The 133264-nt window shown below is 44.3% G+C and overlaps 1 pseudogene; it reads left to right on the top strand.

The window, feature by feature from the left end:
* Window positions 1–22552: 22552 nt before the first annotated feature.
* On the top strand, window positions 22553–97538 carry LOC122942169 (annotated as a pseudogene).
* Window positions 97539–133264: the final 35726 nt, after the last annotated feature.

The raw sequence follows: 133264 nt of genomic DNA, 5'->3' as shown, positions 1-133264 counted from the left end.
CCTCTCTGGCTAAAGTACACACTCTCTTCTGACTCTACACTCCTTTTCCTGCACAGGACCTGACTATATATATTAGGGGTTCCCTAGCTCCCTCTACTGTCTCGGAGGAGGAATTACACCCTAACAGGCCTAATACACAGATAACAGGAAAAATCACATAAAAACATCATATAAAATGCAATGGCCCTGTTCCACAAGAGGTAGAGAACAACGTGGCCCAATTGACCCTTGTGTCGTGCCCACATTTACCTAGTAGGACACTACATACCCCGTTGCTTTGACGTTGCCCGTCCTCGGCGCAACATAAGGGGCCCTGCCCAGCTGGAAACTGTAACCTGAAAGACAAAAATGCAAAGCAGGCACACACATCTACATTTGCAATACAAATATCAGGCAGCTCCGCTGGCAAAGGAACAAGTGTGGTGAAAAGGGGCGTCGTTCTCTTCATACAGGATAGAACAGTGAACATGGGCGCTGACCTCGTACAGCGTATCAGGGATAACCAGGATAATCCATAATAAAATACAGTAGTCCCATAAAACCGCATCTCAGAGGCCCACATGAGTTGGGGTACCTCTGGGCACATTTCTTTAAGTTTAATATTGCACACATAAAAGTCACAGCACATAAAGTCCACATCTCAGGGATAGTTTTCCCTGGCAAATCCGGGGTTAATAAAATAGTGCTGTACTATCCCCTATTCAACCTGAAAAGGGGGTTAAAAGGGTAAAGTGCAAAAATAGCAGGCACAACTTGGCTTTGATACTTGAAGCAGGCAGGATGTCCTGGAAGAAGTATGGCGGTAGAACACTTGTTATACTCAGTGGTTTTTAACTACCACTGGGCCATGGGGAACTGGCAGCAGCTCAATGGTGCCAAAACATAGGACTCCTGTCCTGTCACAGTTAAAGTCACTGTACTAAGGGTCCTCCAGCAATTATGGCCTAGCAGGCCTACTTACAGGTATGTATCCAGTTCATACTGGTCATCAGTGGTGGTACATCCTGGCTCCGCTTGAAGTCTTGGCCTGAAACGAAGATCCAAGCATGGCTGGGCCCACAAAACAGTATTTGCAGGCAATTGTAGCATAAATGGGCCTGTCACTGGTATAGGCTCTGTAAACCTGGGGGTGAACGCTACAGGAGGCTCCATGGGTCTGGGTGGCGCTGGCTTGAAGCGACAGACCCGACTCCTTGTATAGCAAAGCTTCTCTGGTACCGCAGCAGTGGGCACTGTTATGGAGGTCGCCGAGCTGGCGGGGACAGGGACTCTGACTGCAGGCTCGGGGGACATTGGAGTTCTTTGGGGGATCACAACTGTCCAGTGATATAGGTGCCGCTCTGGATGCTGCAAGTTGACGCAGGCCATGTAGATGGATCTCTAACCTTGCGATTTGATCCTCCAGTCTCTCAGGCGCTGCTTCGCTGTGGGTCTCCGGCACTGTTGCAACAGGCTCAGGTGCGGGGTCGCAACTTTTCTCCCGTCGCAGGGCATCAAGGGCTTCCTGGAACTTTTTCACGTTCTCCATTTCTGCCTGTGTCTTTTCCCTACGGGGCAACTCAGGTGAGGGGTAGGGAACTCACCCATTTTTCAAGCACTGTAGGCTGCCAGAAGACATAGGGGCCGGTGTAGGAACCCCTCTCCTGGTGTGTGTTGTGCGCCGGTTCCATCGGGCGCTCAGGCTCACGTTCTGGACTGGTGGGCTCCCCGGGCTCCTCCCAATCTTCAGGTCCCAGCTTGGGACGGGATACTGCCGTGGTATATGGGCCTTTCAGGCGCTCAGCGGGGGTGAACTTTACCTCTTCTCCTTCGCAGAGGTTGTGTAGGTGTTACGGCAGGTAGCTGCGCTTGACAGACCTGCGGTTTACAAAAAGGTCTCAGCCTGTGGAATAGTCCTTAATAAAGCCGAACTCCCGACTTTTGTCGAATGCCACCACTACCCCCAACCTTCTTTCCAGGCGGGGTTGGGTGTTCGCGTGGCACTCATAGACAGTCTTTGCGAGCTCTTAGAAATATATATTTTTTTAGTGTAGTCTTTTGAATTGCCGGGGCGCGTATCTCGGCCATCAATGTAGACCATTGCGCACAGGGCCGGGCAAGTTCCTTCCAGGAGCCAAAGCGCGGCTCGGGCTGCGACCGCGGCGAAAGGCAGGATGGTCTCTCCGGTCCCGGAGTATAGGCCGGTGGGGCATCTTCCTCCTCTAACATAGTACGTTCTCAAGTCCGGACGGCAGGTGAAGCCATCAACTTAGAGCAATCCTCACTCTTCAACATGCTCGATCCTTCTCTGGTGAGCGACCGGGCAGCTCTCAGTATTTCGCCCAAGGCCTCCCACTGCTCTGGGAGGCCGCCCCCTAGGTACTCCAACATGGGGGAGGCGGAGTCCATCTTAGCAGACATGCACATTTTCTGATAAGGCGGTGGCGCTAACATACAGTCTTTCCCGCACTTTCAGCAGACAGCGCCAACTTTTTTCCGCCAATACAATACCAATGGCGCAGCAATAAATTCAGTCAGCTTAGGCGGCCATCTTTAAGCATAACGCTGTCCATTCACTGAGAGCAAGCGGTGACTTTAGAAGCAGCAAACAGTCCACAAAATACAGTTTTCACACCGCAAATTTTCACAGTTCTTTGGCCCAACAATTTTCAAATAAACGGATAGGGCATTTATCACTTTATAGGCAATAATGGCACACAGTTCAGATTCCACAATGGTGTAGGAATATTCGCATCCTGTTCGTGACGCCAAAATATGCAGTACGCAGCCCTGCAGAGTGAGGCGAATGGTGAGGTCACAGGGGTAGTTACTAACCGAGGGTGGTTATAGTACTCACAGTCTTTTATATACCCTGGGAAGACGTACATCAGTGATTGAGAGGCTGGCACAGGGGTCCTCTGGGGCACTCTCTGTGTATAGGGACCAGGCCTGATGGTAGGTGCCCTGGATGTAGTAGGTTTTGTTTAATGTCCCTGTGGCAAGATCCCTTTAAATTCAAGACTCCAGTGCCGGTAACGGTGGCACACTGATTTATGGTAGGAATAATTGAGGAACACGATGTTGTGATGAACCAAAACATCTGTTTACTGGAACAGTTAACTATATACAGTCTTTGGTCAGAGTTCCATATGTAAGAAGCAGTCACAAGCAGGATGTCACGGCCATGGCTATGAGCGTGACTCTCTAACCGCATGCGGTTGCCTGCGGTTTTGATGTGGGTTTAAACCACAGGTGAGGGCCGCTGGCGTGCGGCCTAACTTGTGGTTGCCACGGGCAACCTGTCGTCTCATGTGTATGTGTCAGCAGCAGCCTGAGCGTGGCTAGGCAGCTTGCTGCAGTTGCATGCGGTTGCACCTAGCAACCTCTGTTAGGTGTCTGTGTGTATGTGTGCACTTGTGTTTATGTATTGTGTGCACTTCCCCTTTAAGTTGGTGTTTTCCCTTCTGTGGTGCTGGAAGGGTTAACTCCCTTCCCAGTGTGTGTGTGATGTCACTGGGTGTGTCCGATTGTGGGGTGTGGCTTCTTGGCCTATAAAGCCTGAGTGTTTTGCATGGTTCAGTAGGTTGCTTCAGCCCTGCTAGCTGGAGCAGCCTCCTGTGTATTTGACCTGCCTGTGAGAGCCACCCCTGTGGTCCTAAAAGTATTGTTGCTATGTTAAAAATAATTGTCGTTATGTTTGATGTCTTTATGCGTGTGTGGTTGTATGTTGTTCTGTTGGGACCTTCTTATGTTTGGTGCAGCTCACGGTTCTGGTTTCCTGTCTGCTCAGGGATCCAGTCAGCAAGGCTGTGGCAGGTTGGTGGAACTGGGTGTTCGCCTGCCATTCCCGTGAGGCTGTTCATGTCCCCCCTTTTCCCAACAGCTTGGCCATTGACACTCCTGCTCCTCTGTGCCAAGGAGGAGTAGGTCGTCTTACCCAGCTCCTAGCTCAGGGATCTGCGGAGGGTGCCGAGGTTCCTGCACATGGGTCCTCCTACCTTAAAGGTCGGCCCATGCAGGTTAGGCGTTAGGGTCAGGTTAGGGATGCGTGAGGAGGTGACCTGCTCCCTATCCTGTTCTCATGGCCGAGTAGCCACTACACCACCTGGCATCGCACGGCTGAGGGTTTCCCCCATCCTCAGCCGTGACACAGGCTTTACATCAATGGCAGGCACAATGTTCTTGCAAGATACTCAGAGGGTTAAACACTTACAGATCAGGCTGCACTTTTCCTCAGAATCCTGTCTGTCTTTATCCCAAGGCCCGTATGCCCTATTGCTGGCTTTATCCTTGGTTAGGGAAAACTTCCTCAGGTATATGTCTCCTTGCTTTAAATAGATCCTTCTGCCCTTCAGCTCTCCGTTTGGCTGGAATAATGGCTCTGCTCTGTACTCTCATAGGAACTTCAGGTTTCTCAAAAGGCAACTCTTCCCCTGGTGACAAGCTAGAAGCCTGGGATGTCTAGCTGCATGTCAGAAGCTCCACTTCAGCTCCTCTCTGGCTAAAGTACACACTCTCTTCTGACTCTACACTCCTTTTCCTGCACAGGACCTGACTATATATATTAGGGGTTCCCTAGCTCCCTCTACTGTCTAGAAGGAGGAATTACACCCTAACAGGCCTGATACACAGATAACAGGAAAAATCACATAAAAAAATCATATAAAATACAATGGCCCTGTTCCACAAGAGGTGGAGAACAACGTGGCCCAATTGACCCTTGTGTAGTGCCCACATTTACCTAGTGGGACACTACATATATGTATAAAGATCGGTCACTTAAATGGCCGTGCCCACTGTCAGTGAACACAAAATCTATAAGGAGGAGAGATCTTAAAGTAAATACAAAGATCAATCTTCCTACAGTATAACATATAGCAAGTGGCCAAGTGTACCAAAAGTAACATATACCATGACCTCACACTATAAAGTGACATACCCATAAAGCAGTAATTCCACCTCAGGAGAGCCACGTACCCCGACGCGCGTTTCGGCTAGAATGCCTTCCCCAGAAAAAAAACCCAAAAACACTAATACTCACCTGAGTCCCGTTCCCTGGCTTAGGCGGTTGTGATTATGTCATCCTTTTGTGACTGCCTGATCCTTCCTACTGCTAAGAATCTGGAAAAAAAATAAGATAAGGAGATGTCAACATGGGAGGAAACTTGCAAACAAGATGTCAATGCACCAAAGATTGAAAGGGTGATGCTACGTATTCTTACCTCAGAGTAATGATATGCCTTTCCTCTGGAGAAACATTGCGCCTCAACGAGGTGTCTTGAAAGGTAGGGCCAAGACGCAAGAGCTCAAGCAGGAAGATGTTAACGCAGGCACCGACATACGACAGGAGTAGGTAGTCATTCAGAATGTGGAAGTGCCCTTTCCTGGAATGCTGGGAGACAATGTGGTGAACCCAGTGCCTCCTCCTGAGTTGTAGATAGATGACTATTGTCTGTATATTCAAGAAAGACGCCAGTGCAGGAGGACTGCATCCGTAGTAGAGCAGTAGAAAATGGAGCAGGATGATGACGATAATGACTCCAGCCACAACACCCAATTATCTCAGTGGGGCGCTGAGCCGGAAAGAACTTGCTCCTCAGGCATGCTGGCCAGAGTGGCAAGCTGTATGCTTGCTTTCTTACGTACTGACAGACGTATCATTCACGCCAAGCAGTCTGATGATTACTGGATAGCCATACTTTTACACCCTCGCTATCAAAGCAAAATGGGGGAATATTTTCCTTCTGCCAAAAGGGAGACAAAATTATTTTATTACCAGGAAAACCTGCCACCAGTGTGTCTGAAAGGGAAGCCTCTCTCTGCCCCCTGCAAAGTTAACCACCTCCCACCGTCTACACTGCCACAAGCAGCAGAAGCCGCCGCCACTGCAGCCAGTTCAGTCTCCTCAATACCTCAATATGATGGAAGTTTTTTAACCTGTCGCACTAGGCTGAGGCAAATCAACAACCAGAGAGCTACCACCTCAACACTCAGGTTCAGTCCTACCTGGTCTCTCTTCTTTCTCCGGCACATATCATGTTCCCTGACCCCATGGACTTCTAGACAGGCAGGTTAGAACAGTGGCCCGAATTGTCCAAGTATACTCTCTCTCTTCTTTCTTGCCCAGCCTCCTGTGTCATTTCGGAGAGGGTTTTCAGCATGGCAGGGGGCGTGGTGAAACTCAAAGCGACCAAGTTGTCCTCTGCCAGTGTCCAAAACATTACTTTTGTCAAAATGAACTAGGCATGGATCTAGGAGGATTTTTACAATCCTTCGACTGAGGTCTTATGCACACGACTGTATGTATTTTGCGTTCCGCAAAAAACGGATCCGCAAAAAATACGGATGACATCCGTGTACTATCCTTGTCCGTAATGCGGACAATAGGACATGTTCTATTTTTTACAGAACGGAAATAAGGACATACGGAAACGGAATGCACACGGAATAACTTTAAAATAAATGGTTCCGTATACTGTCCGCAAAAAAATAAAATAATAACGGACACGGAAATAAAATACGTTTGTGTACATGAGGCCTGAGGCTGATGATCAGATTTGGCCTTGCTGATGGTGCCTCATATTGTCACTATTGCTCTCCACCTGCTTGCCTACCATTATGTTCTGTACAGCTGCTGCTGCTATCACGCTACTGCCACCATCATGCCACATCTGTCTGCCAATATGTACCATATGGCTGCTGCAGCCGTCTCCCGCTGGAGCTGCAACTCCTCTATGCTAATTCCCTACTGTCACCACTATTAATGCTACACATCCACCACTACTACTACCACTAGCTATAAACAACCAATCTACTGCCTTGCATGTTCCATGCTATGCTGCTATTGCTGCCAACTGCTGCTGTTACCTTACCCATTCCACACTGTACTCCTGCTGCTCTCAATTAAAAGGGTGAATATTTCTAGACTCGTCCAGAGAAGATACTTTCTCTTCTGACAATTATCACTTATACGTGTATAAATACGGACAAGCATTCTGCCCACATTAACGCATAATTTTTGCAAGCCTTGGTCCCAAAAAGACTCTGCTCCTCCTGACAAGTAACACTTGTGTGTGTGTCATATGGGAAGGCATTCTGCTCCCCATACTCATGGGCCCCTCACAGAGGTTGTACTTACCTTGCTCCGTCATGAAGCAGCCGCCGGAAGTAGAGGCTCTGTGCGCAGTGACCCGCCGGCTGCTTCATGAATTATTATCACAGGGATCGCAGGTCAGTGAATGTAACGAAGCATTAGATTGCATAGAAAGGGGGAATATAAATGTAATTTTAACTCCTAAGACTCCTGTGCCCAGCCTTCTGTCTCCCAGGGAAGCACGGGAGGCAGAAGCCCAGCGTCTGGCTGCACAGTCCGTCTTTTCTAAGCGGAGACGGATGGCCCTTAGCAAGGCTCTTTGGAAAAATAAATGTTTTGGCTAAATAAAGTCTATTGCTAAATTGTTACCTATGACTTGCCCTACACTTTAGCAAAAAAAAAAAAAAAAAAGATGACAGTTATCCTTTAAGGATAAAAGCTACATTCTGTAACTAATGAACAATAGCTACATTTTCAGATGCATACGCAGCTTACATATTTTACATATGAAAGAAACAAGGTTATATAAGGCTTCGTTCACATCTGTATTGGCAGCTCCATCGCATATTCCATTAAAAGTGTTGAACAAAATTATTATTATTATTGTTATTATAGTGAATGGGTTCCATTACGTGCTGTTTATATTCAGGGTACTTTCCACTTGCAGCAGAGGATTCCGGCAGGCAGTTCCATCGCAAACGGATGCATTTGTGAGACGGATCCGGATGCGGATCCGTCTCACAAATGTATTGCAATACTGGATTTGTCTTTCCGGTTGTCATTCGGAAAAACGGATCCAGTATTTTTTTTTCTCACTTTAAAGGTCTGCGCATGCACAGACCACAAATCCAGATCCATTTTGCCAGAACACTTGGGGCCAGATCAGGCATTAATGCATTTCAATGGGAATTAATGCCGGATACATATGCTGCAGTATTTTCTCCGGCCTAAAAACGTAAGAGGGACTGAACTGATGCATCCTGATGCATACTGAATGGAATTCTCTCCATTCAGAATGCATTAGGGTCCATTCACACGTCTGTAAGGGTTTTGCGGATCCGCAAAACACAGACACTGGCAATGTACGTTCTGCATTTTGCGGACCGCACATCGCCGGCACTTAATAGAAAATGCCTAATCTTGTCTGCAATTGCGGACAAGAATAGGTCATGTATCTTTTTCAGGAATGGAATTGTGGACCTGGAAGTGCATGGGTGAAATGAAATGAAAATGCGGAACAGAATCGCTGACGTGTGAATGGAGCCTTAGGATAAAACTGATCAGTTTTTTTCTGGAATTGAGCCCCTGTGACGGAACTCAATACCGGAAAACAAAAATGCTAGTGTGAAAGTGCCCTCAGCCATGCAGCTGATCCAGTGCTTCCAATGTTTTTCTGCCCCTATGGCCTCATGCACACGGCCATGTTCCGGGGCCGAGAGCGGACCGTGGAAACCCGACCGGGATTCCTGCTGACAGCATGAGCTATACTAGTGTATTACTGTACAGCAGCCAGCTGTCAGCAGGAATCCCGACCGGGTTTCCACGGTCCGCTCTCGGCTGCGGAACATGGCCGTGTGCATGAGGCCTATAAACTGAGCAGAACAATGGAAATATGAAAGGTGGAGAATTTAAAAAGAGGACAGTGGTGGCACCTTTCACTGTTAACAAAACCTAGGTCAGGACAGTCTGCATATAGTCTCTTGGGCGGAGATGTTGATTCTGCTTTTATTGTGTTTGCTATACAAGGCTGTGCTGACTTTATGCATTCAGTTTCCAGTTGTAACTTATATTGTACAGATATTAGCCATTTAGGCTTCATGCACATGGCCATATCAGTTTCACAGTCTGCAAACCATGGATCCACAAAATACGGATACCGCCCCGGTGCATGCCGCATTTTTCCTACTCCCTTCACTAGAACTGGCTATTCTTTTCCACGCATGGACAAGAAAAGGACATGTTCTGTAATTTGCAGAACAGCCACCCGGATATGGACAGCACATGGATGACATCCGTGTGCTGTCTGTATTTTTTGCGGACCCATAGAAATGAATGGGTCAGTTTGCAGTGCCCCAAAAATGCAGATCGGGCGCAGACCCAAAATAGGGTCTTGTGGATGTAGCTTAATAAGGAATCTGTAAATAGTGGAAATGTCCTTCTTATTCTTTGTATTATTGATTCATTTTTTTAAGGAAATGTTTATGATGCTTAGGGCCTAAAATAACATCCTTTGAATAGGGGCGTCCACAGATCTCATTCAGCCCCAACATTCTATAACATCCTGCCAAAGGTGTTATAAGTGCCCTAACAGATAATGCTGCTGAGGAGGAAGGAGTTAATCTGACTAACTTCTGAGTAAAAACAGAGCTCAGTTGCTCAAAATGTGTGCAGCATTGTCCTCCCTAACCAAATACTAGGACTGGTGCATGCCATCTGCTGTAGGAACTTTATCAAATTTATTCTTGATTAATAAATGTGCTCATCATAATCATCATTGTCTACTCATTTGCATTAGTTCTTGAGAATTCAGTCCATTTCCTTTTGGCATTTCCTTGCTAAATACAGATAAGGAACATATCGTTTGTATAGCGCAGCTGAATATGTTGCCACTAAATGAAGATCCATTTTATTACTATTATAATATTAGCTAACCATCTGTGAAGGTTCTCACTCATCCAGGTCATGGTGTATCAGGAGTAATAAGTGGACATTTCACTAGTCATCTGACTGGCTTTCTCAGCTTTTGGCTTTCTCTTTGTGCAGTAATTGAGAAAGCCATTCGGATGACTACAAGTCTAGGCGCTCTGACTTGTTAAACTCTTGGATACCGGAGGTTTTGTTCTTTTTGTTTTTGCCTTTCTTGCCTTTGTCTTTTTCGTTTTTTTTTTTTTCTTTTAAAAGCCGGAGCCATAACTTTTTTATTTTTTCGGTCCCATAGCCATATGAAGGTGTGTTTTTTGCTGGATAGGTTGTACTTTTTAATGCCACCATTTAATATGGCATATGTAGTGCCCTGGAACAGGGGTACTTTCACCAAAAATACTAAAATTAAGCTGGCTGACATTAGCAATGTGCTAATTTCAGCTGAACCTATTTAGCCTATTCCTAGTTTTATCCATACCCCTGTTACTCCATAAATGTAACTTTTATAATATGCAAATTACCCTCTAGGAGCGGGGGGGGGGGGGGGGGGGGGCGTTGCTCCTAGAGGCTCCGTTCTCCCACCTCTGTCACCTCCCTCCAAGTCTTGATTGACAGGGCCAGGCAGCATTCACATCCTCCTGCTGGCATGGTAAATCTTGCGCATGCTCCGTGCCATTCAGTATTTGGCGCAGGCATAGTGAAGGAAGGACTCTCATTGGCTGCCGACTTCCTTACTGCGCCTGCGCTGAATACTGAACGGCACGGCGCAGGCGCGAGATTTACCATGCTCTCCGGGCCGTCGGGAGGATGCGAACGCTGCCTGGCCCTGTCAATCAAGACTTGGAGGAAGGTGACAGAGGTGAGAGAACGGAGCCTCTAGGAGCAGGAGCCTTCTCCTAGAGGCTAATTTGCATATTATAAAAGTTACATTTATGGAGTAACGGGGGCATGGATAAAACTAGGAATAGGCTAATTAGGTTCAGTTGACATTAGCACATCGCTAATGTCAGCCAGTTTAATTGAGGTATTTCTGGTGACAGAAACCCTTGAATTCTGGACATTTGTGGACAAGTGCCTATTTCTCCAATGCAAATGTATAAACTTCTTACTTTATTTCACTTGAAAGGGTTAACTTGAACTGTTTAAAATTGTGTTACTGCATTTTATACGTTGTGATATATAATAAACAAAAATCACAGAAGAGAAAAAACAAAACAAAGATAAAACATCCTGCACGATATGAAAAATAAATATGCTGATGTCCCTGGCTACATTTATTTTTTTTTTAAAATCACAATAAAAAAAAAGATAACAATGCACTAACAAAATAGATGCAAGCATTATATATGGACTAAGCCCTAACTCTGATGTACCTTATTTTTCGCCCCATAAGACACACACTCCCCCCCCCCCCCCCAAATACACCGTCTTGATTAGGTGGTACATATGGGTGTGCTTGCTCCTCCTCTCATTGGCTGCTGGATGCACATATAGGTGACTAGGAGCAGCACATTATATGTGCAGAGTCTGCCCTCCTGAACATAGATGCCCAATGGCATAGGTAGGTTTAGCATAGGACCTGCCTGAACTGAGACCACCTTGGCGGGGGTAGGTGGGCACAGATGTGTTTTGATAAAAATATATTGGCTAAGAGTCTCAGATTTTATTACATCAGAGTGAGGGCATAATCCATATATATAATGCTTGCATCTATTTTGTTAGTGCATTATTATCATTTGTTTCTGTGATTTTGTGATATATATATATATATATATATATATATATATATCCTGTTCATTTGCACTGTATTTGGGAGGCTTTGTGGAATGGTTAATTAACCCTTTCATGACCAAGGGTCATTGATGCCCCAATGTCCAGGTCAAAATTTTAAAATCTGACATGCGTCACTTTATGTGGTAATAGCTTTGGAACACTTTTACTTATCCACGCCATTCTGAGATTGTTTTCTCGTGACACATTGTACTTCATGACAGTCATATATTTGAGTCAATATATTTCACCTTTATTTATGAAAAAATCCCAAATTTACCAAAAATTTGGAAAAATGTACAATTTTCCAAATTTCTATTTCTTTGCTTCTAAAACAGAAAGTCCTACCTAATAAAATATTTATTACTTAACATTCCCCATATGTCTACTTTATGTTGGCATCATTTTGGAAATGTCATTTTATTTTTTTTGGACGTTAGAAGGCTTAGAATTTTAGAAGCAATTCTTACAATTTTTAAGAAAATTTCCAAAACCCACTTTTTAAGGACCAGTTCAGGTCTGAAGTCACTTTGTGGGGCTTACATAGTGGAAACCCCCATAAATGACCCCATTGTAGAAACTACACCCCTCAGGTTACTCAAAACTGATTTTAAAAACTTTGTTAACCCTTTAGGCGTTCCACAAGAATTAAAGGAAAATGGAGATGAAATTTCAAAATTTCACATTTTTGGCAGATTTTCCATTTTATATATTTTTTTTCTTTAACACATTGAGAGTTAACAGCCAAACAAAACTCAATATTTATTACCCTGATTCCGCGGTTTACATAAACACCCCACATGTGGTCGTAAACTGCTGTACGGGCACTCGGCAGGGCGCAGAAGGAAAGGAATGCCATACGGTTTTTGGAAGGTAGATTGTGCTGGATTGGTTTTCTGAACGCCATATGTTTTTTATTTTTGTGCCGATCGTCTTGTGCAGGGGCTCATTTTTTGCAGAAAGTGTTGAGGTTTTTATTGGTACCATTTTTGGGTACATAGGATTTTTTGATCATTCATTATTACACTTTATGGGGCAAGGTGACCCAAAAATTGGCTGTTTTGGAACAGTTTTCATTTATTTATTTTTACAGCATTCATCTGAGGAGTTAGGTCATGTGATAGTTTTATAGAGAAGATCGTTACGGACATGGCAATACCTAATATGTATACTTTTTCTTATTTATTTAAGTTTTACACAATAATAGCATTTTTGAAACCCAAAAAATGATGTTTTAGTGTCTCTATAGTCTGAGAGCCATAGCTTTTTTATTTTTTGGGCGATTGTCTTAAATAGGGTATAATTTTTTGCGGGACGAGGTGACGGTTTGATTGGTACTATTTTTGGGGTCATAAGCCTTTATGATCGCTTGCTGTTGCACTTTTTGTGATGTAAGGTGACAAAAATAGCTTTTTTGGCGCTTTTTTTAATTTTATTTTTATGGTGTTTATCGGACGGGGTCTATCATGTGATATATTTATAGAGATGGTCGTTACGGACGTGGTGACACCTAATATGTGTATTTTATTTTTTCATTTTTTTATAGGAAAAGGCAATTTCTTTTTTCTAATTTACATTTTTATTTATTTATTTATTTTTACTTTTATTATTTTCACTTTTTTTTATCAGTTCCCTCTTGGATCTTGAAGATCCAGTGGGGCTGATAGTTGTACTATACTTTGCAATGCTCTTGCATTCAAAAGTATAGTACTTCCAGATTGCCTGTAGGTGGCAGCACTGGACGCCTTTGCCATGGCAACCGGACGCTTTTGCAAAGCGTCCGGTTGCCATGGCAACCATCGGGTGCTGCAATCACAGCGCTGCAGCCCCGATGGTGGAGAGAGGGAGCTCCCTCCCTCTGTTAACCCCATGGATGCCGCAACCGCGGCATCTATAGGGGTTACAGGAGAGTGTCAGCATAGAGCTGACACTCTCTGCTGATGGCGGCAGCTCAGTAATTGAGCCGCCGCCATCGCACACAGCAGGGGGATCGGGGGGCAGCGCTGGAAGGGGGAGGGGGGGTCCGGTCCGGAGGCTGTCCACAATATCGAGGAAGGCTGGGGCAGGAGGGGCGGCTGCAAAATTAATGCAGGGGGCGGGGAGGGGGCGGACCGCATGCCATCAGCGCAGGAGATGAGCGCAAGAGAGGGGCACAGATCAGCGGGGCACAGATCGGCACTAAGGGCTTGGAGGGGCACAAATCGGGGGGCATGAGTTACACTATCGGCTTTCAGGCTCTGATCTGCAGAGCGCAGATCAGAGCCTGAAACCGGCATTTTAACACTGCCGCGATCCGATTGGTTAGTCTGCACAGACTAACCAATCGGATTGATTGCTGGCAAGGGGCCACTCTGATTGGTCCCTTGCCGGCATTACTGCACTGTATGCTGTCCGTGACAGCATACAGGGCAGGGGCAGAAGCTTTAATCCAAGCGTTTTGCAGCGCTTGGATTAAAGAGCTGCCAGAACGTATATATACGTGGTAGCTGCACGGGGTATGTGCAGCTATCACGTATATATACAGATTGCAGACGTGAAGGGGTTAATACTGAGAGACTTATGGGACTTTGAATGAGATGCTGGTAATTTTCCACAGTTACCATTAGGTTTAAAGAAGAGCATGTTTTGGAGCATGTTTTTGGAAAAAGCCAGACTTGTTTACCACCAAAACCAGACAGACTGACCTTTTGAATGTCTGATTTAGCTCTGTTATTATGTCTGAAAACTTGTTTGTGTTTGGAAAAACTGCTGTGTCATTGCCATTGAGTATCTGTTTGTGCTGAGTTTCTCCACTCTAGTCCTCCTACTAGAAGTTTTTATTTCAGCCAGAAACTGTATATAAGGAGAGCAGTCAGAGCCCTTAGTGTTCTGCAGTTAGGGATCAGTGCTTGGAGGGGGAAACTCATGCCAGTCTGCATGAGTGACCAGAAGAAGACACTATTTTTTGTGGGTGTCAGGGAACAGACATACGGATGCGGACCAAAACTACGGCTGTGTGCATGAACCCTTATTGTAAATAATTTCCGTGTTTTTGGTGTCTCAGCTAAAATGTTGGTGCACAGTCTATTAATGCTCTCCATAATAGTTGCTGGAGTGTGTTCTTACAAATGTGGTGCGTACTTTTGCTTATAATAAAAGGAGATAGTTATATAAAGAGTGAAACAGATAGACCTACTAATGTTTACAAATAAGTAATTTTAGCAGTAAATAAGTAAAATAAGGTCTTCAAATGAAAATTACATGGACAGCTAATTCATTTATTCTAATTAGTACTGTTTAAAGGGGTTGTCCAGGTTCAGAGCTGAACCTGGACATCCCTCCATTTTCACCCCGGCAGCCCCCCTGACATGAGCATCGGAGCAGTTCATGCTCTGATGCTCTCCTTTGCCCTGCGCTAAATCGCGCAGGGCAAAGGCATTTTTCTGAGTTCCGGTGACGTACCGGGCTCTCTATAGGGCTTACAGGCAGCCCGGTGACGTCACCGGCACTGATGGGCGGGATTTGGCTCTGCCCTAGCCAGTAAAACGGCTAGGGCAGAGCTAAAGCCCGCCCCTCAGAGCCAGTGACGTCACCGAACACACTGCTGGGCGGAAGTTACCGCCCGGCAGTGTGTTATTGAAAACACAAGAGCCTGTGCCCTGCGCGATCTAGCGCAGAGCACGGGAGCGCATCGGAGCATGAGATGCTCCGATGCCAGGCTCAGGAGGGCTGCCGGGGTAAAAATAAGGGTATGTCCGGGTTCAGCTCTGAACCCGGACAACCCCTTTAAGGCTACATTCACACGACCGTAGTGTTCAGCTAGTAGTAATGCTCGTAGTGAATATCAGCTAATTGTGGATCCGCAAAACCCGGATACCGGCTCGTGTGCGCACATGCTGCTGCTATCATAGAAAATGGTGTGCTGTCTGCATCTTTTGTGGCCCCATTGTGGAACAGATGCGGACTCATTCATACGGTCGTGTGAATGTAGCCTAATGCTTAATTTTCCACGCAGTGGTCGACTTGTGATCAGCTTTGGAGTGCTTTACAGACGGCAACTAGTGTTGATCAAGTTGATTGGCACTTTCTTTTTACACAGCTTGATGCACACTGAATGAGGGATAAACAAGAGTAAGATCCATGCAGATTTCCATGCGAATTTATGTGCGTTTATACATCATATCCGCACCAAAATCCACAACTTCTAACAGCAGTTCTTGTTGCAAATTTGATGCGGTTTTGCCACAGATCTGACCCTTCATTACAAAAAGGTGAAATCTGCAGCTAAAACCGCAAACATAATTGACATGCTGCAGATTTGGAAATCCTCACGGCAGGTGAATTTCCCCACAAGTAAATTCTTTAAAGTGTACATGACATTTGTGTAATCTTATACACTTTGCTTGTGCTTTTACTACGCTGTGTTATTTCTGCACGGGAAAAACGCACATATTCTGCAATGTGCGCAAGTGGCCTAAGGCTTGGTTCACAGGGAGTATTTCGGGCGAGGATTTTGAAGTAGATTCCACTCCAAAAATTCTAATCCAAAAACACATGCTGAACTTCCCCATTCCTTTAAAAACTGCACTGCAGAAAAAATAAGTATTCTTACGCATCCAGAATTCCATTAAGAATGAATGAAAATCGTCGTGGAAACCTCAACCAAAACCGCATGATAAAACACATCAGGAAAAAAACTAAAATATATGGAATTTTTTTCCTCGCCTAAAATAATCTGCATGAATGTAGCCTCGCTGCTATCATTTGTAATTCAGCTTACATATTACAATATAACAAAACAATAGCAAAGACAGGTGCACTCTGCGGTCTTACTAAACCCTCAAACTGATTTTAAAATTGAGAGATTAGCCAACATGTCCTACGGTGTAGGACATGTCTGAGCCCGAGCACCACGCCAAGGTTTCTCAAGTAGCCCGGGACCTAACACTCACCTATCTGTGCCATATGGGCAATACCAGGAGCCAGTGGGCAAATTACAGGAGCATGAGGCCGACTCACAAACAACTCACCAGTCACCTCCAGCATGTAGCCATGCTTGCAATGGGAGGAGGGAGGAGTCTGCAAGTCCCACTCAAGACTGGCTGATATGGCCCAGGCCTCACAGGTGCACCTAAATGTGGCCTGTAGATGGAAAGCAGGCATATTTAAATTGGAGTTTATACACCTCCAGGAATCTCTATATACAAACCAAAAAGACAGGGTGACATTAGCAGGAGGTGCTCAAACCCACATGCAGTCGTGCACATATATAGGGGAGCAAATCCTGCACTTGTGGCCCGCTGCTAATGACGATCCCCAGCAAAAATGCATACGGTGGAGGATGCCCACAGCGAACCACAAGTACCACAATAGACATCCTTCACAAGATAGCAATTATGTGGATGTGATAATCAATATAACAATATAACAAAATAATAGCAAAGACAGGTGCACTCTGCGGTCTACAGTTTACATATTGTCAGCAGCACACGCCCTGCTTGTACAGGGTCATGGTCTGCCAACAAACAATGGTTTTTGTGCCGTATGAAAGATATTCCCGGTGGTGTATAGCGCTGGGGCCTGCTCACTAAGAATGGACCTGCTGTAGTGTATGACTTTGGACGCGCTGAGAGGACAAAATCATGTTATTCACCTAATGGACATTGTAAAGTCATTCTTATTTGAACAGAAAGATTGCAATGATCTTCATAGAGATGGGTGCAAGACTAATTATTTTCTTTCTGTTTGCAGAACAGTTTGTTCCTGGATTTGTCCGGCTATTAATAATGAAAGAGCTGCCCTGGCTCCGTGTCCAGGAGTGAAGGTGACAGGATGCAATCCAGAGCATGTAATTATAATAATGTGAATAATGTATTCAATAAGAACTTATGATAGTGGGGAAACATTTTCCAGCTTCCGTCACTGCCATCCACCCCTCACACACTTGCCATTGGCTTGATATAATAGCCTCTAAGGAGAAAAAGCAAAACCATACATCGTTATACAGTGACTACCATTATTTCATTTGGTCATGATATATTTGCAGCACTGCATTGGAGGAGGAGGCTACATCCCAGATGAAGACCCCCAGACAGTGTGGAGACGCTACTGCCAGATGGGTATGGAACACTCGTTGCGGGGAGTAACAGCAAGGAAATCATCAAATCTTCCATTCTCCTCTTCTATCGCTAATAAGTTACACACAATTGTAATGCGTAGAAAGGCTTCATACAATGGATGCTGGAATGTCCTTGTAAGAAATCAATAAAACTAAAAAATTACATAATGTTTAAATATTTTGAGTAGAGATGAGCAATTTTTTCAAATAGTCGACCCGGCTGGTTTGTCAAATTTTGTGAAAAAATTTGGTTCGATACAAATTTATTTGTGGCGAATAGCATAAAAAAACTGCTATTTCCTGGCTTCAGAGAGCCTGTATAGTGGTGTAGAACACTGTGGCTTGCAGTAACACGCATAGAGAGTCTGCTGTGGTAGTGAACTTTGAGGAATCAACATAGATGGTGAGCGGCGATAACGCTATTATCAGCGTCACCATCCCACTTCTGTGTCTTCTCAAACGCTCGCTGCTCACAATTAAGGACGAAGCTGTGCATATGGAAATGGCGGAAAGACAGTACACAGGGTAATAGCCAGACCACCCTCAGTTCATCTTCTCAGCGCGAATTGGGGGCTGAAGAGGAGGAGGAGCAGGTGACGATTGCCTCCGCTACAGAGGGTAGTACCAATGAAAGTTTAATTCCATCTGTTCTGCGTGGGTAGGCAGAAGAGGAGGAACAGGATGAGGAGATTGGGAGTGATCCTCCTGATGACGACAGCGAAGTCTCGCCTGTTGGTACTCTGGCACACATGGATGACTTCATGTTAGATGGCATTTCCCGCGACCGGCGCGTTATACTCATTTTAAACAACACGGATTACTGGTTGTTCACCCTTCTCGACCCCCGCTACAAAGAGAACTTCTCATTTCTCATTCCTCTGGTGGAGAGGACGAGTAAAATGGTGAAATACCAGAAGATGGAAAATTGCTCCAAAATTTTCCATCTGACAACACTGGCGGCAGATAAAAATAATAATGGCTGCACACACATATGAACAATAAAGCTGAGAAATGGGGATCATTCTAAATTCAAGTGGTATTATACTATAAATGGATCAATGGAAGCTCTTAGCGCACATTTTGATCAAACTTGTGTCGGGCCCATCTACCAGGTGTCAAGGTGGCTTCCGCAGACGGGTCCCTAACACTAATATACCGCCTCTCTTGGACTTACCTAAGTCTACATTTTCAGGGCAGTGTAGGAACCAGCTACATTTGTACTTTGCTCAGAAGCCCCAGGCAGATGGCCGTTTGATTAGTCTAAAAGAGGCGCTACCCTCAATAAATACTACAAGAAGTTTTAGACTGGCACATTCTTATTCATAGTCAGCTTTATTGTTCATATGTGTGTGCAAGTCATTATTTTTTTATCAACCATGTTTGCTTTATGGATATGCACCTATGACTATGAATAAGAATGTGCTAGTCTAAATCTTCTTGTAGTAACGCGGCAGAGTCCGTACTTCCTTCGCCAACTCATGAGGGAAGACGAGGGGAACACACAGCAGTTCCAACAGAGGCAGGGCAACACTCTCCAAAGCCTGAGACAGTTTCATGACACCCCGCCAGCACCCTCACCCTGATGTGCGGCCTACTGCCACAAGGAGAGAAAAATTTTGGAAGATGATAAGGGAGTACATAGCAGACCGTGTCAGCGTCCTCAATGATCCCTTGGTGCCTTACAACTACTGGGTGTCCAAGCTGGACACGTGGCACGAACTGGCGCTCTACACTTTGGAGGTGCTGGCCTGCCCTGCCGCCAGCGTTTTGTCTGAGTGGGTATTTAGTGCTGCTGGTGGCATTATAACAGATAAGCGCATCCGCCTGTCAACTGAAAATGCTGACAGGTTGACTCATATAAAAATGAACAAGGCCTGGATTGACCATGACTTCTCGACTCCACCAGAGGAATGCTGATGAACATAAAGGCAATTTACATGTGTTGTTTTTAATGTAGTGAATACACTGTATTCCCATGCACCCCTTCCACCACAAACAAGGGTATATGGTTAAATCTTCCTTTTCTCATCCTTCCCCTCCTCTTCCTTTATATCAACATGCATTGCTTATTCATCACATATAATGCCCTCGCATATATGGCTTTCAAATATAATTTTTTAGAGGGTCCGCTCACCTGCAGGCCCTCACATATAATTTTTTACAGGGTCCACTCACCATCAGGCCCTCACATATAATTTTTTACAGGGTCAGCTCACATGCAGGCCCAAACCTTAAATCTTTTACAGGGTCAATTCACCTGCAGGCCCGTAACTCAAATCTTTTACAGGGTCAGCTCACCTGCAGGCCCGCAAATCAAATCTTTTTCAGGTTCAGCTCACCTGCAGGCCTGTAACCTTTATGTGATGTACAGGTTGTATCGTAGTGCCTCTTCCTTGTAACTTTTGGCAGCACTTGCACTTTATATACAAGTAATTATACAGGAAAGAATGTTTTAAATCAATTTTTCCTATAAAATTAGTTTTGTGCGTAAAATATTAATTAAATTGTGGGCCTGGTGATCAGTTTAAGGCCTTTTAAGCAGCATCAGCAGCAGGATGGTGATAAAATGAGTGGCAAGGTGACTGTGGAGATGGCAGCATGAGGAGGCCACATAGTGGCACAATGACTGAGTCTGGATAAAAGACTAAGGCTACAGATTGTTTAGAAAGATGCAGATGGAAGGAAATCTGTGCAGCTGTATGACCGTCACCTGCAGATTAATGCAGACCAGGGGCGTAGCTATAGGGAAAGCAGGGGAAGCTGCAGCTTTGGGGCCCTGACCCAGAATGGGCCCATCCAGGAGGAGGAGGACTAAAGGATTTGGTCAGGGCCCCCTAAACAGTATTACACAATGAAATTATATACAGTGACAGTATAGACAGTGTATAAAACGGATGGAACAGCTGCCGGTCCTGGTCTGAGAGAGCGATCTTTACTAGCCACAAGAATGGGGGTGGCATGAATGGAAGGGGAAAAAAAAATTACTGTATGATGGAGCGCCATTCAAAAATTTGCTCTGGGCCCAGTCATTTCTAGCTACGCCACTGATGCCGCCCACAAAAGCAAGTTGGGTTTATTGATTCCAAAACCATAATTAAATTGTGGGCCTCATGATCAGTTGAAGGCCTTTTAAGCAGCATCAGCAGGAGCATGGTGATAAAAATGAGTGGCAAAGTGACATGGTGTGGAGATGGCAGCATGAGGAAGCCACATAGTGGCACAATGGCAGAGTCTGAATAAAAGACTGAGGCCACAGATTGTTGAGATAATGCAGATAGAAACAAATCTGTAGACCTGTCTGACGGTCACCTGCAGATTAATGCAGCCATCAAAATCAAGTTGGGTTTGCCTTTTCCACCTCAGCTCACTAGCAGGCCCGCACCTAAAATCTTTTACTGGGTCAGCTCATCTGCAGGCCCGCATGACTAATCTTTTACAGGGTCAGCTCAGCTGCAGGCCCTCAAATCCTTTACTGGGTCAGCTCACATGCAGGCCAGCAACTCAAATATTTTATAGGATCAGCTGACATGCAGGCCCGCACCTAAAATCTTTTACTGGGTCAGCTCACCTGCAGGCCCACAACTCAAATATTTTATAGGATCAGCTCACATGCAGGCCCGCACCTAAAATCTTTTACTGGGTCAGCTCACCTGCAGGCCCACAACTCAAATATTTTATAGGATCAGCTTACATGCAGGCCCTCGCATAGAATTTTTTAGAGGGTCAGCTCAGCTGCAGGCCCTCGCATATGTTTTACAGGGTCAGCTCACCCGCAAGCACTCGCGTATAATGTTTTACAGGGTCAGTTCACCAGCAGGCCCGCACCTAAAATCTTTTACTGGGTCAGCTCACCTGCAGGCCCGCAACACAAATCTTTTACTGGGTCAGCTCACATGCAGGCCCGCACCTAAAATCTTTTACTGGGTCAGCTCAGCTGCAGGCCTTCAAATCTTTTACTGGGTCAGTTCACCTGCAGGCCCGCAACTCAAATCTTTTACTGGGCCAGCTCACATGCAGGCCCGCACCTAAAATCTTTTACTGGGTCAGCTCACCTGCAGGCCCGCAACTCAAATATTTTATAGGATCAGCTCACATGCATGCCCTCGCATAGAATTTTTTAGAGGGTCAGCTCAGCTGCAGGCCCTCGCATATAATGCTTTACAGGGTCAGTTCACCAGCAGGCACACACCTAAAATATTTTAAAGGGTCAGCTCACCTGCAGACCCGCAACTACTAGTAAGTGGCTTTTATTAACTTTCTCTACATGATTAATGCCACTTACTGAAGTGAGACAACCCCTTTAACCAGCAGTTGACAACCACTTAGAAGGAAGGCAGACCCCTAGTGGCCGGCAATTTAGGGCCTAATATTGCAAATTGATTTACATTTTTACTATTTAAGGCTAGTTTCACACTAGTGTTAGGCCTCTCTGACAGATGTCTGGATCCAGCACTGCCGGACACTACCCAAAACTTGCCGGCCTTATTCACTATAATGAGGACTGGCAGAGATCCGTCTGCAACCCAGCATATTTGTGGCCGGATCTCCACCAGTCTCCATTATAGTGAATAGAGTCGGACGGTGATGCGGTTGCTTCTGGCAGTACCAGAATGCAGATATATTTGGCAGGCTATTCCCTGCTGGAACAGCCTGCAGGATCTCAACATGCTAGTGTAAAACTAGCCTTAGATATAAATTGTGTGAAACATCAGACATCATATAGAACATGATAATCTCTTTCTCACAAAGCTAGAATCAGTCCTATTCCACACATGGATGCTCCAATGAATTGCTCTAGTTACTCTACTATATCCTGTTCAGGCTGGCAGCTCAGGGGTGTGTCCTTTATCAGGGGGCATGTCCTTTCTGCCTCAGCTCTAGAGCATTTTTTTTTAACAGAAATATTTTTTTGAAATTCTGAATATAATAAAATATAATTTAATGACACAACTCATTTAACATCAAAATGCATGGCCTATTTCTTTTTCCAATTAGATAGATTATACACTCTGACCACAAAAGATGGGCTGATATATCAGACCTTCTGTGACATGACAACCAATGGTGGAGGTTGGACACTGGTGGCCAGTATCCATGAAAATAACATGAATGGTAAATGTACAGTGGGAGATCGCTGGTCCAGCCAGGGAGGAAACAATGCCAACAACCCAAGAGGAGATGACAACTGGGCCAACTATGCCACATTTGGTCTTCCCGATGGAGCTACCAGCGATGACTACAAGGTACTCACTATGAATATAGAACATGGAAATCTAAGGGCACATGCACAGAGCAGAACCTTTGGCATGGTGCCTCTATGGCAGGCTCTGTTGGGCTCTGTATGTATGGTTATATGTATATTATACCCTATTTGCAATGATTCTAGGGGAGAATTATACAAGTTTATGGCAGTGTATGTAACACTAATGGCACAGGAAACAAAGCACATTAATAAATAATAAGGATAAATAACACATACAGAAAACATCCAAACACTATAACTAGGCTTCAGCAAATTGGGTTCATTTGAAAACTTTGTTTACAATATCTCCTCTGTAGCGTGCAAAAATGTATGGGCTCCTCTTAGGCCTTGAAAATCTTGCTGCAAATAATTTTCGGTTATGCACCTATAAATTATATATATTTCTGTTTCAAAATCTCATTAACGAAGCCAGAATTTAAAACAGTAATTTATGTGCATAACCTGAAGTGTAAAGTCATAGACACGAGCTGAAGCAAGTCTCGCATTATTTGCAGCAAGATTTTCAAGGCCTCAGAAGAGCCCATACATTTTAACGCGCTACGGAGGAGAGATTGTAAAAGAAGTTTTCAAACAAATCGGGTTCGGATAGAGCAATTTGAATCCGATTCACTCAACACTTACACAGTCTATAGTGCACTGTGTACGTATATCGGCCAAATGCAGAAGTGCAATTTTAAGGGGTTGCATGCTTTTATGCTTTAAGCAGTGTTTTTTTTTTTTTTTTATTAGAAGAGTCCCCTGACATTGAAGAGGACCTATCAGCAACATCAATTATATTAAAGGGGTTGTCCAGGTGTTTAATATTGATGACCTACCTGCATCAATATCAGATTGGCGGGGGTCTGTCTCCTGGCACCCCTGCCTATTGGCTGTTTGAGGAGGCCACAGTGCTGAAATGAGTATTGCAGTCTCCTGACAGCTTACCAAGCACAGTGCCCTCCATTGTATAGCGGCTGTGCTTTGTATTGCTGCTCGGGCCAAGTCTCTTGAGTGGGAGTGAGCTGCTCCAAGGCCACGTGCCTGATGATTGTGATGTCACAAGCCAAGGAAGAGGCCATGGAGCTCAGTGGGGCACCACAGTCCCTTCAAAGAGCTGATTGGGGGAGGTGCTTGCAGTTGGACTTTCCTTCTCCTTGACACTCTATTCCAGCTCTATGAATCCCAGGCTTCCTTCCTTCCTGGACGTCCGATCCCTGTCTGTCTGCTTTCACATGGACAGGATTATGTGCACTAACTGGCCTCAGAGGTGTCGTGTCCCAAAGTGGCATGGTCACCGGCAGTGACTGAGGCCGATCAATAGCTGTAGTGAAGCATCTGACCATGTTTGTGTTGAGGTTGACAGAAGACAACGTCCAGTAAAGAGAACCTGTAAGCCATGGAGCCGTAGGTACAGCTGGCTGGAGGAGAAATAAAAAAAAAACTAAGTAACCCCTTGACTGCCATACTGAACACGGTCTATTAGTTCAATATTTTCTATATAAACCTGTTTAATTGTTAATTCCCAGAACGTTACAAATGTTACCATCAATCTCTTAATTTTAGCTCTAGAATCTTGATATTAAGATATTGTTGCTAAAGACTTGGGGATATGGCACGTTCTCAACAAGACACCTTTGTTTAAGTGGAGATACAGTGCTATTCTAAGATACAGCGCAAACAACGGTTTCTTCTCTAGAGAAGGTGGTAACTTCTTCCAGCTATACAAAGTAACATCCATATCCCTGGTAAAGATTGTTTGACCCAGCTCTAGACATTTCAGTAGCTTGTAAGCTATTCTAGGCTACATTATGTTGCGTACTGTATAAATCAAAACACCTGATGCTGTATCCTATCGAAAGCTACTTTCACACTTGTGCTTTCCCTTTCCGCTATTGAGATCCATCATAGGATCTCAATAGCGGGGGAAAACGCTTCAGTTTTGTCCCCATTCATTGTCAATGGGGACAAAACTGAACTGAAGGGAACGGGAAAGCAGCTAGGCCTGAACACCGGGAAAAAGAAGCAGGTCACCTCCTATAGCTTCCCTAATCCTCGCCCTGACTCCTAACCTTATAAACGGACCCAGATGGTAGGACTGCTCATACCCAGGAACCTCGGACCCTAAATATACCCCGATAATCCCTGGAATAGGAGCAGAGGAGAGACGACCTGTTCTTCCACGACACGGATGAACAAGAGTCTCACAGGCCTAGCAGCAAGGGAAGAGACAGACAGTGCACAGCTACTGCATCGGCAGGTAAGGTAGGGAACATGGAGAATACATAAGGGATGACAATCTATGTCCAACAAGGTGGCCCTCAATGGCAAGGTCCAGGATGGCAGCACAACTCCAGCTCCACAAGAAGCCAAAGTCCCACCAAACCCAGGCCCCAAGCCCAAGTACCACAAGAGCAGCCCACACCCAGCTCCATCTTGCTCACACTTAACCCCATACCCATCAGAATGGGAAGGGACGGCAACCTTAAAGGGGAAGTGTGTAAACATGCTAAAAACTACACGTTGCCACTGGCAACGAGCATGTATGGCTAAAGTGTCACAGTCCACTACCACCAGACCATGACACAGCCGTTACACTCCCTCCCCTCAAAGTCCTCCCCAAAACATAACAGGAAAAAAGGTGGCGGACCCACAGCAAAGGGGAGAATAAAAAAAAAAGTACAGAATTGGTGTCAGCACGTCCCTCAAAACAGCTGCCAGCACGCCAGGACCACCAACTAGGCCCCTGGCAGTCAGCCAACAAGCAGTCAGGAGAAACTGCACCGAACACCGTGTCCATCTCGGACACCGTTCCCACTCCAGACTGATGCCAGCAAACATTCCCCAACCAGCACACAGCCAGTCCATCAAAGGAATGCTGCCAGCAACAAGCACAAGAGATAGAAACAACTGAGAAATTACAAAGGGAAGTACCAACACAAGCCATGGTTCACAACCATGGCAACACCTGTTACCTGATCGCGTTCCAGACGGGATACGGCGGGATGACGTGAACACAGCACGTCTCGCTCTCCCGCGCCGGCCTCCTCCCCCCAGGCTCCCGGCTTACCCGATCAGCTGACCAGCCGATGCTGCGCAGCTGACGCTGAAGCATTGATGCGCTGAGCGGCGTCTCTGTGCTGGACGTGGCTCCTGGATCCTGGATTACCTTACCTGCCGCTCATCGGTGTTTGGCTGCTGGACGCGCTGTACGGGACCCTCCGCTGCTCTTCTCTTGCTGTCGGTTCTCCCTCCTGCTTGTGCTTGACTTCGGCTGCTTCACTGCTCCAGGGACCTCCTTTCTCCTTTCCTAGTCGGCTGGCCCTTGTCTCTTGTCTTCTCCCTGCTTTGGATCCGGTGACCTCGCTGTTTTGCCTGCGGCTTCTCCTCTGCTGTCTCCCTGCAACTTGGACTGCTGGCCATTCCTGGACACGTGAGAACACAGCCTTGGTTGACCTTGTCTTTGTATAGTGCTGGTTTCTGTGTTGCTGAGTTGCTGGGAGGACGTATATTTTGTGCCTTGCCTCTTTCCGCTTTCCTTTTGCGTTGTCAGGTAGGGGGGGAGGAAGCGGTTAAAAGGGGGAGAATAAGGCGAGAGAGAAGCTATAAGGAGGTTTAAAAGAGAGCATAAGCTGGGAAAAAGAAAGAAGCAGCGAGGTGTGAAATCAACAGGGATAAAAGGAAGGAAGAAAAAAGAGAGAGAAAAAAAAGAAAAAAAAAAGAAAAAAAGGGGGGGGATATAAAGAAACTGGAAAATTAATAAAAAAAGGGAGAGAGCCAGCCGAAAAAAAAAAAAGGGAAGAGAATGGCCCCAAAGCGACGATCAGTGGACTCCTCGGCAACCAAATTGGGGTCTAAAACACCAGAAAACAAGATTGATAAGTTTTTGAAATCACCCTTCCCTATTGAAAAAAATCCACCTAAAACTAAACCCTCTGCTAACGTGAAGAAAAATGCTAAAACGCCCCAGTTTGAGGAACCCTCTGAGGACGGATCAATGGAGGCAGATCAGGAGACGGTAGAGGAGGGCTTCCCTGTACAAACGCGAACAGAATATGATCCATCGGTATTAGATAAGATCCTTTCTGCCGTGGAAAACAACGGCTCCCTGGTGCAGGGGATGTCCACTCAATTGGGCTCAGTGCAGAGCGATATCACCCTAATCAGGGAAGATTTAGTAAAGATCCGTGACCGAGTTCTCAATGTGGAAAAAACTGTTGTTTCACTGCAAACCGATATAGCCACATTAAAATCTCAAACTTTGCTTCTCGCCTCAGAAAACCAAGTGCTACAACACAGGCTGGAGGATCTTGAGAATAAGTATAATTGGTTTCCCAGAAGGGGCTGAGGGCCGGCAGCTAGAGGAGCAACTCAAAGATGTCGTCACACACAATCTAGGCAGCGAGAATTTTTCTTCTATGTTTCAAATAGAAAGAGCTCATCGAATACCAGGAGGAAAACCTATCCCAGGGAGGCCGCCGCGCACAATTTTAATGAAACTTTTATTGTCCGCTGATAGGGATATGATATTAAGAAGAGCTAGAGAATGTACTCCCATTGAATATCAGGGCTCTAGGTTGCTCTTTTTTCCTGACTTTGCTCGCCAGACTCAGGAAAAGAGACGCAATTTTATAGAGATAAAGAAGCGCTTGGCGCTAAAGGATATTAAATATTCTTTACAGTATCCAGCGAAATTAAGAGTGATCTACAATGGGACTTCCTTGTTTTTTGAGACACCACAACAAGCGTCAGACTGGATCGATCAAACAGGCATTTGAAATCGCGTAATATTATGTTTGAAGGGATGCTGGGGGGTGGGGCTTGGCTGGGGGAGAGTGGCCGGGGGTTAGAGGTTCGCTGAGTAGTTCGGGCGGATCAATGGAGAGGGGGTTGGGAGGGTGGGGGGGGGGGTCGGGAACACACCTTGCAGGCTGTTTTTTTTCTTTTTTTTTTTCTTTTTTTCTTTTTTTGATTGATGTCTATCAGAATTGTATCTTGGAATGTTAGAGGGCTTGGGGAAAGGGTTAAAAGGCAAGCTATTATGGATGCAGTAAAAAGATACCTTCCAGCAATTATATGTATAGTAGAAACTCACCTTACTAAAGAAACCCTGTGCCGTCTGGACAGCGGGATGGCACTCCCAGTCTTATCACTCCACTTTTAGTGGATCCTCCAGGGGCGTTTCAGTCCTGATTCATAATTCTGTAGACTTCATCCTTATAAAATCCTATATAGATGATCAGGGTAGATTCATTTTCCTACACGGCAAGCTGTATGGCCACAGTTACATTCTGGCTTTCTTTTATATACCCCCTCCATTCTCAATGTACCCCCTGACTCAGCTATTGCTTTTTGCTGAAAATAGACCAGAATGCCGGCTAATCCTGATGGGGGACTTCAATGCGGTTATGGACCCCAACAAGGATAGATTTACTTTAGATGCAGATCGGGGGAGGAACCCCTGTAACTCCTTGTTGCCCCAGTTCTGTTTAGAGGTAGGAGTGGTAGATATATGGGAACATCTCGGCGGAGGAAAGAGAGTATACTCCTGCGTTAGCAGGGGGGGGAGAGCAATGTCTCGGATTGATCTAGCACTCACTAATGAGAGCAATTTGAGTAATATCAGCAAGATTCGATACGGAGTACGAACCGTTTCGGACCACTCACCCGTACTAATTGAGGTTCGCACTGGGGAGAATAAGGCCATAAGGGGGCTAGGATTCAAGTTGAACCCATATTGGCTTGCCGTTATGGAGAATCCTCAGTCTATTACATTATTGATATCCTCCTTTTGGGAGGTAAACTTTCCCTCTGCTAATATCAATGTAGTATGGGATGCCTTGAAAGCGTATCTAAGAGGGGTCTTTATCAGTGAGATCGCTGCAGCAAGGAGAACATTTAGGGGTAAAGAGGAGGAACTGGTTAAGATCGCTGTCTCTACCAATGAGTGTTTTACCAGTCAACCCACGGAACACAACAGGGAAGAGATGCAGAAGGCTAGCTGTTGCTTGGAAAAGTATTTAGTAGAGAAAGCAAATCATAGAGTATTCTTTAAGGGGCTTAAATATTTTTCGGAGTCCGGACGTCCTGGTAAGCTCCTAGCAAGAATAATTACTCAACAAGATAGGAAAAATCAATCCATCACTTTAATTCGTAATTTAGAGGGGGAAACCATAACAAATCTAGAGGGGATTAGGGATACCTTCTTACAATATTTTGCTCAGATATATAGACCCCTCCCGATACGACACCCGAACTGGCGATGCGATTCTTGGAGAGGATTCCACTTTCTACCTTGAATGAAGCTCAGGTGGAATTTTTGGAGGAGGAGCTGTCCCTTTCTGAGTTGAAGGAGGCTCTGGGGTCTATCTCGGGGAGCTCATCGCCAGGATTGGATGGCCTCCCATATGAAGTTTACCGTAGGTATGGTGAGACGCTCCTCCCCCAGTTACTTGAGGTGTTTTCCCAAGCGATCCAGGGAGGGGGCTTACCATGCTCCATGATGGAGGCTCTTATTGTTTTAATTCCGAAAAAGGATAAAGACCCGGCAGAATTGAGCTCCTATAGACCAATTTCCTTATTAAATACTGATGTTAAGCTACTATCAAAAATTTTGGCTAGGAGGCTCTCGCGGGTTATATCCACTATTATCCATCCAGATCAAAATGGTTTTATGCCAAGAAGGGGCACCCATCATAACTTGCATAGGCTATTTATGAATATCCAGTCCCCGGGGAGCGGCGCCCGCTCCATCCTGTCGTTGGATGCTACTAAAGCCTTCGACAGGGTGGAGTGGACCTTTCTCTGGGAGGTGATGAAAAAAATGGGCTTTGGCCCAAGATTCTTGGCGATGGTACAGCTCCTATATAACTCCCCAGTTGCTAGGATACGGATCAATGATATGATAACAGAGAGTTTTATATTAGGAAGAGGTACCCGTCAGGGCTGCCCTCTCTCCCCCCTGTTATTTAATATTTACATTGAACCCTTAGCGGCTAGTATTAGGCAGGATCCGAGGGTGGCTGGTTTTGGCACAATGGGGAATCACGATCGAGTATCACTTTATGCAGACGATATCTTGATTTTTATACATCAGACAGACACTACTCTTCCTCGCATAATGGACCTGGTTGGTCTCTTCTCCGGTCCTTCCGGTCTCGAGATCAACTGGGAGAAGACCGTTCTCCTCCCTATAGATGAACTGCGGGGCGAACGGTACAACCAGCTAACGATCTCAGATTCAATAAAGTACCTGGGGATAACAGTTTCTGCCAAACCACAGGAATATCTACAACTTAATTTGCTCCCTCTGTTGATAAAGCTGAGGGTTAAAATAAAGATATGGCAAAAAAAAATTTCATTAATAAAAATGGTGGTGCTGCCCCAGGTTCTATATATCTTGCGCAACTCGCCTGTATGGATTGTAGATAAGTACTTTAGATTGATAGAGCGGATGCTTAATGATTTAATATGGGGGAGGAAGCGTGTGAGATTGAAGGTACTCTATTTTTCTATGCCCTATAGTCGGGGAGGCCTTAACCTCCCCTATTTTAGGGGGTACTTTGTGGCCTCTCAACTCTGCTTGTTTAATGAATGGGAAAATAGCCAGTTCTGCAGCAGGGTGGTGAAAGATTCAGGTTTCGCAGATTTTTTTACAGTACTTGAGTCTGACTATTTATTAAATGCATTAAATGGGTATACACTCTTCTGCAGAATGGCTATAAAGTCTTGGCGAAATATAAGGAACTGGTGTGGAGCTGGGGCATCACTTATTTGTACTCCACTGTGGCATAACCCAAAGCTCTTGAATTTAAATGACCTGAGTTGCAGCCAGTATTGGAGGACCAAGAATATTCAGTACCTGCATCAAGTGGTCAGTGGTGGATACATTTTGCCCCTTGCGGATTTAAAGCAAGGGGCAAATCTAGGTGAGGTGGCTTGGTATGCATATTTTCAATTAAGGTCAGCACTTTCTAGCACTGCGAATCGCTATCTTCTTATTATAGAAACTCCTGAATTTTTACATGATTTAATTTCTAAGAAAATTGTCACGAGAATTAAAGTATCTCACTGTTATAGACACTTAATGAAAAAGTTTTTTTTCTGATGTTCTTTCACCAGGACAGAGAGCCTGGTCATCTTCGCTTTCAGCGACGGGCTCTCCAAACTGGGAGAATATAGGGGAAAGTTTAAAATTGGTCTCGCATAATTTTAATCACATTGTGGTACAATTTAATATTTTGCACAAAATATATGTGACACCTACATGGTTATATAGGAGAGGACTTAGAACCTCCTCTGACTGCCCACGCTGTGGTAAATCCGAGGCAGATCATTTACATCTGTTCTGGGACTGCCCAATGGTGAGCAGGTACTGGAGATCGGTTCAAACCAACCTGGCTCGTAAATTCAACATTGCTGTTCCCTTCACTCCCAGGATATGGGTTCTGGGAGACTTATCGGAGGTCAATTACCAACCCGCAAATGGTCGATTGTTGATTAAGGTGATGTTTCTGGCTAGGCTTCTCATTTCTAGAGTATGGTTTTGCTCCTCCGCTCCAGATTGTAATAATTGGCTGGGTTTGGTCGAGAAGGTGAAAGGCTACGAGAAGATCTTGTATAAACAACGAGGATCATACTTAAAGTGGGATAAATTGTGGAAAGACTGGGATACGACCAACTAATTTAAATTTTTTTTTTTGTCTGCAAGGTGGGGGGTGGGGGGGGGTAAGGTGAGGGATTTTTTTGGGAAGATCCAATTTGTCCGGCTTCTTTTTGTATGTAATGTATTAATGCAGAATGTGAAGCCATAATAGAGCATTGGAGCATCTTTAGAAATGCCGGGGGCTGGCAGGACTCACCGGCATTAGATATTGGTTAATTTTTGATTAATCTAAAATATTGACTAATATTCTGGTGAGGGTTCGGGGCTCGGGATCTTGGGGGGTCCGGGCATCGGGTGCGACCCGGGATGCGGCTTTTCCTCTTGGACGTGAGTTTTTACTACGGGCAGTGATTTGACACGGGTGTGGTCTGGGTCCCGTCATTTGTCCCTTCTTAATGAACTGGAGTTGATGCCGGGCTCTGCTCTCTTAATGAGACAGTGCTGGCTGGCTATTTTTTTTTCTCTCCCCAAGTGCTGGAGATTGCTGAGTGACACTTTGATTTGTGTCCCCTCTCCATGAGACACCGCGGTGAACCCATGCGAGTTATGTTTAAACAAGCCATTAACATTTAATCCAACTATACGGGGATGAGGCAGGAAATCCTGGGAGTGGGTTTTATACCACTGGGATAGAAGACTGCTGGACCCCCCTCCCCTTTCCTTCGGTTCTACGGAAGGGTGCGATCAAAGATCGCTGTGAGCTTGCCCCATACGGGATAGGTGAGCACCAGAGATTCGCCCCACGGGTGTTGGTCCTGTCCGTGGTGCTTACTTGCGTCTGAGGGAGGCCGTGGGGGGTGCGTGTTCGCCGCTCGGTGGACCGCCCGGGCCTCGGGCCTATGCTCCCTCCCAGTATGGAGATAATAATATTAAATAAGATCTCGGTTTCTATCTGTAATGCTAAACCCTTGGATGCCGGGTTGGTCCTGCTTCCCCCCCAGGCAGTGAGACCTCTATTTGATTTTAGTTAACATCTATATAATTATGGGTATTTGCATGAAATCATATTTAATTATGCTTTAAGGACTAGAATTGACGGACTTTTGGATTTTATAGTATTGTAAATGGTATATTGTTATGTATCTTTTTGTATGATAACTAAAAAATAAAAGTTTATAAAGGAAAAAAAAAACACCTGTTACCAAGATCTGCGCCATTACCGGTAACTCCCCTTTCACCCTCCCTCTGGAGGACAAGCAAGTATGCCAGAAACATAAGGTGATACAAGCTGCACCCACTTCTGCAGGTAGGTGGTCAATGCGGTTCCCTCTTCGAGAAACCCAGGAGCACCCTCACTGGAGGCACAACACACAGGGAAATGCCTTGCATACATGTTGGACGAACAACACCAAAAGACCAGACATGAAACTACAACAAGACGTACACCACACCCTGAAAATAAACCCACACGAAACATCATAAACAGGTGAGGAAGGGTAAGGAGACACGGGGAAACACCAGGATGACATTGCCAAAGACCTTGATGTTCCACAAAAAGGGCCTCAAGGACAAGTAACACATCCAGAGAGCAGCAAAGCTCCTACTCATACAATGGCAGACATACAACTAACCTCAAGCTCACAACTCCAGTATAAGAAGAGCCATGAGGCCACACCCAGCTCCACCTTGCACAATCCTTTCACCCTAAACAAACCAAATAGGGAAAGAACACCAGCCTTAAATGGGAAGTGTAAAATCATGCAAACATCACGTTGCCACCAGCAACAAGCATGCACGGCAAAAGTGTCACGGTCCACTGCCACCAGACCATGACAGCCGTGACAGTTGGCTTGTACAAACATAAAAGCCTTGGCTCCAGCATGCCATCCCTCAGGCAGCCACGTGGCCCAGGTCATATACAGAAAAAAACTGTCCCAGCAAGAGGAAAAAAACGGGAACTTCTGGTGGCGCTGTTCTTTGGAAGCGCCACCATAAGTTCCCGTTTTTTCTTCCTCCTTGAACTGTTGCCTTCTATACAGAAATTATTTGTTATCTGATATACTGTACAGATACCACAAGCCTATGTGCACTGTTTAACATGTTTGCAGAAACATAATTTTTTGCAAATATTCCATATGGGAGTTATAAATATAACATCCACTGGATTTCCTCTGGGATATATCCAGTTGTGTACAACGCTGGGGCCTGCCTCACAAATAATGGACCGGCTGTTCATGTTGTATATAATTTCAGTAGTGCCGAGAAGACAACACTGTATTATTCACCACTTGGATGAAGTAAGATTATTTCCAACTGAACAGTATTATGATTATGGAGATGCACATTATTTTAATCAACCTTTTTGTATTGCTCTGCAGAAGAGTTCACTGCTGCACTGCTGGTTATGTCCAGTTCTGGGTTATTAATAATGAAAGAGCTGCCCTGGCTCTGTGTCCAGGAGTGAAGGTGACAGGATGCAATCCAGAACATGTAAGTATCAATTCACGTTTCACCCATGGCTCTTGATGTATTTTGAACTTTGCTGTTTTTATGACATACAAATGAAACTATAGCTTCAGTCCTTATGTCAGCAGCACTTGTCCATAAGTAGGGTTCATCTCAGCCCTCCAGGTCTTCTCAGACCCATACTGGGGACACCAGTCATTTTCATAAACCGTCTTCTATTATGTGGTCATGGTTCATACATGGCTTAGGGTGCCTTAAAGAGTAACTAAACTTTTAATGAAGTTCTTTAAAAATGTCCCAAATGCCCTAATAATAATTTTTCTAATGTATTTTATTTATTCATTTTGCAATTTTACTAAAGATATTCCCTCCTAAAGCTCAGATTTTCCTGGCCGCTTTCGATTTTCTCCACACCACTGACTTCTCAGCGGTGTATGGAGTACGGAATCTACTCTTTATGAATCAGCTAATCCTGGCATTGTACATTGTTACAGGGTACCCATATGCTATGTCAGCATTTAGTAAACCTCAGGGGGGCACAGGCAGGAGCAGCAATGTGTGCTCCTGTCCGTACTCCGTTCTCTGCGGCCCTATCGATAAACTGTAGCATCCGTACTTCGTACACCACTGAGAAGTCAGCTGTGGGGAGAATAGTGTATTTAAAGCACACAGGAAATCTGCGCTTTAGGGGGGAATATCTTTAATAAAAATGCAAAATCAATAAATAAAATACATTAGTAAAATTATTATTATTTGGGACATTTAAAAAAAAAACTTCATTAAAAGTTTAGTTACTCTTTAACACTCTTTCTGCGACTGAAATTCAGTTCTATTCATTTGGATAGGTCTTGCAGAAATCCTTTCGCTTCACTTTAGAACGACTCTATTCAGATGAATGGAACTCATTTTCAGTTGCAGAAATATCTGTAACATTAGTCTTTAGCATCTGTATTAAATCTGAGGTTCGGGAAAAAATAGACTTAACATGATTAAGGTGTATTAAGAGTTTACTAAACTATGATAAAAGATATACATAGAAAGATATACAAACTAGATTCCAAAAAAGTTGGGACACTAAACAAATTGTGAATAAAAACTGAATGCAATGATGTGGAGATGGCAAATGTCAATATTTTATTTGCAATAGAACGTAGATGACAGATCAAACGTTTAATCCGAGTAAATGTATTATTTGAAAGGAAAAATACGTTGATTCAAATTTTCACGGTGTCAACAAATCCCCAAAAAGTTGGGACAAGTAGCAATAAGAGGCTGGAAAAAGTAAATTTGAGCATAACGAAGAGCTGGAAGACCAATTAACACTAATTAGGTCAATTGGCAACATGATTGGGTATAAAAAGAGCTTCTCAGAGTGGCAGTGTCTCTCAGAAGCCAAGATGGGTAGAGGATCACCAATTCCCACAATGTTGCGCAGAAAGATAGTGGAGCAATATCAGAAAGGTGTTACCCAGCGAAAAATTGCAAAGACTTTGCATCTATCATCATCAACTGTGCATAACATCATCCGAAGAGTCAGAGAATATGGAACAATCTCTGTGCGTAAGGGTCAAGGCCGTAAAACCATCCTGGATGCCCGTGATCTCCGGGCCCTTAAACGACACTGCACCACAAACAAGAATGCTACTGTAAAGGAAATCACAGAATGGGCTCAGGAATACTTCCAGAAACCATTGTCAGTGAACACAATCCACCGTGCCATCCGCCGTTGCCAGCTGAAACTCTACAGTGCAAAGAAGAAGCCATTTCTAAGCAGGATCCACAAGCTCAGGCATTTTCACTGGGCCAGGAATAATTTAAAATGGAGTGTGGCAAAATGGAAGACTGTTCTGTGGTCAGACGAGTCACGATTCAAAGTTCTTTTTGGAAATCTGGGATGCCATGTCATCCGGACCAAAGAGGACAAGGACAACCCAAGTTGTTATCAACGCTCAGTTCAGAAACCTGCATCTCTGATGGTATGGGGTTGCATGAGTGCGTGTGGCATGGGCAGCTTGCATGTCTGGAAAGGCACCATCAATGCAGAAAAATATATTCAGGTTCTAGAACAACATATGCTCCCATCCAGACGTCATCTCTCTCAGGGAAGACCCTGCATTTTTCAACAAGATAATGCCAGACCACATTCTGCATCAATCACAACATCATGGCTGCGTAGGAGAAGGATCCGCATACTGAAATGGCCAGTCTGCAGTCCAGATCTTTCACCTATAGAGAACATTTGGCGCATCATAAAGAGGAAGGTGCAACAAAGAAGGCCCAAGACGATTGAACAATTAGAGGCCTGTATTAGACAAGAATGGGAGAGCATTCCTATTTCTAAACTTGAGAAACTGGTCTCCTCGGTCCCCAGACATCTGTTGAGTGTTGTAAGAAGAAGGGGAGATGCCACACAGTGGTGAAAATGGCGTTGTCCCAACTTTTTGGGGATTTGTTGAAGCTATGATATTCTGATTCAACATATTTTTTCCTTAAAATGGTACATTTTCTCAGTTTAAACTTTTGTTCCGTGATTTATGTTCTATTCTTAATAAAATATTAGAAGTTGGCACCTCCACATCATTGCATTCAGTTTTTAAATTACAAGCAGAGCCCTTGTACTACGGTGGATTTTTCTGCTGGAGTAGGGTTCCCATAGGGTTGGGTTGCATTCAGTTTTTATTCACAATTTGTATAGTGTCCCAACTTTTTGGGAATCCGGTTTGTACAAAGATAAACTAAAGTAACAGTCACCAAAACAAATGAGCGACCTCCACCTCAATCAGCACCTTACATGGCACTCGCCCAATGCCCATATGATACAAAGACAGGTGATGGTGAAAAGACACATCTTAACTAGTGTTGAGCGAGCATGGTAGGCCAAATATCGTGTGTGCTCGAGTGTATTTAAATCTAATTTAGCCTCTATTTATGAAAATTTTCTGGCAGAATTCGAACTCACAACCTTCTACATTACAGCCCGGATTGTTAACCACTACACTTTACAGCTGCATGGCCAGTTGTTTTAAGTATTGCTATATAAGTATTCCTATACAACAGAAGTCTCATATTTATAAAAAAAATTAGCAATTTAATGTAAAAGGTTGTAAGTTCCAATCCAGTCAGAAACCTTTCAGAAATAGAGGCTAAATTTAATTTAAACATATATATAAGTTTTTAGCCATAATATATTTACATATATATATATATATATATATATATATATACAGTTGCAATAAAAAGTATGTGAACCCTTTGGAATGATATAAATTTCTGCACAAATTGGTCATAAAATGTGATCTGATCTTCATCTAAGTCACAACAATAGACAATCGCAGTCTGCTTAAACTAATAACACACAAAGAATTAAATGTTGCCATGTTTTTATTGAACACACCATGTAAACATTCATAGTGAAGGTGGAAAAAGTATGTGAACCCCTAGACTAATAACATCTCCAAGAGATAATTGGAGTGAGGTATCATCCAACTGGAGTCCAATCAATGAGATGAGATTGGAGGTGTTGGTTACAGCTGCCCTGCTCTATAAAAAAACACACACCAGTTCTGGGTTTGCTTTTCACAAGAAGCATTGCCTGATGTGAATCATGCCTTGCATAAAAGAGCTCTCAGAAGACCTACTATTAAGAATTGTTGACTTGCATAAAGATAGAAAGGGTTATAAATAGAGTTGAGCGAACACCTGGATGTTCGGGTTCGAGAAGTTCGGCCGAACATCCCGGAAATGTTCGGGTTCGGGATCCGAACCCGATCCGAACTTCGTCCCGAACCCGAACCCCATTGAAGTCAATGGGGACCCGAACTTTTCGGCACTAAAAAGGCTGTAAAACAGCCCAGGAAAGAGCTAGAGGGCTGCAAAAGGCAGCAACATGTAGGTAAATCCCCTGCAAACAAATGTGGATAGGGAAATGAATTAAAATAAAAATTAAATAAATAAAAATTAACCAAAATCAATTGGAGAGAGGTCCCATAGCAGAGAATCTGGCTTCACGTCACCCACCACTGTAAGAGTCCATTTTCATAAATTTAGCCCCAGCACCCAGGCAGAGGAGAGAGGTCCCGTAACAGAGAATCTGGCTTCATGTCAGCAGAGAATTAGTCTGCATGTCATAGCAGAGAATGAGGCTTCACGTCAGCCACCACTGCAACAGTCCATTGGCATATATTTAGGCCCAGCACCCAGGCAGAGGAGGGAGGTCCCGTAACAGAGAATCTGGCTTCATGTCAGCAGAGAATCAGTCTGCATGTCATAGCAGAGAATAAGGCTTCACGTCAGCCACCACTGCAACAGTCCATTGGCATATATTTAGGCCCAGCACCCAGGCAGAGGAGGGAGGTCCCGTAACAGAGAATCTGGCTTCATGTCAGCAGAGAATCAGTCTGCATGTCATAGCAGAGAATAAGGCTTCACATCAGCCACCACTGCAACAGTCCATTGGCATATATTTAGGCCCAGCACCCAGGCAGAGGAGGGAGGTCCCGTAACAGAGAATCTGTCTTCATGTCAGCAGAGAATCAGTCTGCATGTCATAGCAGAGAATGAGGCTTCACGTCAGCCACCACTGCAACAGTCCATTGGCATATATTTAGGCCCAGCACCCAGGCAGAGGAGAGAGGTCCCGTAACAGACAATCTGGCTTCATGTCAGCAGAGAATTAGTCTGCATGTCATAGCAGAGAATGAGGCTTCACGTCAGCCACCACTGCAACAGTCCATTGTCATAAATTTAGGCCCAGCACCCAGGCAGAGGAGAGAGGTCCCGTAACAGAGAATCTGGCTTCATGTCAGCAGAGAATCAGTCTGCATGTCATAGCAGAGAATGAGGCTTCACGTCAGCCACCACTGCAACAGTCCATTGGCATATATTTAGGCCCAGCACACACACAGGCAGAGGAGAGAGGTCCCGTAACAGACAATCTGGCTTCATGTCAGCAGAGAATCAGTCTGCATGTCATAGCAGAGAATGAGGCTTCACGTCACCCACCACTGCAACAGTCCATTGGCATATATTTAGGCCTAGCACACAGGCAGAGCAGAGAGGTCCCGTAACAGACAATCTGGCTTCATGACAGCAGAGAATCAGTCTGCATGTCATAGCAGAGAATGAGGCTTCACGTCACCCACCACTGCAACAGTCCATTGGCATATATTTAGGCCTAGCACACAGGCAGAGCAGAGAGGTCCCGTAACAGACAATCTGGCTTCATGTCAGCAGAGAATCAGTCTGCATGTCATAGCAGAGAATGAGGCTTCACGTCACCCACCACTGCAACAGTCCATTGGCATATATTTAGGCCTAGCACACAGGCAGAGCAGAGAGGTCCCGTAACAGACGATCTGGCTTCATGTCAGCAGAGAATCAGTCTGCATGTCATAGCAGAGAATGAGGCTTCACGTCACCCACCACTGCAACAGTCCATTGGCATATATTTAGGCCTAGCACACAGGCAGAGCAGAGAGGTCCCGTAACAGACAATCTGGCTTCATGACAGCAGAGAATCAGTCTGCATGTCATAGCAGAGAATGAGGCTTCACGTCACCCACCACTGCAACAGTCCATTGGCATATATTTAGGCCTAGCACACAGGCAGAGCAGAGAGGTCCCGTAACAGACGATCTGGCTTCATGTCAGCAGAGAATCAGTCTGCATGTCATAGCAGAGAATGAGGCTTCACGTCACCCACCACTGCAACAGTCCATTGGCATATATTTAGGCCTAGCACACAGGCAGAGCAGAGAGGTCCCGTAACAGACGATCTGGCTTCATGTCAGCAGAGAATCAGTCTGCATGTCATAGCAGAGAATGAGGCTTCACGTCACCCACCACTGCAACAGTCCATTGGCATATATTTAGGCCTAGCACACAGGCAGAGCAGAGAGGTCCCGTAACAGACAATCTGGCTTCATGTCAGCAGAGAATCAGTCTGCATGTCATAGCAGAGAATGAGGCTTCACGTCACCCACCACTGCAACAGTCCATTGGCATATATTTAGGCCTAGCACACAGGCAGAGCAGAGAGGTCCCGTAACAGACGATCTGGCTTCATGTCAGCAGAGAATCAGTCTGCATGTCATAGCAGAGAATGAGGCTTCACGTCACCCACCACTGCAACAGTCCATTGGCATATATTTAGGCCTAGCACACAGGCAGAGCAGAGAGGTCCCGTAACAGACAATCTGGCTTCATGTCAGCAGAGAATCAGTCTGCATGTCATAGCAGAGAATCAGGCTTCACGTCAGCCACCACTGCAACAGTCCATTGTCATAAATTTAGGCCCAGCACCCAGGCAGAGGAGAGAGGTCCCGTAACAGACAATCTGGCTTCATGTCAGCAGAGAATTAGTCTGCATGTCATAGCAGAGAATCAGGCTTCATGTCAGCCACCACTGCAACAGTCCATTGGCATATATTTAGGCCTAGCACACAGGCAGAGGAGAGGTTCATTCAACTTTGGGTAGCCTCGCAATATAATGGTAAAATGAAAATAAAAATAGGATTGAATGAGGAAGTGCCCTGGAGTCCAATAATATATGGTTATGGGGAGGTAGTTAATGTCTAATCTGGACAAGGGACGGACAGGTCCTGTGGGATCCATGCCTGGTTCATTTTTATGAACGTCAGCTTGTCCACATTGGCTGTAGACAGGCGGCTGCGTTTGTCTGTAATGACGCCCCCTGCCGTGCTGAATACACGTTCAGACAAAACGCTGGCTGCCGGGCAGGCCAGCACCTCCAAGGCATAAAAGGCTAGCTCTGGCCACGTGGACAATTTAGAGACCCAGAAGTTGAATGGGGCCGAACCATCAGTCAGTACGTGGAGGGGTGTGCACACGTACTGTTCCACCATGTTAGTGAAATGTTGCCTCCTGCTAACACGTTGCGTATCAGGTGGTGGTGCAGTTAGCTGTGGCGTGTTGACAAAAGTTTTCCACATCTCTGCCATGCTAACCCTGCCCTCAGAGGAGCTGGCCGTGACACAGCTGCCTTGGCGACCTCTTGCTCCTCCTCTGCCTTGGCCTTGGGCTTCCACTTGTTCCCCTGTGACATTTGGGAATGCTCTCAGTAGCGCGTCTACCAACGTGCGCTTGTACTCGCGCATCTTCCTATCACGCTCCAGTGCAGGAAGTAAGGTGGGCACATTGTCTTTGTAGCGTGGATCCAGCAGGGTGGCAACCCAGTAGTCCGCACAGGTTAAAATGTGGGCAACTCTGCTGTCGTTGCGCAGGCACTGCAGCATGTAGTCGCTCATGTGTGCCAGGCTGCCCAGGGGTAAGGACAAGCTGTCCTCTGTGGGAGGCGTATCGTCATCGTCCTGCCTTTCCCCCCAGCCACGCACCAGTGATGGACCCGAGCTGCGTTGGGTGCCACCCCGCTGTGACCATGCTTCATCCTCATCCTCCTCCACCTCCTCCTCATCCTCGTCCTCCTCGTCCTCCAGTAGTGGGCCCTGGCTGGCCACATTTGTACCTGGCCTCTGCTGTTGCCAAAAACCTCCCTCTGAGTCACTTCGAAGAGACTGGCCTGAAAGTGCTAAAAATGACCCCTCTTCCTCCTCCTCCTCCTCCTCCTCCTCCTCCTCCTGGGCCACCTCCTCTTCCATCATCGCCCTAAGTGTTTTCTCAAGGAGACATAGAAGTGGTATTGTAACGCTGATAACGGTGTCATCGCCACTGGCCATGTTGGTGGAGTACTCGAAACAGCGCAACAGGGCACACAGGTCTCGCATGGAGGCCCAGTCATTGGTGGTGAAGTGGTGCTGTTCTGTAGTGCGACTGACCCGTGCGTGCTGCAGCTGAAACTCCACTATGGCCTGCTGCTGCTCGCACAGTCTGTCCAGCATGTGCAAGGTGGAGTTCCACCTGGTGGGCACGTCGCATATGAGGCGGTGAGCGGGAAGGCCGAAGTTACGCTGTAGCGCAGACAGGCGAGCAGCAGCAGGATGTGAACGCCGGAAGCGCGAACAGACGGCCCGCACTTTATGCAGCAGCTCTGACATGTCGGGGTAGTTGTGAATGAACTTCTGCACCACCAAATTCAGCACATGCGCCAAGCAAGGGATGTGCGTCAAATTGGCTAGTCCCAGAGCTGCAACGAGATTTCGCCCATTATCACACACCACCAGGCCGGGCTTGAGGCTCACCGGCAGCAACCACTCGTCGGTCTGTTGTTCAATACCCCGCCACAACTCCTGTGCGGTGTGGGGCCTGTCCCCCAAACATATGAGTTTCAGAATGGCCTGCTGACGTTTACCCCGGGCTGTGCTGAAGTTGGTGGTGAAGGTGTGTGGCTGACTGGATGAGCAGGTGGAAGAAGAGGAGGAGGAAGCCGAGAAGGAGGAGGTGGCAACAGGAGGCAAAGAATGTTGCCCTGCGATCCTTGGCGGCGGAAGGACGTGCGCCAAACAGCTCTCCGCCTGGGGCCCAGCTGCCACTACATTTACCCAGTGTGCAGTTAGGGAGATATAGCGTCCCTGGCCGTGCTTACTGGTCCACGTATCTGTGGTTAGGTGGACCTTGCTACAGATGGCGTTGCGCAGTGCACACTTGATTTTATCGGATACTTGGTTGTGCAGGGAAGGCACGGCTCTCTTGGAGAAGTAGTGCCGGCTGGGAACAACATACTGTGGGACAGCAAGCGACATGAGCTGTTTGAAGCTGTCTGTGTCCACCAGCCTAAATGACAGCATTTCATAGGCCAGTAGTTTAGAAATGCTGGCATTCAGGGCCAGGGATCGAGGGTGGCTAGGTGGGAATTTACGCTTTCTATCAAATGTTTGTGAGATGGAGAGCTGAACGCTGGCGTGTGACATGGTTGAGACGCTTGGTGACGGAGGTGGTGGTGGTGGTGTTGGTGGTACATCCCCTGTTTGCTGGGCGGCAGGTGCCAACGTTCCTCCAGAGGCGGAGGAAGAGGCCGAGGCGGCAGCAGCAGAATAGGCCGAGGCGGCAGCAGCAGAAGAGGTAGCAGGGGGAGCCTGAGTGACTTCCTTGGTTTTAAGGTGTTTACTCCACTGCAGTTCATGCTTTGCATGCAGGTGCCTGGTCATGCAGGTTGTGCTCAGGTTCAGAACGTTAATGCCTCGCTTCAGGCTCTGATGGCACAGCGTGCAAACCACTCGGGTCTTGTCGTCAGCACATTGTTTGAAGAAGTGCCATGCCAGGGAACTCCTTGAAGCTGCCTTTGGGGTGCTCGGTCCCAGATGGCGGCGGTCAGTAGCAGGCGGAGTCTCTTGGCGGCGGGTGTTCTGCTTTTGCCCACTGCTCCCTCTTTTGCTACGCTGTTGGCTCAGGTCTCACCACTGCCTCTTCCTCCGAACTGTGAAAGTCAGTGGCACGACCTTCATTCCATGTGGGGTCTAGGACCTCATCGTCCCCTGCATCGTCTTCCACCCAGTCTTGATCCCTGACCTCCTGTTCAGTCTGCACACTGCAGAAAGACGCAGCAGTTGGCACCTGTGTTTCGTCATCATCAGAGACATGCTGAGGTGGTATTCCCATGTCCTCATCATCAGGAAACATAAGTGGTTGTGCGTCAGTGCATTCTATGTCTTTCACCGCTGGGGAAGGGCTAGGTGGATGCCCTTGGGAAACCCTGCCAGCGGAGTCTTCAAACAGCATAAGAGACTGCTGCATAACTTGAGGCTGAGACAGTTTCCCTGGTATGCATGGGGGTGATGTGACAGACTGATGGGGTTGGTTTTCAGGCGCCATCTGTGCGCTTTCTGCAGAAGACTGGGTGGGAGATAATGTGAACGTGCTGGATCCACTGTCGGCCACCCAATTGACTAATGCCTGTACCTGCTCAGGCCTTACCATCCTTAGAACGGCATTGGGCCCCACCATATATCGCTGTAAATTCTGGCGGCTACTGGGACCTGAGGTAGTTGGTACACTAGGACGTGTGGATGTGGCAGAACGGCCACGTCCTCTCCCAGCACCAGAGGGTCCACTAACACCACCACGACCATGTCCACGTCCGCGTCCCTTACTAGATGTTTTTCTCATTGTTATGGTTCACCACAACAACAAATATATTATTTGGCCCAATGTATTGTATTCAAATTCAGCGGGATATAAATTTGAGGCCTAGTATTTAGGCGCTGGGTGACCGGTATGGATTTAGTGACAGAATTAGACTTGGAAATGCACAGAAGCGTGTGTGTGTGAAGTTATTCTGAATGACCCAATGTGCACCTTGAATATTATATACCCTTTTAGGGATAGATTTCAAATAGCTCTGATATAGCAGAAACCACTAAATTATGAAATTGTTAAATTGGGAATTGTATTTAAACCCAGAACAAAAAATGTGCTTTGACGGACACTAAATAACTTTCCCAGCCACAACAGGACAGCGTTAACGAGAGATTTAGCAGGATATAAATTTGAGGCCTAGTATTTAGGCGCTGGGTGACAGGTATGGGTTTAGTGACAGAATTAGACTTGGAAATACACAGTAGCGGGTGTGTGTGAAGTTATTCTGAATGACCCAATGTGCACCTTGAATATTATATACCCTTTTAGGGATAGATTTCAAATAGCTCTGATATAGCAGAAACCACTAAATTATGAAATTGCTAAATTGGGAATTGTATTTCAACCCAGAACAAAAAATGTGCTTTGACGGACACTAAATAACTTTCCCAGCCACAACAGGACAGCGTTAACGAGAGATTTAGCAGGATATAAATTTGAGGCCTAGTATTTAGGCGCTGGGTGACAGGTATGGGTTTAGTGACAGAATTAGACTTGGAAATACACAGTAGCGGGTGTGTGTGAAGTTATTCTGAATGACCCAATGTGCACCTTGAATATTATATACCCTTTTAGGGATAGATTTCAAATAGCTCTGATATAGCAGAAACCACTAAATTATGAAATTGTTAAATTGGGAATTGTATTTAAACCCAGAACAAAAAATGTGCTTTGACGGACACTAAATAACTTTCCCAGCCACAACAGGACAGCGTTAACGAGAGATTTAGCAGGATATAAATTTGAGGCCTAGTATTTAGGCGCTGGGTGACAGGTATGGGTTTAGTGACAGAATTAGACTTAGAAATACACAGTAGCGGGTGTGTGTGAAGTTATTCTGAATGACCCAATGTGCACCTTGAATATTATATACCCTTTTAGGGATAGATTTCAAATAGCTCTGATATAGCAGAAACCACTAAATTATGAAATTGCTAAATTGGGAATTGTATTTCAACCCAGAACAAAAAATGTGCTTTGACGGACACTAAATAACTTTCCCAGCCACAACAGGACAGCGGTAACGAGAGATTTAGCAGAATATAAATTTGAGGCCTAGTATTTAGGCGCTGGGTGACAGGTATGGGTTTAGTGACAGAATTAGACTTGGAAATACACAGTAGCGGGTGTGTGTGAAGTTATTCTGAATGACCCAATGTGCACCTTGAATATTATATACCCTTTTAGGGATAGATTTCAAATAGCTCTGATATAGCAGAAACCACTAAATTATGAAATTGCTAAATTGGGAATTGTATTTCAACCCAGAACAAAAAATGTGCTTTGACGGACACTAAATAACTTTCCCAGCCACAACAGGACAGCGTTAACGAGAGATTTAGCAGGATATAAATTTGAGGCCTAGTATTTAGGCGCTGGGTGACAGGTATGGGTTTAGTGACAGAATTAGACTTGGAAATACACAGTAGCGGGTGTGTGTGAAGTTATTCTGAATGACCCAATGTGCACCTTGAATATTATATACCCTTTTAGGGATAGATTTCAAATAGCTCTGATATAGCAGAAACCACTAAATTATGAAATTGTTAAATTGGGAATTGTATTTAAACCCAGAACAAAAAATGTGCTTTGACGGACACTAAATAACTTTCCCAGCCACAACAGGACAGCGTTAACGAGAGATTTAGCAGGATATAAATTTGAGGCCTAGTATTTAGGCGCTGGGTGACAGGTATGGGTTTAGTGACAGAATTAGACTTAGAAATACACAGTAGCGGGTGTGTGTGAAGTTATTCTGAATGACCCAATGTGCACCTTGAATATTATATACCCTTTTAGGGATAGATTTCAAATAGCTGATATAGCAGAAACCACTAAATTATGAAATTGCTAAATTGGGAATTGTATTTCAACCCAGAACAAAAAATGTGCTTTGACGGACACTAAATAACTTTCCCAGCCACAACAGGACAGCGGTAACGAGAGATTTAGCAGAATATAAATTTGAGGCCTAGTATTTAGGCGCTGGGTGACAGGTATGGGTTTAGTGACAGAATTAGACTTGGAAATACACAGTAGCGGGTGTGTGTGAAGTTATTCTGAATGACCCAATGTGCACCTTGAATATTATATACCCTTTTAGGGATAGATTTCAAATAGCTCTGATATAGCAGGAACCACTAAATTATGAAATTGCTAAATTGGGAATTGTACTTCAACCCAGAACAAAAAATGTGCTTTGACGGACACTAAATAACTTTCCCAGCCACAACAGGACAGCGGTAACGAGAGATTTAGCGGGATATAAATTTGAGGCCTAGTATTTAGGCGCTGGGTGACCGGTATGGATTTAGTGACAGAATTAGACTGGGATATGGCCAAAAAATAACCACACTATTGCTGGTTAAATGCACTTGGTGACGGGCGCAGCTTGCCCCTGATTTAGTATATGGCCAAAAAATGAACAGACTATTGCTGGTTAAATGCACTTGGTGTCACAGCTTGACGCACCACACTACTGAGGGTTAAATGCACTTGGTGACGGGCGCAGCTTGCCCCTGATGTAGTATATGGCCAAAAAATGAACAGACTATTGCTGGTTAAATGCACTTGGTGTGACAGCTTCACCCTGATGTAGGCTTTAGCCAAAAAACAACCACACCATTGAGGGTTAAATGCACTTGGTGACAGGCGCAGCTTGCCCCTGATTTAGTATATGGCCAAAAAAATGAACAGACTATTGCTGGTTAAATGCACTTGGTGTGACAGCTTCACCCTGATGTAGGCTTTAGCCAAAAAACAACCACACCATTGAGGGTTAAATGCACTTGGTCGCAGCTTGGATGCACTTGGTCGCAGCACCGCACAAGACACAAAATGGCCGCCGATCACCCCAGAAAAAAGTGACTGACAAACGGTCTGGGCAGCCTAAAAACAGTGAGTGAGCATTTGAATTTCAGCAGCTCAATGATGCACAGCTGCAGATCGATCGATTAATCAAGTGAAGTCCTTTGGAGGAGTTAATCTGCCTAATCTCGCCCTACTGTCGCATCCGCAACCTCTCCCTACGCTAATCAGAGCAGAGTGACGGGCGGCGCTATGTGACTCCAGCTTAAATAGAGGCTGGGTCACATGGTGCTCTGGCCAATCACAGCCATGCCAATAGTAGGCATGGCTGTGACGGCCTCTTGGGGCAAGTAGTATGACGCTTGTTGATTGGCTGCTTTGCAGCCTTTCAAAAAGCGCCAAGAAAGCGTCACAAAAGCGCCAAGAAAGCGACGAACACCGAACCCGAACCCGGACTTTTACGAAAATGTCCGGGTTCGGGTCCGTGTCACGGACACCCCAAAATTCGGTACGAACCCGAACTATACAGTTCGAGTTCGCTCATCCCTAGTTATAAAGTATCTCCAAAAGCCTTGCTGTTCATCAGTCCACGGTAAGACAAATTGTCTATAAACGGAGAAAGTTCAGCACTGCTGCTACTCTCCCTAGCAGTGGCCGTCTTGTAAAGATGACTGCAAGAGCACAGCGCAGACTGCTCAATGAGGTGAAGAAGAAGAAGAATCCTAGAGTGTCATCTGAAAACTTACAAAAGTCTCTGGCATATGCTAACATCCCTGTTAGCGAATCTATGATACGTAAAACACTAAACTAGAATGGATTTCATGGGAGGATACCACAGAGGAAACCACTGCTGTCCAAAAAAACATTGCTGCACGTTTACAGTTTGCACAAGAGCACCTGGATGTTCCACAGCAGTACTGGCAAAATATTTGTGGACAGATGAAATCAAAGTTGAGTTGTTTGGAAGAAACACACAACACTATATGTGGAGAAAAAGAGGCACAGCACACCAACATCAAAACCTCATCCCAACTTTGAAGTATGGTGGTGGGGGCATCATAGTTTGGGGCTGCTTTGCATCAGGGCCTGAACCGGATTGCTATCATCAAAGGAAAAATGAATTCCCAAGTTTAACAAGACATTTTGCAGGAGAACTTAAGGCCATCTGTCTATCAGCTGAAGCTCAACAGAAGATGGGTGTTGCAACAGGACAACGACCCAAAGCATAGAAGTAAATAGACAACAGAATGGCTTAAACAGAAGAAAATACGCCTTCTGGAGTGGCCCAGTCAGAGTCCTGACCTCAACCTGATTGAGATGCTGTGGCATAACCTCAAGAAAGCGATTCACACCAGACATCCCAAGAATATTGCTGAACTGAAACAGTTCTGTAAGAGAAATGGTCAAGAATTACTCCTGATCGTTGTGCACATCTGATCTCCAACTACAGGTATCGTTTGGTTGAAGTTATTGCTGCCAAGGAGGTTCAACCAGTTATTAAATTAAATCCAAGGGTTCACATACTTTTTCCACCTGCACTGTGAATGTTTACATGGTGTGTTCAATAAAAACATGGTAACATTTAATTCTTTGTGTGTTATTAGTTTAAGCAGACTGTGATTGTCTATTGTTGTGACTTAGATAAAGATCAGATCACATTTTATGACCAATTTGTGCAGAAATCCATATCATTCCAAAGGGTTCACATACTTTTTCTTGCAACTGTATATATAGCTTGAGAAAGGCTCAGTTGGAGCCGAAACGTCGCTTTGCCATAGATGGGTGAATAAATACAGATTTTTTCACGAATTGTTTGGAGTGCAGTCCAATTTTTGTACCTATATATATATATATATATATATATATATATTTAGAATATAGAATATATTATAATATATGTAAACCTCAGTAGCAGTTTCCCACATATTATGCATTCATATATATCAGAAGTATGATTATATATATATATATATATATATATATGTATATATATATATATATATATATATATATATAAAAATCTAAAGAAAAAACTATACTTCTGATATATATGAATGCATAATATGTGGGAAACTACTACTGATGTTTTAGCCATAAAATATTATAATATATTATATATTCTAAATATATATAATATATGTAAATATATTATGGCTAAAAACTTATATACACTCACCTAAAGATTATTATTATTAGGAACACAGACTTCAGAACTGCCTTAATTCTACGTGGCATTGATTCAACAAGGTGCTGATAGCATTCTTTAGAAATGTTGGCCCATATTGATAGGATAGCATCTTGCAGTTGATGAAGATTTGAGGGATGCACATCCAGGGCACAAAGCTACCGTTCCACCACATCCCAAAGATGCTCTATTGGGTTGAGATCTGGTGACTGTGGGGGCCATTTTAGTACAGTGAACTCATTGTCATGTTCAAGAAACCAATTTGAAATGATTCGAGCTTTGTGACATGGTGCATTATCCTGCTGGAAGTATCCATCAGAGGATGGGTACATGGTGGTCATGAAGGGATGGACATGGTCAGAAACAATGCTCAGGTAGCCCGTGGCATTTAAACGATTGGCATTAAGTGGACTAAAGTGTGCCCAGAAAACATCCCCCACACAATTACACCACCACCACCAGCCTGCACAGTGGTAACAAGGCATGATGGATACATGTTCTCATTCTGTTTACGCCAAATTCAGACTCTACCATTTGAATGTCTCAACAGAAATTGAGACTCATCAGACCAGGCAACATTTTTCCAGTCTTCAACAGTCCAATTTTAGTGAGCTTGTGCAAATTGTAGCCTCTTTTTCCTATTTGTAGTGGAGATGAGTGGTACCCGGTGGGGTCTTCTGCTGTTGTAGCCCATCCGCCCTAAGGTTGTGCATGTTGTGGCTTCACAAATGCTTTGCTGCATACCTCGGTAGTAACGAGTGGTTATTTCAGTCAACGTTGCTCTTCTATCAGCTTGAATCAGTCGGCCCATTCTCCTCTGACCTCTAGCATCAACAAGGCATTTTCGCCCACAGGACTGCCGCATACTGGATGTTTTTTCCCTTTTTCACACCATTCTTTGTAAACCCTAGAAATGGTTGTGCGTGAAAATCCCAGTAATTGGGCAGATTGTGAAATACTCAGACCGGCCCGTCTGGCACCAATAACCATGCCACGCTCAAAATTTCTTAAATCACCTTTCTTTCCCATTCTGACATTCAGTTTGGAGTTCAGGAGATTGTCTTGACCAGGACCACAACCCTACATGCATTGAAGCAACTGCCATGTGATTGGTTGACTAGATAATCGCATTAATGAGAAATAGAACAAGTTTGGACACACCTTCTCATTCAAAGAGATTTCTTTATTTTCATGACTATGAAAATTTTATATTCACACTGAAGGCATTAAAACTATGAATTAACACATGTGGAATTATATACATAACAAAAAAAGTGTGAAACAACTGAAAATATGTCATATTCTAGGTTCTTCAAAGTAGCCACCTTTTGCTTTGATTACTGCTTTACACACTCTTGGCATTCTCTTGATGAGCTTCAAGAGGTAGTCACCTGAAATGGTCTTCCAACAGTCTTGAAGGAATTCCCAGAGATGCTTAGCACTTGTTGGCCGTTTGCCTTCACTCTGTGGTCCAGCTCACCCCAAACCATCTCGATTGGGTTCCGGTCCGGTGACTGTGAAGGCCAGGTCATCTGGGGCAGCACCCATTCACTCTCCTTCATGGTCAAATAGCCCTTACACAGCCTGGAGGTGAGTTTGGGATCATTGTCCTGTTGAAAAATAAATGATGGTCCAACTAAACGCAAACCGGATGGAATAGCATGCCGCTTCAAGATGCTGTGGTAGCTATGCTGGTTCAGTATGCCTTCAATTTTGAATAAATCCCCAACAGTGTCACCAGCAAAGCACCCCACACCATCACACCTCCTCCTCCATGCTTCACAGTGGGAACCAAGCATGTAGAGTCCATCCGTTCACCTTATCTGCGTCGCACAAAGACACGGTGGTTGGAACCAAAGATCTCAAATTTGGACTCATCAGACCAAAGCACAGATTTCCACTGGTCTAATGTCCATTCCTTGTGTTCTTTAGCCCAAACAAGTCTCTTCTGCTTGTTGCCTGTCCTTAGCAGTGGTTTCCTAGCAGATATTCTACCATGAAGGCCTGATTCACACAGTCTCCCCTTAACATTTGTTCTAGAGATGTGTCTGTTGCTAGAACTCTGTGTGGCATTGACCTGGTCTCGAATCTGAGCTGCTGTTAACCTGCGATTTCTGAGGCTGGTGACTCGGATGAACTTATCCTCCGCAGCAGAGGTGACTCTTGGTCTTCCTTTCCTGGGGCGGCCCGCATGTGAGCTAGTTTCTTTGTAGCGCTTGATGGTTTTTGTGACTGCACTTGGGGACACTTTCGAAATTTTCCCAATTTTTCGGACTGACTGACCTTCATTTCTTAAAGTAATGATGGCCACTCGTTTTTCTTTACTTAGCTACTTTTTTTTGCCATAATACATGTAACGGACTGTTTCAGCAGACAAGGGGTTAAAATCCGTTTAGGCGATATTCCCCTTTCTGAGAGACAGGCACAGCTACTGCAGAACACCAAACTCCCGAGCTGGATACAAAATAGCACTCCAAACTGGAACCTCGCGAATAGCTGCCAGCAGACGAACAGGAAAAGCATACCATCAGCTTACACTCCTGGCAATCAGTCTCTAACAGCATACAGTGAATCCCCCCAATAACGAGACAAGGCTCCGTGTTGAGGGTCAGCAGTGGTCTGACTGTACTTCAGATACAGCCTCTTTTATTCATAAAAAACAAACATAGTACTGCCCACAGGGTTTTGAAATCCAACCAATCAATATCTTACAACACACACAATGCAAGTACAGCAACCAATCGTTCAAGCCCCCTAGAGGACCAGAAGGGAGACTGCGACACAGAACAGATACAACACATCCCCACAATGCATCATGGTTTCCTCCTCTCTGTCCCAGAGACAACCGAGGGCAATCCAATTATCTCTCAGGACAAAGGGGAGATCGCCAATACACATGTGGAGACAACAGGACAGACATCACCATTTAAACACACAATGGGACAATAGAACCACACCCAGCATATTCCTCCCAAGCTGACAAGTTACACTTATTATAAATTGTTACAACTTTGTGAGGTTACATTGTCCATACATATAACTTACATCAATTTAAACAGTATAACTTGGGGACAAACCTATCCAAAATTCACTTGAATAGGTTCAGGCGTTTAAAAGTTAGCAAAAGTATCTCAAAGGGCCGTAATCCTGGGGCAGGAGGCTGGCAAACAGCCCCCTCCAAAACACCGTGGCGAGGTTGGTTTCGCCACAATACAAATTCTAACAGTCTATTCAGTAGGACTATCAGCTGTGTATCCACCTGGCTTCTCCACAACGCAACTGATAGTCCCAACCCCATTTATAGGGCAAGCTATCTCGCTTATTAAACCTGATAGGGCACACCTGTGAAGTGAAAACCATTTCAGGTGACTACCTCTTGAAGCTTATTAAGAGAATGCCAAGAGTGTGCAAAGCAGTAATCAAAGCAAAAGGTGGCTACTTTGAAGAACCTAGAATATGACATATTTTCAGTTGTGTCACACTTTTTTGTTATGTATATAATTCCACTTTCATAGTTTTGATACCTTCAGTGTGAATCCTCAATTTTCATAGTCATGAAAATAAAGAAATCTCTTTGAATGAGAAGGTGTGTCCAAACTTTTGGTCTGTACTGTAAATATATATATATATATATATATATATATTTATATATTTTTTTTAAATTAAATTAAATTTAGCCTCTATTACTGAAAAGTTTCTGACTCACAACGTTCTACATTACAGCAGTATTCCTATACAGCAGAAGAAGGTTGTGAGTTTGAATCCCACCAGAAACTTTTCAGAAATAGAGGCTAAATTAGATTTAAATACACTGGGTGTGCCCATGCACTGACTCCATATATAGACATAGCTATATATGGAGTCAGAGCAGGGACTCCTAAGCCGAACTAGAGTCCCAACAGCCTCCCCTCTTCAGAGCAGGGGGTGCCTGGTTTAATGTTCGGGTTCTCCCATTGACTTCCATTGTAGAGCACCGAGCATCTACTCAAGCACCAGAGCACACAAGCTCAACCAACACTAATCTTAACCCCTTAAGGACCGAGGACGTACCGGTACGCCCTATTTCCCGAGTCCTTAAGGACCGAGGACGTACCGGTACGTCCTGACTTAAAATCTGAATTCCGGCGCCGCGGGGGTTAATCGGAACGGGATTTCGGCTGAAATCATTCAGCCGGCATCCCGTAACAACGCAGGGGGGGGTCATTTGACCCCCCCGTGTCGGCGATCGCAGCAAACCGCAGGTCAATTCAGACCTGCGGTTTGCTGCGCTTTTTGCAGTTTCTGATCCCCGCGGTCCCTGAACGCGGGGATCAGAAACTTCAGAGTGCCTAAAATCAAGATTTCACCTTCCCCCTGCACCCCTGCACGATTTGATGGCGGCGGGTGGTGCAGGGGGGGTGTCGCAGGCAGTGGGGGCGTTGCGGGAGGCGGGCGGTGCGGCAGGCGGGATCGCGATCCCCCGCCCGCCTCCCCTTGAATAATCGTTGGTTTCTAGTGGATATACCAGGGTGCCAGCACATTGCTGGCACCCTGGTATAAACGGCTGACATCGTTGATGCGATGTCAGCCGTTTAACCCTTTCCATACAGCGGTCCGTATGGACCGCTGTATGGAAAAGGTTAACAGTGCATGGAGCTCCCTCCCTCTCCCATCGGGGGGCTGCTGTGCCTTTGCAGCCCCCCGATGGGAGAGGGAGAGAGCCCCCAGGCATCCCCCCGAGAGCCCCGTCCTTACCCACAACTTCGCAGACGGGGAAGGTTCCCATGGCAACAGGACGCCTGCTCAGGCGTCCTGCTGTCCATGGTGCTGAACAGATCTGTGCTGAAAGCATAGATCTGTTCAGTGTAAGTAAAATACAGTGCAGAACCCTATATAGGTTCTGTACTGTATTATACAGACATCAGACCCACTGGATCTTCAAGAACCAAGTGGGTCTGGGTCAAAAAAATAAAAAAAAAAGTGAAAAAAGTTAAGATAAAAAAAAAAACATTTATCACTGAATAAAAATTAAAAAAATAAAATACACTACACATATTAGGTATCGCCGCGTCCGTAACGACCTGATCTATAAAACGGTCATGTTACTTTCCCCGCATGGTGAACGCCATAAAAATAAAAAAATAAAAACTATGAGAAAATTGAAATTTTGCCCACCTTACTTCCAAAAAAGGTAATAAAAGTGATCAAAAAAGTCGCATGTACGCCAAAATAGTACCCATCAAACCGTCATCTCATCCCGCAAAAAATGAGACCCTACTCAAGATAATCGCCCAAAAACTGAAAAAACTATGGCTCTTAGACTATGGAAACACTAAAACATGATTTTTTTTTGTTTCAAAAATAAAATCATTGTGTAAAACTTACATAAATAAAAATAAAGTATACATATTAGGTATCGCCACGTCCGTATCGACCGGCTCTATAAAAATATCACATGACCTAACCCCTCAGATGACCACCGTAAAAAAAAAAAAAAAAAACGGTGTAAAAAAAGCAATTTTTTGCCATCTTACGTCACAAAAAGTGTAATAGCAAGCGATCAAAAAGTCATATGCACCCCAAAATAGTGCCAATCAAACCGTCATCTCATCCCGCAAAAAATGAGACCCTACTACAGATAATCGCCCAAAAACTGCAAAAACTATGGCTCTTAGACTATGGAAACACTAAAACATGATTTTTTTTTGTTTCAAAAATAAAATCATTGTGTAAAACTTACATAAATAAAAATAAAGTATACATATTAGGTATCGCCACGTCCGTATCGACCGGCTCTATAAAAATATCACATGACCTAACCCCTCAGATGACCACCGTAAAAAAAAAAAAAAAAAAACGGTGTAAAAAAAGCTATTTTTTGCCATCTTACGTCACAAAAAGTGTAATAGCAAGCGATCAAAAAGTCATATGCATCCCAAAATAGTGCCAATCAAACCGTCATCTCATCCCGCAAAAAATGAGACCCTACTCAAGATAATCGCCCAAAAACTGAAAAAACTATGGCTCTTAGACTATGGAAACACTAAAACATGATTTTTTTTTGTTTCAAAAATAAAATCATTGTGTAAAACTTACATAAATAAAAATAAAGTATACATATTAGGTATCGCCACGTCCGTATCGACCGGCTCTATAAAAATATCACATGACCTAACCCCTCAGATGACCACCGTAAAAAAAAAAAAAAAAAACGGTGTAAAAAAAAGCTATTTTTTGCCATCTTACGTCACAAAAAGTGTAATAGCAAGCGATCAAAAAGTCATATGCACCCCAAAATAGTGCCAATCAAACCGTCATCTCATCCCGCAAAAAATTAGACCCTACTCAAGATAATCGCCCAAAAACTGAAAAAACTATGGCTCTTAGACTATGGAGACACTAAACAATTTTTTGGTTTTAAAAAAAAGTTATTGTATAAAACTTACATAAATAAAAAAAAATTGTATACATATTAGGTATCGCCGCGTCCGTGACAACCTGCTCTATAAAATTACCACATGATCTAACCTGTCAGATGAATGTTGTAAATAACAAAAAAAAAACACGTGCCAAAAAAGCTATTTCTTGTTACCTTGCCTCACAAAAAGTGTAATATAGAGCAATAAAAAATCATATGTACCCTAAACTAGTACCAACAATACTGCCACCCTATTCCGTACTTTCTAAAATGGGGTCACTTTTTTGGAGTTTCTACTCTAGGGGTGCATCAGGGGGGCTTCAAATGGGACATGGTGTCAAAAAAACAGTCCAGCAAAATCTGCCTTCCAAAAACCGTATGGCATTCCTTTCCTTCTGCGCCCTGCCGTGTGCCCTTACAGCAGTTTACGACCACATATGGGGTGTTTCTGTAAACTACCGAATCAGGGCCATAAATAATGAGTTTTGTTTGGCTGTTAACCCTTGCTTTGTAACTGGAAAAAAAAATAAAAAATGGAAAATCTGCCAAAAAAGTGAAATTTTGAAATTGTATCTCTATTTTCCATTAAATCTTGTGCAACACCTAAAGGGTTAACGAAGTTTGTAAAATCAGTTTTGAATACCTTGAGGGGTGTAGTTTCTTAGATGGGGTCACTTTTTTGGAGTTTCTACTCTAGGGGTGCATCAGGGGGGCTTCAAATGGGACATGGTGTCAAAAAAACAGTCCAGCAAAATCTGCCTTCCAAAAACCGTATGGCATTCCTTTCCTTCTGCGCCCTGCCGTGTGCCCGTACAGCAGTTTACGACCACATATGGGGTGTTTCTGTAAACTACCGAATCAGGGCCATAAATAATGAGTTTTGTTTGGCTGTTAACCCTTGCTTTGTAACCGGAAAAAAAAAAAAAAAAATGGAAAATCTGCCAAAAAAGTGAAATTTTGAAATTGTATCTCTATTTTCCATTAAATCTTGTGCAACACCTAAAGGGTTAACGAAGTTTGTAAAATCAGTTTTGAATACCTTGAGGGTGTAGTTTCTTAGATGGGGTCACTTTTATGGAGTTTCTACTCTAGGGGTGCATCAGGGGGGCTTCAAATGGGACATGGTGTCAAAAAAACTGTCCAGCAAAATCTGGCTTCCAAAAACCATACGGCGCACCTTTCACTCTACGCCCCGCTGTGTGGCCGTACAGTAGTTTACGGCCACATATGGGGTGTTTCTGTAAACGGCAGAGTCAGGGCAATAAAGATACAGTCTTGTTTGGCTGTTAACCCTTGCTTTGTTAGTGGAAAAAATTGGTTAAAATTGAAAATTAGGCATAAAAATGAAATTCTCAAATTTCATTCCCATCTGCCAATAACTCTTGTGCAACACCTAAAGGGTTAACGAAGTTTGTAAAATCAGTTTTGAATACCTTGAGGGGTGTAGTTTCTTAGATGGGGTCACTTCTATGGAGTTTCTACTCTAGGGGTGCATCAGGGGGCTTCAAATGGGACATGGTGTCAAAAAAACTGTCCAGCAAAATCTGGCTTCCAAAAACCATATGGCGCACCTTTCACTCTACGCCCCGCTGTGTGGCCGTACAGTAGTTAACAGACACATATTGGGTGTTTCTGTGAACAGCAGAGTCAGGGCAATAAAGATACAGTCTTGTTTGGCTGTTAACCCTTGCTTTGTTAGTGGAAAAAATGGGTTAAAATGGAAAATTAGGCAAAAAAATGAAATTCTCAAATTTCATTCCCATCTGCCAATAACTCTTGTGCAACACCTAAAGGGTTAACGAAGTTTGTGAAATCAGTTTTGAATACCTTGAGGGGTGTAGTTTCTTAGATGGGGTCACTTTTATGGAGTTTCTACTCTAGGGGTGCATCAGGGGGCTTCAAATGGGACATGGTGTCAAAAAAACTGTCCAGCAAAATCTGGCTTCCAAAAACCATACGGCGCACCTTTCACTCTACGCCCCGCTGTGTGGCCGTACAGTAGTTTACAGACACATATTGGGTGTTTCTGTAAACAGCAGAGTCAGGGCAATAAAGATACAGTCTTGTTTGGCTGTTAACCCTTGCTTTGTTAGTGGAATAAATGGGTTAAAATGGAAAATTAGGCAAAAAAATGAAATTCTCAAATTTCATCCCCATTTGCCAATAACTCTTGTGCAACACCTAAAGGGTTAACGGAGTTTGTAAAATCAGTTTTGAATACCTTGAGGGGTGTAGTTTATAGAATGGGGTCATTTTTGGGCGGTTTCTATTATGTAAGCCTTGCAAAGTGACTTCAGAGCTGTAGTGGTCCCTAAAAATTGGGTTTTTGTAAATTTCTGAAAAATTTCAAGATTTGCTTCTAAACTTCTAAGCCTTGTAACATCCCCAAAAAATAAAATATCATTCCCAAAATAATTCAAACATGAAGTAGACATATGGGGAATGTTAAGTCATCACCATTTTTGGGGGTATTACTATGTGTTACAGAAGTAGAGAAACTGAAACTTTGAAATTTGCAAATTTTTCAAAATTTTTGGTAAATTAGGTATTTTATTATGCAAAAAAATTCATTTTTTTGACTTTATTTTACCAGTGTCATGAAGTACAATATGTGACGAAAAAACAATCTCAGAATGGCCTGGATAAGTCAAAGTGTTTTAAAGTTATCAGCACTTAAAGTGACACTGGTCAGATTTGCAAAAAATGGCCTGGTCCTTAAGGTGAAAATGAGCCCGGTCCTTAAGGGGTTAACCTGATGACATCTTCAATGGAGCTGAGCTGTTTGTTAGAAAGCCATGTATTAGCTAGTCTCCTTGCACCTCCTAGCTTCACCTAAAGGTCAGTAGGCATGTACAGTTACTTCATACTGCAGGAATGCAGCCAGGTATGAAACATCTCTAATCATTTATATTACAAGGAATTAAAGGGGAATGACCAATTAAAACATTGCATACGACATAAAGGGGTTGTACAGCATTGAGGGCCTTTCTGCCTGATTTCCTTACCTCCCTGGACATGCAGAGGGAGGAAAACTTAGCTGCTTTCTACTGTTGGGTTATGGGTCCTTGACCTTTCCCCTCCACCATTGACACAAGCCAATACCTGCTTTTTAACCTCTATTGACAGAGGTCATCTATGCCACTGCAGCCAATTCTGGAATGTCTTGAAAAAAGGGAAGACTTCTCAGACTGACAGAATAGGCTGTATATAAGTGCAGGGCATGCTGCTGCAGAACACAAGGGGTGAAACCACTGGCAGGAACACACCATCCCAGTGATAGACTATCACTGGGATAGGATGGTGTGTCCCTGACAGTGGCTTCACCCCTTGTGTTCTGCAGCAGCATGCCCTCCAGGTCTGTCCCCTCTCTCAGCATACATGTAGCAGGTGTAGCAGGCAGCTCTCAGTCTCAGGAGGGAGTCTAGCTTCTGAGATGGCAACAACTCCGCCTCCACATTACCTCTCCCTGTGCAATACCATTCCTCCTCTTCAGTCAGAAAAAGAAGGAGGAGGCAGCAGCAGCAGTGGTGTAGGTAATATGTGGTAGGTGGCGTCCCACTTACCTCACACACAGGAGGAAGTTTAGAAGAACTCATCATTAGTGTGGGCATTTTGCAAGGCAGGTGAGCGGGCATGCTGAGCGGACATAGTAAACTTGTGAGTGGGGGCACAATAATTGCTGCGTGGCTGCTCACCTGCGCAGCTTAGAGGGAACACCGCCCAGTGGCCAGTGGCGTAACTATAGTGTTATGGGCCACAGTGCAAACTTTGGATTGCCCCCCCCCCCCATTTTTACAAAGAAGCGACAGATTTTTTTACTAAGGGCTCTTTATGTGCAGCTAATCCGCTGCGTGACTGAGTGCCAAGCCCCATTCTGGACATCAGAGACACGGAGAAGTAACATGATTGACTGTGATCTTTTTACTACAAAATCACGGTGACAACTTTATCTCACTGTGATTTTGTAGTAAAAAGGTCACAGAGAGGCAAAGAGCATTCTCAATCATGTTACTGCTCCGTGCCTCTGCTGTCCGGAGCGGGGCTTGGCACTCATTCACGCAGAGGATTACCCGCACGGGATCCGCTCGTGTTAAAGAGCCCTAAGCCCAATGCATGGCTACACTCACCCAGTCCTAATAAAATCTGGTCCTACCTCATCCAGGGTGTCACTGGTGTTGGCGTGATGTCTGCTGGATCCAAAACAAGGTCCCTGTGGTGAAAAAAATGAACAATCACATAAGGAAGGGATGGTGACTGGCCCTTTGAAATCACCAGCAGGGGGCGCGGTGCTGGCCTGTAAAACTGAGCCATGCCAATGCATAGCAGGGTAATCTAGGACATTTCCCCTAAGTGCAACCACACAGTACTAATGCCCACCTTGTGGCCCCTCACAGTAGTTATGCCCAGATATGTGCCCCCTCACAGTAGTAATGCCAAATATGTGCCCCCTTACAGTAGTAATGCCCAGATATGTGCCCCCTCATAGTAGTAATGCCCAGATGATGTGCCCCTCACAGTAGAAATGCCAGATTATGTGTCCCCTCACAGTAGTAATGCCAGATTATGTGCCCCTCACAGTAGAAATGCCAGATTATGTGCCCCTCACAGTAGTAATGCCAGATTATGTGCCCCTCACAGTAGTAATGCCAGATTATGTGCCCCTCACAGTAGTTATGCCAGATTATGTGCCCCTTCACAATATTTATGCCCAATTATGTGCCCCCTCAAAGTAGATATGCCCAGATACCGTATGTGCCCCCTCAGAGTGGTTATGCCAGATTATGTGTCCCCTCACAGAATTTGTGCCTGGTTATGTGCCCCCTCAAAGTAGATATGCCCAGATATGTGCCCCCTCAGAGTGGTTATGCCAGATTGCGTGCCCCTCACATTAGATATGACCACATAGGTGCCCCTCACAGTGGTTATGCCAGATTACGTGCCCCCTCACAGTAGTTATGCCTTTATATGTGCCCCCTCATAGTTATGCCTTCATATGTGTCCCCCTCACAGTAGTTATGCCAGATTAGGTGCCCTTCAGTAGAGATACCCACTTTTGTGCCCCCTCACTCTAGTTGTGCCCATCAAACACCCCCCCCCCTTGCCCCCAGTCTGCAGAGGTAGAAAACAACAACATACTTACCTTCTTCCCTGATGACAGGCTCCCACACTCATCATGCTGCTGGAGATGTTGGACCAGCACTGAAGATGAAGATAAGTGAAGCAGAGAGGTTTCCCTGCTTCACTATGGAAACAAACTGCCTGGCTGGTTGTATGTGACTGAGTGCTCACTCCCCCCCTCTTCCTTCCCCCCATAATATACATGTAATGGAGGCATGGAGCGCTCTGATGGGGCTCGGAATTGCCACTGTACTTCATGCCGGGCCCCATCAGAGTGCTCTATTACACGTGAGTACAGCGGGGCCCCTGCCAGCGGCCATTTTTAACATGCTTTAGGGCGGCCTGGGGGGGTCCACAGGCGGCCGGGCCCCCTGGAGTGCCTGGCCCAGTCACAACTGCGACCCCTGCGACCCCTGTATGTACCCCAGTGCAGACTACACTATACAGTATGTACAGTACACTATACTTTTTTGTTCCATGTAGAAATTAACTTGCAGTGCGGATTTTAAAATCTGAAAAATGTCAATTGTGGGAGCAGCAGTTGCAGAGAGAGCAGAGCCACTAGGTGTAACAGCAACGCCCCCGTTGCGCCTACAGGCTCATTTGCATATATTAAAACATCATTTTTCTCAGCAATGCGAGCACATAGGAACATGGGACCAACACAGATGCCTTCAGCTGCCAATATAACAGCTCAGACAGTGTCATAGGTACAAATCTTCTGACAGATGTCCTTTAAAAAAATTGAAATAAAATAATTAAAGTAATTTAATAAAACTGATTATTTTCCGTAAAATAAATTTCATTTTTCCAAATTACGAAAAAGCAAAAAACTAACTTATTAGGTATCCACACAACCAAAACAACTCATTTATCTTTTTTTTTTGTGTGAAATATTTACAGTGTAAACAATAAAGGAAAGACAATCAAGGTTGTAAAATCGCATTTTTATTTGTAATGCAAAATACAGTAATGTAAATGACTATTTTATGTGTTCTCAAATAGTGTTGAGCGAGCATGCTTGGCCGAATACCTGTTCGGCTCTAGCATCGCTCTTCTCAGCAGCAGTGATGGCCAGTTCGCATTGTTCACCAGCGAACACATGAGGGCTGCCATCTTGACTCACCCATCCAGCGATGCACAGGTAAGCCCTTACCTGTGCCTGTGCCGCGAGACGGTCTGAAAACAAGTGTGGTCTCCAGGAGCAGGCAGTTCCGAGAACAGCCGCCGGGGGCCTTCATTGGGCTGTTCTCGGAACTGCCTGCTCCTGGTGACCACATTTGATTTCAGATTGGATCGCGGCACAGGTATTGGCTTATCTGTGCATCGCCGGATGGGTGAGTTAAGATGGCTGCCCGCATGTGTTTCGCTGGAGAACAATGCAAACTGGCCATCACTGCTCAGCAGATCTGAGTGCTCAAGTACAATTTAATACAATAGAAGTCAATGGGAGAATCCCAGGCACCCCCTGTTCAAATGAGAAGAGGGTGTCTGGTTCATAAAAAAAGGTTCGAAATTCAGACTGATCCGTCCAGAATTGACATTGAAAGTCAATGGGGGGCGGATCCGGTTAGAAAAATGCACCATATTGTGTCACCTTCAAACGGATCCGCCCCCATTGGCTTCCATTGTAACTCTGGATGGATAAGTTTGCCTCCGCACGGCCAGGCAGACACCCAAACGCTGCAAGCAGCGTTCGGGTGTCTGCCTGCTGAGCGGAGGACAAGCGGAACCAGACTGATGCATTCTAAGCGAATCCGCATCCATTCAGAATGCATTAGGGCTGGACGGATCCGTTCGGGGCCGCTTGTGAGAGCCTTCAAACGGAACTCACAAGCGGAGCCCCGAACGCTAGTGTGAAAGTAGCCTAATGTGCAGATAATCTTTCAGACCTTCTAAGACCTGTCACAGGAGTGACAGTTTCATAGTCTTCTGACAAGAATATTAGACTATGAGTCTTATGACAAGCTTATTAGTGTAGCCTTTTGCATGGAATTTGCAATTAGAATATTTGCTATCTACACTGAGTTATTGCCCAGCTTTCCCAGTGTCAGGTATCATCACTGAGTTATAACCCAACTTTCCCAGTGCCAGATTGTATCACTGAGTTATTACCCAGCTTTCCCAGTGTAAGATTTTATCGCTGAGTTATTACCCAGCTTTCCCAGTGTCAGATATAATCCTAGTGTAGATTGCGAATATTATAATCACACATTTTTATTGTGAATTTTCCATGCAAAAGGCTATACTAATAAGCTTGTCATAAGACTCGTAGTCTAATATTCTTGTCATAAGACTGTGAAATCAATAGATGGCGCTGTTCATAACTCAATAGCGCCATCTATTGGTTTTCATAGTCTTATGAAAAACAAGGCAGATTCTGCTCATTTGCATGTCTTTCCCATATGCCCATGTTTATGCAAATTAGTTTTTACATGACAAAACTGTCTAGAAAGGTTATTGAATATTATGTTAGGACAATCAGAAAACGTTTTGTCGCCCTAATGATATTGATCTAGGTTTGCAGGTCCACTGAAGCCATCCAACAGATGCAAAGTAACTTTGAGGTTTACTGGTTCTCAGTCAGATGACAGCTGGTTTGGAAAATCTCATAGTATACAAGGTTGCCATTGTAAGGTATGCTCATGGATAGATGGATGGCTTGCACATACCTATCTTTTGGCATATAGCCTTTGTGTGGTTGTCTATTTTATGTCATACATAATAGGAGTCTAAGACACATCCAGTTATCCCCTTAAAGCTGTTTCCAAACCATTTTGATGGGGTTTCCATCAATTTCTAACCTTTTTTTATGAACCAGACACCCCCTTCTCTTCTGAGCAGGTGGTGTCTGGGGTTCTCCCATTGACTTCCATTGTGCTCGGTAGAACACACGAGCATACTGATGTGTTAGGCCAGAGCACACAAGCACTTTGGTGCTCGCTCAACACTATTCTCAAACAGTACAAAACAATGCTATTTCTCCTGCATAAAACTAAACCTTATACTTATACAACCATACCAACCATAAAAAAATAAAAATTATGGCTGCTTAAACATGGAGATGCAAAAACTGAAAAAAATAGCTGGTCATTAAGGGGTAGATTTTATTATATTTGGCATCAATACAAATTTAACGTTAATATTTGCTTTCTTGTATTATTTGTAACCACATACTATGATGTAGTTCTTGTCTATAGGGCACCATAAAACTCCTATATCTAGTAGATAGGACAGTTTACTACTGCTGGAAGATCTTATCTGAAGGGTAATTCTCACTATAATAGATAAAAGTATGACCGCTCTATTGCTCTCCTGATAAGCCTAGATAAAGATGTCCACAGCAGAGCATTGCACTTGTCAGGTGTGTTGCTCTAATTGACTCACTTAGTTTCCCCCCCCCCTACTTCCTTGGAAGTGAAAGGCCCTATAAATGTTGGCTGGCTGGCATACCGACAAGAGACCGGGCATACAGCACGAGCCTAGGACTGGTAAGATGGACCTTTCACCTGGCAATGGGCTCTTGAAATGCTTTTAGCTTGTATATGGTGAAACTCTTGCACAGCCATTATTTACGATTCTAGGATTCTCACACTTGTGAGCAGTTCTTTCTTGACAGATGCTGTAGATTTGGATTCTCGCTTGAACATGATACAGAACTTGCCAAAAATTAAGGCAAATTATTATACATCTTCTGGTCTGTTCTATTAGGCTTTTATCACACAAGCGAGTTTTACAGCCGGGTACAATCAGTGTAGTGAACGCATAGTATCCGGATAGAATCCTGGGTCCATCCTAGGGGTGAGCAAATAGAGTTTCGGATCAGAGTTCTGAAGTCGATTCGTTCAAACACTGTCTCCGTTAAAATGTATGGTCTCCTTGTAGGCAAAATCTGTATCGTCCGAAGTCGCGTGAGACTTTGGTAAGTTCATTCGTATTCCTATCTGCGTCTTTAAAGGTTATGTACACCTTCAGAAGCAATTTTTGTTTATGAATGCATTTTACTCATTTTTAGCTAAAAATCATATTTTCTTTTTTTATCAACTATGTTTTTATTGATCAGAAATAACCACAAGTCCCCTGTTACAACATACAATAGCACAGCATGATGATAAAGGAGTTCGCAGACTCCAATACAACTTTTCTCAAGGTTGACAATAAACATCATATGCAAGGGACAATCTTTCCATTTTTCATACAAACTGGCACTTACATGCCATCATAAGTACAGTGCAATGTACATAACAACAGAATAGTAGGAAACCAATACCCTATGGCCTATTAGTAAACCGTTTATGTGCTACCTGACTGGGATTTGGTGTCGAACAGCTTAGAGATAAGGGATGAAAAAAGGAAAGAAAGAGAAAGAGAGAGAGAGAGAGAGAGAGAGGGGGGGGGGGGGGGGGGGTCTCGCCAAGAAGTTTGCTCATATCACTCCATTTATCTTCTAACTTATTTCCTATTCCACGCACAGTAAGATGATGATAGCCAAGGATCCCACACTTTGAGGTATTTGTGGTGAGTTCTGGAAGACCTGCTACACATTTCTTTGAATCTACAAATTTGCCCTACTTTCTCTATCCACTGGTCTGTCGTGGGGGGTGAGGTATCTAACCATCTCGGGGGAATCAGGGACCTGGCCGCCATCAACAAGTGAGTTGTTAGATTTGAGGAAGTAGGTCTATAGCTTTCCGAGACACTATCTAATATAGCCATAGAAGGGGTTAAAGTCAAGTGTTTGTCTCTGAATTCATTTATTACTCGCTCCACTTCTCTCCAAAAGGGTCTAATCCCAGAACAAGACCACCATATATGTGTAAGTGTGCCTACCTGTGTCTTACACCTCCAGCATAAATTTGTGTGCGACAGACCGTGGGTATAAATGAACTCAGGGGTTTTATACCATCTTGAGATAACTTTATACTGAGTCTCCTGTAGCCGAACACACCTGGAATAACCATGTGAATTTTGAAGTATATGGTCTTTGTCAGCATTTGAGAGCGTGATGTTTAATTCTTTCTCCCAAGAGGCAATGAACCCCGGAACGCCAGTGTCCACGGCTTCTCTGCATAAGCATAATAAATTTGACAACTTTCTCGCTCGGTTTTCAGATCTGATTATGGATAACTCAAAATTTGTCTTTTCCCTTAACCACTTCAGCCCCGCTAGCTGAAACCCCCTTCATGACCAGGCCACTTTTTACACTTCGGCACTACACTACTTTCATCGTTTATCGCTCGGTCATGCAACTTACCACCCAAATGAATTTTACCTCCTTTTCTTCTCACTAATGGAGCTTTCATTTGGTGGTATTTTATTGCTGCTGACATTTTTACTTTTTTTGTTATTAATTAAAATGTAACGATTTTTTTGGAAAAAAATGACATTTTTCACTTTCAGCTGTAAAATTTTGCAAAAAAAAACGACATCCATATATAAATTTTTTGCCAAATTTATTGTTCTACATGTCTTTGATAAAAAAAAAATGTTTGGGCAAAAAAAAATGGTTTGGGTAAAAGTTATAGCGTTTACAAACTATGGTACAAAAATGTGAATTTCCGCTTTTTGAAACAGCTCTGATTTTCTGAGCACCTGTCATGTTTCCTGAGGTTCTACAATGCCCAAACAGTAGAAAAACCCCACAAATGACCCCATTTCGGAAAGTAGACACCCTAAGGTATTCGCTGATGGGCATAGTGAGTTCATAGAACTTTTTATTTTTTGTCACAAGTTAGCGGAAAATGATGATGATTTTTTTTTTTTCTTACAAAGTCTCATATTCCACTAACTTGCGACAAAAAATAAAAAATTCTAGGAACTCGCCATGCCCCTCACGGAATACCTTGGGGTGTCTTCTTTCCAAAATGGGGTCACTTGTGGCGTAGTTATACTGCCCTGGCAATTTAGGGGCCCATATGCGTGAGAAGAACTTTGCAATCAAAATCTGTAAAAAATGACCGGTGAAATCCGAAAGGTGCACTTTGGAATATGGGTCCCTTTGCCCACCTTGGCATCAAAAAAGTGTCACACATCTGGTATCGCCGTACTCAGGAGAAGTTGGGGAATGTGTTTTGGGGTGTCATTTTACATATACCCATGCTGGGTGAGAGAAATATCTTGGCAAAAGACAACTTTTCCCATTTTTTTATACAAAGTTGGCATTTGACCAAGATATCTTTCTCACCCAGCATGGGTATATGTAAAATGACACCCCAAAACACATTCCCCAACTTCTCCTGAGTACGGCGATACCACATGTGTGACACTTTATTGCAGCCAAGGTGGGCAAAGGGGCACATATTCCAAAGTGCACCTTTCGGATTTTGCAGGCCATTTTTTACACATTTTGATTGCAAGGTACTTCTCACACATTTGGGCCCCTAAATTGCCAGGGCAGTATAACTACGCCACAAGTGACCCCATTTTGGAAAGAAGACACCCCAAGGTATTCCGTGAGGGGCACTGCGAGTTCCTAGAATTTTTTTTTTACTCACAAGTTAGCGGAAAATGATGATTTTATTTTTTTTTCTCTTTTTTCCTTACAAAGTCTCATATTCCACTAACTTGCGACAAAAAATAAAAAATTCTAGGAACTCGCCATGCCCCTCACGGAATACCTTGATGTGTCTTCTTTCCAAAATGGGGTCATTTGTGGGGTAGTTATACTGCCCTGGCAATTTAGGGGCCCATATGTGTGAGAAGTACTTTGCAATCAAAATGTGTAAAAAATGGCCTGCAAAATCCGAAAGGTGCACTTTGGAATATGCGCCCCTTTGCCCAAATTGGCATCAAAAAAGTGTCACACATCTGGTATCACCGTACTCAGGAGAAGTTGGGGAATGTGTTTTGGGGTGCCATTTTACATATACCCATGCTGGGTGAGAGAAATATCTTGGCAAAAGACAACTTTTCCCATTTTTTTATACAAAGTTGGCATTTGACCACGATATTTCTCTCACCCAACATGGGTATATGTAAAATGACACCCCAAAACACATTCCCCAGCTTCTCCTGAGTACGGCGATACCAGATGTGTGACACTTTTGCGCATCTAGGCTGCAAAAGTGCCCAAATTCCTTTTAGGAGGGCATTTTTAGACATTTGGATCCCAGACTTCTTCTCACGCTTTAGGGCCCCTAAAAAGCCAGGGCAGTATAAATACCCCACATGTGACCCCACTTTGGAAAGAAGACACCCCTAAGCATAGGGCAGGGTGGTCAGGACAGTCAGGACAGAAATAGCGGGTGTCACACCTTATTCCACTCCTGCTACAGACACGACATCTTTTTCGGGGTGACGGGTGGGTTGAGGTACCAGCAACGACATTGGGGAAATGTCGTTCGTGTAGACGGCTAACTACACTGGTGGATGGGGCCACGGAACCTCCTGGATACAGGAGGTTCTCGATGATCTCTTCCTGAAATTTGAGGAAGGATCCAGTTCTCCCAGCCTTACTGTAGAGAACAAAACTATTGTACAGAGCCAATTGAATTAAATATACAGACACCTTCTTATACCAGCGTCTGGTTCTGCGGGAAACTAAATACGGAGACAACATCTGGTCATTATAGTCCACCCCTCCCATGTGGAGGTTATAGTCGTGGACTGAGAGGGGCTTTTCAATGACACGGGTTGCTCGCTCAATTTGTATTGTCGTGTCTGCGTGAATGGAGGAGAGCATGTAAACGTCACGCTTGTCTCTCCATTTCACCGCGAGCAGTTCTTCGTTACACAGTGCGGCCCTCTGCCCCCTTGCAAGACGGGTGGTAACGAGCCATTGGGGAGAAGCCCGCGCGACTAGTTTGCGCGGTACCACAGGCGCCAATCCGTTCTAGAAACAAATGCCTAAAGAGGGCCACACTCGTGTAAAAATTGTCCACATAAAGATGGTACCCCTTGCCGAATAAGGGTGACACCAAGTCCCAGACTATCTTTCCACTGCTCCCCAGGTAGTCAGGGCAACCGACCGGCTCCAGGGTCTGATCTTTTCCCTCATAGACACGAAATTTGTGTGTATAGCCTGTGGCCCTTTCACAGAGCTTATACAATTTGACCCCATACCGGGCGCGCTTGCTTGGGATGTATTGTTTGAAGCCAAGGCGCCCGGTAAAATGTATAAGGGACTCGTCTACGCAGATGTTTTGCTCTGGGGTATAAATATCTGCAAATTTCAGGTTAAAATGGTCTATGAGGGGCCGAATTTTGTGGAGCCGGTCAAAAGCAGGGTGGCCTCTGGGACGGGAGGTGCTGTTATCACTAAAGTGCAGGAAACGCAGGATGGTCTCAAATCGTGTCCTGGACATAGCAGCAGAGAACATGGGCATGTGATGAATCGGGTTCGTGGACCAATATGACCGCAATTCATGCTTTTTTGTCAGGCCCATGTTGAGGAGGAGGCCCAGAAAAGTTTTAATTTCGGAAACTTGGACTGGTTTCCACCGGAAAGGCTGGGCATAAAAGCTTCCCGGGTTAGCGGTTATAAATTGTGTGGCATACCGGTTTGTCTCTGCCACAACTAAGTCTAAGAGCTCCGCAGTCAAGAACAGCTCAAAAAATCCCAGGGCCGAACCGATCTGAGCTGTCTCAACCCGAACTCCAGACTGGGCGGTGAAAGGGGGAACTACAGGTGCGGCTGAAGTTGGGGACTGCCAATCAGGGTTTGCCAGCACCTCTGGGATTCTAGGGGCTCTACGGGCACGTCTTTGCGGTGGCTGCGACGGGGTCACTACTGCACGTGCCACCGTACCAGCTTCAACTGCCCTTCTTGTGCTCGCTACTTCACCATGTTCTACGGCAGTGCCGGTACTAGGTCCAGGAAGGGCTGGGCTGCTGGTGTATGCCTCACCACGTAATCCAACAGCACCAGCCCCACTCTGCTGCTCTTGAAGCGGATCCTGCACAACCTGCGGTCTATCGACACGGGGCCGGGTACGCCTGCTGCTATCAGGGACCTCAGCCTCCTCGTCCGAACTTTGGGTAAGAGAGCCACTGCTTTCTACAGGTTCGTATTCTGACCCGCTGGATTCATCAGATGAGGGTTCCCACTCCTCATCCGACTGGGTCAGAAGTCTGTAGGCCTCTTCAGAAGAATACCCCTGTTAGACATGTGGGCAACTAAATTTAGGGGTATTCCCTGAGACTACCCAAGAAAAAAAAAGCAAGCCTGTCTTACAAATGGGAGGCTAGCGAAGTACCGGAGGCCGCTGCGGTTGATTTTTTTATCGCCGCAGTGCGTGTAAAGTGAATGTGCAGCGATCCCCCAAAAATTTTTTGGGGTCACTGCGGTGGGGCAGGCGTGGGCGAACGCACGTGTGGGCGACCGATCAGGCCTGATCGGGCAAACACTGCGTTTTGGGTGGAGGGAGAACTAAAGTGACACTAGTACTATTATAGATCTGACCGTGATCAGTTTTGATCACTTCCAGATACTATAAAAGTACAAATGCTGATTAGCGATACGCTAATCAGCGAATAACGGACTGCGGTGCGGTGGGCTGGGCGCGAACCGATCCCTAAACTACCTAACCAAGGGGCCTAAACTATACTGAAACCTAACGGTCAATACCAGTGAAAAAAAAAAGTGACAGTTTGCACTGATCACTTTTTTCCTTTCACTAGTGATTGACAGGGGCGATCAAAGGGGTGATCAAAGGGTTAATTGGGGTGATCTGGGGCTAGTATGTGGTGTAGTGGGTACTCACAGTGATGAGGAGCACAGCAGCCATATAACCCCATCATATTTACTAATATGTGGGGTTAAATGGCTGCTGATTGGATTTTTTAAAAATCAGCAACCTGCCAGCCAATGATCGTGGCCGGCAGGCTGCTGACGAAATACTGTGCTGCGAAAAGCCGGCCCGCGATGCGCATGCGCGGGCCGGCTGTGACGTAATCTCGCGTCTCGCGAGATGACGCGCTGATGCGTCCAGGAGGAACAAATCAACCACCTCCCGGACGCATCGGTGCGTTAGGCGGTCGGGAGGTGGTTAAAGGGAAGAATCGATCAATAAAATCTTTACAACAGCTATTGAAGTGAGCAATATGCAAAAATGTGAGTGAAAAGTTTGGTAGGTAATCCTTTAGAGTTACCAGATCAGGAACCACTCCTCCCGCAAGGAACTCCCCGACCGGCACGTGACTTAAATGTTTCCACAATGGCTCGAAGGATGGCGAGTCTCTCCCCACAACCACAGGTATCAGGCTTGAGGGAAGTAATGGAGAAAGGGAAGGGGCAAAATGTTGAGCTAGTGAGCTCCATGTTTGTGAGGGCCCCTTAGTCAGCAGATCATCTTCAGCTTGTTTATTTCGTTTATAACGTTTGGGGGGGGGGGGGATCCATAGGTCTTTGAGTGATCTCCCTTTCAGAGTGTCTGCCAATTCTGCTTTGTTAGGGTAGTATTTCTGAGGAAAAGCCATAGTCAACCAGCGCCCCAGTTGTATAGCTTTATATGTGAGCTGGACATCCGGCAGTCCAAGTCCACCTTTGTTCTTTGACTTGATTAATAGCGAGTGAGCTAAGCGCGGTCTCTTCAGTTTCCACAGGTACTTCGAGAAGGTAGTTTTTACCGCCTTGAAGAAGGATTGTGGGAGAGCTATTGGGAGCATCTGTAGCTTATAGGTTATCTTGGGGATTACATATGTTTGTATGACGTTTTTCCTTCCTATCCAAGATATGAGGGGGATGTCATAATCTGCCAGAGTTTATTTAATTTCCTCTAGTAGAGGCTTAAAGTTAGTGTCATATATTTTAGATAACTTGGATGGGATATGGACCCCTAGATATTTAATAGTGGACGTAGCCCATGCAAACTGAGAGCTATTTTTGAGTAGTTCTACACGTCGTTTGTCAAGTGTTATGTTTAAAATCTCAGATTTTGACATGTTTACCTTGAAATTTGAGGCCACACTAAAGCTATCAAATATCTGCGTTAACTCCGGGAGACCTGTCAAGGGGTCAGATAGGAGGAATAGTAGATCATCCGCAAATGCTAACATCTTAAGCTCGCCTTTGTGTGTATGGAACCCACTGATGATGGGGTTTTGTCTTACGCTTTGCAATAAAGCTTCCATCGCTATTATAAAAAGTGAAGGAGATAGTGGACACCCTTGGCGTGTGCCATTGGTGATTAAAAAGGGGGCAGAAAGGTGTTCGTTCACTATTATGGAAGCCGATGGTTGGGAGTATAAAGTAAATATCGCTGCCAAGAAGGGAATTGGGAAGCCCACTTTGAGAAGGACGGATTTCAGGAACGCCCAACTCACCCTATCAAATGCCTTCTTGGCGTCTACCCCGAGAAGAACCAACGGGACAGCCAGCAAGTGGGCATGTTGTATTGCTGTAAGTAGTTTAGCAGTATTGGTCTTACCCTCCCTGCCAGGGACAAATCCTGATTGCTCTTCACCGATCAGATGTGGGAGAAGCACTTTAATCCGAATCGAGAGGAGTTTTGCCCATATTTTGATATTTAAGTTGAGGAGTGAAATAGGCCTATAACTTCCACGTTCCACCGGGTTCTTACCCTCTTTAGCAATAAGTGTAATATGTGCCTCTTGCAACTGTTTGGGCAGGAGTTCCCCTCTTAACAGGGATTCACACAATTTGGTGAGCTGGGGTAACAAAATTGCGTTAAACTTCTTATAATAAAGTAAAGGCAGGCCATCGGGTCCTGGACTCTTACCCGGGGGGAAGGATGACACAACCTTTCCAACTTCCTCCTCGGTTACTGGGGATAAGAGAGAGGCAGCCATTGCCTGATCCAGGCCTGGCATGTTCAAGTTCTTCAAAAAATTATCAATTAAGTCCTGTTTTGAGGGGATCTCGTCTGGTGGGGACTTCTTTTCTAAGTTGTATAGGGCTGAGTAATATTGGCGGAACGCCTCTGCTATTTCTAAGGGGGGTGAGGTCAATGACCCTGAGGTGTTCTTGATTTCATGAATATGTTGTTTTGCTCTTTCCTTTTTTAAGAGGGAGGACATGAGTTTCCCACCTTTATTTCCATGCGCGTATAACCTATATCTATAGTTAAGATATGCCTTTGCCGACTTGTTCTGTAGGGCCGAAATAATTTTTTCTCTCAGCATTTTTAGTTCAGCTTCGGTACTAAGTAAACTAGTACGTTTGTGTTCTTTCTCTAGTTCTGCTATCTGGCTCAACAAGGTGTCTACTTCCTTTTGCCTATCCTTTTTCAGTTTTGAACCCCAAGAAATAAAAATACCCCTTATGAAGGCTTTGTGTGCCTCCCACACATACGGTATTGAGGGGCCTGAGTCAATATTATGTCTAAAGTAGTCTGCTAACTTGGACTCAATATCTGCCGAAGCAGCAGCATTCTCTAGAATGCATTCATTTAGTCTCCATCTGCACACCTTTTCCGGTAACTCTGCTAAATTGAGGGTCAGATGTACTGGGGCATGATCTGAGATGGAAATAACCGAGATACCTGTGGCTGTGATACACGGGAGGAGTGACTTATGTACCAGTAGATAGTCGAGTCTTTGGTGAGAATTGTGCACCTGCGAGAAGAAGGAGTAGTCACGGGCGGAGGGGTTCCAGGTACGCCAGGTATCTATAAGAGAGAGATCAGACAATTTAGAGCGCAATTTAGCCAGAGCTGCCATGGAGATAGACGATCTGTTAGTAGAGGAATCTAGTGAGGGATTGAGTAGCGTGTTGAGGTCTCCACCTAGAATGATTGGTCCTTCAGCAAAGAGCTGGAGTGTGTCTAAAGCCTTCAACAGCCAAGATACTTGGTCTTGGTTAGGAGCATATATGTTTGCTAATGTGATTTTCTTTGTGTATATCTGAGCTCTTAAAAATAGAAGGCGACCCTCAGAGTCAGTGTACTGACCTGTAATTTTTAGTGGCACAGATTTGTGTATGGCAATTGACACGCCTTTGGAGGCGGAAGAGGGGTGGCACGAGTGATACCAATTATTGAACAATTTCGTAGGCAGTTTGGGTATTTTAGTTTGCTTAAAGTGTGTCTCCTGTAGGAAGATTATAGAAGCTTTCAGTTTCCTCACAATATCTAGCACATGGTACCTCTTGTTGGGGGTATTCAGTCCTCTAACATTAAAGGAGACTATTCCTATGCCACTCATTATCTTCCAGCCCCGATTCCCCTGAGATGACAGAAAATGCCACCCAGTGTGTGTTTATGCTTCGAAAAAGAAGGAGGGGGGCGGTGGATCTACTAACTGCCTCACAAGGTCTCCTGATATTTTAGATGAACAACCCAAATTCGTTGCTTACAGATCTTATTTCAGTTAACACCCAATGAGGTGCTGGGCGAGCGGAGTAGGGGGTTGGAGAGAGATGTTAGGGAAGGAGATATGAGGAAGAAAATGAAGAAAAAGAAAGAAGAGGAAAAGATTTACAAAGAAGGGACAGACAATGAGAGTTAGCAATCAGCTAGCTGTGAATTGACCTGGAGAGGTCAGATAGAAGCTGCGTATATCGTGTACCAGTGTATTTGAACACGAATAAGGGAAAGGGAGTTGGTCATAATTGATGTGCCTTGACCTGTGGCACACACTCATATAGCGCTACACCTAGGGGGTAAACCCCTGGTAGATGGGTTCAGAATAATATGTAGCTTTATGTAGAGGGGGAGGGGGCACCCTAGAAATTCAAGTATTACTTGCATATGACACTTATGGCCTAAACTCTGCGACCTAGTGTAAAGGCGAGCACATTACCCCCAGGATATATTGGGCAACTGGGCTTAAGTTTGATGAATCACCACTGATATCATCTAACTAATTAAATAGTGGCCCTGGGGAACATTTCTACACATTGAACTTGACAAACAAGCACTCATCAAGGAGTGCAAAACATAAGGAGAACCTTTGGTGTTTTTCCCACCGTGTACCATCAGGCCCCAATTTAGGGCAACTGGCGAGGACCAGCATAGGGACAACACCCACTGGTGGATAGAGAGGCAGTATTTATGGGATACATAAGGTGGGTTCACTCAGCAGAATAAAGAACATTTCTGGAACATGAACTGCCGCTCATCAAACAATCCACAGCAATAAGGGAGAAAAGGAGTTAATAACATTAACCATCATGTAGTTGTCAGGAGACAGTCACTGCAGGACATTTTCTGGTAATGTATTAGAGCCATCAGCACAACCCGAGATGAACAACATTAGGATAGAGGGGGAGGGAAGGGGATCATGGGGGGGGGGGGATTCGGGGGCAAGATCAAGTTGTAGTTCAATCTAGCATTTATAAGCCCCATAGCTGAATAAAAGGGGGGAGGGGGGGTGGGGAGGGGGGGGGGTTGGTGAAGACAAGGTAAGATTTAAATCACAGCATAACATTTATACTACTGTATATGGTTCAGCTCTGTAAGGATGGGTGGCTATGTTTTCTTAATCATCCTGTATGCCAAGCGTCCTCCTGGAAGCGGTGTAATCTGCTTCTGGTGCAAACTTCTTGGATGTTCCTCACAAGAGAGGATTAAGAAAGATGGGGGTACCTCATCTTCGTTCCTTTCAGCGAGGTGGTGCATTCGTGGCTCCTCTGTAAGGCTTGGGTCTCTGCGGCTTAGGACGTGTCACAGCAGTCCACTCATCTCTTGCTGGCAAGGGAGGTAAGGCCGCCACATCCATTTCAAGCGACCAAGAAGGAATGTTGATTGGATCCATCTCCAGCTTCTGCCACGCTTCTTCCAGGTCTGAGGGAGTCTTTATAATAATGCGTTTGTTATCCTTAAGGATCGATAATCCGAAAGGGAATAGCCAGGAGTACTGCAAGTCTCTTGCTCTAAGTTGATCTAGCAGCGGTTTCAATATTCTGCATTTTCGCATTGTGGACGGTGCAATGTCCTGGTACAGAGCAACCTCTGCTTCACCATAGAGTATTGGGGCTTGTTCCCTTGCACTTTGTAAAATAAGAGCGGTGTCCACATAAGATAGTAAACCACATATGACATCTCTGGGAGCCTCATTTTGTCTGGGCTTAGGGCGAAGGGATCTGTGGATGCGCTCTATGGTGATTTTATCTGCACGTTCTGGGCCTAGTAGGCCGGCAAATATTTCTGAAGCCACCTTGGGGAGAGCGTCTCTTGCCCATGTTTCAGGAAGTCCTTTGAATCTTATATTCCTCCTGCGACTTCTGTTCTCCTGATCTTCTATCAGGGTAAGGGCAGTGTTTACATGTACCTCCAATTGAGTCGATCTGGCAGCTAGGTTCTCAGCATGCGAGGTGAGGCTGAGGCATTTGTTTTCCAGGGCCTCTGTATGGGTGCCTATGGCTTGGAGATCCGCCTTAATGTCCGCGAGATCATCCCTCACCGGCTGGAGTGCCTGCCGAAGAGTCTCTTTCAGGACCGCTGCTGTGAGCACTTGTACATGGCTCGTGTCCTCATCATCGCTGGAGGCTCTCTCCTCCTCCCGCTCCTGCTGCGCCATCTTGGCGGGAGACGCGGGGGTATGTTTGTGGCGTTTTTCAAAGAAATCGGCTACATCTCCCTGGCTCGCCGACGATTTGCCAGAAGCTCTGCTTTCCCCCTGTTGATATCTTCCAACTTTGCCCATCTTTAAGCGAGAAATAAGGATTTCCAGGCTATATGAATGTGTGTGAGGCGGGAGAGCACAGACTCACGCAGCCATTCCAGTCCGCGGCCAGGCTCCGCCCCCTAAAAATCATATTTTCAATTGACTTTTTTTAAAAATATTGAGCCATTCTGTCACAAAGGGTTAGTTGTTTTTCTTTCACTTTCGCTTTGTGCCACTCTTTTAATAAACCTTATCTGTAAATTACTAAGAGGTTATAAACACATTCTTATCAGTAAGATAATTGAGCTATAATGAGTGTTTAGAATGTCAGAGAGCAGAGATAAAGGAGTCCGTCAGCTCCTGGTCTGACGAAAAAGACAGAAAATCCACAGGCTGCTACTACAGAATCTCAGCTCTGTACCCAAAAAAATTCCATCTTTTTAATAAAGACCAATAGAAAAAAATATTTTTAGCTCAAAATAAGTACAATGCAACAATAAATAAAAAAATGCCCCCAAAGGTGTCAGTATCCTTTAACAACACTTTAAAATAGGGACCCGAATTTGGGTTCGGTAAAGACACAGATAAGAATACCAAATAAATTCACTGTAGTCTCGCGCGGCTCTGGATGATACTAATTTTGCCTATGCCGAGATCATACATTTTAATGTTGTACAAAGACAGCATTAAGAAAAAAGTGCTTGAACAAATCAAATTTTGATCTCTGATCACGCATCATTTCTGCGTTCAGAAAAATCAGAGCATCTTCTATATTATACGTTTTTCTTAGCTTTAGAGGGTTTTTCCACTTCAGGTTTTGCTGCCATAAATCTACAGTAAAATCAGCATGTTTTACGTGTCGATATGTTGCAGAGTGTGTTGCTGGTGTGTCACAGAATTCACTCATTTATGTATTGCAAAGGCAATTTTTTTTTGACAATTTACAGCATAAATTGACTTGCTGCAAATTCAAAATATCCAATGCATGTCAATGTCTGCTGTGGAGTCTGCTGGTAATACGCTATGGATTTTCCACCCACAAATCTGGACACTGCCACGTGGGAACATCCCCTTATAATGGTAACGTTCAACTACAGGTGATGTATACATCTATCTTGCTACAATGGCATCTACCAAGAGGTGGACGGTATTCGGCCGGTGTCAGGCTGGTCCACGTGTTAGTTGCATCGCCCAGGTCTGACCATGGCTAATCTGACCAGAGCTCACAGCATCACAATGATTTATAATGCTGTCAGTTCTTGTCCGTTGGCTGGTCACAGTCATCATGTGTGTGTACTATCATATGCAGTACATGCTTTTCTATGCTTTTATTTTAGTTTTGGCCTAAATCATCAAGGAAAATGTTGGTGCGTAGCCTCTTAATAATCTCTATCGCTCTTGGAGTGAAGTGTGACCAATCTGGTGAGTGCTTTTACATGTAAAATAATATAGTCAGATATATAGTAGATTGCCTGATCAAACATGAAATACATGTTTGATCATACATGAAATACAATGAATGACATCATAAACATGTATTTTAACAGTTCATTAACAATTTAGAAAAAATAATTGACATTGACAATGTTAATTTATTGCTATTATCAGATAATGTCTACTTGGGCCATCCCTGTGTTATTCCTCCAGGAAATCTATGAATAAATTGTCAGATGGGTGTTGCCATGGCCCTTGTTAATAGGGTGTGTCTCAGCAGTAATCGGACAGTTTCAGATTGTTTAAGCATACATATAAAGGAGCTCCGTACAGTATTACAATGTATTGGCTCCAATGAGCCCAAGTTATTACTTTGCAAAGTCTCCACTTGTCATTGGGATTAGGGATGAGCGAATCAAGTTCGGATAAAACATCTGAAGTCGATTTGCATAAAACTATGTTTCAATACTGTACGGATCGAGTGCTTAGTATTAGGCCTCATGCACACAACAGTATTTTTTTGTGGTCTGCAAAAAGGGGTTTCGTTGTTCCGTGATCCGTGTCCGTTTTTGTTTCCGTGTGTCTTCCTTTATTTTTGGAGGATCTCCAAACATGAAGGAAAGTTAAAAAAAAATCGAAGTTAAGTTTGCCATGAAAATGATAGGAAAAAACCAGCCGCAGACGCGCGGACGCGGGTGAAAATCTTGTGTGCATCCGTGTTTTTTCACGGACCCATTGACTTGAATGGGTCCGCGAACTGTTGTCCGTGAAAAAAAAATAGGACAGGTCATATTTTTTTCACGGACTGGAAACACGAATCACGAACGCGGATGAAAGTCAATGGGTCCGCAGAAAATCACGGAAAACGGAACAACGGGCACGGGACACAACAACGGTCGTGTGCATGAGGCCTTAGAATGTATTGGCACCAATGAGCCGAAGTTATTACTTCATGAAGTAGCACGAGACTTTGCATAATAACTTCAGAAATTGATTTATATTGTAAGAAAACATTTCCCGAACTGAGGTTCGGTTCCAAGGTACCACTTGGAACCAAACCCAAGTTCGGGAAATGGATTGTTTACAGTATAAATCAATTTCTGAAATTATTATGCAAAGTCTCGTGAGACTTTGTGAAGTAATAACTTTGGCTCATCAGCACCAATACATTCTAATACTAGGCACTCGCTCCGTACAGTATTGAAACAAAGTTTTATGCGAATCGACTTTCGATGTTTCATCCGAAGTTGATTCGTTCATCCCTAATCCTAATAACAAGTGGAATGGTAACGCCATCCATCAACTTAGTCATGCATTTCTAGGATGAGGAACAGAGGAAGGCACAATGTAGCCTTAGGACTCATGCACACAAGTCCATATGCGTGCTGTTTGTGGATGTGCACCCATTGACTTGAATGTGTCTGCGATCTGCAAGAGATGGTCTGGACCGCAAAAAAATAGGGCATGTTCTATTTTTTTGGGTTGCGGAGGCATGAACCCAAATCCCACTGAAGAACTACGAATCACTTTTGATCTGTGCCTCTGCTCCACACCTCTCTATATCTTGAGGATTGCGGACCCACTGGGGGGCACACACGCTTGGGAGCATGAGCTCTTAAAGGGGATGTCTGATTTAAACTTTTGCTTTTCTTATGGAGTCATGGATCTGTATACCATTGCCCAGGTTGCCAACTGCCCATAATTTCCTGGGCAATGTAAAAAAATTGACTTTTTCTTTAAAAGTAATAATAATAAATAAAAATAATAATAATAATAATAATAATAATGATGTACCCATTATTTCAAAGTTGGAGTAGCTTGTATGAGCTTACAGCTTGAACTTGTGGTTATTATGACTCTAATTAGCATTATGTGAGGGTGCTGCCACCCGTTGCGGCTGTACTGCATTTTGGATGTGGCAAAAAATTAAATAAAATTAAAAAAAACTAATGTAGTTTTTGTAACAACATACCTGCAGTTAACGTGCCTTTTCTTTCAGCAAATGGGGAAAAAGGCACACAGGAAAACTGAATGACATTAACTACAAAATTGACTTACCATATTTTTTGGACTATAAGATGCACTTTTTTGGCAGTGCGTCTTATAGTCTGAATGCTAATGACTACTTCCATTATGGTCAGCATACGGGAGGTGCGTGGATTGGTGAGGGCTGTGCTGGCTCAACTCAAGAGACCCCATCAGCCTCAAATCAGACCCAATCTGAGGCTGATGGGGTCTGATTTGAGGCTGATGGGTCTGATCTGAGGCTGATGGTGGTTAGGGGTCTGATCTGAGGTCTGATAAATAATGGTGGTCTGTTATGGTCTGTTTTGGGGTTCTGATGAAGATTGTGGGTCTGTTCTGAGGTCTGATGAAAATTTTTTTTTTCTTATTTTCCTCCTCCAAATCCTAGGTAGCTCTTATAGTCTGGTGCATCTTATAGTCCGAAAAGTACGGTACATTAATGTAATTTAAGTGTTCTGCGTGTGTTTTCCCTTGCTGATAGAAAATGCACCATAACCATAGTTATATTGTTGCAAAAAAACGCATGTGGAATTTTTTATGTTTAAAAAAAAAAATGTAATGCCTCCTCTGACATCGTAGGTCCCACCAGAATCAGGGTGGCACATACCGGTCTTGATAAATCAGGGATATTATTTTTTTCCAATTTGTGATAAAAATGTTAGAAAGTTGTCAAGAAAAAAATAAAAAAGCTGTTCTGTAATCCTGTTTACTGCCAAGATGGGCAGAAATCTCCTGTAATCAACAAGAAAACCTCCTGCATGAAAAGTTTGTTTTACTGTTTTGCTATAAAAATTATCATTCTACATTGGAATAATTGTAAGATTATGGAAAATCTTTTCTTTTGGATGGTATCACATATCTCTGTGTTCTTAGGGAAGTCTAATGATGAGATGAAAGAAAACACTCAGAATCTTTTGGACAAGGACACTGAAGATATTCTCCTGTCAAGCTCTAGAAATCCTACTGGAAGAAACATGGGATACAACAGTTGCAAAGAAATCAAGGATGCATATAATTATGCTAAAGGTGAGCTGTATAGTGGATGTCACCTGCACACGAGTGCGGGTAAACGCACATAAGATCCGCACGAATTCCGTGAGGATTTATGTTAGTCTCTGCTCCATATCCGTACCAAAATCCACAATTTCTAATTGCAGATTTTAGTGCCGATTTGATGCGATTTTGCTGCACATCTCACCCTTCCATTGAAAAAGCTGAAATCCGCAGCTAAAACCACAAACATAGCTGACATGCTGCAGATTTGGAAATCCACATGGCAGGTCAATTTCTACACAGAAAAAATCTGCAAAGAGTACATGAGATTAGTGTCATCTCATACACTTTACTGGTACTGTAATACGCACATATTCTGAAAACAATGTAAGTCAGTGGTAACAGATCCGATTTTTAGGAGCCTAAAAAACGGATCCGTCAACCATTGACTTTCAATGTATTTAGTGCCAGATCCATTTTTTCTGTTTAGATTTCACGCAACCGCATCCTAACGGAACGGATGCACCCCCCCCCAAAAAAAAAGTGGGCATTCCCGAGCGGCGTTGGGTAGCCCCGGTGGTTTTCCCATGGCTGAGCTTATATGCCCCAAATTTACCAACTGAAACATTGGTAAGTGTGGTAATGCAGGGGCACAAAGGTCATGCCCCTACTTCCTGAAACCCATCTCAGGTCTGTGGGGACAGACTTCTCCTACTAACCAGCAGTTAACAGCAACTTGGCAGGAATGGAGACCCCTAGTGGCCTGCAATTTATGGTGCTATATACGTAGTTTAATAATGTGATTTCCATTATGCTGTTTAGGGTATCTTGCCTTCAAACAGCTGATTGGCGGGAGTCCGACACCCTGATATTGATGACCTATCCTGAGGGATTATCTGCCCCCTGAAATGCCCCCCCCCCCATATACCCAGGCCCCTCACACACAATGTACTTACCTGGCTCCCCAGCACCCGTGTCGCTCCTGGTACCCACACGGCTGTCATTGCTTCTCCCCATGCATAGATGAAAATATTCAGTTTCGGGGGGGAGGGGGGGGGGGGCAGCCCATGGCAGGCAGTGAAAGGGATGAGCCTCCCTAGAGTCACCCACGATGCTTCCCCCGACACCAGATGTTTTCATACGTGCATGGGGAGCCAGGTAAGTACATTGTGTGTAAGGGGCCCGGGCATATGGGAGGGGCATTTCAGGGGTCGGATAACCCCTTTAAGGATCGAACTGAGCATGTATGACCACTTTAGTAGGTGAACGTGCACATTACTATACGGATTAAACACCAGGGGGGCCGTTATAATGAAGTACAGACAATATCTTACAACTAGGGCATTTTTGTAACAGAAAGTAAATGACAAAAGTCACTATTTTTCATTTAATGACACAACTCATTTAACATCATTATGCATGGCCTATTTCTTTTTCCAATTAGATGGATTATACACTCTGACCACAAAAGATGGGCTGATATATCAGACCTTCTGTGACATGACAACCAATGGTGGAGGTTGGACACTGGTGGCCAGTATCCATGAAAATAACATGAATGGTAAATGTACAGTGGGAGATCGCTGGTCCAGCCAGGGAGGAAACAATGCCAACAACCCAAGAGGAGATGACAACTGGGCCAACTATGCCACATTTGGTCTTCCCGATGGAGCTACCAGCGATGACTACAAGGTACTCACTATGAATATAGGACATGGAAATCTAAGGGCACATGCACAGAGCAGAACCTTTGGCATGGTGCCTCTATGGCAGGCTCTGTTGGGCTCTGCATGTATGGTTATATGTATATTATACCCTATTTGTAATGATTCTAGGGGAGAATTATACAAGTTTATGGCAGTTTATGTAATGCTAATGACAAAGGAAACATATCACATTAATCAATAATATGGATAAATAAGGCTAGTTTCACACTAGCGGCAAGGAACTCCGGCAGGCTGTTCCGGCGGGTGAACAGGCTGTCAGACCCGTGCTGCCGCTAGTGTACGCGTGCCTCCGGACTACATGTAGTACTTTTATTCTGGCTGCCTCTCAGCAAGCACTGAGTCAATGGGGCCGGAGCAGTAGTCCGGGGGCACGCGTGCACTAGCGGCAGCAAGGATCCGACAGGCTGTTCACCCGCCGGAACAGCCTGCCGGAGTTCCTTGCCGCTAGTGTAAAACTTGCCTAACACATACAGAAAACATCAAAACACTATATTATATGCAGTCTCTAGTGCATTGTGTATATTGGCCAGAAGTGCAAATTTAAGGGTTTGCGTCAGGGGTCAAGTCCTGGGAAAAAAAGTGTGGGAACTCACCCAAGATCCACTGCAACCCCCCCCCCCCCCCTCCAAAAAATAAAAAAGCACAGAAAATCTAGCATGCTGTAATTTGTGTCGCTGCGGACTAAAAAAAAAAAATAACACTTTTAGAAAAGTTTGTCCTGGGATTCGATCTCATGACCTCTACACAGCAGAAGCAAGGCATATGCCCTCACAGCTATGAAAGCTGTCTAGCTTGTTACTTAAAAAAATATATATATAAGACTTCTACTGTAGGTAACTTTGCCCACTGTGTATGGATGTAGCAGAGCTGGGTGTGTTGGGGCAGCTGTCATGTGTATGGTTGTACACTAGGTATCAGTACACTAGGTATCAGTAGAAGTATCAGTAAAAAAAAAAAAAAAAAAAAAAAAAAAACACTTTTAGAAAAGTTTGTCCTGGGATTCGAACTCATGACCTCTACACATTACAGGCAAGGCATTTACCCTCACAGCCATAAAAGCTGTTGAGGTAGTTGCTTAAAAAAAAAAAACCTAAGACTTCTACTTATACCTAGTGTACTGATACCTAGTGTACAACCATACACATGACAGCTGCCCCAACACACCCAGCTCTGCTACATCCATACACAGTGGGCAGCTGTCATGTGTATGGTTGTACACTAGGTATCAGTAAACTAGGTATCAGTAGAAGTCTTATAAAAAAAACAAAAAACACTTTTAGAAAAGTTTGTCCTGGGATTTGAACTCATGACCTCTACACATCAGAGGCAAGGCATTTACCCTCACAGCCATAAAAGCTGTCTAGGTAGCTGCTTTAAAAAAAAATAAAAAATAAGACTTCTACTTATACCTAGTGTACTGATACCTAGTGTACAACCATACACATGACAGATGCCCCAACACAACCAGCTCTGCTACATCCATACACAGTGGGCAGCTGTCATGTGTATGGTTGTACACTAGGTATCAGTACACTAGGTATAAGTAGAAGTCTTATATTTTTTTTTTTTTTTTTTTTTAAGCAACTACCTAGACAGCTTTCATGGCTGTGAGGGTAAATGCCTTCCTCTGATGTGTAGAGGTCGTGAGTTCGAATCCCAGGAGAAACTTTTCTAAAAGACATTCTAAATGATCTCGTAGTGAAGGAGATGATGTCATTAGGGGGCGGGGCGCCATGAGAGGAGTCGCAGGCAGCGGCACCGCACAGACAGCTTCCTCCCTTAACCTGCCCTGCACAGTGCGCTCCGTCTCCCCCTGTGAATCTGATTCAGCCGTGTTCTCCTGGCTTGAGGCGGAAAGGGAACGTCGTTCCTGCCATGAAAAAAGTGCAGGAACGCCGTTCCCATGCGTTCCCCCTCCACTCGACCCCTGGTTTGCGTGCTTTTAGCACTGTTTCTTGTTGGAAGAGCCCTCGACATTAAAGAGGACCTATCATCAGGATCAAATCTATTAAAGGGGTTGTCCAGGTGTTTAATGTTGATTACCTATCTGCAGGATATGGAGCATCATAGTCCCTTTAAAGAGCGGATTGGTGGGGATGTTAGTAGTCAAACCCCGACCGATCCGACCTCCTTAATTCTAGTATGCTGCATGGTAGGGATTATCAAGCTGATTAAAATATTACCTGGATGGCGAAAATCCATTGTGCTGTTCCAGAGAAAGCAGAGTCTTGTTCTAAATGCAAATCAAGGCTTCAGTGCACCGAAGGGTGGGTCCTAGCCCCTCAGTGCACCTCAGATGCTTCACTTTCCTGTGTTGCCATGCTTCTCTCCATGACTGTCAGGCCAGGCATCTTCTTTGTCCTCTTGCCTCATCCTGTAATCTGTATATGCAATCGGCACAATACATCTCTTTCAGGTTTATCTGATGCCAACTTGATTACTGCGCATGAGCCATTCACATCACCCTCCACCCGGAACAGCTGGGTGTTTCTTCTTCCAGGTGGAGGGTGATGTCATCAGCACATGCACAATAATCATCACCGACACCCGGCACCCCCCCCCCCCGATCAGTTTGAAGAGGAGACTCGCACGGTGTCAGCGCTGCCTCCTCTTCACTGTTTACCTTCTAGCCGTTGCATCTGCAGTGGTGAGCAGGTGTAATTACACCCAAGCCTTCCTATTGAAATGAATGGGATGGCTTGGGTGTAATTACACCTGCTCACCACTGCAGATGCAACGGCTAGAAGGTAAACAGGTGTCGGACCCCCGCCTTCTCTTCAAACAGCTGATTGAAGGGGGTGCCAGGTGTCGGACCCCCGCCGATCTAATATTGATGACCTATCCTGGGGATAGGTCATCAATAAATATAACTTGGACAACCCCTCTAAGCCACATTATTGTCAGTAAGATAAGAGCTGGGCTATAATGAGTGTTTATAATGTTAGAGAGCAGAGATAAGAAATCCGTCTACTTCCCAGAAGACGGAAAAGACAGAAAATCCAACATCTCAGCTATGTACACAATAAAGGATTCCATATTTTTAATAAGCACCAATTGAAAAAATAATGTTTTGCTCAAAATAAGTTCAATGCAATGCAAAGGTGTAAATAGCCTTTAAGAAGGTTTTGCTTAAAATGTTCTTTCCATTTTGTATCTATAGTCCTATGTAGACCTAAGTGTCTTCATGGTGACATACTACAAACATATTTTTATATCGTAGTCTTAACATTCCCTACTTGCAAATTTACAGTATATTTGTTAGGCCAGGAACAAGTAGGAAACATACAGAAGGGAACATGCACAATGCACAATCAGACAACACAGAGATTCCAGGATAGCTAACTGGGATCACGTGTACTACTGCAATCAATAACTGGCCTCAGAGGTCCCAAAACGGCATGTTACCCAGCAGTGAGGTGCCACTTGGGGACTCTTCACTGCTGAGGTCAGTCATTAGCTGTTCTGTGTGAAAGTTGACAAACAGTCCATTGAAGAGAACCTTTCACTCATGAAGCAGCAGGTACTTCTGGCTGGAGGGAAAATAAAAATACAACAACCCTGAGCATCCTATTTAGGCTCCATTCAGATGTCCGTAAAATGGGTCCACATCTGTTCTGCAATTATCTGGACCGGGTGTGGACCCATTAATTCTCTATGGGACTATAGGCTCTCCGCATCCGCATTTCCGGAGCGCCCCCCTGATCTCCCAGTCCGCAGCTCCACAAGAAAATAGAGCATGTCCTATTCTTGTCCACAATTGCGGTCAAGAATAGCCATTTCTATGGGGGTGCCGGCCAGGTGTATTGCGGATCCGTAATGAACTACGGACGTCTGAATGGAGCCTTGTAATGAAAATGTGCTGTCCACGTCCTAAGCTTTTAGTTTACCAGTCTACATTTGCTGCCATACCGAATACTGTCTATTAGTTCGGAATTTTCTGTTTAATTTTCAATTCCCAAAACGTTACAAATGTTACCATCAATCTTTTTTAATTTCACCTCTAGAATCCGGGATATTATGATATTGTTGCTAAAGACTTGGGGATATGGCACGTTCCCAACAAGACACCTTTGTTTAAGTGGAGATCTAGTGCTATTCTAAGATACCGTACACACAATGGTTTCTTTTCTAGAGAAGGTGGTAACCTCTTCCAGCTGTACAAAGTAAGTAACTTCCAAACTCATACATTATGGTGGCTTATACATCTCAATACATTAGAATATCATCTGAAAGTTAATTTATTTCAGTAATTCAGTTCAAAAAGTGAAACTCATATACAGTGAGAAGCAGAAGTATTTAAACACCCTGCGATTTTGCAAGTTCTCCCACTTAGAAATCATGGAGGGGTCTGAAATTCACATTGTAGGTGCATTCCCACTCTGAGAGACAGAATAAAAAAAAATCACATTGTATGATTTTAAAATAATGTATTTGTCTTGCACATAAGTATTTGAACACCTGAGAAACAGCAAGAATTCTGTCTCTCAAATACCTGTTACTGTGCCTTTAAAAAGTCCACTTCTACTCCACTCATTAATCTAACTTAGTAGTACCTGTCTGAGCTCTTTAAAGACACCTGTCCACCCACAGTCAGTCAGACACCAACTACTACCATGGGCAAGACCAAAGAGCTGTCAAAAGACACCAGAGACAAAATTGTGGACCTCCTCAAGGCTGGATAGTGCCACGGGGCAATTGCCAAGCAGCTTGGTGAAAATAGATCAACTGTTCGGAGCAATTGTTAGAAAATGGAAGAGACTAAAGACTACTGTCAGTCTCCCCCGGACTGGGGCTCCATGCAAGATCTCACCTCGTGGGGTATTACTGATGATAAGAAAGGTGAGGAATTAGCCCAGTACTACAAGGGAGGAGCTGGTCAATGACATGAAGAGAGCTGGGACCAGTTTCAAAGGTAACTGTCCGTAGAACACTACGCCGCCATGGTTTCAAATCATGCACTGCGCGAAAGCTTCTCTTGCTCAAGTCATCACATGTCCAGACCCATCTGCCAATGACCATCTGGATGATCCAGAGGAGACATGGGAGAAAGTCATGTGGTCAGATGAGACCAAAGTAGAACTTTTTGGTCTAAACTTCACTCGTGTTTGGGGGAAAAAGAAGGATGAGTTGCATCCCAAGAACACCATCCCTGGGGGTGGTTACATCATGCTTTGGGATGCTTTTCTGCGACAGGATGACTGCACTGTATTAAGGAGAGGATGAATGGGGCCATTTATTGTAAGATCCTTCCCTCAGTCAGAGCATTGAAGGTGGGTCATGGCTGGGTCTTCCAACATGACAACAACCCGAAGCACACAGCCAGGATAACCAAGGAGTGGCTCCGTAAGAAGAATATCAAGGTTCTGGAGTGGCCTAGCCAGTCTCCAGACCTAAATCCAATAGAACATCTTTGGAAGTAGCTGAAACTCCGTGTTGCTCAGTGACAGCCCGGAAACCTGACAGATCGAGAGTTGATATGTGTGGAGGAGTGGGCCAAAATCCCTGTTGCAGTGTGTGCAAACCTGGTCAAGAACTACAGGAAATGTTTGACCTCTGTATTTGCAAACAAAGGCTTCTGTACCAAATATTAACACTGATTTTCTCAGGTGTTCAAATACTTATGTTCAGCAGTGGGAAGCAAGACAAATCCATTCTTCTAAAATCATGCAATGTGATTTCCTGAATTTTTTTCAACCCCTCCTTGATTTCTAAGTGGGAGAACTTGCAAAATTGCAGGGTGTTCAAATACTTCTGTTCCTCACTGTATTATACAGACGTGGACAAAATTGTTGGTACCCTTTGGTCAATGAAAGAAAAAGTCACAATGGTCACAGAAATAACTTTAATCTGACAAAAGTAATAATAAATTAAAATTCTATAAATGTTAACCAATGAAAGTCAGACATTGTTTTTCAACCATGCTTCAACAGAATTATGTAAAAAAATAAACTCATGAAACAGGCATGGACAAAAATGATGGTACCCCTAGAAAACACAGAACATAATGTGACCAAAGGGACATGTTAATTCAAGGTGTGTCCACTAATTAGCATCACAGGTGTCTACAACCTTGTAATCAGCCATTGGGCCTATATATATGGCTCCAGGTAATCACTGTGTTGTTTGGTGATATGGTGTGTACCACACTCGACATGGACCAGAGGAAGCAAAGGAAAGAGCTGTCTCAAGAGATCAGAAAGAAAATTATAGACAAGCATGTTAAAGGTAAAGGCTATAAGACCATCTCCAAGCAACTAGATGTTCCTGTGAGTACAGTTGCACATATTATTCATAAGTTTAAGATCCATGGGACTGTAGCCAACCTCCCTGGACGTGGCCGCAGGAGGAAAATTGATGACAAATCTAAGAGACGGATAATCCGAATGGTAACAAAAGAGCCTAGAAAGACTTCTAAAGAGATTCAAGGTGAACTTCATGCTCAAGGAACATCAGTGTCAGATCGCACCATCCGTCGTTGTTTGAGCCAAAGTGGACTACATGGGAGACGACCAAGGAGGACACCATTGTTGAAAACGAATCATAAAAAAGCAAGACTGGAATATGCCAAACTACATGTTGACAAGCCACAAAGCTTCTGGGAGAATGTCCTGTGGACAGATGAGACAAAAATCGAAGTTTCTGCCAAGGCACATCAGCTGTATGTTCACAGACGAAAAAATGAAGCATATCAAGAAAAGAACACTGTCCCTACTGTGAAACATGGAGGAGGCTCTGTTATGTTCTGGGGCTGCTTTGCTGCGTCTGGCACAGGGTGTCTTGAATCTGTGCAGGGTACAATGAAATCTCAAGACTATCAAGGAATTCTAGAGAGAAATGTACTAGCCAGTGTCAGAAAGCTTGGTCTCAGTCGCAGGTCATGGGTCTTGCAACAGGACAATGACCCAAAACACACCGCTAAAAACACCCAAGAATGGCTAAGAGGAAAAAATTGGACTATTCTAAAGTGGCCTTCTATGAGCCCTGACCTCAATCCTATTGAGCATCTTTGGAAGGAGCTGAAACATGCAGTCTGGAAAAGGCACCCTTCAAACCGGACACAACTGGAGCAGTTTGCTCATGAGGAGTGGGCCAAAATACCTGCTGAGAGGTGCAGATGTCTCATTGACAGTTACAGGAAGCGTTTGATTGCAGTGATTGCCTCAAAAGGTTGCGCAACAAAATATTAAGTTAGGGGTACCATCATTTTTGTCCATGCCTGTTTCATGAGTTTATTTTTTTACATAATTCTGTTGAAGCATGGTTGAAAAACAATGTCTGACTTTCATTGGTTAACATTTATAGAATTTAAATTTATTATTACTTTTGTCAGATTAAAGTTATTTCTGTGACCATTGTGACTTTTTCTTTCATTGACCAAAGGGTACCAACAATTTTGTCCACGTCTGTACATATTCATTACACACAGAGTGATCTATTTCAAACGTTTATTTCTTTTAATTTTAATGATTATGGCTTAAAGCCAATGAAAACCCAAAAGTCAATATCTCAGAAAATTAGAATATTATGAAAAAGTTCAATATTGTAGACTCAGGGTGTTACATTCTAATCAGCTAATCAACACAAAACACTTGAAAAGGTTTCCTAAGCCTTTAAATGGTTTGGTTCAGTAGGCTACACAATCATGGTGAAGACTTTGTCATTGAAACACTCCACAAGGAAGGTAAGCCACAAAAAGTCATTGCTAAAGAAGCTGGCTGTTCACAATGTGTTGTATCCAAGCATATTAATGAAAAGTTGAGTTGGATTGTCAAGAAGAGGCCATATAATTTGGGGGAAGATTTACAAAGAGTAGACTACTGCTGGAGTCAGTGCTTCAAGAGTCGCTATGCACAGACATATCCAAAACATGGGTTACAACTGTCACATTCCTTGTGTCAAGTAACTCAGAGACAACATCAGAAGCATCTTACCTGGGCTAAGGAGAAAAAGGGCTTGACCGTTGCTCAGTGGTCCAAAGTCCTGTTTTCAGATGAAAGTATATTTTGCATTTCAGTTGGAAATCAAGGTCCCAGAGTCTGGAGGAAGAGTGGAGAGGCATGCAATCAAAGTTGCTTGAGGTCCAGTGTGAGGTTTCCACAGTCAGTGATGGTTTGGGGAGCCATGTCATCTGCTGGTGTTGGTCTACTGTGTTATATCAAGTCCAAAGTCTGTGCAGCCGTCTACCAGGGAAATTTTGAGCACTTTATGACTGCCTTTTCTGGCAATCTTTATGAAGATGCTGATTAAATTTTCCAGCAGGGCTTGGCACCTGCCCACACTGCCAAAAGTACCAAATCCAGGTTTAATAACCACAGTATCACTTTGCTTTCTTGGCCAGCAAAATCACCTAACCTATACCCCATAGAGCAGGACTCAGCAACGTTTGGCACTCCAGCTGTGGTGAAGCTGCAACTTCCAGCATGCATACTTACTTGGCTGTTCTTGGAACTCCATACAAATGAATGAAGCATGGTGTGAGTTGTAGCTTCACCACAGCTGGAGTGCCGGATGTTGCTCACCCATGCCATAGAGAATCTATTGGGTATTGCCAAGAGGAAAATGAGATCCACCAGACCCAACAATGCAGATGAGCGTAAGGCCGCTATCAAGAACCTGCTTCACCACATTTCAGTAAGAAATTTGCTTTGTGACGAATAATTTTGTCATGAAGCGCATGTAAGTAGCGGGTTCAATGATGGAGAATGGCGATTGCTGCATTTGTCGCTGATCAGCATCTGATGTAAAAATGGAGGCCTTTTAGGGGTTAACATTTTTTTTCACCTCATCTGTTTGAGTATGTTTTTTTTTTTTTTCAGGGAAAATTGATTTGTTGCCATGAAGCACGAGGAAATTTTCTCAACCCTGGCTGCAAGACATAATCAATATTAAAATAAGGCTACTTTCACGTTAGTGTTTTTTGCAGATTCGTCATGGATCTGCAAAAATGCTTCCGTTGCAATAATACAATCGCATGCATCCGTCATGAACGGATCCGGTTGTATTATGTCTTCTATAGCCGTGACGGATCCATCTTGAACACCATGGAAAGTCAGTTTTCTATTGTGTCAGATTGTATCAGATAAAACGGATATGTCCCCATCACGGAGAGAAAAATGCTGCCTGCAACCAAATGGAATGGAATGCATTTCAGTGCATTCTGTTTCATTCAGTTCAGTTTTGTCCCCATTGACATTGAATGGGGACAAAACTGAAGCGTTTTCTTCCGCTATTGAGATCCTATGACGGAGTTCAATAGCGGAATTGAAAACGCTAATGTGAAAGTATCCTAACTAAACACTTGAAATAAATTACTCCGTGTGTAATGAATCTGTAGAATATATGAGCTTCACTATTTGAATTTAATTACTGAAATAAATTAACTTTTTGGTATTTATTGAGATGCACTAGTAACTTTTTCCAGGCTACGTTATCTTATATACTGTATACATCAAAACACTTGATGCTATATCTTTTCTAAGGCATTACCAGGTTATAGAGAGCACTGTATTTCGTTGAGACGCTATACAACTTTTTGGGCATCATGTGGACACTGTATGGCTATATATTTGGGATGTTTTGTGGAAATGGTTTTCCCAGAGGCCACTACAAACCTATGTGGACTATTACAATTAAAGTGGTTGGCCACTTTCTGGCTACTGTTCAATGTGTATGTAAGAAGACTAGATGTCACTCGCTACTGTATTATATATTCTGTGCCTTTTGCTATATTGCATAAACTATGTCCCCTTGTTATATAAGTCTTCTGTGCTGTCCACATAGAGGTCCTGTCCATAAAATGGCCGCTGGTGGAGGGTCATGTGACCAGACACATCACTCAGTCTCCTCCATTCTGACACACACTAGACACCCAGCAGTGCAAGTGCTGATGGCAGGTGCAGTGTATTTGAAAAGAATAATGTGTCTGGAGTGCTTTTTTCCTGGTCACACGATCCTCCATCAGCAGCCATTTAATGGACAGAATGTCTAAGTGGACAGCACAAAAATCTCAGACATCAAGGGGCATAGTAAGTGCCATATAGTCGTCTTACATACACATTGATCTAGTATAGACAAACCCTTCAGAAATATTATTTTTGCAAATATTCAGTATGGGAGTTATGAATATAACATTCAGTTGATTTCCTCTCAGATATATCCAGTTGTGTACAACGCTGGGGCCTGCCTCACAAATAATGGACCGGCTGTTCCTGTTGTGTATGATTTCGGTAGTGCCGAGAAGACAAAACTGTATTATTCACCATTTGGGCAAAGTAAGATTATTTCCAACTGAACAGTATTATGACAGTTATGATTATGGAGATGCACATTATTCTAATCAACCTTTCTGTATTGCTCTGCAGACGAGTTCACTGCTGGTTATGTCCAGTTCCGGGTTATTAATAATGAAAGAGCTGCCCTGGCTCTGTGTGCAGGAGTGAAGGTGACAGGATGCAATGCAGAACATGTAAGTATCAATTCATGTTTCACTCAAGGCTCTTGATATACTGTATTTTGAGCCTTGCTGTTTTTATGACAAACAAAAGAAATGATAGCTTCAGTCCTTTCAGCAGCACTTGTCAAAAAGTAGGGTTCATCTCAGCCCTCCAGGTCTTCTCAGACCCATACTGAGGACACCAGTCATTTTCATAAACCATCTTCTATTATTTTGTGGTCAGGGTATGTACATAGCTTAATCTTTAGCATCAGGCCACTTAAAAGGGACGTACAGCTTTGAAGGCTTTCCTGCCAGACTCCACCACTTCCCTGCCTAGGGAAGCACACTTAACTTCTCCCCACTGATGGAATCTGGGTCCTTTGCCCCCCACCCTTCCATTGGCATGTTCTGATCCCTAGTGTAAACTTACATGTGATGGGGTCACGTCTGCCACTGCAGCAGAGACCTGTCTCCAATGCGGCAGATGTGGCAGCAGTGGATGTGGCAGCGGAGGACCGAAGGTGCCATAACCGAATGCTTCCCTCTGCAAGTCTATTGAGGTTGGTGGGGACTGGCAGAAAAACCTCTAAAGCTGGACAACGTCTTTAAGGACCATTTACACAGGGCTAATCATTCAATTGAACAATCATTCACTATCATTGTCTAGTGTACACAATTATGAGGCGAGTTGTACTTTTGAGGATTCATTTTTTTATTAAATTAATTTATTATTTAACAAATACAATGTTGTCAGTCAATCAGAAATGTTAAAAAACCTCAGATCTGAATATTTAAGAAAGTAAATGTAAGGTTTTGGCGTTCTTTCGAGAGTATTATGTGTGCATAATTATTGGACAACTATTATTATTGGGCAACGGAATTATTGTGTAATGATTTTCATCTGAGTGAGAAGAATAAACTAACACCTCAAAGTTTACAAATAGATATTTATTTTTCCCGTACCACTGCTTGAATAAAGTGTTTTATAAAAACTAGCAGTAGGTTTGGGAGTTGAGTTTGAGTCCATCTTCAACACAAAAAGGTCCAATTAGAACATCTTTAAAGGAAACCTGTCAGCACTTTCTAAGCCTATTTACCCACTCACTTTTCTATAAATACTTTTTAATACATTAACAATGATATTAAAATCAATTCTAAACAAACTATCAGTTCAGAGAAAAACCTAAAATAAATGTTCCTGCCTTTATATGTAAATGCACCTTAGATGAGTCCTGTCTCCATGTTTCAGAGATGAGTCCAGCGTTCTCTGACTCTTGGAGTGCAGCCACGCCCACAAATAAATAAGACACACTCTCTACGATTGCTCATCTCCACCCCTTCTCTTCCAAGTCTCGCAGCTGCGCAGTATACATTATATGATCAGTGTGAGATGTATCGCAAATATTATAAATCGCAAATTTTTATTGCAAATATCGGCACTTCGAGAATTTGTGAAGATCTAGAATATAGTGCTATATTTTCGTAATCGCTAATGTTTTAGATTTTTTTTTCATCAGTGAGTGAGGTGACTGGTTCTGCACATGCAAGGGATTTGGGACGTGAGTTCGAGAGGAGGGTAGCATCTCTAGATTCTGTCACTCTTATAACGGGAGGTGCAGTTAGGAATGGGAAGTAATGAGGTAAGCATTTAATTTACATAACTTGAAAAAAGCTAAAGTGGACTGTAAAAGAAGTACTTGGAGGTGTTTAAAAACAAACAAACAAACCCTAGAATGATTAGGGTAGGGGAGAACTATTTTAGGATGCCGATGATTCTTACGGTTAAAAAACAGTGACAGGTTCCCTTTAATGATACCAGCCCATAGCAGTACCCCATCTCCACCTTGCAGGCTTCTGAGACGAAGTGGAGCTCTGTGCCCGTTACTGATCCAGCCATGGTTCTCACTGTCAAGAATCACTCTCATCTAATCAGTTCATAAAAAACCTTTGAATAATCTGTCTTCAGATATTTCTTGGCCCAGTCTTGACATTTCAACTTATGTGTCTTGTTCAGTGGAGGTCGGGTTTCAGGATTCCTTACCTTGGCCATGTCTCTGAGCACTGAACATCTTGTGCTTCTTGTCACTCCAGGGAGGTTGCAGTTCTGACAACATTAGAGGATAATGTGTTCCTGATCGCTTCATGTATGAGTCTTCTCAAATATTTAGCAGTTAATTTGTGTCTTTTTTTCTTAACATGTTTCTTGCGACCCTGTTGACTATTTGCAGCAAAAGTTGATAGGTCTGGGATGATACCCCAATATCTTAGCAATTTTAAGAATAATGCATGCCTCTAAATGACTTTTACCAATTTTTTACTTTTCAGAGCTTCCCAACAATTATGCACACCTTGATATAGAGACTTGATCTCCTTAGGCCACACCTTCCTTTCATAAACAAAACACATGATATGCTTCAGTCCAATAAATATTCAAGTTTATACAGCTTAGAGTTAGAAAATATCCATAAAAATTATATTGTTAAAAAAAACACATGTAAATGTGTGCAACAAATGAATATCGATAAATGGTTCATTTTTCTTGATCAAATCTTAAATCTTTTATTGCTGTAGATTTGGGACCTGCATCTCACAGGCTACAGGAACAGTGTAGCTCACTGTCCACTTGTATCTGAGTTACAGAAAGTGTAGTACAGCCTGGTTGTCTGTTCAAGTAGTTTTTTCCACCTTTGGCCAAGTCCAATCGGAAACAGCTCAAGGGAGTCCTTCCTTGTAATGGGAATACTGCTTTAATGATGTGCATAGTATTCACACAGCCAGAATCATAGTTAATGGAAGCTCTTCTGGATTGTCCTGGAGCTTAGGTGGGGTGCTGGATTTCCTTAAGAGATCATAACTTAAGCACTTCATAACTTAAGAGATTTGCCTTATTATAGAGACTTACTGGAAGTTCTACGTGGTAAAGAGACTTATTGGCAATGCTCCATGGGAAATTAATTTGCATAGAGGTATCTCCCAAGGAAGAGAACCATGTTGCTAGTGCCATTTTGTGGAAGTGGCTCCCTATGAGTCAAATTCTGACTTCTGAACAAACTTTGAGAAAATGTCAAAGGAAAATGCCAAGCCAGATATTTGTATATTCAAAGAGGTATCTCCCAAGGAAGAAAACCATATCACTAGCGCCATCAGTAAGTACTGTAAGTCTCCATGCAGGACTGGTCTCTTTAAGGAGATCCAGCACTCTGCCTCGCATTCAAGGCATCGCACTCAGCCACCCTGAATCATACTCTGTACTGATGAGGGCCAAGACCCTGAAACACCTTTCTGTGGATGGAAATCTTGTTTGGCATTTTCTCTTGCCATATTCTAAGGCTTGAAAAATAGGGAACCACTTTCACAAGTTGTTTCTAATGAGATGGTCCTCTTCCTTGGAATGGCTTGGAAAAAAGGAAGACATCTTGATTACCAGAAGAATTGGAAAAACACTGCAACTCCTGAAAATCAGCCCTGGATGATTCTTTAACTGGGTGTGCATGATCTGATTTAGACCAGTCATCCAAACACACATTAAGGGCGAAGTGCCGAATCGTTGCATAAGGGACAGACAGCCCACAAAAAGGGTGTGGTTTTCACAAAGGGCCATGTCATTCCTGGCAAAAGATGCTCACAAACCCAATTTATAAACATTTGCATGAACTGTATGAGTATATGTCACTCACCAGTGGCTCTCTTCCCTGGTTGAATTATGAGTTCCATCTGTGGTACTCATAGAACAACAGACAAGGATGGAAGGACAGCATCAACGGATATAGGCCAACTGTATGAGGAAAGACTAGCTGGGAAGATGGTACTATAAGGACAGAGGGTTGTATATTTGGTATCACATGATCCTCTGTTCCCCATTACAGAACCAAAGAAAGGCAGGAAAGGGTCCAACCATACTGTTCTTATATGGAAAAAGGTGAAGTACGGTGTCTCAGTTAAACATCACTATTTAAAGGGAACCAGTCACCGGGATTTTGTGTATAGAGCTGAGGACATGGGTTGCTAGATGGCCGCTAGCACATCCGCAATACCCAGTCGTCATAGCTCTGTGTGCTTTATTGTGTATAAAAAACGATTTGATACATATGCAAATTAACCTGAGATGAGTCCTGTCACTGACTCCCTGATGTATCTCACATACAGGACTCATCTCAGGTTAATTTGCATATGTATCAAATCGTTTTTTGACACAATCAAAGCACACAGAGCTATGGGGACTAGGTATTGCGGATGTGCTAGCGGCCATCTAGCAACCCATGTCCTCAGCTCTATACCCAAAATCCCGGTGACAGGTTCCCTTTAAGAATCATGATTATGAACTGTTTAGTTTGAAACGCTTAGGTATCATGGTATGTGATATTTTTGTTAAATGAAACTTTATTAAATGATGATTTTTTAACAGAGACACCGTGTGTTGGATTTCACTTTCTTCTATTACGTATTTCCTGACTCCAGGTGTCCGTGCACCTGCAGTGTCCTGTGGCTGAGGGGTTGAGTGGGGTGTTTTTTCTTTTTTTGCCTGTTTTTATATTCTTACCTTATATGCTCTGGTTTCCTGTAACAGCAGTTTGCATAATTTGTTCTTTATATATTTGCAGCACTGTATCGGAGGAGGTTACTTCCCAGAAGGAAACCCCAGACAGTGTGGAGACTTTACATCTTTTGACTGGGATGGGTATGGAAAACACACAGGAGCCAGTGTCAGCAAGGAAATAACTGAAGCAGCTGTCCTCCTCTTCTATCGTTAGTTTAATTTTTTACCAAATATAAGATACAACTAATACAAATAATTGAAAATAGCACAAAATAATTCCTCAAAATGTTGTTACATTTCTGAACAATAAAGCAAGTACTTAACTGTTTTCATTATGAATAGAGTCCTACACTTTCATAGCAATAGGGGAAATGTAAGTAAAATCATGTGAAGCTATCATTTTTGCAAAAACGACAACAGCATGCAGACATATTGGTTGTCACTTTTGAATTAGCAGCTGATGGTTATAAATTATCTCTTCAAGGCAAAAGGAAAACATAATTGCGACAATATGGAGGGAGGCGGATATTTCCCTTTGAGAAATTCATAGTAATGCAGAAGTGCATTCTGACATATAGACAATGTATTGACCTTCATGGAGCAAATGAAATAAGAATCTCTAATCTTTTAGACAAGTTCTACAGGAAGAACCCATGGGGGATACAATGGCCCATTTACAGGCTGTAGCCTAATTTTTATAATGTTTTTCTTTTTTTACCAACATGCTTTAATTGACTTGCATTTTCTTTTTTAACCAGTCATTTATTAGCACAACAAACAAAAAAACTGTTGGCGTGTATAAGGTAGAGGGAAACAGTCAAGAGGAGATCTCTGTTGCCTTATCAACTGTAGCAGTGAAGACTCTTCACTATGTCAAGGGGAATCCATTAGTAAGAAGGCAGCAAACTGCACCATGCCCTTGATGGTTGTGAGTTAGGGTCTGCCAGGAGAGAACCATCTACAAGTTTCAAACAGATTAGTTCACAATGCTGTGGATGCCAAAGAAGGGGCAGTCTTTTCTAGAACTTATGATAACCACCACAAGTGGAAGATTAAGTCTCTTAAGGTCGGTTCATCTGAGAGTTATGATGGAGAAAGGGAGGGAGAAATGAGGGAGGAGAGGATACACGGGCCAAAATCACCCCAAATGAACAAAATAAAAAATGTACTTATCAAAAATGAGAAAACTTGAAGAAGTTGAATATACCAATCGAGTGGACTGGGTCTCCATCAAACAAGGATTGCTCTATGAATCAGATTGTGGGGTGGAAGCATTTTCATATTTTGGAGTTAATATGAGCAGGAAAGATTTGAATAACAGACAGTTACGTATCTTTGATGATGTTTAAAACATTTTTTTTTTACTTTTAATTTTTAAACCTTAGCTTCTTTTTGCAAAGAAGTATTCACCCCCTCCAATTTTGGAAAGAAGACCATCTTCTCCAAAAACAGATGAAGGGATGGGATATCTGGGCCCAAACAGGTTAACAGGATAGTTTTACGAGCAGCAGTGGAAATGCATAACATAAACTATTTGTGTATTCAAAGGATAAGAGAGTTGGTGTCTAAAAGAACTTGGCTAGGTGTTAGGGAAAATGTTAAGACGTATGCACGCAATACTAAAATCCTGTTCGAAAAAGGACTAAGTTGTTAAGCAGGCCAACAAGCAATGGTATATGTCAGCTGTAATAAGCAAAAGTTGGTACATTTCCCTTGTTAAAATTCCATTAGTAGGGAAATATAGTATCTGCATGCTATTTTCAGAAGCAACTTCCAGTAGATGATGGCTGGAATGAATTTAAATGTTTTAGAAAGAGCTTTGAAGAATCAGATCAGGAGTAGGTTCTGGGTTATGAAAGACTCACCATCTCAGACCCCAACCAAGCACTTCATAACTTATGTGTTTATGGAGGAAGTGGAAAACCAAAATTTGCTTATGAGGTTCAGTCAGAGTAACAAGTCTGTGACAAAAATTGTCATCCAAGTCTTCCTCCCTCATGTATTCTAGCTAGAGATGAGCAAAGTTTTGAAAAATTTGATTCGGACAATTTGCCGAAATTCGATTAATTCCAAATGAATTCTGCATAAATTGTGATAAATCTGGTATACCCAGGCCACTCTGCTTAATCCTATGCATCCCACTTTGTGGCTCAATCTCAGTGTGAAGGCTTTGAACTTAAACTGCAGGAACAGTGCATGGAGAGGGTATCACCATCTGCATTATATTCTAGTCCATCCACATTCATAGTTAATCCATTCTGTAGGTACTGTGCCGTCAGTATTACAGGTAATTGTAATTTATCACTGTCTACATCACTGTGCAGGGAACCAAGATTCATAGCTAATCCCTTCTGTTAGATGTGGAATTACTGTGTGACAGTATTACAGGTCAATAAAAACGTCAGGTCTAATTTATCACTGTGGACTTAACCAAGCAGTGCCCCAAGATTCAAGTAGTGGCCCCATGACAGAGCAGGGAGTGGGGAGCAGCAGTGGTAGTAAGGCTGGGTTAACATCACTGTTTATGTTTATGTTCTTCTGTTCAGTATTCTATCAGTGTTAGACATCAGTATTTGAACAGTAATTCTAAGCCAAAAACAAGAGTGGGTAAAAAACATAGATAAAATGTAATGGAATTATTTGCATCTCATCTGTGTGTTGGACCCACTCCTGCTTTTGTCTTACAAATTCTGTTCAAATACTGAAGCAAAACACTGGCCAAATACTGAGTAAAGAATGTATTAGTGGAGTGATTTGTTTGGTTCATTCCAATGCCAAGTTCATTCCAATACCACAACACTCCTCCCGTATGGCAATAATCCATCTGCTTGATCCATCCAGCAAGTTCGGCCCACATTTTACAAAGTGAAAGTAAGAAGCCTGGGAACACAAGATCACCCATAATGCCGTGCAGACAGCCAGTTTGCAGCTTACTTTCACTTTGTACATTTTGTTGCACTGCACAGTGATGTAGAATTTGTTTAAAATTTGTAGTGGCTGTTTGGGTCCATTCACACGTCCGCAATTCTGTTCCACATTTTACGGAACGGAATTGCGGACCCATTCATTTCTATGGGGCAGCCCGGATCTGGAATTGCGGATCCACACCTCCGGGTCCGCAATTCCGTTCCCCCAAAAAATAGAACATGTCCTATTCTTGTCCGCAATTTCGGACAAGAAATAGGCATTTTCTATTAAAGGGGTTGTCCGGGTTCAGAGCTGAACCCGGACATACCCTTATTTTCACCCCGGCAGCCCTCCTGAGCCTGGCATCGGAGCATCTCATGCTCCGATGCGCTCCTGTGCCCTGCGCTAGATTGCGCAGGGCACAGGCTCTTGTGTTTTCAATAACACACTGCTGGGCGGTAACTTCCGCCCAGCGGTGTGTTCGGTGACGTCACCTGCTCTGAGGGGCGGGCTTTAGCTCTGCCCTAGCCGTTTTACTGGCTGGGGCAGAGCCAAATCCCGCCCATCAGTGCCGGTGACGTCACCGGGCTGCCTGTCAGCCCCATAGAGAGCCCCGGTACGTCACCGGAACTCAGAAAAATGCCTTTGCCCTGCGCGATTTAGCGCAGGGCAAAGGAGAGCATCGGAGCATGAACTGCTCCGATGCTCATGTCAGGGGGGCTGCCGGGGTGAAAATGGAGGGCTGTCCAGGTTCAGCTCTGAACCTGGACAACCCCTTTGAGTGCCGGCGATGTGAGGTCCGCAAAATGCAGAACGCACATTGCTGGTGTCCGTGTTTTACGGATCTGCGGATCTGTGGATCCGCAAAACACTTACGGACATGTGAATGGAACCTTAGAGTGACTCAGAATAACATTTTACATAACAGAAAATAGTAGCTAGGAAGGATGAATTTGGATCCATATGGTGGAGCCAGATTTTTTTTTGCTAAATGAACGTATTAGCTATGATTAATTTGGGTCAAGTGGGTGGAAAGATTTGTGTGGTTCATTCCAATAACTAACGGCAAACCTCTGTAACACGTGTAGCCACCATTTTAGGAAAAAATACATTTGAAGCGCGAGGAATTAGGATTTGTTGTGAATTACATTTTTCCTAAACTTCAGATCGAATTCCACTTCAGATGCTTTGATTCGCTCAACTCATTTGCTGGGGAGCTTTGGGCTTGTGCGTACTGAAAGGAATGCATGTGTATGATATCATTTTACAGCACGTACAAATGCACTGTAAAACGCCCTACGCCCCAAGAAGTACAGGAGCTTCTTTGGGGCTTAATGTCACGCGTTCCCGCACATAGACTTCCGGGAACGCGCGAAAATGGGCGTTTGCTTGTTTCTGGAGCCGCGTATGTAAACGCCCAATATAATCGCGCATGCAGAGCACAACAGAGTACGCCTAGGTGTGAACCCAGCGTCACCCTTAATATGCCCTGTAGTGCCCATTTATGGAAAATAGGGGGGCTTTACCTCCCTGACATCCTGAGTTGGGGCATGGTAGTAGGAAACCTTGGTGAAAAAATATGGCCATGTCTGACAATGACCATATTTGCCATGGGGATAAAAGTTATGGATTGTCTGTTATGGTACTCAGGAGAGTGTTATCAGGAAGATGTAATAGTCCGAAGAGAGCTATGGGGGAGCATAGGGCTTTCTCTATTGAGATGGTGTGCAGGTAGATAGATAGTTATTCAGACAGTACTGAGGGCATTTCAGTAATTTGTACCGTAAGGTATGTTAGTGACTGAGTTTGCCACTTAAAGTGCAATTCTGGGACCAGATCAGATTTGGAAATTATGTAAAAAGCACAACCTTAGATTTGCTAAGATTAAAGGAGATTTTTGAGACTTTTATACTGATGATCTACCCTCTTGATAGGTCATCGGCATCTGATTGGTGGGTGTCTGACACCCGGGAAACCCACTGATCAGCTTTTTGAGATGGCCCCTGATCTCGGAGCAGCGCTGTGGCCTTCTCTTAGTGCACCAAGCAAAGTGCTGTACATTGTATTAGCGGCTGTGTTTGTTATTGCAGCACAGCACCATTTAGTTCAATGGGCAGAGCGGCTCCTATGTCATGTGACCAATGAGTGTGACATCACATGGCCTAGGCTAAGCTGTTCAAAGATGACAGCGCTACTGTGAGTGCAGGTGCCTTTTCAAGCAGCTGATCCGTGGGGATCCTGCATAGTGGACTCTCACTGATAGAAGGTTGGGTACTCAACCTATAGTACTCCAATGAAGGAGGTCAGCAGGATTAAAATGGGTTGAGGTCCAACATGTCCTGCCCCTGTGAGCAGGCCAGTAAAAGAAAGAAGATTAAGGTGATGGTCTGCAGGTTTTCAGGGGAAGGGGGTGAGCAACAGCTTGAAGGGAGAAAACTAAAAAAAAAGCAGTAAATAATGATATTTGGGTAACAACAGTCTGCTGATAGCAAGGGCACCTTAATGTAGCGAAATTCTTAAGAAACCAGAGAGGCCCTTTCTATCTGCTTGGTTCATTTGGCAAGAAATGGACTCTAGCAGCTTCAGGGTCAGGGTACACTGAGACCTGACCATTTTCAGTCATCTGGAATTGGGCAGGGTATTTCAGTTCAAACCTCATGTTGAGGTCAAAATAATATTTGCAAATGGTGGAAAACAACTTTGGAAGAGACTTAGAATATCAGAACATGGCGAGGCCTGACTGTGGTGACACGGTGCTGGTGGAAGGCCTGAAAAATGTTTTTCTTTGTTTGACATTGAAGGTACTTGGCAATGGATAGACGTGGTGATTCATTTTTCTTTGTACTTTTTTGCCTAACTGATAAGCTCTTTCAATGGGGGCTGGGTCCTTAGGAAAGTAGAGACCAAGGGCTGTAGATCTTATGTCAAATATTGTACTAAGTCTTGTAGCTGGATAGACTGTGGGATCCCAACAAAATTTAAGATGCTCCTTCAGCTCTGGTTTCTACATCATCAATGTTGTCCAAGAGCTGGCCAAAGGTGGAATTATGACATGCGGTGGCATTGGAGGTAATTGCTATGTCTGTATTGTACTGAACAATTCCAGTTTTCCAACTCTGCATGACTTCAGTAATTTGTGAAATGGCTGACTTGATGGAACTATGAAAGCGGTCTAGTCTCTTGTCCAGAAGAGACATAAAGATTCATATTGGTTCTAGTCAATGTGGATGGACTGGGTATGTCTGAAGTTGGATGGTTTTATGTCTTCTTGACCACATCTTAGCAAGTAGTTATCGATATTCTTAACAGAATGCAGTGTTGGAACTGTTGAAAAGCTGAATTTAGGCCACCAAGAATAAATGTGTTGCATGAAAGTAACGCTGAAGGCTTAGTCAGGATACTGCAGGTACAGTGCTTTATATGACAACTTTGTGTAGCAACCTGAAGGGAGGTAATATATAATTATGCGCTTTGGCCACTAGATGGTAGAGCAGATTAAGATACTGTATGCTGGAGATTCAAACTATAAAATGTAAAATGGGTGTCAATCAATTATTAGGTGTTGATATGAAGCCACTGTTACTATTTTTCAGGCAAGCCGAAGGGATTTTCAATGGTAAATAGCATAAGTCTCTCATAACCCGCAATAAAGCACCAGTAATACACAAAATGTAAGATATGAATGAGGACCCTTTACTGCGGTTTGTGCAGGCAGATGGGTCCCAGACACGAGTCGCTGTCCATACAGAAGTAAAATAAGCTCCTCAGTGCAGCTAGTTTAATGTGGCAAAGCAGCAGGTATCCCCTGAATTCCACCCTCATCCGGTGCAAGAGCTGTCATATCGTCAAGAGCCGGGAGGGTCATGTAGCTATTAATAGGGGCATCAAGGGCCATGACCAAACAGTGCTGAACAGGGGGAGCTCCAGGAGCCATGCAAGTGATGTTGCCCCCCATATAGTGGTAACTTTAAAGAGGATCTGTAACCACAAATGGTATTATAAGTCACTGACAGAAATCTCTTATTCACACTTATGCACAGCTAGTATTACATAGGCCGATTGTCGGCCAGATCATCGCTGATGAGCATTCGTATGAAAGCTCTTTAGCGATGATCTGGCAGTGTAATACTGCCACCAATTACCTGATCAACAAGCAAACACTATTTCTTTAGGCAATCCAGATTTTTAAGCAGGCTTAAAAATCATTGTTTACAGGCAGAAGAATGTACTGTCTAATCACGATCTACTGCTGGCAAACAACTAGTCAGTATGGGGATGAGCAATGGAATTAGTGCTCACTCTGATACTGTGGAGCTCTGCATATAATACCAGCGGTCTCCTCCACTAACCAGCAGGCAATTGCTGGGAAAGAACGCTTCCCTCCTGACAATTGTATGTCTAATTTTTTTATGTAATACAGCCCTAATTATACACATAATGCTATATCAATCACTGATAAGATATCCTTCCTGTACCATTAGCTGTTCACAGGAAGTGGAAAAAGCAGATATACGCTGACGAGCAAAAAGGTAGCAATGTTTTGAACTTGAATTTCAGGCTCCATATCTCACTATTCACTACAGCTTTGAACGTGAGACTACCATTATTTTATAGACAATTATCTTGGCTCTCATACATAAATTGGACTTGCAACTATTTAGCATATGATTAGTTCTGCAGATTCTTGTCATATAACTGCATTGTTACTGTTTTGCTCCTGGTGGTGGAACAATCTTTTTCTTCTTGTATACTACAAATTACAACCTGTTCTCACATTCCCTAATAGTTCAGTGTGTAATAAGATTGACACCCAAGTGAAAGGTCACTGGTTTGAATCCAGGAGAAGTAATGAAGAAGATTTCCCAAGAAAAGAGAAGCCTCATCATCCAACTCATCGATAGCAGCATCTCGGCCAAGAAAATTGCCAAACTGCATCATGTGAGTGCCATGACAGATGGAAGAATACAAAATGAAGTCCATCCATTCCAAAGCCAAGAGGTGGACGTCCAGGCAAAATATTGGACTCATCACAAGGTCTATCAGTTCTGGCGTCACAAACATGGCAGTGGAGGTGACTCATATGCTTCGTAATAATGAGATCACAGATGTCCATGAAAACACTGTGCACATTACACAAGTCTGGAATGGTGGCCAAAAAAAAGGTGAAGAAGCCTCGACTTCAATATCGTCATAAAAAGCGGTGCCTCGAGTTTGCAAAAATTACAAATAGTGGACAGTAGAAGAATGGAAATGGGTGATTCGGAGCAGTAAGATGAAAGTCAATAGACTGGGCTATGATGGGTGCAAATGGGTCTGGAAGAAACAAGGGAAAAAAGGGCTAACGGATTGAGAAATTGAAGGAACTGTCAAGTTCGGTGGCGGAAGCCTGACGATATGTGGTTATTTCACAGCCAGGCATTGGATACTTGACCCGGATGGATGATGGTCTCAATGCTGAGCTATATGTGAGTATCCTACAAGACGAGTTACTTCATACACTCGAGTAGGTATGAAAAGGATGACATAGTGTTCCACCAGGTCAACGACCTGAAGCATACCCTGAGATTGGCGAAGAAATTATTTAATGACAAAGAAAAATAGGTGCTGGATTGGCCCCCACAGTCCCTAGACCTCAACCCAATCGAACACTTGTGGGTAGAGTTGAAGAAAAAGTGTCGACCAGTATGCACCAACATTGGGAAGAGACCTGGGAACAGATTTTTGGTTGAGGCATGCTTGAATCTGATTGAGAGCATGTCCAGAAGGATTCAGGCAGTGTGGAAAGTCAAAGTGGGATTTACAAAATACCAACAAAATAATAAATAAAAAAATTCTAGGAGCAAAAAAGTTACAGAACAAGAAACTACTCATATGCTAAATTGTTGAAAGTCCAATTTAAGTATGACATAGCCAAGATGATTGTCTATAAAATGATGGTAGTCTCACATTCAAAGCTGTAGTGGGTGGTGACTAGAGATGAGCAAATTTTCTCAAAATTTGGTCGCCGGTTCTCCAAATTTTCCGGAATTATTTAATCTGGATTTATTTGCAGCAAATTGCGTTAAAAAACAGCAATTTCCTGGCTGCAGAGAGCCTGTATAGTGGTGTAGAACAGTGTGTCTTGCAGTAACATGCATAGAGAGTCTGCTGTGGTAGTGAAACAATACTGTGAGTCAGTATGACAGTATGACATGCAGATGGCAGGCGTTGCTCTTAGAATCACTGCACACTTCACTTATTTGGGCAGTCACAGGGCCAAAACTGACCAAATAACTCAAGTATGAACTCAGCCTTACAGGTCAATGTTAATGTCAAGAAGAAGCGCACTCCTTTTACACTGTCGTCAGCTGATTCCACATAGATGTGTACAGAACCTGTTCTATTAAACACTTATACAAGTAGAGCCCCCCAACAGAGTTGAGAGGGTGTCAGCAGTAAGTTTGTGTTGACGTCACTGATTATTTTGCCCTTCCTCTGATCCGTCAGAACAATAACCCCCAAAAAACGGATCCTGTCTGTTGAGCATCCGCCTTCACTCAGTCAGCATTTGGTCAGTAATCCATCAGTACTGCTAATGCCAAAGAAAACAGGAGTAGATCCAAAACAGAGATGACACATGAATGGAATATTTGCACGTCTTCTGTGTTTTGTACCCACTCCTGCTTTTGGCTACCAAATCATAAGCCAAATCTGATGGGACCATATGGGCCTTACAGCTGCTACACAGACAGGATCTGTTGTGTGTCTCATTTTTCCTTCCTTCTGACAGATCAGAAGAAGGGTTAAATAAATGGTGATGTCATCCAGGCCAAATAGGCAAAATAGTGGCCCAGTCATGGAGTGGAGAAGGTGGGAAAACAGCTTGAGAAGTCCACAGAGTGGCCCAATGACAAAGTGGCAAGGTGGAAACAGCACAAGGAGACCACAGAGTGGCCCAGTGACATAGTGGTGAGGTGGCAGCAGCATGAGGAGGCCACGGAGTGGCACAATGACAAAGTGTGGAGGTGGCAGCAGCAGCATGAGGAGGAGGCCACAGCATGAGAAGACCACAAAGTGGCAAGGTGACATAGTGTGGATGTGGCAGCAGCAGCATAAGGAGACCACAGAGTGACCCGGAAGTGGGTGGCAATAACAGTACCTACTGACGATGGTGGGTGTAAGAAGGAGCACTTGGCATAAGATGTGTGAATCAGGTGGGTGACAGTATCAGAATAGTAGCTGGTAGCCAGAATAAACCGATCTCTTTTGTCAAGGTTTGGGTGAGGCAGCATTGATGATCTAATCTGATGCATCAGGCATTGGTGGGTGGAAATCCTGGTTGATCCACACCTGATTCATCTTGACAATGGTCAGTCTCTCCACATTTTGGGGTGGACAGGCGAATGCTCCTTGGGGTAACTATAGCCCCCACTGCACTAAACACCCGCTCTGAACCCACACTACTGGCTGGGAAGGACAGCTTTTCTCGGCCATCCTCATCTCCGGAGTAGCCTCAGTTAGTACTTTGAACAAAAGCTTTCTAATGCAAGGGATGACACAACAAACAATGCAAACAGCAGAATTAAAGATGAATTAAGGAATAGGAAGTAAGCCCTTTTAGGGCATTCATGACATTCATGACCTGGCCATTGATAATTGTGTACATAAGAACTATTAATGCTGAGAATCCTTGAGCAATACTATCAATGGTTCACTGGGCTAGAAGTATTGGACTGTAACAACTTTGTTCTTCCTTTTGCACAACTTTTCCCCAACCCAGAAACCTATTTTTATTATCTCAATAAGAATTCATATTCTTTTAGTCAGGATCAGCAGTGACACAAGGGGGAACAAGAAACACCCTGACTCAAAACTTTCTTGAAATGACTCGAATTAGGCTTTCCTTCGAGCTTCACTAATGTGCTTGTGGTCAACAACACTTGGAATGGACCATCAAACCAGGATTTGAGGGACTTTTCTAAAGTGTCTTTTTACTACCACCCAATCTCCAAACACAAGTGGGTGAGTTTCTGGTACTTTATCAAGATCTGAAAGTGAAGCAAAAACTTGAGAGTGTATTTTAGTCAAATGCTTGTGCAAACTGATCACATAATCTGTCAGACAAACATGTTGCATCTGGAGCTGCTGTGGGAAATACAATCCTGTCCTAGGTGCTGACCCAAAAAGGACCTTATAGGAACTAAGGCCTTTCTTGGGCTACCAGCAGGCACTCTGTTTATGGCTTTTTGAATCTTTAACTTTAGTGTCCTGTTCAGCTTCTTTTTTCCTACCCTACCGTTGCTTTGTGGATGGTACGAAGCATGTAAGGCCTGGTCTACACCCACAAACTTCATCATCTCCTGCATCACTTCACCTGTGAAGTGAACACCTCTGTCACTTTCAATGGTCTCAGGTACCCCATATCTGCATACAACTTCAGCCATAATCTTCTTTGCTATGGTCTTAGCTACCGGGTATGCTTCTGGCCATCCTGAAAACAAGTCATCACACACCAATACATACTCATACATGCCCACCTTGGATAGTTGAAGGCAGTCTGCAAGCGTTGAAACAGATACAAAGGGCAAGATGTGTGTTTCTGGAGTACCTTAACCACCTTGTCTCACATTGTTCTGGGCAAAAATCATACATCCTTGAGTATATCTGGCTGCTACAGTGATGAACCCTGGGGCGTACCATGTACTATATCACACAAAGTAGTTTTTTTGACTGGTGCATCACCCCATGGGTTGCCTGTGCCATTAGAGGGACCTGGGAAGGCAGAGTTTCCCTTGGAACTGTTTTAGGCCTTCCTCATTTGCAGTCCCCCATTTTTTCCTGCAGTAGTCCCTTTCCTCCTTCCCCACCTGGTCCTGTAAGGTTTTAAGAACTTTCAGCGAGACAGGAGGAGTTATTTCAGGGACCTGAGCTGTGTCCACTAAGGCAGGGGTCTGCCCAGGCAATTTGGCAGCCATTGTTGCTGCCTAATCTGCCTTTGCTTTTCCTTTTGCCTCCTCTAAGTCTGTTTTATAGTAACCTTTGTTTCTATCACCGCCACCAAAGTAGGCGACATGAGGGCTTCCATCAGAGACCTCGCTGCTTCCCCATTTTGATGGGTTTACCTGAAACGGTCAGGAATAGGGATGAGCGAACTCGAACTGTATAGTTCGGGTTCGTACCGAATTTTGGGGTGTCCGTGACACGGACTCGAAAAAGTCCGGGTTCGGGTTCGGTGTTCGTCGCTTTCTTGGCACTTTTGTGACGCTTTCTTGGCGCTTTTTGAAAGGCTGCAAAGCAGCCAATCAACAAGCGTCATACTACTTGCCCCAAGAGGCCGTCACAGCCATGCCTACTATTGGCATGGCTGTGATTGGCCAGAGCACCATGTGACCCAGCCTCTATTTAAGCTGGAGTCACATAGCGCCGCCCGTCACTCTGCTCTGATTAGCGTAGGGAGAGGTTGCGGATGCGACAGTAGGGCGAGATTAGGCAGATTAACTCCTCCAAAGGACTTCACTTGATTAATCGATCGATCTGCAGCTGTGCATCATTGAGCTGCTGAAATTCAAATGCTCACTCACTGTTTTTAGGCTGCCCAGACCGTTTGTCAGTCACTTTTTTCTGGGGTGATCGGCGGCCATTTTGTGTCTTGTGCGGTGCTGCGACCAAGTGCATCCAAGCTGCGACCAAGTGCATTTAACCCTCAATGGTGTGGTTGTTTTTTGGCTAAAGCCTACATCAGGGTGAAGCTGTCACACCAAGTGCATTTAACCAGCAATAGTCTGTTCATTTTTTGGCCATATACTAAATCAGGGGCAAGCTGCGCCTGTCACCAAGTGCATTTAACCCTCAATGGTGTGGTTGTTTTTTGGCTAAAGCCTACATCAGGGTGAAGCTGTCACACCAAGTGCATTTAACCAGCAATAGTCTGTTCATTTTTTGGCCATATACTAAGGCTAGGTCTACACGACGACATTTGTCGCGCGACATTTTGTTGCACCAATGTCGCGCGACAATTTTTATAATGGCAGTCTATGGTGTCGCACTGCAACATGCGACATGCTGCGACTGCGACGCGACAGTCGCAGAAAATCCATTCAAGATGGATTTTTCTGCGACTCTCGCGTCGCAGTCGCAACATGTCGCATGTTGCAGTGCGACACCATAGACTGCCATTATAAAAATTGTCGCGTGACATTAGTGCAACAAAATGTCGCGCGACAACTGTTGCGCCCTATCTGTCGCGCGACTTTTTGTAGCGCGACAAATGTCGTCGTGTAGACCTAGCCTTAATCAGGGGCAAGCTGCGCCTGTCACCAAGTGCATTTAACCCTCAATGGTGTGGTTGTTTTTTGGCTAAAGCCTACATCAGGGTGAAGCTGTCACACCAAGTGCATTTAACCAGCAATAGTCTGTTCATTTTTTGGCCATATACTAAATCAGGGGCAAGCTGCGCCTGTCACCAAGTGCATTTAACCCTCAATGGTGTGGTTGTTTTTTGGCTAAAGCCTACATCAGGGTGAAGCTGTCACACCAAGTGCATTTAACCAGCAATAGTCTGTTCATTTTTTGGCCATATACTACATCAGGGGCAAGCTGCACCCGTCACCAAGTGCATTTAACCCTCAGTAGTGTGGTTGGTCAAGCTGTGACACCAAGTGCATTTAACCAGCAATAGTCTGTTCATTTTTTGGCCATATACTACATCAGGGGCAAGCTGCGCCCGTCACCAAGTGCATTTAACCAGCAATAGTGTGGTTATTTTTTGGCCATATCCCAGTCTAATTCTGTCACTAAATCCATACCGGTCACCCAGCGCCTAAATACTAGGCCTCAAATTTATATCCCGCTAAATCTCTCGTTACCGCTGTCCTGTTGTGGCTGGGAAAGTTATTTAGTGTCCGTCAAAGCACATTTTTTGTTCTGGGTTGAAATACAATTCCCAATTTAGCAATTTCATAATTTAGTGGTTTCTGCTATATCAGAGCTATTTGAAATCTATCCCTAAAAGGGTATATAATATTCAAGGTGCACATAGGGTCATTCAGAATAACTTCACACACACCCGCTACTGTGCATTTCCAAGTCTAATTCTGTCACTAAACCCATACCTGTCACCCAGCGCCTAAATACTAGGCCTCAAATTTATATCCCGCTAAATCTCTCGTTACCGCTGTCCTGTTGTGGCTGGGAAAGTTATTTAGTGTCCGTCAAAGCACATTTTTTGTTCTGGGTTGAAATACAATTCCCAATTTAGCAATTTCATAATTTAGTGGTTTCTGCTATATCAGAGCTATTTGAAATCTATCCCTAAAAGGGTATATAATATTCAAGGTGCACATTGGGTCATTCAGAATAACTTCACACACACCCGCTACTGTGTATTTCCAAGTCTAATTCTGTCACTAAACCCATACCTGTCACCCAGCGCCTAAATACTAGGCCTCAAATTTATATCCTGCTAAATCTCTCGTTACCGCTGTCCTGTTGTGGCTGGGAAAGTTATTTAGTGTCCGTCAAAGCACATTTTTTGTTCTGGGTTGAAATACAATTCCCAATTTAGCAATTTCATAATTTAGTGGTTTCTGCTATATCAGAGCTATTTGAAATCTATCCCTAAAAGGGTATATAATATTCAAGGTGCACATAGGGTCATTCAGAATAACTTCACACACACCCGCTACTGTGTATTTCTAAGTCTAATTCTGTCACTAAACCCATACCTGTCACCCAGCGCCTAAATACTAGGCCTCAAATTTATATCCCTGCTAAATCTCTCGTTACCGCTGTCCTGTTGTGGCTGGGAAAGTTATTTAGTGTCCGTCAAAGCACATTTTTTGTTCTGGGTTGAAATACAATTCCCAATTTAGCAATTTCATAATTTAGTGGTTTCTGCTATATCAGAGCTATTTGAAATCTATCCCTAAAAGGGTATATAATATTCAAGGTGCACATTGGGTCATTCAGAATAACTTCACACACACCCGCTACTGTGTATTTCCAAGTCTAATTCTGTCACTAAACCCATACCTGTCACCCAGCGCCTAAATACTAGGCCTCAAATTTATATCCTGCTAAATCTCTCGTTACCGCTGTCCTGTTGTGGCTGGGAAAGTTATTTAGTGTCCGTCAAAGCACATTTTTTGTTCTGGGTTGAAATACAATTCCCAATTTAGCAATTTCATAATTTAGTGGTTTCTGCTATATCAGAGCTATTTGAAATCTATCCCTAAAAGGGTATATAATATTCAAGGTGCACATTGGGTCATTCAGAATAACTTCACACACACCCGCTACTGTGTATTTCCAAGTCTAATTCTGTCACTAAACCCATACCTGTCACCCAGCGCCTAAATACTAGGCCTCAAATTTATATCCCGCTAAATCTCTCGTTACCGCTGTCCTGTTGTGGCTGGGAAAGTTATTTAGTGTCCGTCAAAGCACATTTTTTGTTCTGGGTTGAAATACAATTCCCAATTTAGCAATTTCATAATTTAGTGGTTTCTGCTGTATCAGAGCTATTTGAAATCTATCCCTAAAAGGGTATATAATATTCAAGGTGCACATAGGGTCATTCAGAATAACTTCACACACACGCTACTGTGCATTTCCAAGTCTAATTCTGTTAGTAAATCCATACCGGTCACCCAGCGCCTAAATACTAGGCCTCAAATTTATATCCCGCTGAATTTGAATACAATACATTGGGCCAAATAATATTTTTGTTGTTGTGGTGAACCATAACAATGAGGAAAACATCTAGTAAGGGACGCGGACGTGGACATGGTCGTGGTGGTGTTAGTGGACCCTCTGGTGCTGGGAGAGGACGTGGCCGTTCTGCCACATCCACACGTCCTAGTGTACCAACTACCTCAGGTCCCAGTAGCCGCCAGAATTTACAGCGATATATGGTGGGGCCCAATGCCGTTCTAAGGATGGTAAGGCCTGAGCAGGTACAGGCATTAGTCAATTGGGTGGCCGACAGTGGATCCAGCACGTTCACATTATCTCCCACCCAGTCTTCTGCAGAAAGCGCACAGATGGCGCCTGAAAACCAACCCCATCAGTCTGTCACATCACCCCCATGCATACCAGGGAAACTGTCTCAGCCTCAAGTTATGCAGCAGTCTCTTATGCTGTTTGAAGACTCCGCTGGCAGGGTTTCCCAAGGGCATCCACCTAGCCCTTCCCCAGCGGTGAAAGATATAGAATGCACTGACGCACAACCACTTATGTTTCCTGATGATGAGGACATGGGAATACCACCTCAGCATGTCTCTGATGATGACGAAACACAGGTGCCAACTGCTGCGTCTTTCTGCAGTGTGCAGACTGAACAGGAGGTCAGGGATCAAGACTGGGTGGAAGACGATGCAGGGGATGATGAGGTCCTAGACCCCACATGGAATGAAGGTCGTGCCACTGACTTTCACAGTTCGGAGGAAGAGGCAGTGGTGAGACCGAGCCAACAGCGTAGCAAAAGAGGGAGCAGTGGGCAAAAGCAGAACACCCGCCGCCAAGAGACTCCGCCTGCTACTGCCCGCCACCATCTGGGACCGAGCACCCCAAAGTCAGCTTCAAGGAGTTCCCTGGCATGGCACTTCTTCAAACAATGTGCTGACGACAAGACCCGAGTGGTTTGCACGCTGTGTCATCAGAGCCTTAAGCGAGGCATTAACGTTCTGAACCTGAGCACAACCTGCATGACCAGGCACCTGCATGCAAAGCATGAACTGCAGTGGAGTAAACACCTTAAACCCAAGGAAGTCACTCAGGCTCCCCCTGCTACCTCTTCTGCTGCTGCCGCCTCGGCCTATTCTGCTGCTGCCGCCTCGGCCTCTTCCTCCGCCTCTGGAGGAACGTTGGCACCTGCCGCCCAGCAAACAGGGGATGTACCACCAACACCACCACCACCACCTCCGTCACCAAGCGTCTCAACCATGTCACACGGCAGCGTTCAGCTCTCCATCTCACAAACATTTGAGAGAAAGCGTAAATTCCCACCTAGCCACCCTCGATCCCTGGCCCTGAATGCCAGCATTTCTAAACTACTGGCCTATGAAATGCTGTAATTTAGGCTGGTGGACACAGACAGCTTCAAACAGCTCATGTCGCTTGCTGTCCCACAGTATGTTGTTCCCAGCCGCCACTACTTCTCCAAGAGAGCCGTGCCTTCCCTGCACAACCAAGTATCCGATAAAATCAAGTGTGCACTGCGCAACGCCATCTGTGGCAAGGTCCACCTAACCACAGATACGTGGACCAGTAAGCACGGCCAGGGACGCTATATCTCCCTAACTGCACACTGGGTAAATGTAGTGGCAGCTGGGCCCCAGGCGGAGAGCTGTTTGGCGCACGTCCTTCCGCCGCCAAGGATCGCAGGGCAACATTCTTTGCCTCCTGTTGCCACCTCCTCCTTCTCGGCTTCCTCCTCCTCTTCTTCCACCTGCTCATCCAGTCAGCCACACACCTTCACCACCAACTTCAGCACAGCCCGGGGTAAACGTCAGCAGGCCATTCTGAAACTCATATGTTTGGGGGACAGGCCCCACACCGCACAGGAGTTGTGGCGGGGTATAGAACAACAGACCGACGAGTGGTTGCTGCCGGTGAGCCTCAAGCCCGGCCTGGTGGTGTGCGATAATGGGCGAAATCTCGTTGCAGCTCTGGGACTAGCCAATTTGACGCACATCCCTTGCTTGGCGCATGTGCTGAATTTGGTGGTGCAGAAGTTCATTCACAACTACCCCGACATGTCAGAGCTGCTGCATAAAGTGCGGGCCCTCTGTTCGCGCTTCCGGCGTTCACATCCTGCTGCTGCTCGCCTGTCTGCGCTACAGCGTAACTTCGGCCTTCCCGCTCACCGCCTCATATGCGACGTGCCCACCAGGTGGAACTCCACCTTGCACATGCTGGACAGACTGTGCGAGCAGCAGCAGGCCATAGTGGAGTTTCAGCTGCAGCACGCACGGGTCAGTCGCACTACAGAACAGCACCACTTCACCACCAATGACTGGGCCTCCATGCGAGACCTGTGTGCCCTGTTGCGCTGTTTCGAGTACTCCACCAACATGGCCAGTGGCGATGACGCCGTTATCAGCGTTACAATACCACTTCTATGTCTCCTTGAGAAAACACTTAGGGCGATGATGCAAGAGGAGGTGGCCCAGGAGGAGGAGGAGGAGGAGGAGGAGGAAGAGGGGTCATTTTTAGCACTTTAGGCCAGTCTCTTCGAAGTGACTCAGAGGGAGGTTTTTGGCAACAGCAGAGGCCAGGTACAAATGTGGCCAGACGGGGCCCACTACTGGAGGACGAGGAGGACGAGGATGAGGAGGAGGTGGAGGAGGATGAGGATGAAGCATGGTCACAGCGGGGTGGCACCCAACGCAGCTCGGGTCCATCACTGGTGCGTGGCTGGGGGGAAAGGCAGGACGATGACGATACGCCTCCCACAGAGGACAGCTTGTCCTTACCCCTGGGCAGCCTGGCACACATGAGCGACTACATGCTGCAGTGCCTGCGCAACGACAGCAGAGTTGCCCACATTTTAACCTGTGCGGACTACTGGGTTGCCACCCTGCTGGATCCACGCTACAAAGACAATGTGCCCACCTTACTTCCTGCACTGGAGCGTGATAGGAAGATGCGCGAGTACAAGCGCACGTTGGTAGACGCGCTACTGAGAGCATTCCCAAATGTCACAGGGGAACAAGTGGAAGCCCAAGGCCAAGGCAGAGGAGGAGCAAGAGGTCGCCAAGGCAGCTGTGTCAATGCCAGCTCCTTTGAGGGCAGGGTTAGCATGGCAGAGATGTGGAAAACTTTTGTCAACACGCCACAGTTAACTGCACCACCACCTGATACGCAACGTGTTAGCAGGAGGCAACATTTCACTAACATGGTGGAACAGTACGTGTGCACACCCCTCCACGTACTGACTGATGGTTCGGCCCCATTCAACTTCTGGGTCTCTAAATTGTCCACGTGGCCAGAGCTAGCCTTTTATGCCTTGGAGGTGCTGGCCTGCCCGGCGGCCAGCGTTTTGTCTGAACGTGTATTCAGCACGGCAGGGGGCGTCATTACAGACAAACGCAGCCGCCTGTCTACAGCCAATGTGGACAAGCTGACGTTCATAAAAATGAACCAGGCATGGATCCCACAGGATCTGTCCGTCCCTTGTCCAGATTAGACATTAACTACCTCCCCTTAACCATATATTATTGGACTCCAGGGCACTTCCTCATTCAATCCTATTTTTATTTTCATTTTACCATTATATTGCGAGGCTACCCAAAGTTGAATGAACCTCTCCTGTGTCTGGGTGCCGGGGCCTAAATATATGCCAATGGACTGTTCCAATGTTGGGTGACGTGAAGCCTGATTCTCTGCTATGACATGCAGACTAATTCTCTGCTGACATGAAGCCAGATTGTCTGTTACGGGACCTCTCTCCTCTGCCTGTGTGTGTGCTGGGCCTAAATATATGCCAATGGACTGTTGCAGTGGTGGCTGACGTGAAGCCTCATTCTCTGCTATGACATGCAGACTAATTCTCTGCTGACATGAAGACAGATTCTCTGTTACGGGACCTCTCTCCTCTGCCTGTGTGTGTGCTGGGCCTAAATATATGCCAATGGACTGTTGCAGTGGTGGCTGACGTGAAGCCTCATTCTCTGCTATGACATGCAGACTGATTCTCTGCTGACATGAAGCCAGATTGTCTGTTACGGGACCTCTCTCCTCTGCCTGTGTGCTAGGCCTAAATATATGCCAATGGACTGTTGCAGTGGTGGCTGACGTGAAGCCTCATTCTCTGCTATGACATGCAGACTGATTCTCTGCTGACATGAAGCCAGATTCTCTGTTACGGGACCTCCCTCCTCTGCCTGGGTGCTGGGCCTAAATATATGCCAATGGACTGTTGCAGTGGTGGCTGACGTGAAGCCAGATTCTCTGCTATGGGACCTCTCTCCAATTGATTTTGGTTAATTTTTATTTATTTAATTTTTATTTTAATTCATTTCCCTATCCACATTTGTTTGCAGGGGATTTACCTACATGTTGCTGCCTTTTGCAGCCCTCTAGCTCTTTCCTGGGCTGTTTTACAGCCTTTTTAGTGCCGAAAAGTTCGGGTCCCCATTGACTTCAATGGGGTTCGGGTTCGGGACGAAGTTCGGATCGGGATCGGATCCCGAACCCGAACATTTCCGGGATGTTCGGCCGAACTTCTCGAACCCGAACATCCAGGTGTTCGCTCAACTCTAGTCAGGAAGTCTCTGGCTTTCAAATGGGCCCATAGTCATGGGCTATACCTGGAATCAGCGTAAATGTTGGCTGCTTTTCCATCTGCATATCTGCAAACCATCTCCAGAGCCCTTAGCTCTGCTTCTTGGGCAGACATGTGTGGTGGTAAGGACTATGATTGTTAGCGTCATATTTAATCACCACTGCCCAACCTGTGTAGTACCTGCCATCCTGACCATACCTCGATCCATCCACAAAGAGCACATGATCTGGATTATCTAATAGCTGAATTACCAATTCCCGCTGTCCCTTGTGACATCATCTGCAAACAGCCATGGCCCTCTTCCTCTGGATCTCGAAGTCTGGAAGAAAGTTTAAGTAGTGCCCTAACTCTTCCCTCCCCCCTTTGCTCCAGAGGCAACATGTGTAGCTCGATCCAAAATATTACATCTTTGGACATTTCAGGCGTCATATGAATACCCTTTGTCAATGAAAACACATTACATTAATCAAATAAAGTGGATGATCATACAACAACACAATAATATCCCTGATAGGCACAATATTTTGATGAATAGATTGATGGAACAAATCACAATTCTGTGATAGAGAAACAATTCTATAAAGATAATATTATCTAGAATCCATGTTCGGGATCAGTTATTAACTGTTAATTTAGTAACTTTTTGGTGTATTAAAACACCTACCCTGTATATACTGATGAGAAACACACATTTGTGTACTAGTCGTTGTCGCTCTCTTGCCTTTTTGAGAAATTTGGACTGAATTCCTAAGCTGAGCTGGATGGGCAGATGTCTTTTCTCAGCCCTATAAAACTATGTGAGAACCAATTTGCTTATCCTTAGTCAGGATGAATATGAACATTCAAATCAGCAAACAGAGATATACCAAGGTTCATTCCTAACTGGACTGTAGCCTTCTTCCAGAACATAAGGATTTAGCAGAGTTAAACCACAGACTTCGCAAGGTATCATATCTAACTCTGCGGGCAACCAAAAGGTTCTTGGGTTGTACTTTCATGAGGATAGACGTAATATCACTGTCATTTTGTGGTTCAGGACTATCTCAGAGCCTTTATCAAGCATGACTTGTACAACTGCTACAGCTCTGATGCAGAAAGGGGCACCTCTGGCCACAGGGTCAAGTCTGGCTGAATAATATGCCACAGAGTTGGCATGTTGTAGCTGGCCATGCATTTGGGTAAGGACAGCTGAGGCATGGCTATTTACTTCTGTACAATACAATCTAAATGTAATAATCTGATAGGCCTGGTGCGAGGGAGCATAAAATTGCCAGGTTTAAGGCATAAAGGTATCTACCACCTCATTTATAAAGTGTAAGGGACTTAAAGATAAACAATCATAAAGAGGCTACATCAAACTTGCTCATCCAAGGTCTGTAATAAGGAACAAGGCCCAAAAATGTCCTCAGTGCATTCATGTTTCTGGGAAAAGAGGTGTCCTCCGCAGCCTTCTTACATTCAGGGGTGAAATTAAGGTAACAGTAATGCAGCAAAACTGACGTTTTTTTTCCCCTCTTCTTTACCTTGCAGCCATGATCAGCTAAAAAAGGACAGGAGTGTCATGGCTGCAGTAAACATACTGGGAAAGTTGTGGGCTCCCTGAAGCAGTAACACCCAGGTATCCTGTTTACCCTCATGTGTGAAGGCGTTATCACTGACCAGCAACCAGGCAAGCACTTTTGGGGTAAGGCAAATCCCCAAAGGGGGATCATGTCTAGACCTTTCATTAGCTTGCTGATGTCCTTTACTGCCTGTCTACAGTCTTTCTTCCTTACTACTTCTGCAGCATCTTATAAAGACAGAAAGAACAGAATCTGTCTGAAGACCATTTCCATCCCAATCCCCTCCTTCTGTGATTTTAGCAGATGGGCAGGACCCCCAGGGCCGAGTACTTCACTTGACCTGGAGTCATAGACATCTGCACCAACCACAACAAACTGTTATGAATTGAGAAGAAGTTGCCTCCAAGTGCTAACTTAATCCTAGTAAAGGAAACAAAAACATAGAAGTTAAGGCATTTCATCTAATTAAACAATTAAACAATACTACCAGTAATAACTAATTAAAGGTATATGTGTATCCTTCATTTATGTGTCCTCTATTTAGTGCTACTTAGATGTACGGATATAGTAGAGTTAACATTCCTGATTTATGAGATGTGTTATCTAAACTAAATGCGTTAAGCAAACACCTTCAATTGCTTTTCAATGGCTTTTGTCTCAAGATAACACGATGAGTTAAGAAATTTGAGTAAAGAGCTTGAGTGCTAACCCTGCTACATCTGTATGTGTATTTTCTCGTGCTTGTAGCCGTGTCAGGAAAAATACTAGTAACAAAGATGGCTACCTGGCAGGAAGTTCCCTCAATTAAGGTGGCCACTGGGCTGGCTGGAAGTTACAGATGTTAAGATGGCAGCCACGCCGGAAATTGGATTAGTTAAGATGGCCGCTGGGCGTGTGGTAGGGTCTCTCAGCACCATCTTGCAGGGTAGTATCAGCGGCATGTAAGCATAATTACTTGTCTGTTCATCATACATTTTTGTCCAGCCTAATTTCTTATACTTAAAAGGAACCTGTCATCAACTTTATGCTGAACTCACTGAGGGCAGCATAAAATAGAGACAGAAATGTTGCTCTCAGCGGTGTGTCACTCCTGAGCTAAAAGTAAGTGGTTGCTGAGAACCAGCATCACAATCATTGCAGTCCAGGCCTGGAAAGAGTCAAATCTACTTGATATTTATAATCTCCTGCACTGTCACCCATCTGCTGATGATTGGCAGTTCTCTACTAGAGAGAGAGAAAACTAGGAAGAAGCCTGTCAATCGTCAGCAGGTGGGCAGGAGAGCAGGGATTCATAAATAGTGTTGATCACAAATATTCGAATTGCGAATTTTTATCGCGGATATAGGTACTTCAAAAATTCACGAATGTTTAGAATATAGTGATATATATTCGTAATTTCAAATATTCGAGATTTTTTTCTAGCGAATTTTCGTAATGCGAATTTTCGTAATGCGAATTTTCATAATGCGATTTTTCAATTGCCGAGTAAAAACATGATTCCTCCCTGCTTCCTCCCTGGTCCACAAGCAAGAAGCAGGGAGGAATCATGTTTTTGCTCGGCAAATGAAAAATTCACGATAAAAATTAGCATTACGAAAATTTGCATATTATGCGATTATTACCTTGTCGATTTTTCTAGTAAAAAAAATCAGAGAATTCGCAAATATTCGGCGAATATTCTACTAAATATTCGTGAAATATTGCGAATTCGAATATGACCCCTGCCGCTCATCACTATTTATAAATAACCATGACTCTTCTCAGGTGGCTGGGACTCATTTCCAGGCCCAGTCTGCAATAATTGTGATGTTGATTCTCGGCAACCACTTACTTTTAACTTTTAAATGACAGACCGCTGAAATCAACTCACCTGTCTCTACTTTATTCTGCTGTTAGTATGGGCAGCATAAAGTTGACGACAGGTTCCCTTGTATTATCTTCATGCTAGTGCTTGCATTGTTTTATAATATGAAGAATAGAATGTTCTAAATTCAAGGCCGAATGTCATGTGTTCACTCCTTTTTGGCCTAAAGCCAGAGCACACACCTCCCTATATCTCTGTGATGATTCTTTTTTTTCATTCTCGATTTAACTCTTAATTTGGCCTCATCATCACATCAGTAGAGGTGATTTTGCTCACAGTAAACTTGGCTGTGTGACCTTCCTCTACTAGTGAGTTTTCTATTTGGCAACACACAAGGTCACATTCCTGGTCCACACAGACATAACATTCAATGTATAACAGACATAAAGAAACATTTCCCATACATTAACACACACAAGTCTTTGAACTGATTAAAAAATAACATACCAATAACATACACACACGCTCAGGACCTCACATACATTGGGCCAGATTTATCATGACTCTGACAGCTCACTCCACTTTCACATATGGCTAAAGTCAGTTTTAGCCAAGTCAGATTTATGATCGGCCCTTTAACACTGTAATAAATGTGGTTTGACGGTAGCAGTTTATCCGTCAGTAAGCAGCTTTACAAAAGTCGCACATCTTTACGAAAAAGTTGCACGTTTTTATGAAAAAGTCACATGTTCTATTAAAAAGTCTCATAAGATAAGCATGGTCCTTACTGTAGTGAAATTGCGACTTTTTTGCGACTTTTTAAATAGTCCCAATAGTAAATCTGTCTAGAGATTCATTTACATAAGAAAACACGCCCACTTTCAGAAAACTGTCGAGCATAGTGCAGAGCAGAAAAAAGTCGCAAATTTGTGCGCAGTTTTAGCGTTTGGGACTTTTTTGGGGACTTTTTCACTCCATTATTCTGACCTGAGCTAATGATAAATCTGGCCCATTGCCTTTTGATTATCTCTTCGACATTGCAGACAGTGTTCTCGCTATCACACATTTCAATATCGTGATGTCACTCCCCCCTGAAACTGTGGCCCCCGCTGTCTCCCTTCATACACACCAGCCACCAGCTGCGGGGCCGTATATTCACCATGCAACAGAGACACAGTACCTTCTATAGTGCGGGACACACAGACAAGACACAATGCTTTACATGCTTACTTCCATGCACTCAAATAACATTCTGTAATCTTCATCAACTTCTTCACATCTATGATCCTTTATAACGTACACACAATGTGTATTTTTGAATCTTTCCCAGGCTAGCTTCCTCTGAGCTTCCTCCCTAAATCAGGGTGCCACCGTACTAGTACTCCTAGGGTTAAGATTCCCATACTTTATCCCTGCAACTTCTTCAAACTGTGTCCCATGGATTTACTCACTCGCTTCACACACACAACCAAGAACGAAGCAGGCACCTCCTCCTTCACACTTCCAAGCAGAGCTCACCCCTGTGCAGGATATTAACTGTTTCTTCCTTGGCTACCATGTCTGGTTCTGCCAGTCCAGGACTAAACCTCTGCCACTCCAGGCAGATAATTTATAGTCCTACCGGGACTCCCGGAGTTATGCCCTCTGCTCGTGCTCTCTCACTTTGGCAGATAGTTCTGCATTCCCAAATTTTTGTCCCGCCCGGGGCTACTGGAGGTTACTCCCTCTATCTCGAGAGCAGTTGACCCCTAATTCAAGCCCCATCACAGAGCACCCCGGGGCTACACCCTCTTGTAGACAGGTAATTCAGTAGCCCCTCATACAGCTCTGCCCCCCTGCCAGGGGGAAATCTCTTGCTCATCTTAACTATTAACTGTGAAGGTGCCTGACACAAACCACACAGGCCAAACACAAACCACAACCACAGAAGAGCAATCAAACTTTCGCTCTAAGGGTTCTAGGAACTCACGATTTTACATCATCCAAAGTTGCTACTATGTACGTAACATCAACAGCAGAACAGATTACCACAGCACAGTGGAGTACAGCACTATAGGCAGATGACCAGAATTTTCTCACTTTGTCTCTGAGGCTGCAGTCATCATCCTAAAGCGTGGTCCACCATGCTCTGGGAACCCCAAACTTTGCCTAGCAACGCTTCTTCTCCTGAGCCCCACGTATCGGGCGCCATCTGTTAAAGATGCCCTCAATCAGGGCTGATTATGTTTGCTCTACTGCTCCAAATTAATAGTAACCCAAGGGTTTTACGTGCACTGAAGAAAATAACTGTGACACACACGGGGGTCAAAGCAAATTCTCACTTATTATAGGAAGTGAAGACGGGTTATATAGACATCAGAGGGGCATTCCCCCTGAGGCTCATGGCATTGTTACATTGGCAAAAATATGAAGATAAGAAAAGACATAACACTTGGCATGTGCGCATTGTGCATTGTTTTATTAACTGTGGTATGTGAACTATGTAAATATCTAGCTGTAAGCGCCATATTGTAAGGGAGTCTTCACTAACAGCAGAACAGCATACATGATGTAGTAAAGAGGTGTGTCATCTTGGGTAGGATGGAACCTTCATGCTCTGTAAAAGATGGGAGCTGGGGTATATGGGAGCTTTCTTAGCTGATCCAAAGAATGATGGGCAAATCTCTATCCCACTCCAAGTATGCCACCACCTGCTGGTTCAGGTTCTGCTCTATGTCTAGCTGCTGGTGAGTAGTTCCTTCACTATTCGGATGAAGAAAGCTGCTCATCAGTGACTCTAGACTCAGGCTGCTGCTAATGGATCTGGTACTGCTCCTGCCACCCCCAGCAGCCATGGCAGTGGAATATGAGCGCAGAGGGCCCCCCCCCCCCGGTCAGACCTATGAAAGGATAGACGATGGCGCAGATAATCAGCAGCCAACTGACTACATAGGATGTCTCTATAGTAGTTCAATTTGTCCTCCCTCTCAGCGGGTGTAAAAAAGGCCCCATTTTGGACCAGTAGCGAGGGTCTAACAAGGTGGAGAGCCAGTAGTCATCCCTCTGCTGAATGGTGACAATTCGGCTGTCACTACGCATGCAAGTGAGCATGTATCGGGCCATTTGCACAAGTGACTCGGAGGGACTCCCTGCCTCCATCTCCTCTGCATATTGTAATGGTTTGCCTGGGTCATCTGCCTCTTCTTCCTCATCTCCCTATTGCTCCTCCGACTGTTCCTGCTCCTCCTCTCCTGTCACATGTGTAGAAAAACCACACATTTCGCTACACATTGCTTGTGCTCCAATGTCCTCCTCCTCCTCCATTTCAGCCTCTACAGGGCTCATGTGGCCATGAGATGTAGGCCCCACGTCTCCAGTCCCCTGACCAGCCAGATTTACCAGCATCTTTTCCAGGATATGAATCAGTGGAATGACGTTGTTCATCCCGTTGTCCTGGCAACTGACAAATAAAGTGGACTCCTCAAATGGCGCGAGCAAATGGCCGGTGTCGCGCATGAGCTGCCACTGGCTAACATCGAAGTTACACAGGCGAGTACTTCTGTCCGCTCGTTTATGGCCTTTCTCTGTTCGCATAGTTGGTCCAACATATGGAGGGTGGAATTCCAATGGGTGGAAATGTTGCATATCAGCCTATGTTGGAGGACGCCAATCTGCCACTGCAGCTCAAGGAGGGTGTGCTTGGCGGTGTACGAGTGGCTGAAGTGCATGCAAAGTTTCCTGGCCATTTTTAAGATGTCTTGCAGATGGGTGGAAGACTTCAGGAACTGCTTTACAACCGTATTGAACATAAGCGCCATGCAGGGCGCATGGCTCAGCCCTCCTTGACGCAGCAACGACACCATGTTCTTCCCGTTGTCGGTCACCATGGTTCCGATTTTGAGTTGTCGGGGAGAAATCCAGGATTTGATTTCTTTTTGAAGGACACAGAGCAGTTCCTCCCCTGTGTGACTCCGTTCACCCAGGCAAACGAGGTGTAGAACAGTGTGACATGTGGTATGTTGGAGGAGCACTGTGAATTGGCCCTGCAGTGGAGGCTGAGGACATGGTGAAGGAGGACCAACGGTGTGAGAACATGGAGGGGGAAGCTGCATCACCTGGCCAAGTTGCTAGTGTGGTTGGGCAGGAACCACATTTATCCAGTTGGTTGTAAAGGAAATATATTGTCCTTGACCGTAGTTACAGCTACCGACCAATTTTCCCATAAAAGGCTGTATCACAAATAAGTTTCACCACTGAATGGCTAATCGATGAATTGTTAGTCCCTACGGAAGATACTCAACAATCACCCATCAATTTTCCCCAAAAAAGTCTGTTTCCCCCCAAAAAAATTTCACCACTGAATGGCTAAACGATGCAATTACTCAGTCCCTACAGAAGAAAGTCTACATTCACTGACTAATTTTCCCAAAAAAGGCTTTATCACAAAAAAATTTCACCACTGAATGACAATGTAAATTTACCGCAGAATGGCTAACAAGAACTTATTTTTCCTATTAATAAACACCAACAATGGCTGTATGACAATGTAAATTCACCGCAGAATGGCTAATAACACATACTTATTTTTGCTAATAATACAGCGCAACAATGTCTGTATGACAATATAAATTCACTGCAGAACAGCTAATAACACATTCTCATTTTTCCCATTAATACTCCCCTAAAAATGGCTGTATAACAATGTTGGTTCACTCCAGACTGTCTAATAAGACGTATTCTTTTTCCTATTAATGCACCCTAAAAAATAATTATTACAATCACAGTTCACCACAGAACGTCTAATAGGACTTACGTATCTATCCTATTAATACACCCCGTAAATAGCTGTAGTACAATGGAACTTCACCACTGAACGGCAAATAATATTTTTTTTAATACACGCCAAAAAGGGCTTAAATTTTTTCACTTCACCACACAATGGCTAATAAGCCCTTTTTCTATTTCCCCACTAATACACGCCAAAAAAAGGCTTTAGAACATATAACTGTGGCCGTGAACAGCAAATAATACTTTTTTTGCCACTAATACACGTCAAAAAAGGCTGTCATTTTTTCACTTCACCACACAATGGCTAATTAGCTCTTTTTTCCCACTAATACACACCCAAAAAAGATTTTAGGACATATAACTGCAGCCGTGAAGGGCAAATACGATTTTTTTTTGCCACTAATACACGCTAAAAAGGGCTGTAATTTTCTCACTTCAAAAAACAATGGCTAATAAGCCTTTTTTCTTTTTCCCCACTAATACACACCAAAAAGGGCTTTAGAACAAAACTGCGGCCGTAAACATCAAATAATACTTTTTTTTGCCACTAATACACACCAAAAAGGGCTGTAATTTTCCCACTTCACCACACAACAGCTAATAAGCCCCCTTTTTCCCCCCACACTAATACACAACAAAAAAAGGCTTTAGAACATATATTTAACTGCACCGCACAAGGGCTAATAAGACCCAAATAACAAGAACGGTTTTGGAATTACAGAGGTATTGCAAACCTCAAATGAGCACCAGTGTAATGGCAATTTGGATCCGCAGTCAGTGCAGCAAGGTGTAATAGGATTGTCCCTATTACCCAGGCTGTAAACAACCCTATTGAACCCTGTTCTGCTTCAATACTGTGGAATAATTTCTCCCTATCCTTTCCCTACACTTCCAATGCTTTTTCCCTGAACTTCTATTGAGCAAAATATAAGTTTTCAAGTCTTTCCTAGCACTGTCCATAGCGCCTGCTAACGTCTCTCCCTGCACTAAGCACACTGGAAAATGACTGAATCCATGGTGGCTGAGGCTATTTATAGGGCTGTGACATCATAGGGCTGGCTGGCTGCTTGGCATTGTGGGTGATCCTTCGTTCCCAGAGTTCCTTGCCCCATGTCCTAATATGTGCAGCAGCCATTTTAGGAAAAAATGTGATTTGTTACCATGAAGCATGAGGAAATTCGGATTTGGTGCAAATCAAATAATCCCTGAAATTTTGATTGAATTCCACTTCGTCAGCTTCGATTCGCTCATCTCTAATGGTGACATATGGAGCCTTAAAGTCAAAAGTTCAAAACATTGTTACCCTTTTGCTCTTCAGTATAAATGTGTAAATTACATGCATTACTGAATCTTTTCCGACAAAACATATATGTCAATCTGCTCAGCGCCTCCTGCTCTATAACATGGTGTTTAGCCTTTCCATGACTCTTCCAGTCTCTCTGTATCTCTGTTGCAATCTGCTTATGACACTCTGTGACACTCTAAGCTCAGTTGCCACATCAGTCTGAGAACATCCTGCTTGAAGCCTCGCAATGGCGATGTACTGTTGATCAACTGTCACGTGTGTTCTTGGTCTCATGATGTCAAAATGTGAACAGCATGATGAGGAGGACTGCTTAAATACCAATTCTAATTAAACCAGGATATTTATTGGGCAACTCATGGATCAGACACCTGTTGTGAATTTTGCCTTTAAGCTCCTTGCTAGAGAACAGCAAGTTGTGCAAGAAGTAATAATAATCTTTATTTATTTAAAGCCAACATATTTCACAGCACTTTAAAATTCAGGAGTTCATGGACAAATGGTCATGAATAACATAGCAACAGACAACAGTCAATAATTACAACAGGATTGAGGACCCTGCTCACAAGATCTTATAATCTATTATGAGATAGGAGTGATACAAAATTATGGAAAAATTGGACAGGTGCATTCAAAAGTTTAGAGACGGTCAAATTAAGTTCACCTGTAAAGGTTACAGTGCATTTTAGGTTCATCCTGAAATTTTCCCCACAAGCCAAATATCCTTATTTTTTTGGTGAGTAGTGTATACTGAGTCTCTGGAAGAGTAAGCACACATGTCTGGACTAGAATCTGAATTTCGTAGCTGTCAGCATGAGTGTGAAGAATTGTACAGTTTCACTGACTGCCTTGTACAATAAACTGTATGTCTAGTCCTAGTGTTTGGATCGGTGTTTTCTTGGGTTTGGGTATTTGGAAAGAGGTTAGATAATTTCAAAAATAATATTGAGCTTCTATACTATTTATACAACTATTTTTGTATTATATTAAAGAGGTTCTTGCAGACAGACCTTTAGATTCTTTAAGAAAGAACATATACTATACAATGCCCTTCTAAATCACATATGTTAGGGGAATTTCAATTAACCGTGCTTCTCAGCTTGATGGACAGGAGACCCACTAAGTCTCTGCCATCTAAGGTCCCACATAAATCTAGAGCTTGTCTCATCCCTTGTGACCTTGAAATCAAATGGGTTATCAAAATGGTGTATTCTTGTACTAAGTATATATATATATATATATATATACACAATGCACAATGCAAAAAAATGCAGCACCAGCCATATGCAGCAGAGTATCAGTAGAAGATTTTAATAAATCAAAATATAAGGCCTCTTCTCACGAACGTATGGTTTTGCAGTCCGCTTTAAACTGATTAGTGTTGAGCGAACTAGTGTTTTAAGTTCGGCGTCTAAAGTTCGTGTTATCGAAGAATCTCGTTATGGATTCTAAATTCTGTTATGATCCGTGGTAGCGGAATCCATAACGCAATTCTTTGTTAACCCAAACCCGAACTTTAGACGCCGAACTTAAAACACAAGTTCGCTCAAAACTAAAACTGATCAGTTTTTCAGTTTTTTTAGTTTCAGTAGTGTTTCCGTTTCTGTTCTGCTTTCTTTATGTTTTTTCCATTTGGTTTCCCGTTTTGATCCATTTTTTGCGGATCGATCGCAAATGGAAACGGAAGCATACAAAAATGTTTAAACAGTAAGTACATAAAAAAATTGGGCTGGGCAGAAAATTTTCGATAAATGGTTCTGCAAAAACGGAACGGATACGGAAGACATACAGATGCATTCCGTTTTTTTTTTGCTGAAACATTCACTTGAATGGAGCCACGGAATGTAATTTCATGATTTTCCTATTCCATGACGTAAAGTCATGATTTTATTAAAGACACGGAGGCGAGTATTGCATTAACTTCCTTTACTGTAACCATAGCAGCAAAGAACAAAGAACATGTCAATCACAGAAGAAACCCCCATGTAACCGACTCCTCCCCTTATCCCAGTATATATAGACTTCCACTTCCTGGGATCATCCTCTTTCTTTGAACAGTCACTTAAACCGACTCTTCCGGGAACTGGATCTTCATGAACCGCCAAACCAACAGTCCGAACCGTGGGACCAACTAGACAATCGAATGGAACCAACAAACTTCAGACGCCTCTGGAACGCCAACGAGCGACTTGAGACCAAAGATGCCGAGGAGGAGAAACGTCAACCTGTGAAACGAGAAACAAAATACCAGATAGTATCACCACGACACCTAATGAAAACATAGGAATAGACCAAACACTCAAAAAAGTGAACATCTAATAAGCAATAAATAACAAGCAAACGATAACAGATCTCCCGAAAACCCCCAGGGAGGGCAAGGGAGGGCAATACTCGCCTCCGTGTCTTTAATAAAATCATGACTTTACGTCATGGAATAGGAAAATCATGAAATTTTATCACAAGACACGGAGGCTCCTATTGCAAGTTTAAAGCTGAGATATGACCGAGCTAAAAGCATGAGGTTCTGGGCGAAAATAGAACTCGCGGAAAGTGGCAACCCTAGACCAATCCGCTAAGCGCATAACATCCTCCAGGCGGGCCCCCAAGACCGACATAGAGGTAGCGGAAGCACTGCGGACGGAATGAGCTGTAAAGATAGCGGTGTCAACACCGGCCAAACTCATAATCTCCTTAACCCAGCGAGACAGCGTCACACTGGAGACAGGAGCATAGGGCCTACGAAACGACAGAAACAGATTGGGAAAAGGGGGGACCCGAAAAGCCGCTGTACGAGATTCGTACTCCCGAAGACATGCCACCGGGCATAGCTGAGTGCACTGAGGGAAAGCCGGGTAAGAAACGGAACGAATGTTCGTCTTAGTGCGTCTGGAGATGTTAAAGAGAACCCCACTAGGCGTAAAAGACTGCGCGTCGTGGTCCAGAGCCCGAACATCAGACACCCGTTTACACGAAATGAGACACAAAAGCGTGACCAGCTTAGCCGACAACTGTCGCAGTGACAATCGGTCATTGGAAGGCCAAACCCTTAGAAAATTCAAAACCAAACTCACATCCCAAGTTGCCGAGAAGCGAGGTTTGGGAGGGCGTGACAAACGGGAACCCTTCAGGAGGCGACACACCCAAGGATGCTGGCCCGCAGGAGTACCTTTGAAACCCTCATGCCGGGAAGAAATGGCCGATCTGTAGAGATTAATGGTGCGATAGGCCTTGCCTGAGTCAAACAAGGAAGACAAAAAGGACAAAACCGAACTCACAGGGGCCCGAAGGGGATCCAGGTCCCGCTCCCTGCACCAGCGAGCCCAAGAGTCCCAGGCGGAGCGATAAGCTCGTCTAGTTCCTGGAGCCCATGCGCTCTCCAATAAGAAAAGAGTCGTGTCCGAAACTCCAGACAGTGAGACGGGGAACCCGAGATCCTGCAGGCGAGAAGACGAAGCCCCCCCGAAAGAATGAGGGGGTGTGGTCTCCCCATGGGATCCCGCAAGAGCTCGGGGAGATCCGGAAGGAGGATTGGGCAATCCACCAGCAAGTCCAGAAGTAGAGGAAACCAAGGCTGAGACTTCCACAGCGGGACGATGAGGATTAGATCTGCCGATTGGAGCTGAACCTGAAGCAGAACCCGGGGAATCAAAGCAAACGGTGGAAAAGCATACATCAGTGCACCTCCCCACTGCTGGAGAAATGCATCCACCGCCTCCGCCAGAGGATCCGGACGCCAGCTGAAGAACCTGTGGGCCTGGGCGTTCAAACGGCTTGCGAAGATGTCTATCGATGGATGACCCCAGCGAGATGATAAAGCTAGGAACACCCCCTCGTCCAACTTCCAGTAGCTGGAATCCGAAATATAACGTGAATTCCAGTCCGCCACCACATTGCGGAGCCCCGGAAGGTGTTCCGCTATAACCACTATACCTCTGGTAAGACAGAACTCCCAGAAATCCTGAGCCAGATAAGTCAGGACCAAGGAACGAGTACCGCCCATCCCGTTCACGTATCGGACTGCGGAGACGTTGTCCATCCGTAGTCTGATACAGGTAGTGACAGTACCGTTGGCGAAACTGCGAATCGCCAAGGACCCTGCCAATAATTCCAGGCCGTTTATATGGAGGCGGGACTCTTCTGGGGACCAAGGACCTCCGGTGGATATCCCATTGCAATGCGCCCCCCAGCCGTGTAAGCTGGCGTCGGATTCGATAATCAAATCCGGGAGGGGACCGAACAGGGCTTTGCCATTCCAGACCGAAAGGTTCTGGATCCACCACTGAAGCTCGTCCCTCGTTTCCGAATCGAGCGTGACCATGTCCGAGTATGCGGCACCGGCCCGGAGGTGTGCAATTTTGAGCCTCTGGAGAGCTCGGTAGTGCAAAGGAGCCGGGAAGATGGCCTGTATGGACGCCGCCAGAAGACCTATAAGGCGCGCCAGGTGTCGTAGAGACAGTTGGGGTCGAAGCAGAGCATGTCGCAATTCCTTGCGAATAGCGCGGACCTTGACCAGCGGAAGGTGAAGGGTCAGGGAAGAGGAATCTATCCTGAAACCCAGGAATTCCATAGAAGTCGACGGAATGAGGCACGACTTCTCCTGATTTATGATGAAACCCAAGAGAGAGGAGGCCGGTGGCCATGGAAAGATGTGAGCGAAGAAGAGCCGGACTCCTCGCCATGATAAGAACATCGTCTAAGTATATTATCATGCGTACCCCTCTGCTGCGGAGCCAAGACACCACCGGCTTCATCACCTTGGTGAAGCACCAAGGGGCGGAGGAGAGGCCGAAAGGCAGGCAAGTGAAGCGCCAAAGTTGGTCTCCCCAAGGAAAGCAGAGCAGGCTCCTGGAAGCCGGAGCCACCGGGACTGTAAGGTAGGCGTCCTTGAGGTCCAGTTTGACCATCCAATCGCCCGGAAGGAGCATGTCCCTTAGGAGGTGGATGCCCTCCATTTTGAAATGGCGATACTGGACTATAGAGTTGAGGGACCGTAGGTTGATGACTGGGCGCGATTGGCCACCCTTTTATAGCACCAGAAACATACTGCTGATTACCACAGCCGCCTGAGGTGAGGTGCGCTCGATCGCCTGTTTGCGGACGAGCTCTTTTAGCTCTCTGTGTAGTAGCTGCTGAACCGACCCGGAACAAAGAATGTGCCTGGGGACTGGTAGCAGGTTTGGAGGAGCTACAAGATCTATCTCGAAACCCCTGATGGTCTCTAATACCCACCGGTCTGAGGTGATCTCGGACCAGGCATTGAAAAAGTGACGGAGCCTGCCCCCTACACAATCTGTCGAAGAAAACAATGGACGGACGGGCAAGTTACTTACCAACTGGTCGCCGATAAGATGGGGCTCCACGGTAGCCTCTGGAGCGTCCTGTAAAACCTCGGGAAGGGAAGAAGGAGGGTTGATGTCTGGCATCCTGTAGGGAGGACCTATAGTTGAAGGAGCCTCTTCCCGTTCCACGGGAATGAAAATCGAACCGGCCGGACAGGCGGCCCCTAGAGCTGCCGGCCCTGTTGGAAAAACGGGTGTTGAACACCCTTTTCATCGAAGTCTGGGCTTTGTCCAAAGCCGTGAAGGCCCCGACAAATCTGCCCAGCTCCTTGATAAATGACTCTCCGAATAGGAGGCCCTGAGCATTGTTGCCTGCTTCTGACAAGGCGAGGTTGGAGAGCTTAGGCTCCACCCTCATTAAGATGGCCTTGCGGCGTTCAATGGCTAAGGAGGTATTGACGTTGCCCGCCATGCAAATGGCCCTCTGGGCCCAACCTCCTAACTCAACGGGGTCTACCAGTCTACCCTCTACCTTGGCGGACTCGGCCATGTCGAAAATTTTCGCCAGAGGGCCCGTGATATCCAGAAGTTTATCCTGAACAGCACGTAAGGCTGAATCAAGTCCCTTCTTAGGATTAAATTTTGTCTTGGTGAGGAATTGCACCATCTTTGGATCCACCACCGGTGTTTCACACACTTTATTGGGGATCAAAGGGCGGGGGCACTCCGCTCGCAACTTGTTGCGGGACTCCTTGCTTAAAGGAGTACGGATTTTTTCCTCTAAATAACATGCCACATGAGTAGCGGGAAGCCACTCTGCTGACCTGGGATGATGTAACTCATCCGGATTAAAGAGAGGGACACCCAACGGGTCCACCATGAGGTCATCTAATACAGGCTGGTCCTCTTGTAGGGCCACCGTAGTCGCAGGTGGCATAGGGGTTGGCAACAAACATAGAGGATCAGACTCGCCGTCCTCAAACTCCTCTCCGGAGTCAAAATGGGGTTCGTTCTGCACCTCCTCAATAGATTCTCTGTCAGAATCAGACAACTGC

Source organism: Bufo gargarizans, chromosome 6 (genome assembly GCF_014858855.1).
Source record: "Bufo gargarizans isolate SCDJY-AF-19 chromosome 6, ASM1485885v1, whole genome shotgun sequence".
Taxonomy (NCBI): Eukaryota; Metazoa; Chordata; class Amphibia; order Anura; family Bufonidae; genus Bufo; species Bufo gargarizans.
This window is presented reverse-complemented; position numbering and strand designations above follow the sequence as displayed.